The following is a 126,888-nucleotide window of genomic DNA, read 5'->3' on the forward strand; positions in this document are numbered from 1 at the left end:
AAAGTAACCTGTCTGCAATGGAATGAAATTGAGAGTTCAGAAATAGACCCTCACCCAACAATGAGCCCTTGATACTAATGACTATGCTTGTGAGCCTGTGCACCTGAAATAAGAACAAGGCCTAGAGCTGCAGGGTGCCTAAGAGTTACCTCCTGAGAGCCTCTGTGTTGCTCAAATGTGGCCAGTCTCGAAGCCAAACTCAGCATGTAAATGTGTTGCCTTTCCCCCAGTGTGGGACATGACTCCCAGGGATGAGCCGCCCTGGCACTGAGGGATTACTACCAAGTACCAGCTGATGATGTTAACTAGAAAATGACCTTGAATAAAAGGGTCAACTCAGACAAGCAGAATATCTCAGTCTACATATAATACCAGGAGTTAAAAATGCTTTTTGACCTCAATCAAAGGGGGAAATGGAAAGGACAAATGAATTTATATGACTATGAGTTTCCCGAAAGAGCTGGGAGGTTATCAGAGGGGTTGCCCTATGCACACCTCAGCAGAGTCCCAGAGACAAAGTATATACAACCCTGGGTATTGGTTCTTCTGAGGGCTACAGAGACCCACAGGTTCTATGGTCATGGCAGATGGAGTTCAGTGCCATGTCAATTGACCCTACTTTGGAGTTTGTGTTTCTGTGTGATGGAGCTGGAGTCATGTGATCTATATTCACAAGCCTCTCCTGTTATTTTTACCGGAACTGTAGTTGGTGTTGTGGTTTAATATATACTCAGGGGACTTGAATCTCTGGACTGACCATGTGATAGCCAGGCCCTGAGCCTCAACAGACTTTAGCTCCTACACTCTGGTTTATTGGACTTACCCTACCCAGCTAACATGGAGTTGAAGAAGGTCAACCACCATACCAGGGAGCCAAGAGTGCCTACAACTGAAAGCAGGAGGATTGCATCCAGCATCCATGTAGAATCTAAGGCCCCTCTTGATATAGATGTGGAATGGACACAACCATTCCAAGGTCCACAGGATGGAGGAATAGAGTATGGATTAGGGTGGACTTACTGATATTCTATTCATGATCTATTGTGATTAGGAATCAAAGAAAATGTGGCATTGGTGTGGAGAAAGTGGAGTATGGAGGAGTGGTGTGAGGGGGATGAGGGGTATATGGGGACCTCATATTTTTTTAATGTAATATTAAAAAAATAAATAAAGACAAAAAAAGAAATAGACCTTCACATCTAGAGTCAATTGATTTTTGATAATATTAATCTGTATTTTTAGAGACATTATAGATTTACATGTATAGAAAAATTACACCAAAAGTATAGGGAATTCCCATTTAACCTCCACATACACACCTACTCACAGTTTCCCTTATTATTGCCATCCTAGATTAGTGTAGTCCATTTGCTACAATTGATGAACAAATAGTGAAGCATTGCTACTAATCAGGTCTTTATTTTACATTATGGTTTACACTTTGTGATGTACAGTTCCGTAGGCCTTGATAAATGCATAATATCATATATCCATCTTTAACAGTTTGGTAATATTTATGAATTCCAAAAATAGGTATTGGATTATGTTTGTAAACTGGTCTGTTCCTTTGGTTGTATTAGATCGTATTAACTTCAGAGGTTTCACTTTTACTTCATTAAATTACAATTAGGGCTTTGATTTGGCCATGTCAGTAGAAAAACTACATGACAGAAGAGTTTCGATGCTGGAGTTTGGATGCCAGAACCCCGAGAAGTAAATACACAGAGAAATAAACAAGTGAGCAAAGAGAGAAGGTTCCAAAAGACATGGCAGAGGCCCCATAAAGACGCACATGCTCTTTGCCTGACAGTTTACAGCTGGACTTGTGGAGAGAGCAGAGCATTGATCCCAGAGAGAAATGAGCCCTGGGAGAGAGACGAGAATTATCCCAGTCTAAGGGAGGCTCAACCCTTTCAGATGTCAGCAGCCATCTTGCTCTAATACATGGCAAAAGATTTTGGTGAAAGAAGTAACTTATGCTTTATGGCCTGGTAACTAAGCTCCTACCCCAAATAAATACCTTTTATAAAACCCAACAGATTTCTTGTACTTTGCATCAGTGCCGCTTTGGCTAACTAATGCATCATCATTGCAGTATCATACAGAAGAATCTCACCACCTCAGATATGCCCTGTGTTCCACCCACACATCCCTGCCTCTCCCTTCCAATCCCTTGGCAAGCACTATCTTTATATCAATGTTACAAGTTCTTCCATTAACCCAAGATTGTACTACAATAACAATGAATCTTCTAAGTCTGTGGTTAAACTCCCCCCTTATTTTGTTTTCAATGTTGAGGAATTTGTGATTGTGTCCATTCTGACTGATTTAGGCTAAGAGGAAACTTAGATGTTATGGGGCAGATGGAAGGAATTATTTTGCTTGCAATTATAGATCCTCGTAGTTTTTTGTGATGGGACTTTGTCATCATCATTTTGTTGGTTGTCCAGGGCAAGCCCAAAGAACTGGAGAGTAGAAGTTGGCTGCAACTCTGTTGGGATTCAGGGCTCAACTGGCATATAAACAAGCCAATGATTTAAGTCTTGAGAAATATACTTAACAGGTACATTGGAAAGTGTAGGTTCAAATAAAAGGGGTAGAAAAATCATGGTTAGGGGAATTATAAATGAGTGTAATTATGTAATATTGGGGAAATAGATTCATATATTGCCAAATAGAGGCCCCCAAAGGGGTATTGATTTTATGAGGCTGTCTGCCTTGCCTCTCATGTATGGGCATCCTTAGAGCCCTGGGAACCACTCTTGGTTGAGGCTTCGTTTACTGTGGCAGTTGGTGAAATCTGTCTGAGAACTGCAAAAGTGTAACCTCCGGAATGACTTCCCAATTCACTTTTTTTTTTTTAACTTAACTGTAAAAAACCCTTTTGTATTTAATGTTTTTCCCTTTTGGTAGATATCTTTTTCCAAATGCATCATGAGTTGGTGCTTCATAATAATCCCTTAGTGTCGGGAGGCTTATCTCCAGAAGTTATGTCCCACATTGTGGGGAAGGTTTATATGCAGAGTGTGGCTTAGAGAGAGACTACGTTTGAGTTAGAAGGACACTTTCAGGAGGTTACTCTTGTGCATTAATTATAATTAGGCTGTTTCATTATTACAGGAATAAGGTTCATATGTACAAGCATTAAGATAGAGGACTTGACATGTTGGTCTGTTTTCTTTTCTTAAGCATGATCCATACATTCCACAGATTTTTGCCTTTTTATTTAAGAAAGTAGCTGGATTTCCCCAGGATGAAAGTTTAATATTTTGTTAGTGACTCTGTGGGTCTCTATTAAGAAACCATACCTATGACAACACAAACACATTTATATCCCATAGAAGTATGTTTTAGGTGCAGTTTCCCCCATATATCACCCTACGATCAATACCCTGTACTAGTTACATACCTTTGTTATAGATCCTGTAAAAAAAAAACGTTATATTTGATTTCTTAACCACAATCCTTGGCTACCCTAGAATTCACTAGGTTGTACCGTTCTCTAGATTCCCTTCTAGTCTCATGGATAAGCCAAAACATCCCCTTTCAACCACATTCACACTCACACTCGAGTGCTGCTAATTATACTCATATCATTGCACCATCACATTCCCAATCCATTATAATTAACCGATTATAAATTCTGCACAGATTAATCATCAGCTCAACAATCTCTACACAATTTAAAAAATGGGCAAAAATTTGAATAGATAATTCTCAAAATGAAGATGAATGAATGGCCAAAAAGCACCAAAAAGATGCTCAACATAATTAGTCATTAGGAAATGCAAATCAAAACCACAAAAAAATAACATTTCGTACCCACTAGGATGGCCACTATTAAAAATACAGACAGTAACAATGTTGGAGAGGATCTGGAGAGATAGGAACACTTGTTCAGCATTGGTAGTAATGTAAAATTGTGTCTCCACTGCAGAAAATAGTTCAGCAGTTCCTCAGAAAATTAATATTAGAATGATCCTATTACCAAGCAACTCCACTTCTAGGTATATATTAAAAAATTGTGTGCAGGAATTAGAGTAGTGTAGCAGTTTGATATGGTTATGAATTCCAAAAATAGATATTGGATTATGTTTATAATCAAGTCTATACCTAGGTGTGATTAAGTTATGATAGGCCTTTCATTAGGCCACATCATTAGGGCATTGAGTCCTCACCCCTTGGTGGGTGGGGACTCAGATAAAAGGCATGGTGAAGGACAGAGTTGAGGATTTTTGATTTTTGAGGGTTTTTTTCAAATGGATATTTTATTTTTTATTTTTTAAAAATATTTATTTTTATTTATTTCTCTCCCCATCGCCCTTCCTGCCCCAGTTGTCTGTTCTCTGTGTTCATTCGCTGTGTGTTCTTCTATGCCTGCTTCTATTCTTATCAGTGACACCAGGAATCTGTGTCTCTTTTTATTGCATCATCTTGCTGCTTCAGCTCAGGCCGAACTTTCTTTCATGCTGGGCAGCTCTCCTTATGGGGTACACTCTTTGCACATGGGACTCCCCTACATGGGGGACACCCCTGCACGGCACAGGACTCCTTGCATGCATCAGCACTGTGCATGGGCCAACTCCACATAGGTCAAGGAGTCCCTGGGTTTGAACTGTGGACCTCCCATGTGGTAGGCGGAAGCTCTAACCAGTGAGCGAACTCCACTTCCCTAATGTTGGAGTTTTGATGTTGGAATTTGATGCTGAAGCCTTAAGCTGGAGCCTTGATAAGTAAGCTCACAGAGGAAAGAGAAGCAAGCTCCAGGAAGAGAGGAAACCTCCAGAGAGAAGCAAGACCCTGGAAAGGAGGAACCCAGGAAACCTGAAGCCTCACAGACAATGGCTGCCATCTTGCTCCAACATGTGAAAATAGACTTTAGTGAGGGAAGTAACTTATACTTATGGCCTGGTATCTGTAAGCTCCTATCCCAAATAAATACCCTTTATAGAAACCAACCAATTTCTGGTATTTTGCATCAGCACCCATTTTGCTGACTAATACAGAATTTGGTACGATGGGGGAGGGGAAGTGCTTTTGAAATTACTGAAATCCTGGGATGGTTTTATAAATGAGTAAGGAGCATTTTTTGGAGCAATTGTGAGATGCTTGGGGAAAGACCTACAGTGCTTTGAAGAGACTGTTGAAAGCAATATGGATACTAAAAGAGACTTTTTATGATGCCTTAGGAGTAAATGATGAAAGTATTACTGGAAACTGGAAGAAAGGTGATCCATGTTTTAAAGTTACAGAGAATTTAGGAAGATTAACTCCTGGTGTTTTATGGAAGGCAGAATTTGAGAATGGTGAGCCTGGGCATTTAGCTGAAGAAATTTCCAGTGTAAACCCAGAGAATGTGGCTTGGCTTCTGCTTGCAGCTTAAAGCAAAATGCTAGGTGAGAGAGATATACTGAGGACTGAACTATTGGGCACAAAGAAAACAGAAACTGATTCTTGAAATTCCAAGCCTCTGGAAATCAAGCTCCCAGATGAGAGTGCCCCACTGGAGGACTTAACTTAACTTGGAACTTGCAAATTGCAAATCAGGATGGAAGATGCAGTTATCTCAGAAAGACTTGTAGAAAGCTTAATGTCTGATGGCTTGGATCCCTGCTTCCTGCATGCTAAACCAACAAGATTTTTGAGAGAGCTGTATGAACAAAATCACTGTCAGCCTGGAATAAAAAGGACATGGAAAGGAGAGATTGAAGTAGAAACAGCTATAAGATAAAAAACATGGAGGCTAAGATCTGGAATTAGGACATCACCTTGGGCCAAGAGAGGAACCTCATGCATTTGTACAGAGAAAGTGAATTTGCCCCTGCAGTTGAAGAGGGTGAATATTCTTCTCCAATGTTCTGGGAGAGTTTTGCTACCCCATGGTACAGAGATGGTGGAACACATTTCCCAAGGATTAGGGCAATTAAGGTTAGCACCCCACAGGTCTGAGAGGGGTGGACCTGTCCCCCAGAGGTTAGGGAAGGTCAGGTGGTCAACTCATTGCTCTGAGAGGGCTGAGCCTGTATGCCAAAGGTTAGGGGGAATGTTGTCTTCAAATCACTGTACTAGGGAGGTTAAGACTAATACAAAGATTGGGTAAAGTGTGACAATCACCTCAACATTCTTGAAGGGAGAGGTCTGGAGCTTAGCTGACACCCAGATGCTTGATGAAGGTAAAACCAAGAAAATGCCCATTGGGCAAGCCTGTGGAAAGGGTGGGTCCCCATATAGCCCTAAGGAGAAGAAACCATCATCTTAAGAATGACTCTCAGACTGAAATTGAATGAAGGATGCCCTGCAGGGTCACTGAAATATAGAGGACCCGTGACTCATGTTTCCCTCTCAATTTCTCCTTATTGTAATGAAAATATTTATCCTTTGTCTGTCCATTTATGTTTTGGAAACAGATAAATTGTTTTGTAAGTTTCAGAGGTCTATAGCAGATAAGACTTTGCCCCAAGACAAACTATTTCTTTAAATTGATTATGATATGATTTAGTACTTGCTTTATTATTGATCTAAGCTTTTTTTTTTTTTAATATTATAATGTCTTTTTGGAATTCAGAGAGTGAAGTGTAGCAGTTTGATATGGTTATGAATTCCAAAAATAGATAATGGATTATGTTTGTAATCTGGTCTGTACCTAGGTGTTATTAAGTTATGATTAGGGCTTTGATTGGGCCATGTCATTAGGGCATTGAGTCCCCACCAACCATGTCACAGATAAAAGACATGGCAAAGGACAGAGTTATGTGTTTTTGATGTTGGAGTTTTTTTTTTCTTTTCTAAATATTTACATAATTTTGCTTATTTTTAAAAATTTTTTATTGTTGTCTTTTTTTTTAAGTCAAAAGATATTTTATTTTTATTTTATTTTTTTTTATTGACTTTGTAATAATATTACATTAAAAATATATATGTGAGGTCCCATTCAACCCCACCCCCCCACCCCCCCTCTCCCCCCCCAACAACACTCGTTCCCATCATCATGACACATCCATTGGATTTGGTAAGTACATCTTTGGGCACCTCTGCACCTCATAGACAATGGTCCACATCATGGCCCATACTCTCCTCCATTCCATCCAGTGGGCCCTGTGAGGATCCACGATGTCCGGTGATCACCCCCGAGGCACCATCCAGGGTAGCTCCACGTCCCAAATACGCCCCCACCTCTCATCTCTTCCTGCCCTTCCCCATACCCATCGTCCACCATGTCCACTTTTCCCAATCCAATGCCACCTCTTCTATGTGGACATTGGATTGGTTGTGTCCATTGCACCTCTATGTCAAGAGGAGGCTCAGATTCCACATGGATGCTGGATGCAGTCCTCCCATTTTCAGTTGTAATCGCTCTAGGCTCCATGGTGTGGTGATTGTCCTTCTTCAACTCTTTTAAAAAGATAAATAGATCACACAAAATGTTACATTAAAAAACTTAAGAGATTCCCATATATCCCACTACACACCCCCCTCCTCCCTCATCAACATCCCCTTTCATCAGTAAGGCACATTCATTGCATTTGTTGAATAAACCCTGGAGCACTGCCACACCACATGGAACATAGTTTACATTGTAGTTCACACTCTCCACAGTCTATCTAGTAGGTTATGGTGGGATATACAATGTTCTGCATCTGTCTATTCAGGACAACTCCAAGTCCTGAAAGTGCCCAGTATTACATCTCCTCCTCCCTCTTCTTGCCCTCAGCAACTTCATTGGCCACCATCTCCACATCAGTGATACAATTACTTCAATTGCTAGAGTCACCACAGTTCTATAATATAATACCAGCAAGCCCACACCAATCCATATTATATTCCTCCATCCTGTGGACCCTGGGATGGCTATGTCCACTCCACCTCTAAATTGAGAGGGGACTCAGATCCCACATGGCTGATGTATGTGACTTTCCTGCTTGCAGTTGTAGACACTGTCAGTTCCCTGGTGTGGTGGTTGACCATTCTCACCTCTCTGTTAGCTGACCTGGGGAAGTCCAATGAACCAGAGAGTAAGCGTTGCAACTCTGCTGAGGCTCAGTGCCCAGCTGGCAGATGGACAGTCCAGAGAGTCAACTCTCCTGGGGATACACAAACCCCAGCACCAACCGCAGGTTCAGTAAAATGACAGAAGAGACATGTGCAAAGAGGTCACATCTGAGTCCAACTCCATCACATTCAGGAGCCCAAATTCCAAAGTAGGGCCCAATGGCAAGGCACTGACCTCTAGAGTCATCTGTCATGACCACAGAAGCTGTGAGTTTCTGTAACCCTCAGGACCAAAATGACCTGGATGTATTAGTCAGCCAAAAGGGGTGCTGATGCAAAATACCAGAAATTGGTTGTTTTTTATAAAGGGTATTTATTTGGGGTAGGAACTTATGGATATTAGGTAATAAAGCAAAAGTTACTTCCCTGACCAAATTCTATTTGGAGCAAGATGGCTGCCAACATCTGTGAGGGTTCAGGCTTCCTGGGTTCCTATGTTCCTGGGGCTTCCTTTTCTCTAGATTCAAGGTTCCTTTTTTCCTGGGGCTGGCTTCTCTTTCCTCTGCATGCTGACTTCCCAGGGCTCCAGCTTAAATCTTCAGCATCAAACTCCAGCATCAAAATTCCAACATCAGAAACCCTCAACTCTTTCTTTGTAAAGTCCTTTATCTCAATGCCCTAATCGTAACTCAATCATTCCCAGGTACAGATCAGATTACAAGCATAATCCAAAATTTATTTTTGGAAATCATCAATAATATTAAACTGCTACACTGGGGTTGTATCTACTTTGACTGTCTCTGGGATCCTGTTGAGACGTGCATAAGGATGACCCCTCTGATGACCTCCCGACTCATTTTGAAATCTCTTAGCCAGATAAACCCATTTGTATTTACCATTTCCCCCTTTTATTCAAGATCTTTTTCTAGTTGTATTGACATTTGGTGATGGTAGTAATACCTCGGCACCAGGGGGCTCATCCCCAGGAGTTATGCCCCGTGCTGGGGGGAAGGTAATACTTTTACATGCTGAGTTTGGCTTAGAGAGTGGCCACATATGAGCAACATGGAGGCTCTCAGGAGGTAACTCTTAGGCACCCTGCAGCTCTAGGCCTAGTTGAAATTTTAAGCACACAGGCTCATAAGCATAGTCATAAGTATCCAGGGCCCATCACTGGGCCATCTTTCTTCACTGGGTCTTTGTCTTTGCACTTGGGAGATTGTTGTTATTCTATTGGGCAATGCAATAGAGCTCCCCAGGATGGGAACTCAGCACTCCCTCATTTATCATGTGTAACTCACACACTCCCTAGAGTATATCCCAGGTGAAACCTGTGCAAAATGCCCCCCATCAAACACTTTATATTCTTCCTTATTATATTATCTAAAGTGTTTTCTCAACACTATAGTTTCAACCATGTACCTGACAATCTTCCATGTTCTCCCACTTGATGTTTGAGTTTTGATATTGGACTTTGATGCTGAAACCTTAAACTGAAGCCCTGAGAAGTAAGCTCACAGAGGAAAGGGAGCCAGACCCCAGGGAGAGAGACAGAGCCTTTCACCTGATAGTCTACAGCTGACCTTGTGGAGAAAACAGAGGATCTGAGCCCAGAGGAACCCAGGAAGCCTGAACCCTTGCAGACATCAGCAGTCATCTTTCTCCAACATGTGAAAAAGGATTTTGGTGAGGGAAGTAACTTATGCTTATGGCCTGGTATCTGTAAGCTCCTACCCCAAATAAACACCCTTTATAAAAACCAACCAATTTCTGTTATTTTGCATTGGCACCCATTTAGCTGACTAATACAGAATTTGGTACCAGGAGTGGGGAAGTGCTTTTGCAATTACAGAAATGCTGGAATGGTTTTATAAATGGGCAGAGATTAATTTTTGGAGGAATTGTGAGATGCTTGGAAGAAAAGACCTACAGTGCTTTGAAGAGACTGTTGATAGCAATAAGGAGGCTAAAAAGACTTTTTATGATGCCTTAGAAGTAAATGATGAAAGTATTACCGGAAACTGGAAGAAAGGTGATCCATGTTTTAAAGTTGCAAAGAACTTAGAAAGATTAACTCCTGGTGTTATAGGGAAGGCAGAATTTGAAAATGGTGAGCCTGGGCATTTAGCTGAAGAAATTTCCAATGTAAACCCAGAGAATATGGCTTGGCTTCTGCTTGCAGCTTATAGTAAAATGCTAGACACTTTGTAACAGCAAGTAGATTTCTGGTATTTTGCATCAGCACCTCTTTAGACAACTAATACAGTCCCTAAACCAAAATAAATGCAAACATTGATTTGGACTCTTTGGACACTAAAGGTACATCCAGATTTGTGAGACTTTTGAGTTAAAATAACCCATAAACAATCTTTAAAGGTTTAGAAGAAACTACACTGCTATATGGACCATGAAATGATTATTTGTGATTCTCAAAATGCACTCTTAGAAAGCAGCTGACCATGGAGCCATGGAAGAATCTGTGGGATATATGATTTGGTGTCCCATAAAATCAGACTGAGGAGCTCTGACTTTTTATGATATGCCATGAAAGCTAATAGAAAATAAGATTCACATTCAAACATACAAACATAACACTGCAGAAGCAGAAAACACACCAAGCAGGAAATTTCTGTTTTACATCAACTCACCTACCATGTGCCAAGAATTCTCATACATAAAGTATGCATACCCTTTTCCCAATCTCTATGCCATCTATAAGATGGTTTCTTTTACTTTTCTTCCCTTCTCATCTCAGGTCCTCCAAACATAGTATCTTAGTTGAATGACTCCAACTGAGTAAAGAGAATGCACTGTAACTGATTACCTTAGTGGTTAAGTTCTGGAGCTTTAGTCTCCATCTGGACAAAGCAAGGTTATCTCCTTGATCTGAATCTGCACTTTGACAATTGTGTACAAAGAAGGAGTAAAATGGTGTTAATTTTTTTTTTTTTACACAACAAAATGGGTGAGGTGAAGTTGGGTAGGAAGCAGATAAAAACTTTGAGAATGTTGGTAACTCCTGAGTCTTCAGTAGAGAGGAAGAAAATCTGGCAAAGCATGAGGCAGCAATATACTCATTTACTATCCTAAATTATTTTCATTTTTGACAACAATCAACTCTGTTATTAACATTGCTGTTATTGTTAACATACTTGACTCTGCAGCTACAGTAAAATCAAAAAAGATAGCAATGGACAAGTGCAGGCAATCATCAGGTGCAAGGCTATCATGTTAAAGAAAAAACTGTATGTCTAAAAGATGAGGTGACTTTCTCCACTTTCCATAGCTAATTGGTAGCTGAAGTGATATGAGAACTTAGGAAATACTCTTGTGCTTTTTAAAGTTGTCTCTCTAGAATAAGTTTTCTCTTTTTCTTTTTGCATTGATAAGTGGAAGAAGAAAGAGAAAAGCTAAATGTAGACCTGCATCTTTTGATGATTTTTGGCATTGTCCCCAGCGTACCACTTTCAATCCACCTTGGGAAATTTCAATATATTTGATTTTACATATGTCATTATAAACACATTTGACTTTCCTATTTATACAATTCAGTATGTATGAATTTTCTATGATAAGCTTGCATAAAATTTGGAATTAATAAAATAGAAGAAAACATTTCCCCCTGTATCTCAAACTATTTTCTGAATATTTATGCATTTTGGTCGTTAGAAAGAAATCACCTCATGATGAACTCAAATACTGGACCAGAGAAAACATAAGAATCTGAACCAGGCTGAGAACTGCTATCAAAGATGGATGGGATTCTATTGGGGCTCTATTTATTGAAATGGTTTATGAACAGAACAGTCTAATTGAAGGAGCCCAGAAAGACAGAAGAAGAGTCATTCATGCTGGACTCCCAGTGATCACCTCTAACTGCTGACAGCAGGCATGGTTAGGTCCCATGGTGATGGAGCATTCACTACTCCATTGAGATGCAATTAATGATGTGGAAGTTTGTCCCAGTGGCCTCATCAGTTACAGCAAGCTTAGTCTTCATGGAATAGGTAAAAAATATCTAGGGTACTAGTAACTGTCCTCCCTTTTCCATCCTGTTCTCCAGGATACAAATTAAAGCCAGTCTCCAATCCCAGTTCCCTTCAACTGCCGTGGTGTCTTTGAGGTAAGTAATTTTCTCAGGCTGTAACTAAACATGTTAGCTGAAATAAGAGAAAATGCATTTTGAGAAGCAGGAAATTAAGTTATGTCTTTGGAAACAGCTAAGATTTAGGAGATTGAGGGGAGAAATTACATATTTCAAACAGAGGGCTGTATGAGCAAATGTACAGTAGTAAAAAAAATAGTGAGAAATAATTCAGTTCAAGGAAATTCAAAAATTATAGCTAGTACTGTGGAAGGCACTGTAGTTAGTGAATGGAGAGAAGCAACATCTATTTTGCTGAAAGGCAGATTATATGAATCTAACTCTCAGAAGCTGAATGGAAGCCAATAAGAATGTTGGTCTTTCTTATAGGTGTTCATTCTGTTATTTAAGTGCTATCCTGGTCATATCTCTAAAAGCCAACAACATCTTCTGTGACCCTTTTTGAAATTTATATTACAATTAGCTGCACATCTTAAAATCAGATCTTGACAAGTTTATCTGTGCTGTCACAGCATTTTGATTCTGGAGCTATTACTTTATGTTCACTTTACATTAAATCAATTTTCAAAGTATGTGGTAGGGATGTTAAATCACCAAGAACAAGGCCCTGTACCTCTCTAAACAATGAGTTGTAAGATTGTTAGATGTTTTTTATTTAGCCATATTCTAACAACCCTCCCAAAAGCTATTTCCACAATTGGTCATGAAGAATATGTGGTCCAAAATAGTGAATTCCCCAAATCTAGAATAGTTTGAGGAGAGTTCTAGAGGATGTTAGAGACTAGAAAATTCAGGTTCTCAACTGTTAAGAGTGTGGCAGCTGAGAACTAGAAAGGCACTGAAGTCAGTACTCCACCATCACTTCTTAGGATCTGTAATTGCACTGCTAACCCTCTATCTATTCTGCTCAATCACAGGAAAGCTTTTAGCACCAGATCTATCATTAGTAGGAAACTCTATATGGGAAGTGTGTGTATATATGCTCACCCAGAAGCACTCTGGGAAAAACATGAATTTGTTTAAAACATAAATGATGGCAAAAAGGCTCCCCAAATCCTTGCACCCTCAAAGACTTTTATTCAACAGTGTTGGGTAGATAGCTGTGAGTGGCTGGAATTTGGCTTAGAAGGTCACAAGAGCTGTGAAAATAATAGTACTTAAAGGTCTGCCACATATAAATAAACACAATGTTACTGAAGACGTGCTATTATGGAAAAGATGGTATACCACAGTTATGAAGGAAGTTTCAAGAACATTATGTGGAATGACAAGACTTTATAGAATAATGTAGTCCTAGAGCTGAAAAGGAGCCCATTTGTATGGAAACATGAAAAATCAGATGATATAAACCAAATGAAAATATATCAAATGAATGAAACATAACAGAAAAAATAGAGCCTATCCACGAGCCATTGTGATGTGTCTGAACACCTGCTTAAAAGCAGGAGTGGGGGGAGTGGGTGTAGTTCAGTCGTTAAGCACCTACTTTATGAGGACCTGGGTTCAATCTCCAATAACTCTTAAAAAAAAGCAGAGGACTATGTATTCGTGTTCTCTCAAAAACCACAACTGACAGGAGATACTTGTAAATATTAGAGAGATATTTTTAAGAATTGTCTCACACAACTGTGGGAATGGGCAAGTACAAATTCCAAAGAGCATGATGCAAGTTGGAAACTCAGGTGAAGGTTTTTCATGAATTCCCCAGGAGTAGCTGGCTGGCTACATAGAGTTGGTTATTCTGTCTTCTGAATGCTGAAAACATCATTCTATTTTTAAAGAGCTCAATTGATTGGATGAGACATCTCTCATTGTTGAAATCAATCTCCTCATTTGATTGTAGATATAATCAGCCATAGATGCAATCAATTTACTATGATCTAAGTCCATGAAAAGTCCTCATAGAATTATTCACACCAGCCCTTCCTTGACAAACAACTGGACACCATAAATTGGCCAGGTTGACACATGAACTTTACCGTCACAGGCTAGGACTCAAATCTCATGAAACTTTCTGATGTTGTTTGCTCTTATAAAAATTAGAGGACATTTATTCATATCATTGCAATTAAAAAACCAAAAACATGGAACAACATAGGAACACAGATCATATGGGTCAAGGAAGATATTACTACAGAGTAAAGTAATATGGAAAAGGGTGGTAGAAGCTCATCACAATTAAAATGAACTTGTTTTGCCACTTCCCTACTAGGGAATGACCCAGAGCTACCTCTACCTTCCCTGCTTTTACAGGATGTCCTGCTGTACTAATGCTTCCAAGATTGATCTTACATCTCAAAATATGAAACTTCTATAAGAATTGTTCACAGACTGGAGGGTGGAGAGAAAATGAACAAAACATGAATCACTTCTTGAAGGATAATATTGTTACAGAAATGCACCGTGATTGACTACTAATTTGGGAGAACAACTTGGAATCCATTTACATCAGCTGAAAAGTCATGTGGTACTCACAAATACTGAGTGATAATCTAACTCCTTTTGGGCTTTTATACTCACTGTTACTACCAATAAGTAAGTGCACAAGTATACTACTATCACGTCTGTTTTACAGAAAGGAAACTGACATTCAGAGATGGCAATGATCTGACTAAAGTTGCAAATAAATGAATATTTAGTGAGTGCTCTACCTGTGCAGTCACTTTGGGAGATGCGGAAGCGAATAAAGGGATGTACTTGCCCTAAGTAACTGAAACTCATATATAAATGTATTGCATCCCTTTTACTCAAAGTGATCGAGACAAGCATGTGTATTTCCACTATTCAAAGTTAGGGTTCTCTGTGTTTTTAGAAGCCTGAAAATCAGTACATGCAGATAATGAGCATAGCATATTTTATTGTTTTGAGTTTTCAACATCAGGATATTCCATGGTATATCATTATATAGACTAGCCATTTGTAGGAGAATAACACATGGGAATGAAAATAATATGAAGTATGTACATGAATTAATAAAAGTCTGAAAAGATATCGTGCATTTATTTTTTAAATTATGCAATATTTATATCAATTACGTAAGTATAGAAAGTATGCTTTAGTGATAAAAACAAATACAAATTTTTGGCAATCCAAGTATTTAAGTGTAGTAGGAGAGCAAATACTTAAATATATTAAAGCATTAGGTGGCTGCCCAAGATAGCATTTTCTAAATTCCAAGTAACTGATGTAAAAGTAATTTTTGTAGGACCTCACAAGAGGCAGACACTTTGATGACATAGTGATCACATGCAGCATTGATGCAACTCAAGCTACTGGACTTGATGGGAAGAACCATCATTCTGGTGGGAGCATTCACATGTGGACACGTTAGGTGTGATGTCAACAGACATGTGGCTGGTTGATGAGTCACAAGTTGGGGAAGAACCAGAAGTCATGGATTCGATTAGAAGGAAATTGAGGATACTGAAGATGATTCTTCAACTAATTATTTTAAATTTGCATCATGAGAAGAGAGCCCATAAAATAAATTCCTGAAATGAAAGAAGAGCAACAAAATCGATCTCTGTTGGAGCAGATATACGTGAAGTGCAGCATAATAGAAACTGGACAGGAATGCAATGTGAGTGAGCAGTGGAAAGCAAGTTGTCAGGGAGCACTGCCAACACCAGAAAGGAAAGTTTGGGGATGAGCTTAGAGTATATGTTCAACTGGGAGTGGGGAGGAGGCTGTTCTCAGCTTCCTTACTTCCCTTATGAAGTGAACATATTCCATAATGTCCAAAATGTCCAATACAGACATACTTCTTGCCTGCCTTAATTGGATAAGTTACACAAAGTCTATGTGAGATTTTTCCTTTATGTTAATTTATTTATTTTATTTTATTTTTTTTTAAGATTTGTTATTTATTTCTCTCTGCTCCCCCACTCTATTGTCTGCTCTCTGTATCCATTTGCTGTGTGTTCTTCCGCATCCACTTGCATTCTTGTCACCAGCACCGGGAATCTGTGTCTCTTTTGTTGCATCATCTTGCTGTGTCAGTTCTCCGTGTGTGAGGTGCCACTCCTGGGCAGGCTGTGCTTTTTTCGTGCAGGGTAGCTATCCTTGTGGTATGCACTCCTTGCATGTGGGGCTTCTGTATGTGGGGGACACCCCTGCGTGGCATGGCACTCCTTGTGCACATCAGCACTGCACGTGGGCCAGCTCACCACATGGGTCAGGAGGCCATGGGTTTGAACCCTGGACCTCCCATATGGTAGGTGGATGCTATATCAGTTGAGCCAAATCTGCTTCCCCCTTATGTTAGTTTACATACCTTTGCTGTACTCTTCTTTATCATAAAGGTGCCCTAGCTATTCAAGATTGTACCTGGATTCATTATTTTTCACCATCACGTGTAAATGTTACTTCCTATAGTTGGGGCCTTGACTAGTGTGTTACATGTTCTCTCTAGACAGGATTGAGCAGAAAGATGGGGCACGAAAGACAAGTGTAGGGACCAAATTCCTGAGAAACCAAAAGACACTACCTCATGTCAAGGCAGAACAGAGTAAAGGTTAAGAGCTCACCCCCTTGGACAGCCCGACGCTGTTTACAAAGGAAAGATTTCTAATGCACTGAGTAGTATGCTGCAGTTTGTTCTTAGCCCTAATCACACAAACATGACCATCAGTAGTAACAGCACCCTATACCTGCAGACATTCTCACATGAAATAACAGTCCACCAAATGTAGTCCTAAAGTTAGCAGAGATAAATGTATAGATTGAAAATATCGGGAAACGGACTTTGGCCCAGTGGTTAGGGCGTCCGTCTACCATATGGGAGGTCCGCGGTTCAAACCCCGGGCCTCCTTGACCCGTGTGGAGCTGGCCATGCGCAGTGCTGATGCGCGCAAGGAGTGCCCTGCCACGCAAGGGTGTCCCCCGCGTGGGGGAGCCCCACGCGCAAGGAGTGCGCCCGTGAGGAAAGCCGCCCAGCGCGAAAAGAAAGAGCAGCCTGCCCAGGAATGGCGCCGCCCACACTTCCCGTGCCGCTGACGACAACAGAAGCGGACAAAGAAACAAGACTCAGCAAAATAGACACCAAGAACAGACAACCAGGGGAGGGGGGGAAATTAAATAAATAAATAAATCTTTAAAAAAAAAAAAAAAAAAAAAGAAAATATTACTGAGGTAATTTTAATTTTCACCTGCATAAAAAGTCTGAGATACAAAGACATATATTACTAGGAAAACATAGACAACTCCATAGACTGAGGAAAAAATGATACAAGCATATTTAGTAAATTAATATTTTCTAGATGGGAGATCAACTAGCCTGGGCTTTTTCTGTTATGGAAAAAGAATAGCAAATGGCTGCTTCCTACCAATAATAAATAGAATACCACTAAAAAGTACAGTGTCTTAAAGTATGTAATCAATTCATGAAATCATGTTGGCTCAGTGGAAATTTCACTCAGTGAACCATTAGATGGACAATGCTGTTCATTAGGAAATAGGTGGAGATGCCTCACGTTCAGTTCAAAATAGATTCTCTTTTTATGGAGCAAGAAAATGGAAATGGTAACCTAAAATAGCTTAAGCAGAAGGAAAGAGATACCCTAGATACTAAAGGAAAAAATAGAAGACACAAGTAATGCCTTTACCAAAAGTACAGCAAGAGTTAGTTTTGAAAATTCACTTAGCAGTTTGCTAGAATATTCTAGCACTCTGCTAGAATAATCCATATCTAAAGAAATTAACAAGTGAAAGTGTTCACAAAGGGATAAAATAGAAGGAATGTGAATAAAAAGTTAAAGAAAAAAGATAAATAGGCAGTTTTACTAAAAGACTCTCTGCATACTCACTGATTTGTTGATCTTCCTAATTCCAAAGAGGTGCTGGAAGGACATGGCTAATGATACCACCCCAGAAGGCTTCATCCTTCTGGGCTTCTCTGGTAACCCCAGACTGGAAATGGCCCTCTTTGTGCTGGTGTCCATCTTCTACACTGTCACTCTCATGGGCAACATCACCATCATACTCCTGTCTCGCATAGACTCTCATCTACACACCCCCATGTACCTCTTCCTCACACAACTCTCCCTCCTGGATCTCTGCTTTACCACCAGTTGCATTCCCCAGATGCTGATTAACCTTTGGGGTCCAGACAAGACAATCAGCTACCTGGGGTGCACAGCTCAACTCTACATCTTTCTGGGACTGGGTGCTGCAGAGTGTGTCCTGTTGCTGGTTATGGCCTTTGACCGCTACGTGGCAGTGTGCAGACCTCTGCATTACGCAGTCATTATGCACCCACAGCTGTGTCAGAAGTTGGTGGCCCTGGTCTGGATGAGCGGGGTCTTTGGCACCTTGGTGCAGTGCCCCACCACAATGAAGCTGCCCTTCTGCCAGCACCACCAGGTGGATGACTTTGTCTGTGAAGTCCCTGCACTGATCCGCCTGTCCTGTGGAGACACGCTTGTCAATGAACTCCAGATCTCAGTGATTGGGTCCATCTTCCTAATGGTGCCCTTGGTGCTCATTCTTGTCTCTTATGGTCGCATTGCTAAGGCAGTGCTGGCCATCCAGTCCAAGGAGGGGAGGAGCAAGGCCTTCCGGACCTGCTCCTCTCACCTGGGGGTTGTCTTCCTCTTCTACTGCACTGTCACAGCAGTCTACATCCAGCCCCGCAGCCATTTTTCTGTGAAAGGAGGGAAGTTCCTGACTCTTTTCTATACTGTGGTGACTCCCACTCTCAACCCCCTTATCTACACCTTGAGGAACAAGGACATAAAGGGTGCTCTCAAGAGGCTGTTTGGGAGAGACAGAAATACCAATGAGGAATGAAGAACTCAGACTCATGGGGGTAAACAGATTTGTCCTGTTCAGTTTTTCACAACATTAAACTTGTCACAATGCATATGGATGACTCCCAAAATTGACAATAATACAAAAGGTCAATAGTGCAATTTATTAAAACAGTAGACCAATCAAAGGTAAAATTTAATGAAGTGTGAAGTGTTGTTCTTAAATATAAGTATAGGCGAAACTGTTCAGGTCAGGGTACAATTAGGAAACCACTCTAGTTATTTAAGTGTAGGGAATTTATTTAAATGAATTGCTAACAATATATTTAAAAACACACAAAAAAAGTAGTTGCTACCGTCCCAAAACTGGGGGAAAAGATGGAAAGATTGGAATTGTTAAAATACAGCTCAAAGGATTGTACTAGATAGCAGAAATTTTAAACCTCCTATTTCTGAGAAGGAGATATCTGCTCTCTTGATGTCATTAAGACATCATGAAGCACAGTTTCTGCAAACCCCCACAGGTTGGTTGATTAATTGTGATCAATTACTGTAATGGAATAAACAGCTAATTCTTGGATGAAGAAGCATTGTTAGGGTCATATTATCAAGAACAAGGTGGGGATCGCTAGCACAATGAAAGGCAGACTCAAAGCAGCAATCAAGAATTTCAGTTGCATAGACCTAAGGTGTTGGCTAATAGATCATTCAGTACCTAGAAGTAAAATAGATGGGCAGTCTACTAAATTCCTTCTTGATCAATGGTTGGCACTGGGGTTTAGTATATACTCAGGGGACCTGAATCTCTGGACTGTCCATGTGATAGCCAGGCCCTGAGCCTCAACAGACTTGCAACTCCTATCCTCTGGTTTATTGGATTTACCCCAGCCAGCTGACAGGGAGGTGAAAGTCAATCACCACACCAGGGAGCCAAGAGTGCCTACAACTGCAAACAGGAGAACTGCATCCATCATCCAAGTGTTATCTAAGCACCCTCTTGATACAGAGGTGGAGTGGACATAGCCATCCCAGGGTCCGCAGAATGGAGAAGTGGAGTATGGATTGAAGTGGACTTGCTGATGCTCTATTCAGCATGTGGTGTTGAGGTGGAGAAAGTGTCTATGATGGCTGCTGGAGGTGGGGAGTGGGAAGAAGAGATGTGATGTGGGGGCATTTTTAGGACTTGAAGTTGTCCTGGGTGGTACTGTGGGGACAGTTACTGGGGACATTGTGTGTCCTCTCATAGCCCACTGGGTGGACTGGGGGAGAGTGTAAACTTAAATGTGGACCATTTACCATGTGATGCAGCAGTGCTCAGAGATGTGTTCACTGAGTGCAGTGAGTATCCCATGATGTTGGAGGAGGTTGTTGTTGTGGGAAGAGTGGGGTGAGGGGAGTTGGGGGGGTATATGGGGAACTCATATTTTTTTAATGTAACATTAAAAAATAAATAAATAAAGACAAAAAAGAGGAAATAGGACTGCATCTACACAAGGGAGGTAAAGAAGAGTTTTTCTGGAATACAGGAGATCCCTTAGGGCATCTCTTTGTACTCTTTGTACATGCCCTGTGATTAAAGTCATTGGAAAATTGTAACAGCCCCAGGCAGTACTACTAGTGGCCCAAAATCTTCTGGGATGGAAGTTTGGGTCACTCCACCAGGTAAAGTACTATGGCCAGGTGAGTTGCTTAGTGAAGGTAAATGGAACATGGAAAGGGTAGTGGAAGAAGGTACTGATAAATACAAACTTTTGTCATATGATCAGTGACAGACATGAGGATTCTAACAGGCCTGAAGATTTCTTCCTTGTTTGTTATGAGTATGTTGGATCATGTACATAAAATGTGTATCTTTGTTTTCTTTCTTAACCTTTCACCTTATCATATGACATAAGTTGTATTAATTTCATATCATAATATTTAAGGCTATCAAGATTGAGAGTGAATATTACCCAAAGACTTACATCCTATTCTGGAGAGATTTAGTGATATTCCAGTTGTATGCAGAGCAATTGCGTACTGTTGGGGATATATATATATATATATGTTATTGTTTTTATTTAGAGACTATGTATTTTTCAGTTACCTCAGGGAATGCTGAAGTCACTATTATATTAGATCCTAGATGGGATTCATTACCTGTATGCTAACTGGGTGTTGCACAGGAATTTGAAATCTGCTAATACTTTAGTTATGGGTGAAGGTCCTATGTGAGGAAGAATACAATTACTGACATAGGCTTTGCCTGAATATGTAATGCACATTTGAAGCCTTTAGCAGATTGAACCCAGTAGTGGTAACATTTTGTACTAAGCTCCAAAACTGCTTCTCACAGTGAGGCATTATAACAAAGCTATTGGTTATATATTTGCAGAGCTACTAATATCAGAATCAATATTTTATTATTGACAAGAGGAAATAAGAACTCGTAATCTTTATCAGCATTACCAGGTGGACAGAACATTCAGTGTAGTGGGATTTCCTGCAGATAAAGATTGGGAAGATATGAAGAAGATGCCTGAGCATTCAACATTAATGAAAAACTTCAGAAGAAATATCTTTATGAACTGCAGCCTTATCAAACACATGGAGAAACATAAAGCATTCCATTTGCTTCAGATGTGGATTACCATGGAGGCAACAAAACAAATTACTCCAGGACAGGCTAAGTAGGATCCTTAAGTCTTTTTTTAACACTCCAACAATATGTAAATTTAATTATACAACACAACCAATGGCATTAATTCCAGGTAATGAAGACTGACTCAATATTTGAAGCTCAAATAATGCAATCTAATGCATCAATAAACTAAGGAAGAAAAATCATATGATCATGTTTAGAAGCAGATACAGTATTTGACAAAATTGAACACTAGGATTGTACACAATCAGCACACAAGGAACAGAGGGGAAATGCCTCAACTTGATAACCAACATCTACAGATACTATAGAAATAATATGTCCTTATTGGGGAGAAATTAGATATTTTCACCCTGAGGCAGGAACAAGATAAGGGTGGCCCCTTTCTGCATCTTTTAAAAAATATTTTTATTTATTCTTAAAAGATACTTAGATTACATAAAATGTAATGTAAAAAAATATGCCCCACACCCCACACCTCCCACCCTTCCCCACATTAACAAGTTTCGTTAGTGTGCTACATTCGTTGCAATTGATGAACACATATTGAAGCATTGCCACTAAGCATGGATTATAGTTTACACTGTAGTTTACACTCTATCCTGCACACTTTGTAATTTATTTTCTTTCTTTTAAAAGATTTTATTTTTATTTTATTTCTCTCCCCTTCCCCCCCCTCCAGTTGTCTGTTCTCTGTGTCTATTTGCTGTGTGTTCTTCTTTGTCCGCTTCTGTTGTCAGCCGCACAGGAATCTGTGTTTCTTTTTGTTGCGTCATCTTGTTGCGTCAGCTCTCCGTGTGCGCAGCACCATTCCTGGGCAGGCTGCACTTTCTTTTGTGCTGGGCGGCTCTCCTTATGTGGCGCACTCCTTGTGCGTGGGGCTCCCCTATGTGGGGGACACCTCTGCATGGCACAGCACCCCTTGTGTGCATCGGCACTGCACATGGGCCAGCTCCACAGGGTCAAGGAAGCCCGGGGTTTGAACCGTGGACCTCCCATGTGGTAGACGGATGCCCTAACCACTGGGCCAAGTCCACTTCCCTATTTTCAATCAATAACTTCACTGGCATTAAAGCTGCTATTTGGTAGAAATTATGTACATTGTCATTGATATAAACCTATTTGGTTCAACAAACTAAAATGATGGTCGTAGACTGTTTTGTTTTTCCTGTTGGTGTTACCAATTTGAGAGCATGCTTTAAGAGGAAAAAAACAACAGTAAATTCCTTAAAAAGATGCAGCATCCAATTTAGTTATTTTGTCTTGATTTTAAAGGTGGTTAGTGTAGTGCTATTAAAATTTTGTTCGATCAGGTGGGGCAAGATGGCATCTGAGTAAATACACTGTCGTCATATCTCCGACAAAGGACTGGCTGTGTGGTGAAGGAGTCTTGCTGGAGTAGACTGTTTCAGGAACCTGCAAGGTAGGAGGTGTCTGGACATCAATCTGGAGAGACTGCAGCAGAATTGGTGCTTGCTCAAGTACAACTGTGGGTTTCTAACACTGAACTCAGAAGCCATGGGAAGGTCAATCCCTTCCCCCTAGGGTTAAGAGCTGTGGCATTCACTGACAACTGCTGGTCTTGGGGTGGAGTTTCCAAGCCCCATATTCCCCAAATGTGTGAACCGCAAGCCTATGTCCCCTAAACCCCCATGGCCCGCATTTCACAGATCTACATACCCTGAGTTGACATTCTCCTGGGCCTCTATTTCCCGAGCCCAGCACGCCCAGAAATCCAGCATTGCCCTACCCCTCCAGTCTCAGACTAACTCCGGGAGTGAGAAGGTTTAGGTAGGAGGTGCAGAGGGGCCCAGGGGCCCAGGAGTGCAGGCTCATTTTTCTGGTTCCCCCCTTTTATTGAATCTGGAGGAGCATATCAGCTGACTTGGGGAGAGCCTAGGAAGAGAGGAGAGGCAAATCTGCTGAGAGAGCCTGATTTACCTAAATGCCCTGGGATAGGAAACTTGGTGTCGTAGAAGGTGGAGTTAGAAAATTAACCAGCCACCCCCCCACCCCCCCGTAGCACACCCAAGGGAGAGGAACAGCAGGATGTGCTTTACAGGCTTCCAATAGCATATTTAGGGTTCCTGGCAAGGGGTGGGTGCTCTCTCAAGAAATTGAGACATTATTTTCTGAGGTGGGTTTGTTCACCAGGGACCCACTTGAATTTTCTACAGGAGCCCTCATGCAGCGTTCCTGCTGCCTCGCGAGAGAGGGAATTGAGGAAGGGAGAAAGGGGAAAAGGGGGAAGATCAGACTCCTAAGCAGTTTATTCAATTTCAAAGATGATTCCTTGCCTGGTCTTTTTTGTTGGTTTTTCCTTCCTCTTTATCCCCCCACTGCCCTTTTTTTTCTTTTCCTTTTTGTTTTTCTTTTTCTTGCTTGCTCTTTTTCTCTCTCTTCTCTCTCTTCCCTTTTTGTTTTTCTTTTATTATATTAGGTGCTGCAGGCAACATTTCTTATTTGCTGTGCTTCCTCATCCTCAATTTCCTCTTTTCTGTGTGTACTGATTTTGGCTACCTACACCATCCCCTTTCCTTAACATCATTCTCTACTCCATCTCTTATTGTTTCTGTTACATTCCACCTCTCTTTGTTTAGCCCCCAATATTTCTGACTTTTTATCTCTAGTAACTCTAATCTGTTTTCTATCATTTATTCACTCTTTATATTATTGTCCTTTCTTTTCTTTTTCCTGCCTCCTGACCACACTGGCCTTTTAACTCATAATATATTCCTCCCGATATTCAGTTTTCTATCTCATTATAGGTACTCCACTTTTTTATGGTTATAACTATACACAGCTCAATCAGTTAAATATCCCTTCTGATATATCTCACAAGGTTCCTCTGTTAACATTTACTATCAATACTACTATTATATATTTCTTTTCTTACCCTATTTGCATTCTCTGGACCTAATATTTTCCTTCAAGGGACCTTAGCCAACAACAAGGAAATAGAATAAGAAGAACAAAGTGACAAAGAGGACTTAACATGTACATAAAAACAACAACTAATTAAACCACAAGACTAGACAAAGAAGATAATCAACAGAATAAACCCAACAAGATAAAATGATGACCGGACAACAGCAAAAAACTACAGACCATACCAATAATTATGAAAACATGGCCCAATCCAATGAACAAACTAAAAACCAGGAAGAGAAGTGAACATCAAAAAAGTAATTAGAGATCTCAAAACATGTATCATGGACCAATTCAATGAAGTGAAGGAAGAGATTAATCATATTAAGAAAACATTTGGAGAGCATACAGAAGAAATTGTGGTCATGTACAAAAAGATAACAGATATGATGGGGATCAATAGCACAATCCAAGAAATCAAAAATACACTCTCAGCAAATAACAAATAAACTTGAAGAGACAGAGGAAAGAATTAGTGATGTGTATAACAGTACATCTGAAATCAAACAGATAGTAGAATTAATTGGTAAAAAGATAGAAAACATCCAGCAGGGACTTAGGGACCTGAATGACAATGCAAAATGCACAAACGTATTCATTATAGGCATCCCAGAAGGAGAAGGGAAAAGGGACAGAAGGGGTGTTGGAGGAAATAATGGCTGAAAACTTCTCAAACCTATTGAGGGAGATGCGTGTACATGTCCAGGAAGCAAAAGGCACCCCAAAAAGCATAAATCCCAACAGGCCTACCCCAAGGCATATACTTGTCAAATTATCCAATTTGTCTCAAGACAAAGAGAAAATACTAAAAGCAGCAAGAGAAAAGAGAACCATCACATACAAGGGAAGCTCCATGAGATTGAGTACTGATCTCTCATCTGAAACCATGGAGGCAAGAAGTCAGTGCTATTACATAGTCAAGGTACTAAAAGAAAAGAATTTCCAAGCAAGAATACTCTATCCAGCTAAGGTAACATTGGAAAATGACAGAGTTCAAAATATTCACAGAAAAACAGAAACTAAGAGAGTATGCCAATAAGAAACCTGCCCTTCAAGAAATATTAAAGGGGGTTCTGCAGGAAGAAAGAAAAAAGCAGGAGAGAGAGTTGGAGGAGAGTGTAAGAACACCTAAAACTACAAAAAGAGAAAAAAAATCAAACAACATATGACAAACACAAATCCATAGAAAGTATGGCTAATATAAGTAATTCCTTGAAAGTAATAACACTTAATGTCAATGGATTTAATTCGCTTATTAAGAGACATGTGAGATTGGAAGATTGGATAAGGAAATATGATCAATCTATATGTTGTCTACAAGAAGCACATCTTAGACCAAGGAATTCAAGGGAATTGAAAGTGAATGGCTGGAAAACAATCTTACAGGCAAACAATAACCAAAAAAGGGCAGGTGTAGCCATATTAATATCAGACAAAGTAGACTTTAAATGCAAAACTGTTGTGAGACATAAGGATGGACACTACATATTAGTGAAAGGGTAATCTTTCAAGAAGAAAGAACAATCATAAACATTTATGCTCCTAACAAGGTCACCTCCAAATACTTGAGACAAACACTGGAGAAAATAAGTGAAGGAATAGATGCCTCTACAATTATAGTATGGGATTTTAACACACCAGTACCACCATTGGACAGAACATCTCAAAAGAGAATCAGTAAAGAAACCAAGACTTTGAACAATATACTAGAAGATTTGGACCTAATAGAAATACACCAAACATTACACCCAAATTCAGCAGAATATACATTTTTCTTGAGTGCATATAGATCATTCTCCAAGATAGACCACATGCTAGGCCACAAAGAAAGTCTCAATGAATTCAGAAAGATTGAAATCATGCAAAATAATTTCTCTGATCATAGTAGAATGAAGCTAGAAATCTGCAAGGCCCAGAGATCCAGATTTGGCACCAAGATATGGAAACTTACCAACACACTCTTAGAAAAACAGTGGATAAAGGAGGAAATCTCAACAGAAATCAATAACTACCTTGAAACTAATGAAAATGATAACACAACATATCAAAATTTGGGGGATGCAGCAAAAAGTTGTACTGAGAGAGAAATTCATAGCCAAAAATTCATACATCAAAAAAGAAGAAAGAGCTAAAATTGAAGAACTGACTGCACAATTGGAGGAATTAGCAAAAAAAAACAACCTAACGCCAAAGAAAGAGGAAAGAAAGACATAACAAATATCAGAGCAGAACTAAATGAAATAGAAAATAGGAAAGCACTAGAAAAAACAAAACCAAGAACTAGTTCTTTGAGAAGATCAATAAAATTGACAAACCCTTAGGTACATTAACAAAGAAAAAAAGAGAGAAGATGCAAATACACAAAATAAGAAATGAGAAGGGTGATATCACCACTGATCCCACAGAAATAAAGACTATCATAAGAGGATACCTTGAAAAACTATATTCCAACAAAAAAGACAATTTAGAGGAAATGGACAAATTCCTAGAAACACATAAGCAGCCTACATTGACAAAAGAAGAAATTGATGATCTCAACAAACCAATCACAAGTAAAGAGATAGAATTAGTCATTGAAAGCCTCCCAACTACGAAGAGTTCTGGGCCAGATGGTTTCACAGGTGAATTCTACCAAACATTCTGGAAAGAAATAACACCAGTCTTACTTAAACGCTTCCAAAAATTTGAAATAGAAGGAACATTGCCCAACTCATTCTATGATGCCAACATTACCTTAATATGAAAGCCAGACAAACACACCACAAGAAAGGAAAATTACAGACCAATCTCTCTAATGGCCTAGATGTGAAAATCCTCAACAAAATACTTGCTAATTGTATTCAACAACACATTAAACAAATCATATACCACGCTCAAGTGGGTTTCATTCCTGGTATGCAAGAATGGTTCAACATAAGAAAATCAATTAATGTAATACACCACATAAATAGATTGAAGGAAAAAAATCACATGATCATATCTATAGATGCAGAAAAAGCATTTGACAAAATACACCACTCTTTCTTGATAAAAACACTGCAAAAGACAAGAACAGAGGGAAACTTTCTGAAAATGATAAAGGGTATATATGAAAATCCCACAGCTAAAATCATTTAAAATGGTGAAATCCTAAAATCTTTCCCTCTAAGATCAGGAACAAGACAAGGATGCCCACTATTACCCCTCTATTTAACATTGTGTTAGAAGTACTTGCTCAAGAACTGAGGCCAGAACCAGATATAAAAGGGATCCAAATAGGAAAGGAAGAAGTCAAAATTTCACTATCTGCAGATGATATGATCCTATACATAGAAAGCCATGAGAAGTCTACAACAAATCTTCTAGAACTTAAAAATGAGTTCAGTAAAGTTGCAGGGTATAAGATCAATGCACAAAAATCAGTAGCATTTCTATACACTGATGATGAACAAGCTGAGGAGGAAATCAAGAAACAAATAGCATTTACAATAGTAAATAATAAAATCAAATATCAAAAATAAATGTAACCAAAGATGCAAAAGACTTATACATAGAAAACTACACAAAAGTGTTCTAGGAAATCAAAGAAGACCTAAATAAATGGAAGAATATTTCCTGTTCATGGACAAGAAGGCTAAATATTATTAAGATGTCTATCCTACCAAAACTGATCTACAGATTCAATGCAATCCCAATAAAAATCAACACAGCATTTTTAAATGAACTAGAAAAACTAACTATGAAATTTATTTGGAAAGGAAAGAGGTCCTGAACAGCCAAAGACATATTGAAAAATAAAAATGAAATTGGAGGAATCACACTACCAGACATCAAAACATACTACAAAGCTACTATAGTGTAAACAGCATGGTATTGCCACAAGGATAGACACACTGACCAATGGAACCAAATTGAAAGTTCTGATATAGATCCTCATATATACATATCCTTGATATTTGACAAGGCCACCAAGCCTATACAACTGTGAAATAATGGCCTCTTCAACAAATGATGCCTAGAGAATTGGATACCCATATGCAAAAGAAGGAAAGAGGATTACCATCTCACACCTCACACAAAAATCAACTGAAGGTGGATCAAAGACCTAAATATAAAAGCTAAGACCGTAAAGACCCTGGGAAACAATGTAGGGAAACATCTACATTATCATGTTATAGGAAATTACTTCATGAACTTCACACACAAAGCACAAGCAGCAAAAGAAAAAATAGATAAATGGGACTTCCTCAAAATTAAAGCTTTTTGCACCTCAAAGTATTTGTCATAAAAGTGAAAAGAGAGCCTACCCAATAGGAGAAAATATTTGGTAACCATATATCTGATAGGAGACTTATATCCTGCATATATAAAGAATTCCTATATTTGGAAAATAAAAAGACAACCAACCAATTTAAAAAATGGGAAAAAGATTTGAACAGATTATTCTCCAAAGAAGAAATGCAAATGGCTAAAAAGCACATGAAAAAAATGCTGAAAATCACTAGTTATTAGGGAAATGCAAATTAAAACAACAATGAGATACCCCTTTGCTCCCATAAGACTGTCAGCTATCAAAAAAACAGAAGACTACAACTGCTGGAGAGGATGTGGAGGAATGGGAACACTCATCCACTGCTGGTGGGAATATAGAAGGATCCAGCCATTCTGGAGGACAGTTTGGCAGCCTCTCAAAAAGTTAGCTATAGATTTGCCATATGACCCAGCAATTCCACTGCTGGGTATATACCCAGAAGATCTGGAAATAAGGACACAAACCAATATATGGACACCAATGTTCATAGCAGCATTATTCACTATTGCCAAAAGTTGGAATCAACCCAAATACCCAACAGTGGATGAATGGATAAATAAATTGTGATATATACATACAACAGAATACTTCTCAGCTATAAGAAGGAATACAGTACAAACACATGTGATAACATGGATGAATCTTGAGGACTTTATGTTAAGTGAAGCAACCCAGGCATTGAAGGACAAATACTACATGACCTCTCTGATATGAAACAAACAAACAGATCTGTGTCAGAGAGCTAAAGACTGGAATATCGGCTTAAAGGAATTTGGAGGGGGGAAGAGGAACATTGTGAGCTGAGACCTACCTGTGTAAAGTCTATGATAAGCTGGAGGTGTGCATCTGTACAGGGAAGGGATAAAGGGGTATAGGGATACCTTTGGGTGGGGCTTTGTGGGCTTGGGGGGTGCTAGGGTTGGAAGGATTGGGAGAGGGCTGGGGAACAGTTGAATATGGGATACTGTCAGGTATATGGTTGAAACCATACTGTTGAGAAAACTCTTTAAAAATATAATAAGGAAGGATCACATGTTTAAGGTGCTTAAGGGCAGGCATCCGGGACAGGAGCAAGCTTCTAGGAAGTATGTGCATGCTCATTTTGTCATAGTATGTTATATATTTGGGTGGAGACCCATATAATGAGTGTGAAGGTGTACCCAAATCCTGGGGTGACCAGATGTTCCCAAATAGAGGGAATTGTGTCTCTCGAGAGAATCGCTGGCTCCCAATTAGTCAGGGCAGCCTAGTATGTCAAGTCCTCAGCATTGTTGCAGTATCTGTAAATATGGTCCCTTGAGTAGTAAAGATTGATTGTCATGGTGTGCCCTGAGGAGAGGGGGAGAGAGGTATAGCATAGATGGAAGCAGGGCAACTGGGGGGCAATGAAAGTTCTCCACAGGATCATGCAATGATGGGTATAGGACATGTTAATTTACAACTAAATTGTATAAAAGTCTATAAACTAAAATGTAAATCATAATGTAAAACATAAAGAAACTAAAAATCTAGAAATTCGTACAGTCTAAAATATAAACAATAATGTAAACCAAAATGGAACCATGTTAGTTAGCTATGTTTCAAAATCTGTACATCAGATGCAGCAAATATAACATGGCCATGTAAAAAGATCATTGCTAGGGAAAGGGGAAAAGGGTTTGTTGTTGGAAGCCCTATATTGTGTATGTGAATTATTGTGATCTAAAACCTTTTTGAAGACAAAATTAAAAATTAGAAAAAAAAAGAAAGAAAGTAGACACTGAGGAAGAAATGAAAGAAAGTGCCTTGCCACTGTACATACAGGGCAACACCTATTACAGTGATGAAAGGCAAAATGTTAGAAACAGTTTTATAATCTTTTTTTTATTTTATTAACATACCAATTTATTTTTACTTTATTTTAGTATTTCTAAATTACTATGTATTCTCTTTCTAAACTTTAAACCCATCACTATATTTCAATTTCTATTAATTGAATTTGGCAATATATTAGGATTCATTCTTGAAGAAGTTTTGGACGACAGAGAGGTTCAACTATGGCAGGGGAGGAACTCTGGTGTGTGGTGTTATTGATGGGGTGCACATGGGTGGGGGGAGTTCTCCAGGGTTGTATATAAGGGACATAAATATGTTATGATATATGTTGGGTATCTTTATAGTAGTTACAGTTATAAACGTCAACTGAGGGAGTGCTGAGTTCCTACCCAGGGGAGCTTGTCACATTCCCCAATGGAGCAACAATAACCCCCCCAAGAGCAAAGACAAAGATCAACAAGGAAAGACGGTCCAATAATGAGCCCTTGATACTGATGACTATGTTTCAGAGCCTGTGTGCCTGAAATATGAACTAGGTCTAGAGCTGCAGGGTGTCTAAGAGTTACCTCTTGAGAGCCTCCATGTTGCTCAAATGTGACCACTCTCTAAGCCAAACTCAGCATGTAAATGCATTACCATCCCCTCAGTGTGGGACATGACTCCTGGGGATGAGCCTCCCTGATGCTGAGGGATTACTACTAACCACTACCAGGTGAAGCAACCAGAAAGAGACCTCGAATAAAATACTCAACTCAGACCAGCAAAATATCTCAGCCTACATGTTGGATCAATGTTAAAAACTGCTTTTTGGCCTTGAAAAAAAGGGGGAAATGGCAAAGACAAATGAGTTTATATGGCTAAGAGTCTTCCAAAAAGAGTCAGGTAGTCATCAGAGGGGTTGCACTTATGAACACCTCAACAGGACCCCAGAAAAAGCCGTAGTAGTTATAACCCTAGGTACTGGTTCTCCTGAAGGCTACAGAGATCCACAGGGTATATGGTCATGGCAGATGGATTTGGAGCTCTGTTCCATGGCAGAGGGCCCTACTTTGGAGTTTGTGCTCCTGAGTGTGATGGAGCTGGACTCAGATGTGGCTTTTCTATGCATGCCTCTTCTGTCACTTTTACAGGATCTGTGGTTGGCACTAGGGATGGTGCATACTCAGGAGACTTGAATCTCTGAACTGTCCATGTGCCAGCTGAGCCCTGAGCCTCAGCAGAGTTGTGACTCCTACTCTCTGGTTCATTGGTCTTACCCAGGTCAGCTAACAGGGAGGTGAAGATGGTCAACCACCACACCAGAGAATCAAGAGTGCCTACAACTGCAAACAGAGGAATTACATCCATCATCTGTGTGGAATTTAAGCCCCCTCTTGATCTAGAGGTGGAGAGGGCATCACCATACCAGGGTCCACAGATAGAAGGAATAAAATATGGATTAGAGTGGACTTACTGATATTCTACTATAAAACTATTGTGACCAGTAATAGAAGAAATTTTAGCATCGAGGTGGAGAAAGTGACCACAGTATTTGCTGAGGGGAGGGAGAGGGAAGTAGAGATGTGATGTGGGGGCATTTTTGGGATTTTGAGTTGTTCTAAATGATATTTCAGGGTCAGATGCTGGACTTTATATATCCTGACATAACCCACTGAACGTACTGTGGGAGAATGTGAACTACCGGGTAAACTATTATCTATGTAGTGCAGCAGTGCCCCAAAATGTGTTCACTGAGTGTGACGAGTGTGCCACAATGATGCGGGATGTTGTTGGTGTGGGAGGAGTGGAGTGTGGGGGGGTGGGAGGTATACATATTTTTTAATGTAACTTTTTTGTGATGTATATATCATCAAAAATACAGTTTACAAAAATGATGAGGTGGGAGGCTGGGGAGTGGGTTATATGGGGACCTCTTATGTTTTTTGTTTTTTTTTTTAATTTTTTTACTTTAACATTCCTTGTGTTCTATTAACTTTAATAAAATAATAACATAGAAAAAAAGGAAAAAATTTTTTTTCAGTTGATGTTCTTTTTTAAAGCCTGTTTACTCATTGTTTAGGGTGCCCTTACTTTGACAAAGGAGGAGTAGAAAAGCCTTAGAATTTTTGAGATTAAAAAAAAACAAAACCAGCACTGAGGGATTATTACCAAGCACCAACTAACAATGCATCTGGAAAAAGACCTTGATCAAAAGGGGAAATGGTAAATACAAATGAATTTTTTAATGTGAAGAGTCTTCACAGTGAGTTGGGAGGTTATTTCAGAGGTTATGCTTATGCAAGTCTCAGCCGGATATCTTTGAAGCAGTAAAGAGTGTTTCACATAGTGGGGCTCCTGAAGGCTCTATAGATATCCAGAAATATAAGTAGGGCAGAGAGCTCAGGAATTCAGCACTCTGTCATAAATTCCTTACATTGGAATTTATGCTCCCCAGTGCAACATGAGTTAGAGTTAGAGTTAGAGTTAGAGTTAGAGTTGTTAGAGTTAGAGTTAGAGTTAGAGTTAGAGTTAGAGTTAGTTAGAGTTAGAGTTATGAAGGCCATTGTATATTTTGTCATAATTTACAAAATTGTTGGGATGAAGTGTAAACTATAATGTAAACTGTAGTCCATGGTCAATAGCACTGCTTCAATATGGATTCATCGATTGTAACAAAAATACCATACTAATTAGGGATGCTCCTTATGTGGGAAAGTATGGGAGGGGCAGGAAGTGGGGCAGATGGGAATCCCTCATATTTTAAAATAACATTTATGTAATCTAAAGCTTCTTTAAAAATAATAAAATAAATATTAAAAAATCAGGAAAGACATCACAAAAAAAGTGAAATACAGACCAACATACGTCATGAACATAGACTCAAAAATTTATGTAAATCAAATTCAAACATATGTAAAAGAATAATACATTATATCAAATTAGGTTTATTGTGTGAAAGCAAGTTTGTTTTAACATTTGCAAATCAAACAATACAATTCAAATTAATAGAATAAAGGACAAAATCCACAAGAACATTATAACAGATGTAGAAAATGTATTGTCAAAATTTAACACCTTTAATGACAAACTCTCACAGTGAATTCAGAGAAGAAAGTAATTTCCTTGGTGTAGTTAATGACACAAATGAAAATCCTACTGCTACTTCATGCTGAATCATGAATCACTCTTTTCTTAAGATCAGCAACAACACAAAAATACCTACTCTCAGCATTTTTATTTGGTCTGGTTCTGGATATCTTAACCAGTACAAAAAGGCAAGAAATGAAATATGAGACTCATAGATAGGGAAAGGAGTGCAGCTGTTCTTATAAGCAGACATCAAGATCATATATGTAGAACACCCTAAAGAATCCCACTGAATTTGCTACCATTAATAAATGAATTTTTCTAAGTCACAGGATATAAGGTCAATATACACAAATCCATTGCATTTCTATTTACAATCATGAATAAACAGAAAATGATCTTTTAAAACTTCAAATTCTGAAATTAAAACATACCTAGTTAAATGCAATGTGGTATCTCAGATTGAATCCTCAAAAATGAAAAAAGGACAGTAGTGGAAAAGCTGATTAGATCCAAATAAATGTATAGTTTAGTCAATTGTAGTATAGCAATGATAATTTTTTATTTGTAACAACATGCAATCATTATATAAAGAGGTTAACATTAAGAGAAATTGGGTAAGGGTAAATGGGAGCTCATGGCTATCTTTGCAACTTTTCTATAAATCTAAAATGATTCAAATATAATAAATTTATTTTAAATTGAAAATGAAAACTGTTGAGCAAGCTGCTATGTGGCGCATTATGGGATCACAGATTCAAGGCACAGCAGAAATGTTCAGTAATGTCAACTTGCTACTTAACACTGCACAAAGAGTCTGAAAGAGCAAGAGAAGACATCCCATTGTGGTCAGTGTCCAGGGGTGGCCAGAACTGCTCAGGTTAGGGTCAGTAGATAGCAGCTCTCCATGCCCCACTTTGCATCAGAATAAAGAGACAATCTATGCTGCCTGTCTGTATTTATACAATCTGGAGAGAGGAGGCCCTGCCACTGGGAATTCCTGCCTTGATTACTATCTGAGGCTGCTTGTTCCTGCTTTCTGGTTTGAAGTGTGATTGGGCCTTTTCATTAGACTTAACATCTCTCTCAGGTTGGGGAATGGAAAGTACCTGAAGCATCATTGTATAAAAGAAGATGAGGCAAGGGGTTGCAAGGAATGAGCGATGGCCACTGAGCAAGAGCCATAATATCCCCAGCAAATATCTGGAGATAAATTCAATGAAAAAGGAGCAAGTCCTTTACTAAAAAAATTACAAAACATTGCAAAGGGGGAAATAACAGAAATGGAAGGCTATCCCATCCATGCTTATGGTTTGCAAAATTCAATATTAAGATTACAATGTTCCTTGAATTGGTCAGTGATTCAGTGTAATGCCATTTCAGGTTTCCGTAAAGAGAAATGTGTATGTTGATTAAAAACTTCACAGGGAAATATAAAGGAACTTGAATAACTAAAACAATTTTGAAAAACTAGAACAAAGATGGAGAACCTAAAATATTTTCCTTCAGGACTTACCATGAAGCTACAGTAATCAATACAGCATGGTATTGATGTAAGGAAGGACTTCTAGATCACTTGAAGAGAATAGAGGCCAAGAGATAGAAGCATATTTATATGATTAACAGGTTTAAGAAAAGTGCCAAGATAATCCAGTGGGGAAAAGAGAGGGTTTTCAGTACATGTAAAAGAACATCTAGCTATCATATTTTAAAAAATGAAACTCAACCCCTATTTCACAAAATGTACAAAGTATAACTCAAAATCAACCTAAATGTAAGAACTAAAAATATTAAACATATTGAAGAAAAAGAATAAAATTCTGTGACATTAGGTTAGGGAAAATTTTTTTAAATTTATTATTTCTTCTTTATTTTCTTTTAAATGTTACTTTAAAAAAATATGAGGTCCCCATATTATCCCCCAACCCACCTAAGCCACCCCTCCCACATCAACAAACTCTTCCATCATTGTGGCACATCCACTGCACCCGGCGAATACATTCTGGAGAACCACTGCAGCACATGGACAGTGGTCCACATTGTAGTCCACAGTCAAACCCAGTCCACCCAGTGGGCCACGACAGGACACACAACGTCCAGCATCCATCCCTGCAGCACCACCTAGGACAACTCCAATTCCTGAAAATGCCCCCACACCATATATCTTCTTCCCTCTCCCGACCATCAGCAGCCACCATGGCCACCCTCTCCACAGCACTACTACAATTTTTTCCTTTACTAATCACAATAGTTCCCCAGCAGAACATCAGTAAGTCCACTCTAATCCATACTCTATTCCTCCATCCTGTGAACCTGGGATGGCTATGTTCAGTCCCCCTCTACATCAAGAGGGGTTTTAGATTCTACATGGATGATGGATACAATTCTGCTTGCAGCTGTAGGCACTCTTGGCTCCCTGGTGTGGTGGTTGACACTCTTCACCTCCCTGTCAGCTGCCCAGGGTAATTCCAAGAAACTAGAGGGTAGAAGCTGCAAGTCTGTTGAGGCCCAGGGCCTGGTCATCACATGGGCAGTTCAGAGATTCAGGTCTTCTGAGTATACACCAACCCAAACACCAACCACAGGTCTGGTAAAAGTAACAGAAGAGACATGTGCAGAAAGGTTATATCTGAGTCCAACTCCATCACACTCAGGAACACAAACTCCATAGTGCCAATTGACATGGCCTTGAACTCCAGAGCCATCTGCCTTGACCATAGAATCTGTGGGTCACTGCAGCCCTCAGGAGAACCAGCACCTGGCTTTCCATCTACCTTGGCTGTCTCTGGTACCCTGCTGAGGTATGCATAAGCATCACCCCCTGATGACCTCCTGACTCTTTTTTGTAGACTCTTAGCCATATAAACTCACTAGTCCTTTCCATTTCTCCCTTTTTATCCAAAGTCAAAAAGCAGATTTTAACACCTGATATTACATGTAGGCTGAGATATTCTGCCTGTCTGAGTTGACCTCTTTGTTCATGGTCTTTTTGTAATTAGATTATCAGCTGGTGCTTGGTAGTAATCCCTCAGTGCCAGGGAGGCTCATCCCCAGGAGTCATGTCCCACACTGGGGGGAAGGCAATGCATCTATATGCTGAGTTTGGCTTAGAGAGTGACCACATTTGATATGGAAGCTCTCAGGAGGTAACTCTTAGGCACCCCAGAGCTATAGGCCTAGTTTATATTTCAGGCACACAGGCTCATAATCAGAGCCATCAGTATCAAGGGCTCATTGCTGGACTATCCATCTTTATTGGTCTTTGCCATTGCACTTGGGGGATTGTTGTTGTTCCATTGGGGAATGTGATAGAGCTCCCCTGGTCAAGATTTCAGCACTCTCTCATCTATCATTTCCAATTGAAACCACTATGAAAATATCCAAACCTTTCTATGTGCCCTGTATACATGCCCTGGAGAATTCCCTCTCAACTGTGTGACCCCCACCAATGACACACCACACAAGTGCTTTTCCCCACCATAGTTGAACCTCTCTTTAGTCCAAAACTTCTTCAAAAATGAAGCCCAATATCTTGCCAGGTTTCACTAATAGAAAAATGGAATATAGTGATGGCTTTAAAGGTTAGATATAGAATATATAGAAATTTAGAAAAATTAAATAAAGGAAAAATAAATTGGGGTATCAAAGAAATTTAAAAATGAAAAAGCTTTGTTTTTGACATTTGCCTTTCATCACTGCTACAGGTGTTGCCCTGTAAATACAGTGGCAAGGCAATTTCTTCCATTTCTTCCTCAGTGTCTACCTCCTTTCTTTCTTTCTTTTTCCTCCTGATTATTAAGTTTCTCTTGACATAAGTTTTAGGTCACAGTAATTCACATATACAATATATGGTACTCCCACATATCCAACATCAAACCCTTTGTCTCTTCCCCAGCAATGATCTTTTTACATGTTCATATTATATTTGCTGCAGCTGATGTACAGATATTGAAACAACAGCTTTCAAACAAGGTTCCATTTGGGGTTACATTATGTTTTATATTTTAGACTATACAATTTTCTAAAATTTTAGTTATCTTATGTTTTACATTATGGTTTACATTTTAGCCTTTAGACTTTTATACATTTTTGGTGTAATTTAACATGACCTATATCCATCATGGCATGATCTTGTGGAACACTTCCATTGCCCCACAGTTACCCTGATTCCATGTATTCAACACTTCTTTCCCCCTCCCCTCAGGGCCCACCATGACAATCAATCTTCATTACTTGAGGGACATATTCAGAGATACTTGCAAAAATGTTGAGGGCTTGATGTACTTGACTGCCCTAACCCATTGGGAGCCACTAATTCCTCAAGAGATAGAATTCCCTCTGTTTGAGAACATCAGTCCTGAACAGGATGTGGGTATACCTTCACTCTCATTGTATGGGTCTCCACCCAATGATATAACCCACTATGACAAAATGAGCACTCACACACTCCCCTGAAGCTTGCCCTGTGTCAGATTCCCCCCCTTGAGCATCCCAAATAGGCAACCTTCCATATTACATTCTCTAAAGAATTTTCTCTGCAAGACAATTTCAACCACATAGCTGACAATCTCCCATGACCAAATGTTTCTCTCACCCTCTCCCCAATTTCTTGGGCAATCTGACCCACCCTCCCATCCCTAGTGCCCTAAAGCCCATGCAGCCCCACCCAAAGTTATCCCTATTTCCCATCTTATCGTTTCCCTGTACCAATACTTATCTCCAGCTTATCACAGATTTCATCCAAGTAGCTGTCAGCTCACAACCTTCCTCTACCCTCCAACTACCTTAAAGTTTATTATCCAGTCTCTAACTCTCTGAGACAGGTCTGTTTGCTTGTTTCATATAAGAGAGGTCATGTAGTATTTGTCCTTCAATGCCTGGGTTGCTTCACTTAACATAAAGTCCTCAAGATCCATCCATGTTATCACATGTGTTTGTACTGTATTTCTACTTATAGCTTAGTATTATTCTATGGTATGTTTTTATCACATTTTATTTATCCATTCATCCACTGTTGGGTATTTGGGTTGATTCCAACTTTTGACAATAGTGAATAATGCTGCTATGAACATTTGTGTGCATATATCAGTTTGTGTCCTTGTTTTCAGATCTTCTGGGTATATACGCAGCAGTGGAACTGCTGGGTCATATGGCAAATCTATAGCTAGTTTTTGAAAAACTGCCAAATTGTCCCCCAGAATGGCTGGATCCTTCTGCATTCCCACCAGCAGTGGATGAGTGTTCCCATTCCTCCACATCCTCTCCAACAATTGTAGTCTTCTGATTTTTTTGATAGCCGCCAGTCTTATGGGAGTAAGATGGTATGCCATTGTTGTTTTGGTTTGCATTTCCCCAATAGCTAGGGATTTTGAGCATTTTTTCATGTGTTTTTTAGCCATTTGTATATCATCTTTGGAGAAATGTATGTTCAAATCTTTTTGCCATTTTTTAAATGGGCTGTCTTTTTATTTTCAATATATAGGAGTTCTTTATATATGCAAGATATAAGTCTCCTATCAGATATATGGTTACCAAATATTTTCTCCCATTGTATAGGCTCTCTTTTCACTTTCCTGACAAACTCCTTTGAGGTACAGAAGGCTTTAATTTTGAGGAAGTCCCATTTATCTATTTGTTCTTTTGCTGCTTGCGCTTTTGGTGTGAAGTTCATGAAGCCGTTTCCTTTTACAAGGTCCTGTAGATGCTTCCCTACTTTGCTCTCCTAGTTCTTTATGGTCTTGGCTTTTATATTTAGGTCTTTGATCCATCTTGAGTAAGGTGAGAATTGGTAATCCTCTTTTATTCTTTTACATATGGATATCCAGTTCTCCAGGCACCATTTATGGTCTTGGGCCTTATATTTAGGTCTTTGATACATCTTGAGTTGATTTTTGCATAAGGTGAGAGTTGGTAATCCTCTTTCATTCTTTTACATATGGATATCCAGTTCTCCAGGCACCATTTGTTGAAGAGGCCATTCTCTCCCAGTTGAGAGGGTTTGGTGGCCTTGTCAAATACCTTATGGCTGTATATATGAGGATCTATATCAGAACTCTCAATTCGGTTCCACTGGTCAATGTGTCTATCCTTGTGCCAATACCATGCTGTTTTCACTACTGTAGCTTTGTAGTATGTTTTGAAGTCAGGTAATGTGATTCCTCCAATTTCATTTTTCTTTTTCAATATGTCTTTGGCTATTCAGGGCCTCTTCCCTTTCCAAATAAATTCCATAGTTTCTCTAGTTCATTAAAGAATGATGTGTTGATTTTTATTGGGATTACATTGAATCTGTAGATCAGGTTTGGTGGGATAGACATCTTAATAATATGTAGTCTTCCTATCCATGTACAGGGAATATTCTTCTATTTATTTAGGTCTTCTTTGATTTCCTTGAAGAGGGTTTTGTAGTTTTCTGTGCATAAGTCTTTTACATCTTTAGTGAAATTTATTCCTAGGTATTTGCTTTTTTATTTACTGTTGTGAATGGTATTTGATTCCTGATTTCCTCCTCAGATTGCTCATTATTGTTGTACAGAAATGCTACTGATTTTTGTGCATTTATCTTGTAACCTGTGACTTTACTGAACTCATTTATAAGTTCTAGAAGCTTTGTTTTAGGCTTCTCAGGGTTTTCTATGTATAGGATCATATCATCTGCAAATAGTGAAATTTTGACTTCTTCCTTTCCAATTTGGATGCCTTTTATGTCTGGTTCTTGCCTCAGTGCTCGAGCAAGTACTTCTAAGACTATGTTAAATAGGAGGGGTGATAGTGGGCATCCTTGTCTTGTTCCTGATCTTAGAGGGAAAGATTTTAGGATTTCACCATTGTAAATGATGTTAGCTGTGGGTTTTTCATATATACCCTTTATCATTTTCAGAAAGTTTCCTTCTATTCTGATCTTTGCAGTGTTTTTATCAAGAAAGGGTGGTATATTTTGTCAAATGCTTTTTCTGCATCTATAGATATGATCATGTGATTTTTTTTCCCTTCAATCTATTTATGTGGTGTATTACATTGATTTTCTTATGTTGAACCATTCTTGCATAACAGGAATGAACCCTACTTGGTCATGGTGCATAATTTGTTTAATGTGTTGTTGAATACAATTAGCAAGTATTTTGTTGAGGATTTTCACATCTAGGCCATTAGAGAGATTGGTCTGTAATTTTCCTTTTTTGTGGTGTCTTTGTTTGGCTTTGGTACTGGAGTAATGTTGGCATTAAAGAATGAGTTAGGCAATGTTCCTTCTGTTTCAATTTTTTGGAAGAGTTTAAGCAAGATTGGTATTAGGTCTTTCCAGAATGTTTTGTAGAATTCACCTGTGAAGCTGTCTGGTCCAGGGCTCTTTTTAGTTGGGAGGTTTTTAATGACTGATTCTATCTCTTTACTTGTGATTGGTTTTTTGAGATCACCAATTTCTTCTTTTGTCAATGTAGGCTGTGGTTGCAGATTTGGACCTGAAGGGTATCGGGAATGAAAGAAAGAGAAAAAGGAGAGTGAAAGAAAGAGAAAGAAAGAAAGAACGAGAGAGCTGGAATCAGGGTGTCTGCGAGTAGACTCATCAGACAACTTTATTGTTTATAAGGGGTTCTCTATATACCCCAGTCTGTGTGACAACAAGCAGCAACACGTAGCCTATGTGACATCAAGCAGCAACATGCAGTTAACTATCAGCATTACTCATAGTCTAAGGAGTTAAAAAAAATCTTACCTCAAGGTACAAAATCTAAGTGTCCCATTTACTATAAAAGGTATGTACTCATCTTTCTTTCAGCCTTTAACAGCTTCATCCTATTTGCTGAGAACTCTTAATTACCGCATTCCTTAGTTTGCAAGCATAGCCATGGAAACAGCACGTCTCTCCTTGTGAGACCACTGTGCTTCAGTTTCCAACAGGCTGCTTGTGTGTTTCTAGGAATTTGTCCATTTCCTCTAAATTGTTGTTTTTGTTGGAATATAGTTTTTCAAAGTATCCTCTTATGATAGTCTTTATTTCTGTGGGATCAGTGGTGATATCTCCTTTCTCATTTCTTATTTTGTGTATTTGCATCTTCCCTCTTTTTTCTTTGTTAACCTAGCTAAGGGTTTGTCAATTTTATTGATCTCAAAGAACTAGCTCTTGGTTTTGTTTATTTTTTTCAAGAGCTTTCTTATTTTCTATTTCATTTAGTTTTTCCTGATCTTTGTTATTTCTTTGTTTCTTCTTCCTTTGGGGTTAGTTTGTTGTTTTTTAAGTAATTCCTCCAAGAGTGCATTTAGTTATTCAACTTTAGCTCTTATTCTTTTTTGATGTGTGAATTTATGGCTATAAATTTCCCTCTCAGTACTGCTTTTGCTGCATTCCATAAGTTTGGATATGGTGTGTTATCATTTTCATTAGTTTCAAGGTAGTTATTGATTTCTTTTGAGATTTCCTCCTTGACCCAAAGTTTTTCTAAGAGTGTGTTGTTTAACTTTCAAATCTTGGTGCCAAATCTGAGTCTCTGGCCCTTGCAGATTTCCAGCTTCATTCCACTGTGGTCAGAGAAATTATTTCATATGATTTCTTTCTTTCTGAATTCATTGAGACTTTTTTCTGTGGCCTAGCATGTGGCCTGTCTTGGAGAATGATCCATGTGCACTTGAGAAGAAAGTATATCCTCCTGTATTTGGGTGTAATGTTCTGAATATGTCTATTAGGTCCTGCTTCTCTAATATATTGTTCAAAGTCTTTGTTTCTTTATTGATTCTCTTTTGAGATGTTCTGTCCAAAGTTAATAGTGGTGTATTAAAGTCCCCCAGTATAATTGTGGAGGCATCTATTCCTTCACTTAGTTTTTCCAGTGCTTGCCTCACATATTTGGAGGCACTCTTGTTAGGAACATAAATATTTATGATTGTTCTTTCTTCTTGAAAGATTATTCCTTTCACTAATATGTAGAGTCCATCTTTTTCTCTCACAATTGTTTTGCCTTTAAAGTCTACTTTGTCTGATATTAATATAGCTACTCCTGCCCTTTTTTGGTTATTGTTTGCTTGTAAGATTGTTTTCCAGACATTCACTTCCAAACTCCTTGAATCTCTGAGTCTAAGAGGTGTTTCTTGCAGACAGCATACAGATGGGTCATATTCCCTTATCCAATCTTCCAGTCTGAGTCTATTGACAGGTGAGTTCAATCCATTGATATTCAGTGTTATTACTTTCCAGGAATTACTTATATTAGCCATATTTTCTTTGGATTTGTGTTTGTCATATTGTTTGATTTTCTTTTTCTGTTTTTGTCTTTTTAGTTGCTTTCACACTCTCCTCCAACTCTGGCTCTTTTGTTTTTTTCTTTCTTCCTGCAGAACTCCCTTTAGTATTTCTTGAAGGGCAGGATTCTTGTTGGCATACTCTCTTAGTTTCTGTTTATCTGTGACTATTTTGAACTCTCCATCATTTTTGAATGCTAACTTTGCTAGATAGAGTATTCTCGATTGGAAATTTTTTTCTTTAGTATCTTGACTATGTCATACCACTGTCTTCTTGCCTATGTGGTTTCAGATGAGAAATCAGCACTTAATCTTATGGAGCCTCCTTTGTATGTGATGGTTTTCTTTTCTCTTGCTGCTTTTAGTATTTTCTCTTTGTCTTGAGCATTGGATAGCTTGACAAGTATATGTCTTGGGGTAGGCCTGTTGGGATTTATGCTGTTTGGGGTGTGTTGTGTTTCCTGGATTGTACATCCATTTCCCTCAATAGGTTTTGGAAATTTTCAGCCATTATTTCCTCCAACACCCCTTCTGTCCCCTTTCCCTTCTCTTCTCCTTTTGGGATGCCTATAATATGTATGTTTGTGCATTTTGCATTGTCATGCACAATGTCTATCTCTTTATTGACCAGTTCTACTATCTGTTTGATTTCAGATGTAATGTCTTCCACATCACTTAAACTCTCCTCTGCCTCTTTGAGTCTGCTATTATTTGCTGAGAACGTATTTTTGATGTCTTAAATTGTGCTGTTCATCACCATCATATCTTATATTTTTGTGTATGGTTGCAATTTCTTCTGTATTCTCTCCAATTGTTTTCTTCATATTCTTAATCTCTTCCTTCACCTCATCAAATTGGCCCCTAATATATACTTTGAGATCTTTAATTACTTTTTCAATGTTCTGCTTCTTTTCATGGTTTTTAGTTTGTTCATTGGATTGGGGCATGTTTTCCTCATTATTGGTTTGGTTTGTATTTTTTGTTGCTGTCTGGTCATCATTTTACCTTGACAGGTTTAGTCAGTTGCTTAGCTTCTTTGTCTAGTTTGGAGTTTAATTAGTTGTTGTTTGTTTGTGTGTGTTAAGTCTTCTCTTTGTCACTTTGTTCTTCTTATTCTCTTTCCTTGTTGTTGGCTAAGTTCACTCAAAGGAAAATATTAGTGCCAGAGAAAACAAAAGGAGTAAGAAAAGAAAATGAATAATAGTAGTATTGATAGTAAATATTAACAGAAGAACCACGTGAGATATAGGAGAATGGATATTAGACTCATGTAAGGTATGTAGAGTTATAACAGTAAGAAAAGTAGAGTGCATAAAAATCTGAATATGGGGAGGAATACAGTGCAAATTAAAAGACCTGTGTGTTCAGCAGAGAGGGAAAGAGAAAAGAGGACAATTATATAAAGAGTGAATATAAGGCAGAAAACAGAACAAAAGTATTAGTAATAAAAAGTAAAAAAAATAGGGGGGCTAACAGAGAGGTGTAATGTAAGAGAAACAATCAATGATGGAGGGTAGAAAGATGTAGAGGAAAGGGAATAGTGTTGGTCACCAAAATCAATACACACAGAAAAGAGTACATGGAGAATGAGGAAATACAGCAAATGTGATGCTCTGCCTGCAGCACCTAATGTAAGAAGAATAAGAAAGCAGAGAAAGAAAAAGAGAAAAGAAAAGGGACAAAAGGGAGTGGGGAAGTAAGCAGGAAAAAGAAAAAGAGAAAGAAAGAAAAAAGGACCTTGGGGGGATATAGAGGAAGGAAAAACAAGAAAAAAAACCAACCAAATACTAGGGAAAGTTTCAAGCAAGGAATCCTGTTTGTAGTTAAATAAAACGCTTAGGGATCTGACATTCTCCCTTTTCTCCCTTCCTCATTTCCCTCTCTCCCAGGCAGCAGGAAAGCTGCCTGAGAGGTCTGGTAAGAGATTCGAGTGGGTTCTTGTTGAATCAGCTCTTCACAGAAAACAATGATTCTTAATTTCCAGATAGAGAGAGCACCCACACCTCACCAGAAACCCCAAGTATGCTATTGGAGGCTTGGAAAGCACCTCCTACCTTCCCTCTCCTTTAGGCATGCTATGAGAGATCTAGTTGATTTTCTGACTCCACCTTCTCCCAGGCCAAGTTTCCTATCCCAGGATATTTAGATGAGTCAGGCTTTCTCAGCAGATTCACTCCTCCTCTCTCCCAGACTCTCCCCGAGCCAGCCAGTATGCTCCTCCAAGCACAAGAAAAGAAAAAAAGAAAAGAAAAAAGGGGGGAAACACCAGAAAATCAAACCCACACTAGCCAGGCCCCCTTACTGCACCCCCCACTGAATCCCTCCCACCCACGGAGTCAGTCCATAACCAGAGGGCTAACGCAATCCCAGAACTCTGGGAGCATTGGACTTGGGAAAGAGAAGTCTGGAACTCTGCAGACCTAAAGCATGTAGGTTTGTGGAACACAGGCTATGGGGGCTCAGGGGACACTGACCTGGGGACCATGCACCCGGGGACCATGAGGCCCAGGAACACTGACAGTTCTCAGAAAACACCTTGGCTGCCAGCCCCAGGGGGAAGGGTCCCTCCAGTCCACAGCTTCCAACCTCTGAACTTGTAAGCTGCAATTCTATCTTTAGCAAGCACTACCTCTGTCACTGTCTCTCCAAAGTGATGTCCACACACCCTCTGCCCTGCTAGCCCCAAGAAAGCCTACTCCGGCAAGACTCCAACCCCACTTGGCCGCCTCTTCACAGGAAAGACCGTAAGGCGCACTCACTCAGACGCCATCTTGCCCCACCTCCTCTGGGAAAATTTCTTAAACAACAAAAATGTAAAACAAAAAAACAAACTAAAAAACAAGAAAATGATCAAAATGGATTTACTCAAGATTAAAAACTTACTATTTGAAAAGCTTAGTTAAGGGAAAAAATTCAAAGTACAAACAGACATATAACTTTTTAAAAACATACCTGACAAAGGGATAATATCTAGAATACATAAGAACCTTACAACTTAATTTGAAGAGAAACAACCCATCCACATTAACAAAGGATTTGAAAAACATCTCACAAAAGAAGGAATGCAATTCACTAGTAAGTACATCAAAGAAATGCCAATTAAAACCACAATGAGATACCAACACACATCAGCAAGAATAGTTAAAGTTAAAAAGATGAAATGTTGGCAAAGATAGGAAGCAGGTGGAAATCTCATACATTGCATGTGGAAACACAAAAATGTTATATCCAATTGTAATGTATTTTGGCTGTTTCTTATATGGTTAAGCATTCACTTAACATATGACCCAGCAATCCCATGAGTAGATATGTACCAAAAATAAATGAAAACATAAGTGTACACAAAGACTTGTATCCAAATGTACATAGTAGCTTCATTTATACAGAACCAAAGAATAAATAACCCAATAGTTAGCAACTGGTGAATGGATAAAACAATGGATAAACAAGGATTTCAGCATTACTCAGCAACAAAAATGAATGAACTATTAATACATACAACATGGAAGAATCACAACAAATGTTAAGTTAAACAAAAGAAATCAAACCCAAAGATTGCATACAATATCACTGTATGGTATGAAATGTGTGAAATTTCAAAATTACAGTGACAAAAAGATCAGTGCTGCCTAAGGGGTATGAGGACACTTATAGGGTAAAGGAAGTTTTATACATCTTGGTTGTGGCAACGGTTACATGATTGTAAACAATTACTGATATGCATCAAACTATACCTCTAATTTTATTTTATGTAAATTCCATAATAAGCAAAGAAGAGGAAAACACAAGATAAAGGCTCTTTATTTATTTTATTTTATTTTATTTTATTTTTTAATTTTTTTATTTTTTATTGACTTTGTAATAATATTACATTAAAAATATATATGTGAGGTCCCATTCAACCCCACCCCCCCACCCCCCCTCTCCCCCCACCCCCAACAACACTCGTTCCCATCATCATGACACATCCATTGGATTTGGTAAGTACATCTTTGGGCACCTCTGCACCTCATATACATTGGTTCACATCATGGCCCATACTCTCCTCTATTCCATCATGTAGGCCCTGTGAGGATTTACAATGTCCGGTGATTACCTCTGAAGCACCATCCAGGGCAGCTCCATGTCCCGAAGACGCCTCCACCTCTCATCTCTTCCTGCCTTTCCCCATACCCTTTGTCCATTATGTCCACTTTTCCCAATCCAATGCCACCTCTTCTATGTGGACACTGGATTGGTTGTGTCCATTGCACCTTTATGTCAAGAGGAGGCTCAGATTCCACCTGGATGCTGGATGCAATCCTCCCATTTTCAGTTGTAATCACTCTAGGCTCCATGGTGTGGTGGTTGTCCTTCACCTCCATCTTAGCTGAGTGTGGTAAGTCCAATAAATCAGATTGTAGGTGCTGGAGTCTGTTGAGGCTCAGGATCTGGCTATCACATTGTCAGTCCAGAGATTCAAATCCCCTAAATATATCTTAAACCCCAACATTAACTGCACCTCCAGCACATTAGCATGAAAGTCTTATGAAGGGAGATCCCATCTGAGTCCAGATTCATCACACATAAACACCATTTCCAAAGAGGGGCCATCTGCCCTGGTAGTTAACCCCATCGGCCATGACCATAACTCCCATGGGTCTCTTTAGCCCTCAAAGGAACCAATATCTGGGGGTTGTATCTGCTTTATCTGTCTCTCTGACTCTGCTCAGTTGTGCATGAGGGCAAACCTTCTGCCAGCCTCCAGACTCTTTTTTAGAAACTCGTAGCCATATAAACTCATTTCTCCTTTCCATTTCCCCCTTACTTTAGGTCAAACAGCATTTTAAAGTCATGGTATTTTATGTAGACATGGATATTCTGCTGATCCGCATTGAACCTTCCGTATAAGGTCATTTTCCAGTTGCATCATCAGTTGGTAGTTGATAGTGGTCCCTCGTTGCCAGGGAGGCTCATCCCCGGGTGTCATGTCCCACGCTGGGGGGAAGGCATTGCATTTACATGCTGAGTTTGGCTTCGAGACTGGCCACATTTGAGTAACATGAAGGCTGACAGAAGGAAATTCCCAGGCACAAAGTTGCTCTAGGCCTTGTTATTATTTTGGGTTTATCAGCTCACAAGCATAGTCATTAGTATCAGGGGCTCACTGTTGAACCCTCACTCCCTCCCGGTCCCCACCACTGTACCTGGGAGACTGTCGCTGCTCCCCTAGGGACCACGACAGAGCACAAACAAAAACTGGAGGAATTCATTGCTAACAGTACTAAATTATAAGTAATTTTAAAGAAACTCCTTCAGGGTGAAGGTACATGACACCAGATCCTAACTCAGATGTGCAACAGAAAGTATACACACATATATGCATACATGTATATATACATACTCTTTTTTCTTCCTTATTTAAAAAAAATTCACATTAAAAAAAAATGAGGTCCCCATATACCCCCCATCCCCCTCACTCCACTCCTCTCACATCAACAGCCTCTTTCATTATCTTGGCATATTCATTGCATTTGGTGAATACATTTTGGAGCACTGCTGCACCACAGAGATAATAGTTTACATTGTAGTTTACACTCTTCCCCAGTCCACCCATTGGACCATGGCAGGACATACAATGTCCAACATCTGTCCCTGCAGTGCCACCCAGGACAATTCCAAGTCCTGAAAATGCCCCCACATCATATCACTTCTTCCCTCTCCCTACCCTTAGCAGCTACCATGGCCAGTTTCTCCACATTAATGCTACAATTTCTTCCATTACTAATCACAATAGTAGAATATCAGTAAGTCCACTCTAATCCATACTCTATTCCTCATCCTGTGGAACCTGGGATGGTTATATCCACTCCCTCTCTATATCAAGAGGGTGTTTAGATTCCATATGGATGATGGATGCAATTCTCCTGCTTGCAGTTATAGGCACTCTTGGCTCCCTGGTGTGGTGGTTGACCTTCTTCACCTCCATGTTAGCTGGGTGGGGTAAGTCCAATAAACCAGAGTGTAGGAGTTACAAGTCTGCTGAGGCTCAGGGCCTGGCCATCACATGGACAGTCCAGAAATTCAGGTCTCGTGAGTATACACCAACTCCAGCACCAATCACAGGTCTGGTAAAAGTAACAGAAGAGGTATGTGTAGAAAGATCATATCTGAGTCCAAATCCATCACACTCAGGAACACAAACTCCAAAGTAGGGCCAACTGACATGGCACTGAACTCCAGAGCCATCTGCCATGACATAGAACCTATGGGTCTCTGTAGCCCTCAGGAGAACCAGTATCTGGGCTTCTATCTACTTTGGCTATCTCTGAAAACCTGCTGAGGTGTGCATAAGCATTATTCCCCTAAAATCTTAGGATTCTGACATTACCCCTTTTTCTCCTCCTCACTTCCCTCTCTCCCAGGGCAGCAGAAAAGCTACCTGAGTGGTCTCATAGGTGATTCAAGTGGTCCTTGTTGAACCAGGTCAGCACAGAATAAAATGATTCTTAATTTCAAGAGAGAGAGCATCCACACCTCACCAGAAACCCCAAGTATGCTATTGGGAGCTTGGAAAGCACCTCTTACAGTCCTTCTCTCTTAGGTGTGTTACAGGAGGGCTAGTTGTTTTTCTGACTCCACCTTCTCCCAGACCAAGTTTCCTATCTCAGGGTATTTAAGTAAATTGGGCTTTCTCAGCAGATTCGCCACTCCTTTCTTCCCAGGCCCTCCCCAAGCCAGCTGGTATGCTCCTCCTAGCACACACACACACAAAAGAAAAAAGAAAAAAAAAGGGGGGGGGAACCAGAAAATTGAACCCACACTCATTTGGCCCCTCTGGCCCTCCCACCAAATCCCTCCTACTCATGGAGTCAGTCCAAAACTGGAGGGCTAGGGTAATCCTGAACCTCTGGGAGCACTGGATTCCAGAAAGGGAAGTCCAGGATATTGCAGACTCAGGGTATATAGGTCTGTGGATTGTGGGCTATGGGGGCTTAGGGGACATGGACCTGGGGACCACACATCTGGGAATCATGGGGCTTGAGAATGCCACCACATAACCGACAGTTTTCAGGGAACACTGCCGCTGCTAGCCCTAGGGGGAAAGGTCCTGCCTCCCCACAACTTCCGACCTCTGTGCTAGTAACCCACAATTCTACCTTTAGGAAGCACTGCTTCTGTCACAATCTCTCCAAATTGACGTCCATACACCTCCTGCTTTGCAAGCCCCCAAAACAGCCTGCTCTGGCAAGATCCAACCCTACACAGCTGCTTCTTTGCAGGAGAGATTGTGAGGTGCACTCACTCAGATGCCATCTTGCCCCACCTCCTGTATATAGTCTTAATTTCTTTAAAATACATATAACTGTTTAAAACAAAATGTATTACACTGTATTGTTGGATTTATAATGTACTATTAATGTAACATACATGACTATAATAGCAAAATGTAGATTAAATGAAACTGTTCTATTCCAAGTATCCTATGTCTTATTGGATGTAGTTCAACATTACCTGAATAAGATTATGAAAAGCTAAAGATACAGTTTTCATGAAAAATATCCAGAGGGCCATTAATGCTTGCATTAAACTGTCTGGAATGGCTGACCTTTCCTTCTCCCATGATCCCAAGTTTTCTGGATGATGTCAACTCTGACCTAATATATCAAGTAGTGTTGTTTGGAAATCTGAAAGAATTTTGTCTTTTATTCCTCCAGATGGAAATTTCTGACTTGTATCATATCATGTCAGCTTTAAATATCTAGTGGCAGTTCCCAGTGTACATAAAATATAGCATCAGCTATAAATAGAAAAGTTCTTGTGGCATATTTGATATGACCATTGGACAAGAGCAGAATTTGAGGAAACTATTGAAGGACTCACAGTGACAGTTCACATACCAAAAAGTTGTGCTGACATCATCACAAGGTAGCTATACATTGATCTAGTCACCAAGATATGATGATGGGATGTGAGAAAAATTATTCCAAGAAGCTCCCAAGTCTTAAAGGACTGGCCAATTTATAGTCTGGAGCACCCAAGCCAGAGGACAATACAAGCCTCAATATACATTTCAAGACCCAGAAGCTTGATATTTCAGACTTGAAAGTAAACCACTTGGACATTTATGAGGAAAATATAAGCCATTTAAAGGAGTCACATAACTTACAGAAGTTGGAAAATTTCAAGTGAGAACATGAAAAAAAGCCAAACTTCCTAAAGAGCAGTTGGCTTTCTAAGTATCATTACTTTCTAATGTATTACTATTGGGTACCAAGTGTGTGGGAATTCATATTCTAGGTAAAGCATTTGCCTACCTATACACCCTCACAAAGCAGCTTAGTTATCAGTGTAGGGTGCTTCAGGAGCTCCCAGCTAAGGACACTTTTCTTTTGGATTATCTTGCTTTATATATTTTCACTAAGAAAATTTTGGAGGTGATTACCTTTACAGGTGGATACTAGATGGACTGCACAGTATAACAGTCAAGGCAGAAGGCTACAATGATAACCTCTCTCCTAAAAAGTAGTGAACTGGTATCAGTCAGCAGATGTCTTAACCTCTGACATGACGTGTCAGGTGCAACAAATATCATATCTTCTGGACTTACCTATCCCAAATCAGAATCTGTCCCAGCAGAAGTCCCTCATGCCAAGGCGTTTATAGAAAACTGTTTCTTAAAGTTTTCACCTTAAGTGTGTTTTCACTTGTACCATTAAGCAAGAACTGTAACAAAAGCAAATCACCATGACTCTTCCAGGGTGCACTGCTGCTCCATGCTCCATTCTCACTATACTTGATATTGTATTTTTGTAAAGATTTTTACATAAGGCTTGTGTTTTGTTTCATGAGGACCTTGCTACACTAAATACCATCTCAATTTTGTGCCACTGGTTCAGCTGTTAGATAACATAGTAAAAATCATTTCTTTCAAAGGGATGAATGTTTTAAGGTAATAAAAAGGGAATACAATTGCTTTTAAAAATGGCAAGCACAAGAGTTTGAGGTATTAAGTAAATTAAGTAGTAAAAGAGAAACTTAAGCTGAAACCTTTGCCATCTTCATGTTTTGTAGAGCTTATCCATACCACTCACACTAATAAACTGAAATGCTTCACATTCCACTTCAGCAAAAGAAGGAATATGTGCCTGCCTCACTATTGTCAGCCTTCTGTTTAAAAATATATATTTTTATTGAAGTATATCATTCATACATGAACATACACAAACAGTGTGTATAGTAAAAATTGTGAACTTACAAAATAAACATGCATAACATCATATAGGGGTCTCATACACCACCCTTCTACCAACAACTTGCATTGTTTTGAAACATTTGTTGCAAACTGCAAGAGCATCATCAAATTGCTACCACTAGCTATAGTCCCTGTCTTGTTTGGTATATTTTCCCCCAACCTACTTTATATATTAAAAATATTTTTTTGTTACAGAAGTTGTGAACTTAGAAAACAATTATGCACATGTGTAGAATTCCCATAGAACACCCCTTCACCAACACACCACACCATGATGGAACATGTGTTACAGGTTATGAGATAATATAATTAGACTATTAACACCAACCATGGTCCATAGTGTGCATTTGGTACAATTTTATGTACACCGGCATGATCAACACAATAAACCTTTGGCATTGATGCAAGAATATTACAGGATTGCTGTTAACCACAGTCTATAGGTTGCAGAAATTGTCATTTTCTCTTGCTTTCCACATTCTCACCAACCTGCAATAGTGATGTACTTCCACTGTAGCTCACAGAAGGGCACTCTAGCTATCCCACCAACAGTGAAGAAGTGTTCCTATTTCTCCACATCCTCTCCAGCATTTATTGTTGTCTTTTTAAAAAAAATAATGGCCATTCTATACAGAGTTAGATGATATTTCATTGTTGTTTTGATTTGTATTTCCATGATAGCTAGCAAGGAGGAGAAGGGGGCAAGATGGTGGCTGAGTGAGCTTACCTGATAATATCTTCTGCAAAGAAGCTGCTGGGTAGCATTGGAGGTTCTTTGGGACCAGGCTGTTTTAGGATTTTTGCAGGACAGGAGTTGTCTGGACATCGATTTGGTGGGAAGGTAACAGAGAAAATACGTCTATAAAATATAATTAAGACTCTTTACACGGACCTCCAGGCTGTGCGCGGAACGCTGCCTCCTAGGGTGGGTGGAGCCGTGGCATTGGGGACCGCTGTGGCGTTTTCCTTTTTTCTTTTCTTTTCTTGGAGGCTCTGCAGTACTGGGGAATTCATAAGCCCTGAGCGGCCTATTGGGGGGTTAATAGGACAGGAGGCGCTTGCAGACCGATTTGGGGAGACAAATGGGAGTTTTATTGCAAAGCGGGGGGGATTTTTGATTGTGGACACAAACAATAGCGCTTCCACCTAGAGCCCCGCCCACCCCCCAAACCCGGCTGCTGATCTACAGTGGACTTAAAGTGATAGCAATAAAGAGACGCTGCCAGGGTCTGGCAGAGTGGGAGATGTTTGGAAGCTGATTAGGGGAATACTTCGCAAAGTGTGGGAATTTCGGGTTTGGACTCTGTTATTAGCATTTCCGGCTGGAGCCCTACCCCCAGGCCTGGCTATTGATCTGCGTCATTAAATTGGCTGCAGTGTAGAGGCGCCTCCAGGTGGCCGTTCCGGGGGATCACAGGGTGGGAGGGGTCCTGAAGTCGAATTGGTGATACATCCACAGAATAGACCTCAGTGACTGAGTGCATTGTGGGGTACAGACACACAGGATACACATGCAGATGTGACCTCATCCATAGGGCTGGCACCCAGCTGCGGGGATCCCTGAAGGCTGTGATGCACTGCGGTGCTCCCAGGCTCCCTGTTAACCAGACTTGAGGTTGCCAGGTCTGAGTCCCCTAAACCCTGGTGGCCCACACCCCAGAGACTCACACCTCTTGAGTCTTCAATATCTCAGACTTTCCATCCCTGAATCCATCACGCCCTGAGGTCCATCTGAGGTCCTTGAATGTCCTAGCCCTCAACTCTTGTGTTTTTTCTTTTTTGTTTTGTTTTGTTTTTATTTTTATTCTATTTTATTTATTTTTTTAATGTCCTGATTGCTAACATTGCATTATCCCCTAGTCTTTTCTCCCAGCGTATCCCCCAAAGTCTTTTTTTTTTTTCAGTTATTTAGGGTTTTTTTTTTTGTTGTTGTTGTTATTGTGGCTGTAGTAGGAGGTGTATATCTTTTTTTCTTTTCCCTACCTGTTCCCTGCCTTTTACCCTCTCCCTTTTTCTTTCTTCCTTTCTTCTCCTTTTTTTTTCTTTCTCTCTCTCTTGTCCCTCATTTTCTTCTTATTCTATTTTATTTTAACTATACAATAGGTGCTGCAGAGAACACCTCACATTTGCTGAGTTTCCTCATCCTCCACTGCCTCATTTCTGTGTGAATAGATTTTTTTTTTTTGGCATTAATAATGGGTATATTTGAGAGAAATACACCTAAACTATGGGTAATAGTTAATATTATTACTTTGATAATCTTTCATCAATTGTAACAAACGTAACTATTGTTCAAAAATAGAATTATTTTTTTATTTTTTATTTTTATTTTTTTTTTTAATTTTTTAATTTTTTATTGACTTTGTAATAATATTACATTAAAAATATATATGTGAGGTCCCATTCAACCCCACCCCCCCACCCCCCCTCTCCCCCCCCCCAACAACACTCGTTCCCATCATCATGACACATCCATTGGATTTGGTAAGTACATCTTTGGGCACCTCTGCACCTCATATACATTGGTTCACATCATGGCCCATACTCTCCTCTATTCCATCATGTAGGCACTGTGGGGATTTACAATGTCAGGTGATTACCTCTGAAGCACCATCCAGGGCAGCTCCATGTCCCGAAGACGCCTCCACCTCTCATCTCTTCCTGCCTTTCCCCATACCCTTTGTCCATTATGTCCACTTTTCCCAATCCAATGCCACCTCTTCTATGTGGACACTGGATTGGTTGTGTCCATTGCACCTTTATGTCAAGAGGAGGCTCAGATTCCACCTGGATGCTGGATGCAATCCTCCCATTTTCAGTTGTAATCACTCTAGGCTCCATGGTGTGGTGGTTGTCCTTCTTCACCTCCATCTTAGCTGAGTGTGGTAAGTCCAATAAATCAGATTGTAGGTGCTGGAGTCTGTTGAGGCTCAGGATCTGGCTATCACATTGTCAGTCCAGAGATTCAAATCCCCTAAATATATCTTAAACCCCAACATTAACTGCACCTCCAGCACATTAGCATGAAAGTCTTATGAAGGGAGATCCCATCTGAGTCCAGATTCATCACACATAAACACCATTTCCAAAGAGGGGCCATCTGCCCTGGTAGTTAACCCCATCGGCCATGACCATAACTCCCATGGGTCTCTTTAGCCCTCAAAGGAACCAATATCTGGGGGTTGTATCTGCTTTATCTGTCTCTCTGACTCTGCTCAGTTGTGCATGAGGGCAAACCTTCTGCCAGCCTCCAGACTCTTTTTTAGAAACTCGTAGCCATATAAACTCATTTCTCCTTTCCATTTCCCCCTTACTTTAGGTCAAACAGCATTTTAAAGTCATGGTATTTTATGTAGACATGGATATTCTGCTGATCCGCATTGAACCTTCCATATAAGGTCATTTTCCAGTTGCATCATCAGTTGGTAGTTGATAGTGGTCCCTCGTTGCCAGGGAGGCTCATCCCCGGGTGTCATGTCCCACGCTGGGGGGAAGGCATTGCATTTACATGCTGAGTTTGGCTTTGAGACTGGCCACATTTGAGTAACATGAAGGCTGACAGAAGGAAATTCCCAGGCACAAAGTTGCTCTAGGCCTTGTTATTATTTTGGGTTTATCAGCTCACAAGCATAGTCATTAGTATCAGGGGCTCACTGTTGAACCCTCACTCCCTCCCGGTCCCCACCACTGTACCTGGGAGACTGTCGCTGCTCCCCTAGGGACCACGTGTGTGAATAGATTTTGGCTACCTACACTATCCCCTTTCCCCTACATCTTGATATCCTCTAGCATCTATGGTCTCTCCTATATTCCACCTCCCTTTCTTTGATCCACAAAGTGTCTAACTCTTAATTTCTAATACCTTCGTTTTGTTTTCTCTCTGGTATCCACTCTTGAAACTATTACCTTTCTTTTCTCTTTCCCTCTCTCACAAAAACAATAGCTTTTTAATTCATACCATATTCCTCCTATATTCAGTCGACTACCTCATTATAGGTACTCTATCTACTGCTATAACTCTATACAACTTACATGAATCTAACATCCATCCTCCCAGATCTCATATTGTTGCTCTGTTAACATATATCACCAATACTACTTTACACTTTTTCCTTGCTTACACAATTGCCTTTCCCCAGCCCTAATACTTTCCTTTAAAGTGAACTCAACCAGCAATAAGAAATTAGAATAAGAAGAACAAAGTGATAAAGAGAAGATATAACACTTACGCAAAAACAACAGCTAATTAATCTCCAAGACTAGAAAAAGAAGCTAAGGAACTGATTAAACCCATCAAGATAAAATGATGACCAGACAGCAACAAAAATCTACAAACCAAACCAGTAATCAGGAAAACATGGCTGAATTCAATGAACAAACTAAAAATCAGGAGGGGGAGCAGAACTTTGCACAAGAAATGAAAGATCTCAGAACATTTATCACTGACAAATTTAATAAAGTAAACGAAGAGGTTAACAACATGAAGACAACACTTGGAGGGGAAATTGCAGACATACGCAAAAAGATAACAGATATGATGGGAATGAACACCACAGTTCAAGAAATCAAAAATACACTTGCAGCAAATATCAGCAGACTAGAAGAGGCAGAGCAGAGAATTAGTGATGAGGAAAACAGTACATCAGAAATCAAACAGATAGTAAAATCGGTCAATAAAAAGATAGAAAAAATCCATTTAGGACTTAGGGACCTGAATGATAATGCAAAACACTCAAACATACGTATTATAGGCATTCCAGAAGGAGAAGAGAAGGGAAAGGGGTCAGAAGGAGTGTTGCAGGAAATAATGGCTGAAAACTTCCCAAATCTACTGAAAGAGACAGATGTACATATCCAAGAAGCACAGCGCACCCCACTGGTCATAAACCCCAACAGGCCCACCCCAAGACATATACTTGTCAAATTATCCAATGCTCAAGACAAAGAGAAAATTCTAAAAGCAGCAAGAGAAAAGAAAACCATCACATACAAGGGAAGCTCCATAAGATTAAGTGCTGGTTTCTCATCTGAAACCATGGAGGCAAGATGGCAGTGGTATGATACAGTCAAGGTACTAAAGGAAAAAAATTTCCAACCAAGAATACTCTATCCAGCTAAACTAGCATTCAAATGTGATGGAGAGTTTTAAGTATTCACAGATAAACAGAAACTGAAAGAGTATGCCAACAAGAAACCTCCCCTTCAAGAAATTCTAAAGGGAGTACTGCAGGAAGAAAGGAAAAAACAGGACAGGCAGAGTTGGAGGAGAGTGTAAGAGCAACAATAAAGACAAAAAAAGAAGGGGAAAAAAAAGCAAACAAAATATGACAAACACAAGTCCAATCAAAATATGGCTAATACAAATAATTCCTTGAAAGTAATAACACTGAATGTCAACGGATTAAACTCACCTATCAAAAGATTCAGACATTGGATAAGGAAATATGACCCATCTATATGCTGTCTACAAGAGACACATCTTAGACCCAGAGACTCATGGAGATTGAAAGTGAATGGCTAGAAAACAATCATACAAGCAAACAATAACCAAAAAAAGGCAGGAGTAGCTATATTAATATCAGACAAAATAGACTTTAAATGCAAAACAATTGTGAGAGACAAAGAAGGATACTACATTTTAGTGAAAGGGACAATCAGTCAAGAAGATCAAACAATCATAAATATTTATGCTCCTAACAAGGGCGCCTCTAAATACGTGAGGCAAACACTGGAAAAACTAAGTGAAAGAATAGATGCATCTACAATTATAGTGGGGGATTTTAATACACCACTCTCAACTCTTGACAGAACATCTCAAAAGAGAATCACTAAAGAAACAAAATATTTGAACAGTATATTAGAGGAGTTGGATCTAATAGACATATATAGATCATTACACCCAAACACAGCAGGAAAAATATACATTTTTCTCAAATGCACATGGATCATTCACCAAGATAGACCATATGCTAGGCCACAAAGAAAGGCTGAATGAATTCAGAAAGATTGAAATCACAGAAAACAATATCTCTGACCACAGTGGAGTCAAGCTGGAAATTTGCAAGGGACAGAGGCCCAGATTTCACACCATGATTTGGAAACTAAACAGCATACTCTTAGAAAAACAGTGGGTCAAAGAGGAAATCTCAAAAGAAATCAATGACTACCTTGAAACAAATGATAATGATAACACAACATACCAAAATTTATGGGATGCAGCAAAAGCAGTACTGAGAGGGAAATTTATAGCCATAAATTCATATATCAAAAAAGAAGAAAGAGCAAAAATTGAAGAACTAACTGCACTTTTGAAGGAATTAGAAAAACAACAACAAAGTAACCCAACAGGAAGAAGAAGGAAGGAAATAACAAAGATAAGAGCAGAACTAAATGAAATAGAAAATAAGAAAGCACTTGAAAAGATAAACAAGACCAAGAGCTGGTTTTTTGAGAAGATCAACAAAATTGACAAACCTTTAGCGAGACTAACAAAGAAAAAAAGAGAGAAGATGCAAATACACAAAATAAGAAATGAGAAAGGCGATATCGCCACTGATCCCACAGAAATAAAGACTATCATAAGAGGATACTTTGAAAAACTATATTCCAACAAAAATGACAATTCAGAGGAAATGGACAAATTCCTAGAAGCACATAAGCAGCCAATATTGATGAAAGAAGAAATTGATGATCTTAACAAACCAATCACAAGTAAAGAGATAGAATTGGTCACTAAAAACCTCCCAACTAAGAAGAGCCCAGGGCCAGATGGCTTCACAGGTGAATTCTACAAAACATTCCGGAAAGAACTAACACCAATCCTGCTGAAACTCTTCCAAAAAATCGAAACAGAAGGAACATTGCCTAACTCCTTCTATGATGCCAACATTACCCTAGTACCAAAGACAAACAAAGACACCACAAGAAAGGAAAATTATAGACCAATTTCTCTAATGAACCTAGATGTAAAAATACTTAACAAAATACTTGCTAATCGTAGTCAACAACACATTAAACGAATTATACACCATGACCAAGTGGGATTTATTCCAGGTATGCAAGGATGGTTCAACATAAGAAAATAAATCAATGTAATACACCATATAAACAGATTGAAGGAAAAAAATCACATGATTATATCTATAGATGCAGAAAAAGCATTTGACAAAATACAGCACCCTATCGTGATAAAAACACTCCAAAAGATTGGAATACAAGGGAATTTTTTTTAACATAATAAAGAGTATATATGAAAAACCTACAGCCAACATTGTTTACAATGGAGAAATCCTAAAATCCTTCTCTCTAAACTCAGGAACAAGACAAGGATGCCCATTGTCTCCCCTTCTATTCAACATTGTCTTAGAAGTACTTGCTCGAGCACTGAGGCAAGAACCAGATCTAAAATGCATTCATATTGGAAAGGAAGAAGTCAAAATTTCATTATTTGCAGATGACATGATCCTATACATAGAAAACCCTGAGAGATCTACAACAAAGCTTCTAGAACTCATAAATGAGTTCAGTAAAGTCGTAGGTTATAAGATCAATGCGCAAAAATCAGTAGCATTTCTGTACACCAATAATGAGCAAGATCAGGAGGAAATCAAGAAACAAATACCATTCACAATAGTAAATTAAAAAATCAAATATTTAGAAATATATTTAACTAAAGATGTAAAAACTTGTACACTGAGAACTATACAAGACTGTTCAAGGAAATCAAAGAAGACCTAAATAAATGGAAGAATATTCCTTGTTCATGGATAGGAAGACTAAATATTATTAAGATGTCTATCCTACCAAAACTGATCTACACATTCAATGCAATCCCAATAAAAATCAACACAGCCTTCTTTAAGGAACTAGAAAAACTAACTATGAAATTTATTTGGAATAAAAAGAGGCCCCGAATAGCCAAAGACATATTGAAAAAGAAAAACGAAATTGGAGGAATCACACTTCCTGACTTCAAAACATACTACAAAGCTACAGTAGTGAAAACAGCATGGTACTGGCATAAGGAGAGACACACAGACCAATGGAATTGAATTGAAAGTTCAGATATAGAACCTCATGTATATAGCCATATAATATTCGATAAAATCACCAAACCTTCTCAACTGGGAGAGAATGGCCTATTCAACAAATGGTGCCTGGAGAACTGGATATCCATATGTAGAAGAATGAAAGAGGATTACCATCTCACACCTTATACAAAGATCAACTCAAGATGGATCAAAGACCTAAATATAAGAGCCAAGACCATAAAGACCTTGGAAAGCAATGTAGGGAAACATCTACAGGACCTTGTAATAGGAAATGGCTTCGTGAATTTCACACCAAAAGCACAAGCAGCAAAAGAACAAATAGATAAATGGGACTTCCTAAAAATTAAAACCTTCTGCACCTTAAAGGAGTTTGTCAAGAAAGTAAAAAGGGAACCCACACAATGGGAGAAAATATTTGGCAACCATATATCTGATAAGAGACTTATAACTTGCATAACAGCTAGCGATATGGAACATTTTTTCACGTGTTTTTTGGCTATTTGTATTTCCTCTTTGGAGAAATGGCTGTTTAAATCCTTTGTCCTTTTTATATTGGATTGCTTGCTTTTATTGTTGAGTTGTATAACCTCTTTATATAGAATGAAAATCAAACCCTTATTAGATATGAAGTTTCCAAATATTATTTCAATTGAGAGGGCTACCTTTTCATCTTCTTGATGAAGTCCTTTGAATCACAGAAGTGTTTATGTTTTATCCATGTTTTCTTTCATTGCTCTTGCTTTTGGTGTAAGGTTAAGAATCTACACCTACCACTAGGTCTTCAAGATGTTTCTCTATAATTTTTTTTTCTAGGAGCTTTATGGTACTTGCTTTTATATTTAGGTCTTTGGTCCATTTTGAGTTAATTTTTGTACAAGGTGTAAGATAGGGGTCTTGTTTCTTTCTTATGTCTGTGGATATCCAGTTCTCCCAGCACCATTTTTTGAATAGACTGTTCTATCCCAGCTGGGTAGGTTTGACAGGTTTGCAAAAATCATTTGGCCATAGATGTGAGGGTCTGTTTCTGAACCATTAATTTGGTTTCATTGGTCTATGTGTCTATCTTTATATCAATACAATGCTGTTTTTACCACTGTAGCTACGTAATATGATTTAAAGTCTGGAAGTGAGAGTACTCCAACTTCACTTTTCCTTTTTAAGATGTTTCTGGCTATTCACAGCCTCTTACATTTCCAGGTAAATTTGATAGTTGTCTTTTCCATTTGTTTAAAAAATGCCAGTGGAACTTTTATTGGGATTGCATTGAATATGTATATCAATTTGGGTGGAATTGACATCTTAATAATTCATATTCATCCAATCTATGATCATGGAATGTTCCTCCAATTATTTAGGCCTTTTTGATTTATTTTAGCAATGCATTATAATTTTCTGAATACAGATGCTTTACATCCTTGGTTAAGCTTATTCCTAATTTTTTAATTCTTTTAGTTGCTATTGCAAATGGAACAATTTTCCTGACTTCCTCCGCAGATTGTTCATTACTAGTGCATAGAAACACCACTGATATTTGTGCATTGATCTTCTATCCTGATGCTGTGCTGAAACTGATTATTAACTCAAGCATCTTTGTTGTAGATTTTTCAGGATCTCCTAGATGTAGGATCATATAATCTGTGAATAGTGAAAGTTCTACTTCTTCCTTTCTAATTTGAACACATTTTATTTCTCTTTCTTGCCTGATTGCTCTTTCTAGAACCTGCACCACTATATTGAACAACAGTCATGATAATGGGCATCCTTGTCTTGCCCCTGATCTCAGCAGGAAAGCTTTCAGTCTTTCAACATTGAGTACAATGTTAGCATTGCATTTTTCATATATGGCCTTCATCATGTTGAGAAAGTTTCCTTTAATCATATGTTTTGTAGTATTTTTATCAAGAAAGGATGATGTATTTTGTCAAACAACTTTTCTGGATCAATTGGTGAGATCATGTGATTTTTCATCTTTGACAATGGTGAAGGACAGTCTAGTGTGTCAAGCCCTCAGCATTGTTGCAAGTATCTGTGAATCTGGTCCTTCAAGAAGTGAAGCTTGGTTATCACTGTGGGCCCTGAGGAGAGAGGGAGAGAGGAATAGGATAGATAGAAACAGGGTAACTGGGGGCAATGGAAGTTCTCCACAAGATCATCAATGATGGATATAGGACATGCTAAATTTCACCAAAAATATATGAGTCTACAGGCTAAAAGGTAAACCATAATGTAACTAAAAATTTAAAAAATTGTACAGTCTAAAATATAAACCATAATGTAAACCAAAATGGAACCATGTGTGGTAGCTATGTTTCAATATCTGTACATCACTACAGCAAATATATCATGAATGTGTAAAAAGATCATTGCTGGGGAAGGGGAAAGGGTTTGATGTTGGATATATGGGAGTACCCTATATTGTATATGTGACTTTACTGTGATCTAAAGCTTTTTTGAAGACAAAATTAAAAATTAAAAATCAAAAAAGGTTGTAGACACTGAGGAAGGAATGAAGAAATTGTCTTACCACTGTACATACAGGACAAAACCTATTATAGTGATGAAAGGCAAAACATCAAAAACAATGTTTTATAATGTTTTCCATTTTTTCATACCCCAATTTTGTTTTTACATTATTTTAGTTTTTCTAAATTAGTATGTATTCTATTTCTAATCTTTAAGTCTATCATTACTATTTCATTTTCCCGCTAATTTAATTTGGAAATATATTAGGCTTCATTTTTGAAGAAGTTTTGAACCACAGAGGGGTTCAAATATGGCAGGGGAGGAACACTGGTGTGGGGTGTTATTGATGGGGGACACATGGTTGGAAGGGAGTTCAACAGGGCATGTATAAAGGGTATATAAAAGTATTCAGATACTCATTGGGTATTTTCATAATAGTGACAGTTACAAATGACAACTGAGGGAGTGCTGAGTTCCCATCCTGGGGAGGTCTGTCACATTCCTCAATGGAAAAACAGCAATCCCCAAAGTGCAAGGGCAAAGACCAGTGAAAAAGGATGGTCCAAGGATGAGCCCTTGATACTGATGACTATGCTTATGAGCTTGTGTGCCTGAAATTTCAACTTGGCCTAGAGCTGCAGTGTGCCTACCTTCTGAGAACCTCCATGTTGCTTAAATATGGCCATTCTCTAAGCCAAACTCAGCATGCAAATGCATTACCTTTCCCATGAATGGGACATGACCTTGGGGATGATCCTCCCTGGTGCCAAGGGGTTACTACCAATCCAATCACTAACTGGTGATGCAACTAGAAAAAGACCTTGAATAAAAGGGGGAAGTGGTAAAGACAAATGAATTTATATGGATAAGAGTCTTCAAAAAAGAGTTGGGAGGTCATCAGAGGGGTTGCACTTACACACACACCTCAGCAGGATCCCAGAGACAGACAAAGTAGATACAATCCCAGGTACTAGTGCTCCTGAGGGCTAAGGAGACACACAGGATCTATGGTCATAGCAGATGATTCTGGAGTTCAGTACCTTGTCAGTGGGTCCTACTTTGGAATTTATGTTCCTAAGTGTGATGGAGTTGGACTCAGATGTGACCTGTCTACACATGCCTCTTCTGTTACTTTTACTGAACTTCTGGTTGGTGCTGGGGTTGGTGTACACTCAGGAGACTTGAATCTCTGGACTGGCTGTGTGCCAGCTGGGCCATGAACCTCAGCAGAGTTGCAATTCCTACTCTCTGGTTCATTGGACTTGCACGTGTCAGCTGACAGGGAGGTGAAGATGGTCAACCACCACACCAGGGAACCAGAATGCCTACAACTGCAAGCAGAAGAATCACATACATCAGCCATGTGGGGCCTAAGCCCCCTTTCAATATAGAGGTGGAGTGGACATCACCATACCAGGGTCCACAGGATGGAGGAATAAAATATGGATTAGAGTAGACTTACTGGCAATCTACTATACAACTATTGTAACTACTAAAGGAAGAAATTGCAGCATTGATATAGAGAAAGTGGCCATGGTAGAAGGGCAGGGAGTATCCTGCCATAACCCACTGAATGAACTGGGGGAGAGAGTAAACTACAATGCAAACAATGTAAATAATGTAAACTACAGTGGGGTGTGGGGTGTGGGGTATATGAGAACCTCTTATGTTTTTTAATGTAACATTTTTGTGATCTATGTATCTTTAAAAAGCACACTTAAAAAATAAAGAAAGAAAGAAAGGAAGATTTATTTATTTATTTCTCCCCCCTCCCTCTTTGTCTGCTTTCTGTGTCCATTCTCTGTGTGTTTTTCTGTGTCTGTATTCTCATTAGGTGGTTCTGGGAACTGATCCTAGGACCTTCCAGAGTGGGAGAGATGTGATCATTCTCTTGCACCACCTCAGATCCCTGTTCTGCTATGTCTTTTATTGTCTGTCCTCTGTATCTCTTTTTGTTGAGTCATCTTGCTCTGTCAGCTCTCCACATTGGCCAGTGCTCCAGCATCAGTGGCATTCCTGCACAGGGCAACACTCCATGTGGGGAAGCATTCTTTGTGGGCCACCTTGACACACAGGCCACCTTGCCTTCACCAGGAGGCCCTGGCATCAATCCCTGGGCCTCCTACATGGCAGACAGGAGCCCAATTGCTTCAGCCACATCCACTTCCCTATGATTGATTTTTCTTCCTGGTAAATAAGCCTTGGCAGTTTGATTTTGTTTATGAATTCCAAAATAGACATTGGATTATGTTTGTAAACTGGTGTGTCCCTCTGGGCATATTAGATTATATGGGATTGAGAAGTTTCACTTTTTAAATAATATTAAGGCTTTGATTAGGCCACATCATTAGGATGTTGCATCCTCACCACTTTCTTGGGTGGGGACTCACAGAGAAAATGACAAGACACAGTAATTAGCAGGAGTTTTGAGTTGGAGTCCAGGAAGTAGGGACTCAGAGGAGCAGAGCAGATGAGCCTAGAGAGAATTAAACCCCAGGGAGGGAGAGACAAAACTGGTCACCTCATAGTCTACAGCTGGACTTGTGGAGAGAGCAGGGCAGCTGAGCCTGGAGAGAAACAAGCCCCAATAAAAGAGGAATCCAGGAAGCTAGAGTTCTTGGCAGATGTCAGCAGCCATCTTGCTCCAACATATGAGAACAGACTTTGGTGAGGGAATTAACTTATGTTTTATGGCCTGGTAACTGTGGACATCTACTCCAAATGAATACCTTTTATAAAAGCTAACAGATTTCTGGTACTTTGCATTAAACCCCTTGCCTATACATCCCTTTTATTAATATGTAATGTCCTTCCTTGTCCCTAATAACAGTTCTGCTTTTAAAGTTTATATCATCTGATATAAGTATACCTACCTCATCTTTATTTTGGTTTCTACATGTGTGGAAAAACTTTTTCCAACCTTTAACTTTAAATAAATTGGCATCTTTGTGTCTGAAGTGAGTTTCTTGCAGGTAGCATATAGATGGTGCATGTTTTCTTACCCATTCCACCAGTGTGTGTCTTTTGATTGGGGATTTTAATCCATTAACATTCAATGTTATTACTGTAAAGGTAGTTCTTATTTCATCCATTTTGATCTTTGGGTTTTATCTGTCATTTTATTTTCACCACTCTTTTGACACTTATAGTTACTGTTACTGATGCAATCATCATTTCTAGATTCTCTTCCAAGATTCTCTCTTCTGTCTTTTCTTTTCAGACTGTAACACCCTCTTTAGTATTTCCTGCAAAACTGGTCTTTTTGTTATAAACTTTCTCAGTTTCTGTTTATCTGTGAATATTCTAATCTCACCCTCATTTATGAAAAATAATCTTGCCAGATATAGAATTCTTGGCTGGTAGTTTTTCTCTTGCATTAAATTAAATTAGCATATCACTGCCTTTTTGCTTCCATAGATTCTGATGAGATATTGGTGCTTAATCTTATTGGCTATCCATTATATATTACACATTGTTTTTCTCTTGCTGCTCTCAGAATTCTCTCTTTGTATTTGGCATTTGACATCTGATTAGTATTTGTATTGAAGTTTGTCTTTTCTGATTTATTCAGATGGGAGTACATTGTGCTTCTTGAATATGAATATGTTCTTAAATAGGATTGGGAAATTTTCCACAATTATTTCTTCAAATATTCCTTCTTCCCCTTTTCCTGTCTTTTTTCCTTTTGGGACACCCATGACACATTTGTTTGCATGTCTCTTGCTTCCATCTAGTTCCCTGAGACCCTGTTCAATTTTCCCATTCTTTTCTTCATCTGTTCTTTTATATGTTCATTTTCGAGACTATGTCTTCAAGGTCCCTGCTCCTTTCTTCTGCTTCATCAAATCTATTGTTATATGACTCCAGTGTATTTTTTATTTCATTTACTGCATCTTTAATTCACATAAAGTCTGCTATTTTCCTATGTATGCTTCCAAATTTTCTCTGTGCTACCTCAGTCTCTTCTTTTTTTTTTTTTTAATTTTTTTATTTTTTATTGACTTTGTAATAATATTACATTAAAAATATATATGTGAGGTCCCATTCAACCCCACCCCCCCACCCCCCCTCTCCCCCCCCCAACAACACTCGTTCCCATCATCATGACACATCCATTGGATTTGGTAAGTACATCTTTGGGCACCTCTGCACCTCATATACATTGGTTCACATCATGGCCCATACTCTCCTCTATTCCATCAAGTAGGCCCTGTGAGGATTTACAATGTCCGGTGATTACCTCTGAAGCACCATCCAGGGTCAGTCTCTTCTTAATATCCTTAATCACTTTAGCTGTTATTAAGGAGATTTGTTTGAACATCTGTGATTAGTTGTCACAACTCCTTCATGTCAACTGCAGGCTTAGCTTGTTCCTTACCTGGGCCATATCTTCCTGTTTCTTGGTATAGATTGTAACTTTTTCATTGGTGCTTTTGCATCTGGCTAAATAGTTGTATTTATTGTGGATGTAGTTTCTCCTTTTAATGTAGAGTTTTATTGTCTTTTCTCCCTTGTTCATTGTGTAGTAGGAGCCAAGGATGTAGGTGGTGCTGTAAACTATGGAGGCTGAAGCTGCCCACATTGTCCCAGGAACTGATGAAGCTTCTCCCACCTTTCTCCTCTGCCAGGGTTATGGGCAGAGTTTCAGCCATGTGTAGTAATCCATATTGGGCAGGACAAGACTGTCTGTGGTTGTCCAGAGAAACTGGTGAAATTTCACACTCCTTCCTCCCTATCCTTGGGTGAGGATAGCTCTGTAGTTGTGTGCCACAATCTAAGTCATGTGAGTAAAAAATGACCACAGTTCCCCAGATAAACTGAAGTAGCATCAGACCCCCTCCCTGCCAGGGGTGAGGATGGGCCCTTTCAAGTGACCAGCAATCTAATCTATGTGGGCTGAATATGCCTACAGTTGCTCTGAGGGGCTACAGGAATATTGTTACTTCTGCCCTTAAGGGTGGGAATGGAACCACCAATAGACAGCAGTTCAGTCCCTGTAGACTAATAGTACCCACTATAGCCTGGAGAGGCTGTGGAATCACCAGGCCCTTCCTATCCTATTGGGTGGTGGGGGTGGCTCTATAGATGCCCAAAAGTTCAATCCCTGTAGGGTAGAAGTACCCACCATTGCCCTGAGAAGCTGAGGAAACATCAGCCTCCTCCTATCCCACTGGGTGATGGATCCACACTTATCCCACAGTCAAGTCTGTGCAGGCCAAAAGTACCTGCCATTGCCCAGAAAGTCTGTGAAAACAGCAGCCCCCTCATTTCCTATTGGGGGGTGAGGGTTGATCCACAAGTACCAACAAATTGAAGCTGTGTGGTCCAAAAGCACCCACAGAGGCTGGGCAAATACAATCCCTCTCGTCCTATTGGGGTGGGAGTAGAGCCACAGGTGCCCAATTTTTGTACAGGTCAAAAGTGCCTGCAGTTGCTCTGAGAGGCTGAGGGACCTCCAGCCCCCTCCTATCCTAAGGGGATCAGAGGTGGAGATAGGCTTGAACGTGCTCAGCAAACCAGTTCATGTGGGCTGAAAATGCCTGCAATTGCCTGAAAAGGCCAAGGAAACTCAGCTCCTCTTCTATCCCTTTGGGATGTAAGGATGCAGCCCTCATTGTTTGACTACTCAGTCTGTGACAGCCAAAAGCACCTGCAACTGCCTGGAAAGCAAGGGGCAGGTCCTACCAGCTTCCTCTCTTTCAGAGTTGGGGTTGGAGCCTAGGCTAGGGCTTCAATCTGATCTAGGTGGAAAGAAACCAATCCCAAACTTCCCTAGATTTTCAGCCACTCCAGATTCTCCTCATGCCAGGGGTGGAGGCAAAATGGTGACCACTGGTTTCTTTCCAACTTGGACAGGTTCAAACCAGAGCTGTTTTTAGGATTATAGTTTAGTCAGCTGAGCCCACTAATCAGTAGCTGAAGATGGTGAACAATTGTCTATTCCTCCCTTGTTTATGGAAAGTGGAGCCTCTAACTCCAGCAATGGAATAGCTCCTGAGGTTGCTTGCAGTGCTAGAGTACAAAGGACAACAGCCTCTGTGGTGTGTCCTGCAATTTCCCAGAGAGGTGGCACAAGTACCCCAGCTTCCTTCCTGCCAGATTGGGGTTGGGGTTTAGGCTAGAACTGCAATCCTATCTGGGTGGAAAGAGGCTGGTACCTTCCAGCACTATGATTTTCAATCAGCCCTGCTTCCCCTCATGTCAGGGATGGAGTTAAAATGGTGGCTACTGACCTCTTTCTGACTTGGACAGGTTCAAAGTTTAGCTGTTCTTAGGATTATATCTTAGTAAGCCAAATTTACTAATCAGTAGCTGAAGTCAGTGCCACACTGTGTCTTTCTCCTTGTTTTTGTTTTTGTTTTTGTTTTTGAGAAATGGAGTTTCCAACTCCAGCCATGGAATAGCTCCTGAGGCATCTTGCACCATGTGCACTTGCCTCCACGGCATGGAGGGCTCTACTCAGGAATCTTCTCTGCGGAGTGGCAGTCTCCTACCATATTTGCAAGGATGTTGCAGGATACTCCTCTGGTCTCCTGGGGTCCCCAAACAGGCACTATAGATAACTCTGGGTAATTACTAAATGCTCTGCAGAATGAGCTGACTCTTGGAACTCCTTACTCTGCTACCATCTTGGCTTCCCCTTAGTCACCTGTTTTTTTAGTCTTCTATCATTTTCTGCATTCTTAAGAGTCTGAATTTGCATGCATCTCTTCTCTGTAAGGGGTCTTCTCAAGGCTATAGTCACTAGATTTCTGAAATTATTGTTATAATTGTCACTTGAACATGTTAATGTTTCTATTGTATGACAAAGTTCACAGAAGTCCATTATATTGAGGAATAAAAAAAATCCTCAGTAACACTGATGATACCACTCAGACCATTGTGGTGGATGAGTCAGTTTACATTTCACTCCACTTCAGTGACTTAGGGAAGTCCTTGCCCAGTTGTTTTTGGCTCATTAGACATGTTGAAATGGAAAGGACTAACATCAATATACAAGTTATGGTTCTTCTTGCTTCTTTCTTGTTCTTATGTTACTATCTTCTTGTGGTTCCATTCTTTTCTGCTTTCACTCTTCCTGGCTTTTAACTCTCTTTTCCTTATCTTGCTAAAAATAATCCTTACATTTGTTTCATTTCTGCTGTCAAGGGCTAGTGGTTGGACTTGGGACAGGAAACCCACCATAGAGCAACATTCTTTCCTTGACCTGCCCAGGGCACCCAACCTGCCTTTCTTCTAATAAGAAAAGCTTATTTTTGCAATTTATAAATAAATTTCTTCAGTAACCTCTCCCAGATTGATAGTAAAAATAAAAATGTAGCCAAGTATTTATTCTCTTTGCCTGATTGGTTACCCAGTTCAACCCAGTTCAATTGCTTCTTCATTTTTCATGTGTTGCTCTTCAGATGTCTTACCTCAAAACCTCAAAATAACAATCAAGAGAATTGGGTGTGGCTCAAATGATTGCACTCCTGTCTACCAAAAGGGAGTTTCTGTGTTCATTTCCCCAGGACTCCTGATGAAGGTGAACTGACCCATGTGCTGAGCTGGCACAACAAAGAGACAAAGAAGAGAGACAATGAGAGACACAACAAACAAGGGAGCTGAGGCAGCTCAAGTGATTGAGTGCCTTTTCCACATCAGAGGTCCTAGGATTGGTTCTGGAGCCCCCTAAAGAGAAGATGAGAAGAGAATACAAGCAGACAAAAACAGCAAACAGCAAATGTAAGCAAGGAGCAGACAGAGAGCACCAAAACAGTGGGAGGGAATAAATAAATAAATAAAATAAAAAGAAATAACAATCTAAAACATTTGCTTTAATTTAGGCAGAATTCCTAATCTCAACCAAAGTACCTGAATCTTCAGGTTTCCTCCTTTGCATCTTCTTTTATATGTAAGCAGATTGCCTGTCAAGAGTCTTTGCCTCAAGAAATTTCTGCTATTACTTCCCAAATGCTTCCTTTTACAATTAAATTATTGCATTTATTAATTTGATAGACTCTATCCAATCTTTTCTCTAGCTCTGGCTATACTTTCAATAAAAAAGATTAATACAACAATAGCAACAAAAGACCTACTCAAATGGGTTCACACCCACAGGAATGGATTAGGTTAAAGGATATTTTTCTGAGACACTACATTTCAAACCATCACAGTAATTACATAGTGATTAATAACAGTTTTTGTACTCATATGACTTAACAAGCAAGTGTGTAAATAACATAAATCTATGGTAATTGGCATACAATATATAACTTGAGACAATAGTAATATAAAGGGGAGGGATGGAGATATATATGAGCAGACATTTGTATATTATTGAAACTAGTTTAGTAATAGGTGAACTAGGTTACTAAGTTAAGATGTTAATTGCAATTATGAATGTAATCCCTAAGAAAATATCTGAAAAATATAGGATAAAGTAAAGAAGGGAATGAAAATAGCATGCCACAAAAAAGAAAAAAAAAAAACAGCTGAATTCTTAAAAGACAATAATGGAGTAGTAGAAAACAACAATAAAACATACAAAAATCAAATAAGTAAATGGTAGTAGTAAATTCTTTCTTCTTAGTTATTACCTTAAATGTGAATGGATTAAATCCTCCATTAAATGCCAGAAATGAACAGACTGGATGAAAAAGCATGATCCATCTATATGATGTCTATAAGAGAATCACTTCAGGTGAAGTAAAATTGAAAGAGATTGAAAATAGAGTGGGACATGTGAACAGGACTCAAAAGAGAGCTTGAGTGGCATATTATTATTTTTTCTTTTCTTTTTTTAGAAGGTACTGGAGATTGAACCAACTACTGAGCTTTATCCACTCCCCAATGAAAATTGGTTTATTTATTTGTTTTTAGGAAGTATCAGGGATCAAACCTGGGGCCTCATACATGGAAAGCCAGCACTCAAGCACTTGAGCTACTACCATTCCCTGGGAGTGGTATATTATTGTCAGACAAAATAGACTTTTAGTCAAAAAAATTATGAGAGTCAAAGAAGGATATACACTGATAAACATTTCAAGCCAGCAAGAAGATATGACAATTATAAACCTATATGCTCCTCAAAAGATAGCCCAAAAATATATGAAGTAAAATTGAAAGAAATGAAGGGAAAAATAGACCATTCTATAATAATAGTTGGAGACTTCTATACACTACTTTCAGTAATTGAAAGACAGATAAGGAAATGGAGGGCTTGACCAACACTATTAGGCCATTACACCTAATGGACTTAAGTAGAACACTCCCAAAACAGCAGAAAACACATTTTTCTCAAGTGTAATGAAACATTTTCCAGGATAGATCATATTAGACTACAAATAAAATCTTAATAAATTTGAAAAGAGGGTATCTTTCCAAACCACAGTGTGATAAAGCTAGAAGTCAAGAAAAGAAGGAAAACAGGCAAATTTACAAATTTATAGAAATTAAACAACACACTATTAAACGAGCAATGGGCCAAAGAATAAATCCAAGGAAAATGAGGAAATAACTTGATATGAACAAAAACTAAAATAAAACATACTAAAGCTTATGAGATGCAGTGAAGGCAGTACTCAGAGAGAAATTTATAGCTCTAAATGCCTACATTTAAAAAAATGTTAAAAATAACAACTTCACACCCAAGATAGTAGAACAAGAAGAGCAAACTAAACCCAAGGACATGAAATAGTAAAGATTAGAGCAGAGATAAATGAAACAGAATAGAAAAAGAATAAAGAAAATCAATAAAACCAAAAGGTTTTTTAAAAAGATCAATATAATCAGCAATTATTTAACCAGACTGACAAAGAAAAAGAAAGAGGGAACACAAATAACTAAAATCCGGAATGAAAGTGAGTATATTACTACTGGCTTTAAATAAATAAAAAGGATATTAGGAAACTATGAATAATTGTATGCCAACAAATTAGAAAACCTAGATGAAATGCACACATTTCTAGAAGAATACAAATTATCTAATTTAATGCATGAAAAAATAGAAAATTTCAACAGACCTGTAACAAGTAAAGAGACTGAATCAGTAATCACAAACCTCTCAACGAAGAAAGTCCAGTACCAGATGGTTTCATTGCTGAGTTCTAGCAAATATTTAAAGAAGATTTAACACCAATCTTTCTCAAACTCTTCTTTAAAAATTGAAGAGGAGAGATTATTTCCTAACTCCTATGAGGTCAACATTACCTTGATACCAAAGCCAGATAAAGACAGCAAAAGAAAAGCAAATTATAGATCAATAGAACTTATGAATATAAATACAAAAATTCATAACAAGATGCTGACAAACCAAATCCAACAGTACATATAAGAGAGTACACATTGTGGCCAAAGGGGATTTATTCCAGGAATGCAAAGTTAGTTCAACAAAGAAAATCAATCAAGGAGATACAATATATTAAAACATGAAGGGGAGAAAGCCACAGGATCATTACAAAAAGGCATTTTGTCATAGACTACAAATTGTGCAGAACAGAGTATAAAGTATAATGTAAATTGTACTCCATAGATGGTGGCAGTGCTTCAATATGTGTTCATAAATTGTAACAAATGTACCACACTAATGAAGGATGTTGTTAATGTGGGAAGGTTGGGGAGGGGAAGGAGACTGGGCATGTAAGAGTCACCTATATTTTTTATGTAACATTTATGTAATCTAATTCTTCTTTTAAAAAAGTTTAAAAAAAGACACTGGGAAAATAAAGGGAAGAAAATATAAAAAATATCACTGTACACACAAGACAACAGGTCTTACAATGATAAAAGACACAACGTCAATTTTTTAAAATTATTTCAATTTTTTTCAATATTTTTGTATTTTAATTGCTATTTTTTAAAACTATCATTATTATTTCATCTTCTAATTAATTTTATTTGGATATTTTGTTGTCTTACTTTTTGAAGAAGTTTTGGATTGCAGAAGTGTCACAACTGTGTCAGGGAAGGATCATTACTGTGGGGTGTCAGTGATGGAGGATACATAGGAGGAGGTTCACCTGGGGCATACCACTAAGGCATATGAAGGTGTTCAAGTGTTCTTGGGGCATTGTTACAGTGGGTGGAGATCCATACAATAACTGAAAGAATACAAAATTCCCATGTTGGGGAGCCCTGCCATATTCTCTAATGAAACATCAAGAATCCCCCAAGCACAGGGGTAGTGCCTAGTGAAAGAAGATGGATCATTGTAACAGACATTTGATATTGATGACTCTGAACATTTTCTTTTGAAATTGAAACTTAGCCTAGTATGAAATGTTGTTTAAGAGTAACCTCCTGAGAGAGTCCTTGTAGCTCAAATGTGGACTCCAAGCCAAATTCAACATATTAATGCTGTACATTCCCCATGAGGTGTGACATCCTAGGGATGAGCTTCCCTGGCACTGAGGGATTATTACCAAGCACCACTTAGAAATGCAACTGGAAAAACACCTTGGCCAAAAGGGGAAAGGGGAAAGACAAAGGAGATTCTATGGCTAAGAGATTTCAAAGTGAGTTGGGAGGTCATTCCAGAAGTTACATTTATTCGCATCTCAGCAGGATCTCATTGACTGCCAGAGTAAATATTGCCTCAACAGCAGTGCTCCTGAGGACTCTAGGGACACTGAGACACTATAAGCAGGGCAGACAGCACAGGAGTTTGGTGCCCTGCCAGTGGGCCTTACCTTGGAATTTATGCTCCCCCATTGTGACAGTTAGACTCAATTGTGATTTCCCTATACATGGCTCTTCTACCCTTCTATTTGAACCTACCACTAGTACTGGACTTGGTTGGTGTATATCCAAGATACTTAAATCTTTGGGCTGTCCATGTGCCAGTAGGACCCTGAATCTCAACAGAGTTGCAATACCTTCTTTCCAATTCATTGGACCGACCCACAACAACAACTAAGGAGATGATGATGGACAATGCCCATCGCAAAAGAACAGAGAGAATCTGCAACTGCAAGCAAGATAGTCCAATCCATCAGTACCTTGGGATCTAAGTCACTTCTCAATTTGAGGCAGAGTGGGCATCACCATCCCATAATCCTCAGAACTGAGGAATGGACAATGGACTAGAGGATACTTGTGGTTATTCTAATATAGATTTATTGCAGTTCCAGGAGTGGAAGGATTTTAAATATAGATGTGGAGGCAGTAGCTGCCAGAACTTCTGAGGGGAGGGAGAGGGAAAAATGGGTGTAATATTGGGGCATTTTGGGGACACTGTAAATGTTCTGAATGATGTTGCAATGATGGATACAGGTTATTATATATTTTGTCATAACCTAAAAAATTGTGTGGGACAGAGTAAACATTAAGGTGAAGTATAATACATGCTTAGTGGCAATGATCCAACATGTGCTCATCAATTGTAACAAAAGTACCATATTAAAGTGGAACAGTGTGGGAGGGGTAGGGAATAGGGAGTATGAGAATCCACTACATTTAATGTGTTACATTTATGTGGCTTCCAGGAAGTGTGTGAGTGCTCATCTTGTCATAGTGTTACATCATTGAGTGAAGACCCATACAATGAATGGAAGGTGTACCCCCAATCTGGGGAGGCCTGATGTTCTCAAACATAGGGAATTATGTCTCTCAAAATAATTGGTGGCTCCCAATGGGGGAGGACCATCTAGTGTGTCAAGCCCTCAGCATTGTGATGAGTATCTGTGAATCTGACCCTTCAAGCAGTGAAGCTTGGCTGTCACTGTGGGCCCTGAGAGAAGGGGGAGAGAGGAATAGAATTGATGGAAGCAGGGTAACTAGGGGGTAATGGAAGTGTTCCACAAGATCATGCAATGATGGATATAGGACATGTTAAATCTCACCAAAAATGTTTAAAAATCTATAGGCTAAAATACAAACCATAAAGTAAACCATAATAAATAGAAAATTGTACAGTCTAAAATATAAACCATAATGTAAACCAAAATGGAACCATGTTTGGTAACTTTGTTTTAAAATCTGTGCATCAGCTGCAGCAAATATAACATAACATGTTAAAAGATCATTGCTGGGGAAGAGGGAAAAGGGTTTGATGTTGGATATATGGGAGTCCCCCATATTGAACATATGACTTTACTGTGATCTAAAGCTTTTTTGAATACAAAATTAAAAACTACAAAAGAAAAAGAATGTAGGTACTGAGGAAGGAATGAAAGAAATCGCCTTGCCACTGTACATACAAGGAAATTCCTGCTACAGTGATAAAAGGCAAAATGTGAAAAATACAATTTTGTGGGAGGCTGTTTTTGGCGCCAGTATCAGTTGCAGCCATCTCGTGAAATATGCCTAACCTAGTTAAGTTTCTATTTCCCCACCCCTGCTAAAGTAATTAAGTTTCTACCCTCACACCACTCCCCTGGGCTCCGATTGGGCACTCCCTAAAGAGCACAAAAGTCTTTCCGCCGACGTTACTAAACAACCATCTGCGTATGCGTATGGCACGAAATTTGAAATCTAGTCACCCAATCATTTACTGACACTGCGCTGTCATCATTATGTACCACCTCCTTCATCCCTGGCTATAAATACCCCTGATTGACCCTCAATAAATGAGACTTGATCAGAATCCTGTCTTGCCTCCATTCTTTGTGTCTCTTGTCCCTTTCATTCCCACTCCCTCCCTCAGGTCTTGGTTCGACTGATCCGCGGGTTGGGTCACAATTTTATATTTTTCATTTTTTAATACCCCATTTTATTTTTACTTTATTTTAGTTTTTCTAAATTCATATGTATTCTATTTCTAATCTTTAAAATTATCATTACTCTTTCATTTTCCTACTAATTGAATTTGGCACTATATTAGGTTTCTTTTCTGAAAAAGTTTAGGACCAGAGTGGTTCAACTATGGCAGGGGAGGAACACTGGTGTGGGGCATTTTCAATGAAGGTACATGGTTAGGAGGGAGTTCTCCAGGGCATGTATATAGGGTATATAAAAATGTTCAGATATTCATTGGGTATTTTCATAGTAGTTACAGTTACAAATGACAACTGAGGGAGTGCTGAGTTCCAAGCTAGGGGACCTCTGTCACATTCCCTAATGGAACAGCAACAATACCCCAAGCACAAGGGCAAAGACCGGTGAAGGATTGTCCAGTGATGTGCCCTTGATACTGATGATTATGCCTGTGAGCCTGTGTGCCTGAAATTTCCACTAGGTGTAGAGCTGCAGGTTGCCTAAGATTACCTCCTGCAAGCCTCCAAGTTACTCAAATGTGGCCACTCTCTAAGCCAAACTCAGCATGTAAATGTATTACCTTTCCCCCAGCATGGGACATGACTCCTAGGGATGAGCCTACCTGGCACCAAGGGATTACTACCACACCCCAGTTGGTGATGCAACTAGCAAAAGACTTTGAATAAAAGTGGGAAATGGTAAAGACAAATGAGTTTATATGGCTAAGAGACTTCAAAATAAGTTGGGAGTTCGTCAGAGGGGTCATGTTTACACATGTCTCAGCAGGATCCCAGAGAAAGCCAAAGTAGATACAATCCCATGTACTAGTCCTCCTGAGGGCTACAGGTACACACAAGCTTTATGGTCATGGCAGATGGCTCTGGAGTTCAGTGCCTTGCCAGTGGGCCCTACTTTGGGATTTATGTTCCTGAGTATGATTGAGTTGGACTCAGATGTGACCTTTCCACACATGCCTCTTCTGTCACTTTTACTGAATGTGTGGTTGGTGTGTGCTTAGGAGACTTGAATCTCTGGACTGAACCTATGCCAACTGGGCCCTGATCCTTAGCAGAGCTGCAACACCTTCTTCCTGGTTCATTGGTCTTATCCAGGTCAGCTAACAGGGAGGTGAAGATGGTCAACCACCACAAGAGGAAACTGAGAGTGTCCACAGCTGCAAGTAGGAGAATTGCATTCATCAGCCATGTGGAATCTAAGCCCCCTCTTGATTAAAGGTGGAGTGGACTTCACCATCCCAGGGTCCACAGGCTGGAAGAATAGAATATGGATTAGAATTGGCTTATTGGTATTCTACTATAGCACTATTGTGACTACCAATGGAAGAAATTGTAGCATTGATGTGGAAAAAGCAGACACGGGATTTGCTGAGGGTAGGGAGAGGGAAGAATAGATGTGACGTGGGGGAATTTTGGAGACTTGAATTTGTCCTGAATTGAGGCACAGTGTCAGGCAACAGTCTGGCTTGCCTCTCTGGCCAGTTCTAGCGCGAAGTAGGTACTGCTTCTGCTAGGGTAAGGGTGGCTGGTAAGGGCGCTCCGCCCTCGGCCTGGTACGGGCATCACCGCCCTCGGCCCGCCCTTCGGCCCTCCCACCGCACATCATCTCATGCCCCCCCCTGCTTGCCGAGCTGACCGCCTGACCTTATAAGGGCATTCAGCCCGCCCAGACCAATAGGGAGCCAGGGCCAGCAACAGCCCTCCCCGCGCCGGCCTGCAGTGCCTCAGCTCCCATACCATAGATAGGCAAAAACCCCGTGCTCACCAATCAGCTCTCACCCCGCACTAGCCCCACCCCCGTTCCCTCAGGCTTATATTGTCAAACACTTCCTCAATAAATCGGATCTGCGCCATCAGCCAGTCTCCGTGGTCTGTCTCCTCTAGCCGGGCCACGTCGTCCTCGCCTCCTGCAACCCCACGAAGCCCCACAGAGGCTTCAACTGGCGCCCAACATGGGGCACGAGCACCCGCTGCACATGAGCAGGTAAGGACCAATTCCCCCTCCGATATGGGGGCTTCCCTCTCCCGCCGACAAGCCCCACAGGTTCGGGCACTTGCTGGCCTTCTGGGCTGCCACCAATGTAAGGTTTCGGCCAGGCAGCTCCAGGTCTATTGGGATTTGCTGCTCTCCTTTAACCCCTGGCTTTCCACCGCTAACCTGTGGGACCCTGACACATACCGCATGCTAATTGACCATGTTTCCACCACAATGGAACATGAGAATAGGCGCTTCCCCCCCGGCCTTATCCCCACGCTTATCACTATCCGCTCTTGCTTGCTCGGCGCCTGCCTGCCTGTCGCAGCCTATAGCTGCACCCAGCCAGACCCCCCCGAACAGGGCGATTCCTGCCCCACGGACAATGATTCCTCCTCCTTAGTTCTCCAGCTTAATGACATCCTAGAGGAGGACGAAACCACCCCGGGCCTATCGCTGCCCTCTAAAATCCAGAATAATCTTGCACCAAAAGGCAGTTTAACCGCCCAACCAAAAGGCGACTCCGCCAAACAAAATGGCGATCCTGCCACCAGATGCCACCCCGGCACTAGCGAGCAAGATGGTGAACTTCCTCCTTCTTCCTCGGGTAAAACACGGAAGTCTCTGTACCCAGAACTTCCTCTCCTGCCTTTGCCTGACAAACAGGAAGACGTCACTTTCAAAGAGAAACCATTACCTCACTCGCTCCCAAGCGGGGCGGCTACCTCGGGAGCAGAAGTGAGGGTGGAGCCGCGCAACCCCTTTGCAAGTGGAGTCACAGCACTGCCTAGCGGGGACCCTATGTTAACCTTGTCCCTCCCCAGCTGCTTTTCCTCTACTCTGAATCCATCACTCGCTCTCCCTCCGGGTGCCCCTCACCCGCTTGCTCTCCCTCCAGGTGCCCCTCCCCCCATGCTGCTTACCTCCCATCAAGCCATGCCCCTGCCTCAACAACCCCCTCAGCTATACCCGGTCAACCTAATGCCTACGCCTCAGCGCCCCCTCCCCTGGTACCTGTACAGTCCTTCGGAGGTGAAGCGCCTGCATGAGGCTGTCCAGGAGGATGGACTAGGCAGCCTTTAGACCCAACAACTCCTTAACGACATCTCGCTTAACTTAAACCTCCCCTATGACTGGCAAGCTGTTGCCCGAGCCATCCTTACTCCCGGCCAGTTTGTTAATTGACGAGCCCACTTTCAAGATCAGGCTGAGCAGCAGGTGAGGGCCAACCACCCCAATGGCATTACTTTTCCCCTGAATGCCTTCCTCGGCTTACCACCCTATAACGTCACCAGCTGCGCAGCCTCACCTACCGGATGACCCGCCTCGTCCTTGATGAGCCAGCCACCGAGCCCAACACTGAGCTTATCCAGCTCCTGCGCCTGTACCACCGTGCCCGAGCTGTCCACCCACCACCAAATAACACCCCCACCTCGCTTGTTCCCCTTCTCATCCTTCTTCTCTCCCTTGCCGCAACAGGAGAAGCTGCTAAGCCATGCAGCCAGTATGAGCTTTGGGCTGCTTTACCACCCCCCCCCCCGGATTCCTCTTTCTGACCCGCTCTAGCCCCCTCTTCCCCACCGTCTACCACACCTCCTGCGACCTTGGCCTCCCATGCAACCCTATGTTCCAACCTTCCTCCTCCCACCTCAACGTTTCTGTTTCACCCCCCCGGGACGCCATTTTCCTCTCCCTCAGTAATCAGTCTGACTCGTCCTTCCCCGACACCCTCTACTTCCTCCCTCACAATATCTGCGAAGTTTGGTACAATCGCACCTCCGCCTCCGCACGCACTTCCGGCATAGCCTACCGACTAGATGGCCTCTGGTCATCCACCTCCAACGCCACCCGATCCAAACAGTTTGCAGCTTATGTGCAACGCCCCCCCGTCCCCAATTGCAGTCCCAAAGGCTCCCCCCATGCTTCACCCTTACAGTCTTTTCGCTGGCGCGACTGCACACACCCCAACCCTACCGCCACAGGCCTCTTCACCCCCATGGCCTTGCTTCCTAATGAATCAAGTACCACTATCTTCGCCGACCCGCTCCGGGTCACACCCGCATACTCCTTCTCTACCTTGTCCCTCTGTGGGCCCTCTTCCTGCCTCAACCTTCAACCCTTCGTCTGTCTCTCCAACTGCTCCCTCTCCAATGGCACTCTAACGGTCAACGGCTCAACGTCAACCTTCGCCAGTCGTTCCACTCAAACCATCCACACCTTTGCCTACGTTAAGCCCCCATTCGCCTTTCTCCTCTGCAGAACTCTAAGCTTCCTCTCCGCGGCCTGCTTTCTCTCCAACTTCTGGAATAACTCCTTCCCATACGCTTTCCTGGTTCTCCAGCCACCCCTCAAATGGGTCCCCATCAACGCCTCTGATTGGGTCCCTCCCCAACTCTCCCCCCGTCCCCTATCCCCGTCAGATCTTGCACCCCACAGGGTTCAGCGCGACTTCAGACTCTCCGCCGCCATCGCCGTCGCCTTCATCGCTTCCTTAGCAGCCGCCACTACCGCCGCCGTTGCCCTAACGCAAACCTCCCTCACTGCTGGAGTCGTCAACAACATCTTAGTGACAACCCAAGCAGCCCTCGGCACTCAAATGGACATCAACCTTCTCCACCACCACGCCATCTTAAACCTCCGGCAACAAATAGACTTGCTTGCCCTGGACATTGATACCCTTTATTCCCTTGCCAACACCCTGTGTGACGGGCGCTACCTGTTCTCCCAGCTCTGCATCACCCCCGTCCCTGTCAACCGCTCCGCCCACCGGTCCACCCTCAGAAACCTAATACTATCTTCTTATAATGCCTCCTTCTACAACCACACCCTGGCGCTTCAGGCCTACATAGAGAGTTATTCAGACCTAGCTATTCCCCAGCTCGCCTCATCTGTCCTCGGGGAGCTGGGGCAAGAATTCGCCAGCCTGTACATCCCTGCCAGCCTGGCATTCTATGGCATTATCAGTGCCGGGCTCTTGCTCGTCCTCCTCCTCCTCTGTTGTGTCCGTGGCGCCCTGCGGCATGCGCGGCAAGAGCGACGGCTTATTGCCGCTGCCTCTCTGGTTCTTAGTAAAAACGAAGGGGGAGATGAGGCACAGCATCAGGCAACAGTCTGGCTTGCCTCTCTGGCCAGCTCTAGCGCGAAGTAGGTACCACTTCTGCTAGGGTAAGGGTGACTGGTACGGGCGCTCCGCCCTCGGCCTGGTACGGGCATCACCGCCCTCGGCCCACTGCATGTCATCTCATGCCCCCCCTGCTTGCTGAGCCGACCGGCTAGCCTTATAAGGGCATGTAGCCCGCCCGGACCAATAGGGAGCCGGGGCCAGCAACAGCCCTCCCCGCGCCGGCCTGCAGCGCCTCAGCTCCCATACCATAGATAGGCAAAAACCCCGTGCTCACCAATCAGCTCTCACCCCGCACTAGCCCCACCTCCGTTCCCTCGGGCTTATATTGTCAAACACTTCCTCAATAAATCGGATCTGCGCCATCAGCCAGTCTCCGTGGTCTGTCTCCTCTAGCCGGGCCGCGTCGTCCTCGCCTCCTGCGACCCCACGAAGCCCCACAGAGGCTTCACTGAATGATATTACAGGGTCAGATGCAGGACATTATATATCCTGCCATAACCCACTGAATGTGCTGGGTGAGAGTGTAAACTACAGTATAAACTCTAATCCATGCAGTACAGCAGTGCTCCAAAATGTATTCACCAAATGAAGTAAGTGTGCCACGATGATGAGGGAGGTTGTTGATGTGGTGGAGTGTAGGGGTGAGGGGGTATATGGGAATCTGTTATATTTTTTAATGTAACTTTTTTTGTGATCTATGTATCTTCAAAAAATAAAATTTAAAAAGTGATAGGAAAAAAAAACCAGAGAAACAAACCAACAAGGAAATTATTCCATTCTCAAAATCTGTTTCCTTTGCCTTCCATAGATGCTATTCTATCTAATATTGCACAAATACTCCTTTGTTTTTAAAGATGTTTAATTGAGATATATTCAGATATTGTATCACACTAAGTGTATATTAATGGAAGATTTTTTAGCTGTTGAAAAGATCTTCCTTGTAAAATTGTAAAACAAAAGGGGATATGAATTGAATGAATTGGTAAATTTTATAAGAGAGCGTAAGTTAGGTTCCATGTAATAAAATCAATTATATGAAAGAAATTGTTTGGTAGCAAACATTGCACAAGTGAATAATAATTCTAATATAAAATAAATTAATTTAAACAAAAGCAGTGGGAGAAATTGTATTATTGATGTGGAGTCAGTGGCCATGAGAGTTGCTGAGGGCAGGGAAAGGGAAGAAGAGGTGTGATGTGGGGGCATTTTTGGGACTTGGAGTTGTCCTGAATAATATTGCAAGGACAGATATGGGACATTATATATCTTGCTATAACGCACTGAATGGAATGGGGGAGACTGTAAGCTACAATGTAAACTAATCCATGTGGTGCGGCAGTGCTCCAAAATGTATTCCCCAAATGCAATAAATGTGCCACAATGATGAAAGAGGTTGTTGATGTGGCAGGAGTGTGGAGGGGTGGTATATGGGAACCTCTTATATATATATTTTTACACTTTTCTATTAAAGTTAATAGATAACAAAGAATGCTACATTAAGAAACATTTAAAAAAACCATAAAAAACATAACAGGTTCCCATATACCCCGCTCCCCACACCCCATCATTTTTGTTAATTGTATATTTTTGAAGATATATACATCACAAAAAATGTTACATTACAAAATATGATTGATAATCTTCCAAGAAGAAAGATCATATTTTTTAATGTAATGGTTTTTGTGATCTATGTATCTTTAAAAAACACAAGTAAATAAAAAATATATGGTAAAAATCACTACTGTAAAAGTGAAAAAATAAACCCAACACTACAAGAGATATGATGTGGGGACATTTTCAGTACATGGAGTTGTCCTGGGTGGTATTGCAGGGACAGATGCTGGACATTGTATGTCCTGCCATGGCCCACTGTGTGGACTGGAAAAGAGTGTAAATTACAATGTAAACCATTATCCATGTGGTGCTGCAGTGCTCCAAAATGCATTCACCAAATGCAATGAATGTCCCACGATCATGAAAAGAGGCTGTAGATGTGGGAGGAGTGGGGTGAGGGGGGTAGGGGGTATACGGGGACCTCATATTTTTTGAGTGTAACATTTAGAAAAATAATAAAGAAAGAGAAAAAAGATAGCAATAGAAGGAAACTTGCTCAACATGATAACAGTATATATAAAAAACCCTGAGTTAATATCATATACAAGGATGAAATCCTAAAAGCTTTTCCTATAAGATTGGAAACAAGACAAGGATGGCCACTGTCATGGTTTCTATTTAACATTGTGTTAGAAGTACATGTTCAAGCACTGAGGCAAGAAAAAGATATAAAATGTATCTAAATAGGAAAGGAAGAAATAAAAATTTCACTGCTTGGAAATAACATGATCCTATACATAGAAAGCCCTGAAAAATCTAAACATAGCTTCTAGAGCTTATAAATGAGTTAAGTAAAATTGCAGGATATAAAATCATTATGCAAAAATCAGTAGCACTTGTCTACACCAATAATGAGGAATCTGTGGAGGAAATCAGAAAAAAAATCTAATTTATAATAGCAACAAAAAGAATAAAATAGGAAGAGTAAATTTAACTAACGATGTAAATGACATATGCAGAGTACTACACAACATTTTTAAAAGGAATCAAAGAAGACAAACAAATGGAATAATATTCCCTGTTCATGGACAGAAAGAATAAACATCCTAGCTGAAATTTCAGGCACAAAGACTGATAAGCATAGTTGGTAAAAACAAATGAATTTATATGGTTAAGAGTCTTCAGAAAAGATTTGGGAGGTCATCAGAGGGGTCACACTTATGCATGTCTCAGCAGGATCCTATAGACAACCAAAGTGGATATAATCCCAGGTACTCGTGCTCCTGAGGGCTAGAGACACACAGGACCTACAGTCATGGCAGATGGCTCTGGAGTTCAGTGCCTTGTCTGTGGGCCCTACTTTGGAATTTGTGTTCCTGAGTGTGATGGAGTTAGACTCAGATGTGACTTTCCTACATATGCCTCTTCTGTCACTTGTACTGAAACTGTGGTTGCTGCTGTGGTTGGTGTATACTCAGGAGACTTGAATCTCTCAACTGTCCATGTACCAGCTGGGCCCTGAGCCTCAACAAACTTGCAACTCCTACTCTTCAGTTTGTTGGATGTAACAAGGTCAGCCAACAGTGAAGTGAAGATGGCCAACCACCACCCCAGGGATCCAAGAGGGCCTACAACTCTTGATTAAAGGTGGAGTGGACTTCACCATCCCAGGGTCCACAGGCTGGAAGAATAGAATATGGATTAGAGTGGACTTACAGGTATTCTACTATAGAACTATTGTGACTCTAGCAATGAAAGAAACTGAATCATTGATGTGAAGACAGTGGCCACAGGAATTGCTGGGGCAGGGAGAGGGAAATAGGGGTATGATATGGGGGCATTTTTGGGACTTGGAGTTGTCCTGAATGATATTACAGGGACAGATGCAGGACATTATATATCCTGCCTTAACCCACTGAATAGATTGGGAGAGAGTGTAACCTACAATGTAAACTATAATCCATACTGCATAGTAGTATTTCCAAATGTATTCATCAAATGCAATGAATGTTCCACACTGATGTAGGAGGCGTGGGGGAGGGTGAAGTGGAGAGTGGGGGTATATGGGATCATCTTATATTTTTTAATGTAATATTTTGTTTGATCTATGCATCTTTAAAAAAATAAATTAAAAAAATCTAAAAAAAAAATTGACAAGTGATTTGAATAGACACTTCTCCAAAGAAAAATACAAATGTCTAAAAAGCACATGAAAAGATGCTCAACATCACTAGCTCTTAGGGAAATGCAAATCAAAATTAGAATAAGATATCATCTTACACCATTAGAATGCAGCTACTAAAAAAAAATAGAGGACTACATGTGTTGGAGAGGATGTGGAGAAATGGGAACCCTCATCCACTGCTGGTGGGAATGTAGATCTGTGCAGGAACTATGGGTGACACTTTGGCAGTTCCTCAGAAAACTAACTATAGAACTGCCATACGATCCAGCAATTCCACTGCTGGGTATATACCCAGAAAATCTCAAAGCAAGGACACGAACAGGTATATGCACACCAATATTCATAGCAACATTATTCACTATTGCCAAAAGTTAGAATCAACCCAAATGCCCTTCAACAGATGAATGGATAAACAAATTGTGGTATATATTTATATATATATATATATTCCATATATATATATACAATGGAATATAACTCAACTGTAAGAAGGAATACAATATTAACATATGTGATAACATGGATGAATCTTGAGAATCTTATGTTGAGTAAAGCAAGTTATGCACTGAAGGACAAATATTATGTGACCTCACTGATATGAATTAAACAAATCAAGCAGAATCAATGAGCTATAATCTGGAAGACAGTTTTACAGGAAATGAAAAGGGAGAAGGTTGTCAGCCAACTCCCATATGGGCAAAATCTATGATAAAGGCAAGTGTGTAGTTGTACAATAGAGGGGCATGAGAGTGGTGTACTGATACCTTTAGGTCAGGTGGTGCTGGTTTGTCAGGGGGGTGGGATAGGGTGGGTGGGTTGGAATGTCCATGAAACTGGTGGGAGAGTTGGGGGTGGGAGCATGTAAACAGTGGGGATTTGTGGGTACATGGTTTACAGTACAATGTTCAGAATGCTCTTTTGGCAATATGGCAAGTGAGCTTTGCTTGTTTGGGGTGTTGGATGTGGGGGTCTTTTGGGACACACAGAGCGCATCTAGGGCAGGCTTCCAGGGAGTGTGTGAGTGTTCATCTTACCATAGTTTGTTTTATCAGTGGGTGGAGATCCACTTAATGATCAGCAAGGTGGTGTACTCCCATCCTGGGGTGGCCTGCTATGCTTTCAAATACAGGGGTAGGAGTCTCTTGAGAGCATGAGCAGTGTCTAATGGGGGATGGCAGACCAGTGTGTTAAGACCTCAGTGTTGTTGCAAGTAATTATGATTTTTTTCCATCAAGGACTGAAGTCTGGAGGTTGCCATGGGTCCCAAGGGGAGTGGAGGGAGGAATAGAATATGGAACAGAGGGGATTTGGGGGAGATGGAAGGGTTCTACATGTTCTTGCTTTGATTGATACAGGCCAGGTTGATTTGCATCAAAGTTTTTACAAGTACAGAGTCCAAATTGTAAACTATAACATAAACCATTTAACATGGTTGGTAGCTATGCTTCAATATTTGTACATCAGTTGTAACAAATGTAACATCCACATATACAATGTTATCAATAGAGAAGGGGGAAAAGGATTAGGATGTTGGGTGTATGGGGGCCACTGTATTTGGTACATCACTTTTCTGTAACCTAAAACTTCTTGGAGGACAAAATGAAAAAAATAAGTAAGTGACATGGCAAATAAACAGAAGACAATGTTAATGTACATACAGGATAACAGATCTTATAGTTAAGAAAGGGAAAATGTAAAAAAAAAATCAATATTTTTTCATTATTTTTGTTATCCCAAATTTTTTTATTTGAAAAAAATTATTTTGTATTTTATTTCTTATTTTTATAACTGTCATTATTATTCATTTTTTAATTAATTGTATATGGTTATTTTATTGACTCCATTTTTGAAGAAGTTTTTGATCACCGAAGGGTTACAATTGTGGCAGGGGAGGATCATTGGTGTGAGGGTTCAGGGTCAGGGGATACATGGAAGGAAGCTCACCAGGGCATATATATAAGATATATAAATATGTTCAGGTTTCATAGGGCATTTTCACTGTGGGTGAAGATTCACACAATAATAGAAGGAATATCAAATTCCCATCCTGGAGATCTCTGCCACATGTTCTAATGAATCACCAAGAATCTCCTGAGTGCAGGGGCAATGACTAGTGAAAGAGGATGGCCTGTTGACTGGCCCTTGATATTGATGACTGTGCTTTTGAAACTTTATGCTTGAAATGGAAACAGCATAGTATTGTAGGGTGCCTAAGAGTTGCATCCTGGGAGCCTCCTTGTGGCTCAAATGTGGCCTCTTTCTAAACCTAACTCAGCATATAAATATATTACCTGCCCCCAGCATGGGACATGGCTCTGAGGGATAAGTCTCCCTGGTACTGAGGGATTACCACCAAGAACCAACTAGGAATGTAACTAGAAAAAGACTTTGACCAAAAGGGGGAAATGGTAAAGACAAATGTATTTATATGGCTAACAGCCTTCAAAGTGAGTTAGTAGGTGATTCCAAAGGTTATGCTTATGCACATCTCAGCAGGATCTCTTTGACAGCAAAAAAGATACTACCCAAAATAGCAGGGATCCTTAGGGCTCTGGAGACATTCTAACACTATAGTCAGGGAAGATAGCTTAGGAATTTGGTGCTTGTCAATAGGCCCTATTTTGGAATTTATTCTTCCCAGAGTGACAGAGTTGGACTCAGCTGTAGTTCCTTACACATGGCTCTTCTGTCCTTCTATTTGAACCTATAATTAGTACCAGAGTTGGTAGGTATACATCCAAAAGTCTTAGATCTTTGGGCTGCTCATGTGGCAGCTGGGCCCTGAATCTCAGCAGAGTTGCAACACCTACTCTCCAGTTTATTGGATGCACCCAGGACAACTAGCATGGAGGTAATCATGGACAACTACAATGCCAAGGAATCATGAAAGTCTACTAATGCAAGCAAGAGAATCCCATTAATTGATCCTATGGGATCAGCACTCCTCACATTTACAGGTGATTGGACATCACCATCCCAGAATCATCAGTATTGGTGAATGAACTATGGAATAAAGTAGACTTACTGGTATTCTACTAAAGACTTTTTGTGATCCAACATTGGAAGAAACTATATCATTGATGTGGAGGCAGTGAGCACTGGAGGTTCTAAAGGAAGAGAGAGAAAAACCAGAAGGAACATAGCGGCATTTTTGGGACTTGGGAATTGTCCTGAATGACATTGCAATGACAGATACAGGCCATTATAAAACTTGTTATAACATACATAATTGGGTGGGAGAGACTGTAAACTACAAGATAAACCTTAATCCACACTTAGTGGCAATGCTCCAAAATGTGTCCATCAATTGCAATGAATGCACTTCACTAATGAAGGATGTTTCTAATGTGGGAAAATGAGGGAGGTGTGGGGAGCAGGGCATATGGGACTCCCCTATATTTTTTATGTGACATTTGTATAATCTAAGTACCTTTAAAAATAAAAATTAAAAAGAATAGAAAAAATAAATTAAAATAGGCACTAAGGCACCTACAAGGAGAAAAAAAAAACTAATTGCAAAATCAACAAAATAAATTCTGCCTTATCAGTAACTACTTGAATTTAAAAGGATTAAAATCTCCAATGAAAAGGGAGATAATGGTTGATTGGATAAAAAATCATTGCTCACCTCAATGCTTGTTACAAGAGACTAATCTTAGACAGAAAGACAGAAATAGGTTGAACATGAAATGATGGAAAACTATTCTATCCAAATTGGAACCAAACAGAGCAGGGATGGCTAGTCTACTATCAGTGTAAAATAGAGTTTAAGTCAAAATGTTACAAGAGACAAAGAAGGATATATTACATAATAAATATAGCATTGTATTACTAAAAGGGTCAGTCTACTTAGAATACATAACAATTGTAAACATATTAGCAGAGATGACATCATTTTTTATGTAGAAAGTCTCACAGAATCTTAAAGAAAATGAGTAGATCTAATTGACAAATTCAGCAAAACTGTAATGTATCTGATGAACACATAAAAATGATTTGAGTTTCTATATAACAGTAATAAAAAATTGGAATTGGAAATTAATAACACAATTCCATTTACAATAATATCTTAAAGGATAAAATAACAATAAATTTAACAAGTTGGTGAAAGACTTGTACACTGAAAACTATAAAACATAACTGAAAGGAATAAAAGACTAAATAAATGCCAGTACAGGTTATTATATATCTTTCCATAACCTGCAGAATTATGTGGGAGAGAATATAAACTACAATGTACCATGCTAATGAAGGATGTTATTAATGGGGGTAAGTGTAGGCAGTGTGCATAGGAAGGCATAGGGAATCCCCTATATTTTTATGTAACATCTATGTAATCTAAATATCCTTTTTAAAAAATTAAAAATAAAATAAAAGACTAAAATGGCAAGACATACCACTTTCATGGATTGGAGATTTAATATTGTAAGATGAGGAGACTACTCAAAGCAATCTAAAATTATATATAACCCATATAAAACATCCAGCAGCATTTATTAAAAGCAGAAATGGAATGACAACACTTAAATTTGTACGTTGGTCCAGTGGTTGGGGTGTCCATCTACCACATGGAAGGTCCGTGGCTCAAACCCCGGGCCTCCTTGATCCATGTGGACCTGGCCCATGTGCAGTCCTGATGCGTGCAAGGAGGGCTGTGCCAAGCAGGGGTGTCCCCACGTAGGGGAACCCCACGTGCAAGGAGTGCTCCCCATAAGGAGATCTGCCCAGCGCAAAAGAAAGTACAGCCTGCCCAGGAATGGTGCCACACACATGAAGAGTTGACACAACAAGATGATGCAACAAAAAGAAACACAAATTCCTGGTGCCGCTGACAACAACAGAAGCAGACAAAGAACACAAAGCAAATAGACACAGAGAACAGACAACCAGGGTGGGAGGGAGAAGGGGAAAGAAATAAATAAATCTTAAAAAAAAATTTATATGGAATCAGAAGGGGCCACATGCAGCCAAAAAAATGTTGAAAAGTAAGAATGATATTGTGTTTTCTCACTTCCTGATCTCAAAACTCACTGTAAAGCCACAGCTATCAAGACACTGTGATTTTGGGATAAGGATAGACATATAAATCTCTGGTCCTACCTCATACTATACCATACAAAAGTTGCCAGCTGATAAAGCAGTGCTGTGGTCTCTTGAAGATAACACCATGCAAGAATGGGGAATCATGCACAGGATGAAGTAGACACCAATTTTAGACCAGAACCACTATGTGGTCCTCTTATTCCAATAGGTAGAATAAGTTGGTATGCCAACCAAGGATGGAAGAAAGAGTGACCTTGCTGGCTATTACTCCAAGCAACGCCCTTGGGGTGTGTGTGCTTCCCATCCACTCAACAGGGCTGTTGGTCCACAAGTCCTGGCTCCCAGAGGGAGTATGCTTCCAACAGGGTACACATAAATGAGTCCCAAGAAACTTTGGGCATGTGCAGCACTGAGAAATGGAGACATGGACATAGAATGTCACTTTATAATATGAAGATCTGAGATCATGGAATACCACGATCTCTGCACTAAGTGCAATTTAGTAATGTATTTTTACCATTCTTTTTTTAACAAATTGATTTTATTGATACATATGAATAAGCATACATTTCATCCAAAGTGTACAATCAATGGTATTTAATATAATCATTATTTGTGCATTGATCACTTCACTTATTATTAGAGCATTTTTATTATTTCAATAATAGTAAAAAATAGATGAACCAACAAGAAAATTGATCACTTCTCAAAGTCTCTTTGATTCCCCACTGTACATAGTTACTGTTTCTGGCTCTTCTATCCTACATGTATAATCAACAGCTTTTAGTATAATCACAATGTTGTACATTCATCATCTCAAAAATTTTAGAACAATTTCATTACTCCAAAAGAAAGGCTCCACACTCCTTAGCATTCCTTCCTCAGACCGACATAACCACCAACCTTCTATCATCTTTATAAATTGATTCATGTTTACATTTTATATAAATGGAATCATACAATATGTAGTACTTTGCATCTGGTCTCCTTCAGGTAGTATTATGGTTTTTTATTGTCTGACATTAACATTTTGTACTATTTACTTACATGTGTTCAGCTTCAAAGAAAAACAGGCTTATATATACAATTTTACCCATATTCATATTTCACATTATGCATTTATATATTTTGTAATATATTTAGCTCATTATAGGGCAATCATTCAGTATTTATTCTTTAGTGTCTGCATTTTTAACATAGGAAGCTCTAGATATGTTTCTGATTTCCTTTTATACTACCCATTGGATCCCTTGGGCCTGGGAACGTAGATCTTACAGTTTCCTAACCCTTATTAATTATTAGCAATGAATAGTCCCTTAAAATATGGTCAGTGAATCAATTGACAAATGCTAACTTACAAACAACTTAGCTGACCTGAAATGAACCACTCCAAAACTGCTGGAATTTACATGAACCAATAGGCCATAAACCAAAATAAATGCAGACATTGATTTGGACTCTTTGGACACTAAAGGTACTTCCAGATCTGTGAGACTTTTGAATTAAAATAACCCATAAACAATCTTTAAAAGTTTAGAAGAAACTGCATTGATACATGGCCCATGAAATGTTTGTGATTCTCAAACTCACTCATAGAAAGCAGCTGGCCATGGAGCCATGAAAGATTCTGTGGGCTATATGAGTTGGTATCCCAAAAAATCAGACTCAGGAGCTCCGACTATGTGTGATGTACCATGAAAGCTAACAGAAAATAAGATTCACATTCAAACATACAAACATAACACTGCAAAAGCAGATAAGACACCAAGCAGGAAATAATCATTTTCCAACAATTCACCTACTGTGTAGTAGGAATTCTAGTATATAAAATATGCATATCCTCCTCCCAGTCTCCTTACCATCAACAAGGTAGTTTCTTCTATTTTTCTTCTCTTCTCAGGACCTCCAAACATAGTCTCCCAGTTGAATGACTTCAAATGGGTAAAGAGAATGCACTGTAACTGATTACTGCAGTGGTTAGGTTCTGGAACTTTCATCTCCATCTGGTCAACACAAGGCTTTCTCCTTGAACTGAGCCTTCACTTTGACAATTTTTTACAATTAAGGAGTAAAATGGCACTGATTTTTAAAACACAACCAAATGAATGAAATGAGGTTGGGAAGGAAGTACATAAAAACTTTGAGAATGCTGGTAACTTCTAAGTCCTCAATTGAGAGACTGAAACACTGGCAACAAAAAAGTCACCAAAATATACATTTACTATCCGAATTTATTTTCATTTTGACACTGATCATCTCTGTTATTCGTATTGCTTTATTGTGAATACACTTGATTTAGTAGCTACGATAAAATCAAAGACATTAGCAATGGACAAGTGCAAGCAAACATCTGATCCAAGGTCATCATGTTAAAGAAAAAACTGTATGTCTAAGGGTGAGGTGACTTTCTCAAGCTTCCACAGTTAATCAGCAACTGACCCGATATGAGACCTTAGGAAATATTCTTGTGGTTTAATGTTGTTTCCCTGGCATATTTTTTCTCTTTTTCTTTTTGCATTGATAAGTGGAAGAAATAAGAGAAAACCTAAACATAGACCTGCAACTCTGTATAATTTTTGACTTTGTCCCCAGCCTGCCACTTTCAATCCACCTTGGGAAATCTCAATATATTTGATTTTACATATGTCATTGCAAATATATATGCATAGCCATAACAATAACCTCTACATGAACACAGGACACAGGGAGGCTCAGAACATTTGAGTTTTTTGGGAAACGGACTTTGGCCCAGTGGTTAGGGCGTCCGTCTACCACATGGGAGGTCCGCGGTTCAAGCCCCGGGCCTCCTTGACCCGTGTGGAGCTGGCCCATGCGCAGTGCTGATGCGCACAAGGAGTGCCCTGCTACACAGGGGTGTCCCCCGCGTAGGGGAGCCCCACGCGCAAGGAGTGCACCCATAAGGAGAGCCGCCCAGCGCGAAGGAGGGAGCAGCCTGCCGAGGACTGGCGCCGCCCACACTTCCCGGTGCGGACAAAGAAACAAGACGCAGCAAAAAGACACAGAAAACAGACAACCGGGGGAGGGGAGGGGAATTAAATAAATAAATAAATAAATAAATCTTAAAAAAAAAAAAGAAAGGACACTATATTAAAAAAAAAAAAGAACATTTGAGTTTTCTATTAATACAACTCAGTATGTTGATTTTTCTATAAGTTTGCATAAAATTTAGAATTAATAAAATAGAAGAAATAATTTCCCCCTGTTTCTCAAAGTATTTTCTGAATATTTTTCATTTTGGCCATTAGAAAGAAATCACTACATAATGAACTCAAACACTGGACTAGAGAAAACAAGAATAAGAACCAGACTGAGAAAAGGTAACTAAGCTAGAAGGGATTCTGTTGTTTCCTCCACTTATTGAAGTGGTTTATGAACAGAAAAGTCTAATTGAAGGAGCACACAAAGACTGAAGAAGAATAATTTATGCTGGACTCCCAGTGATTACCTATAAATGCCTACAGCAGGCATGGTTAGGTCCCATGGTGATGAAGAACCCACTACAGAAGACATTGAGACTCAGGGTGAATGTTAATGTGGAAAGTGGTCCCAAAGGCCTCATCAGTTGCACTAAGTTTTGTCTTTATGGAATAGGTAGAAAATGGCTAGAGTACTAGTAACTGTCATCTATTCCCTGTCCTGTTCTCTGCGATACAAATTAAAGCCAGTCTCCAATCCAGCCCCCTTCAACTGCCATGGTATCTTGGAGGTAAGTCATTCATTCAGGTTGTAACTAAACATGGGTCTACATAATAGAAGATGCATTTTGAGTAGCAGGAACCTAAAATATATCTTTGGGAATAGCTAAGATTTAGGAGAGTGAAGGAAGAAGCATATGTGTATCTGCTTACCAAGGAGCATTCTGACCAAAACATGAATTTGGTTAAAACATAAAACTTAGCAAAAAAGGTTACCCAAATCCATGCACCCTCAAGGATTTGTATTAAACAGTGTCGGATAGATTGATTAGGTCCTGGGTTGAGTCCCCGGTACCTACTAAAAAAAATAAAAAGCAGAAGTAGGAGCATGTATTAATGTTCTCTAGAGAAACACAACTTAGAGGAGATATCTGTAAATCTTTTGAGATATTTATAAGAATTGTCTCATGCAACCGTGGGAATGGGCAAGTGAAAATTCCAAATAGAATGAAACAAGCTGGGAACTCAGATGAAGGTTTTTCATGGATTCCACAGGAGAAGCTAGTTCACTGCACAGTGTCCATCTGGACATTTTCTCTTCTGACTGCTAAAAACATCAATTCTCCTTTAAAAGCCTTACCCTTATTGGATGAGATATCTCTCATTGTTGAAGGTAATCTCCTCAGTTGATTGTAGAAGAAATAAACCATAGATCCACTCAAATACTGATGATCTAAGTCCATGAAATGTCCTCACAGAACTATTCACACAGCCTGTTCTTGACCAAAAAAAAAATAAAAAAAGCCTAGACGTCATAAGTTGGCCAAGTTGGCTCATGAAATTTACTATCACAGGTTAGGACTCAAATCTCATGAAACCTCCCAATATCATATGCTCTTATCAAAATTAGAGGACATTTATTCAAATCATTGCAATTGAAAAACAAACATATGGAACAACATCAGAACATAGATCATTTGGGTCAAGGAATATATTACTAAGGTGTCAAAGAATATGGAAAATGGTGGTAGAAGTTCACCACAAGGAAAGTTAACCTGTATTGCCAGTTCCCTACTAGGGAATGACCCAGAACTATCTCTTCCTTCCTTGCTTTGACAGGGTGTCCTGTCATACTAATATTTCTAAGAATGATCTTTCTAAGTATGAAACTCGTACAGGAATTGCTCATGACTGGAGGGTGGTGAGAAAGCGAACAAAGCATGAACCAATTTTGAAGAATAATATTATTACAGAAATGAACCAAGATTGACTAGGGATTTGAGAGAATAACTTGGAATTTAGTTATATCATCTGAAATGTCAAGTGGTACTCACAAATAATGAGTGATAATTTAACTGTTATGGGTTTTAATAAACACTTATTTCTGAGAAGTAAGTGCACAGGTATACTGCTATCATGTCTGCTTTACAGAAAGAAAAATGATATTCAGAGATGGCAATGCTATATGATTAAAGTTGCAACTAAATATTTAGTGAGTGTTCTACCTGTGCAAGTCACTTTGGGAGATGCTGAAATGAATAAAGGGATACACTTGACCTAAGTAATTGAAACTCACATATAAATGTACTCCATCATTTTCATTCAAAATGATCAAGACTAGCGTGTGTATTTCCCCTGTTGAAACTTAGGGGTTTCTGTGTTTTCAGAAGCCTTAAAAATCAGTATGTGCAGATAATGAGGACAACAATTTTTATTGCTTGGGGTTTTTGATATCAGGATTTGCCATGGTATATCATCATATACAATAGCCATTCATAAGAGATTAACACATGGGAATGAAAATATGATCAAGTATGTAAGTGAATGATTAAAAGTCTGAAATGATAGGGTGCTTTTATTTTTAAGATTATTTAATATTAATAGCAATTACATAACTATAGAAAGTATGCTTGAGTGATATAAGCAAATAAAAATTTTGAGAAATCCAAGTATTTAACTGTAGTAGGAGAGAGAATTCTTAAATATATTAAAGCATTAGGTAGCTGCCCAAGATAGCATTTTCTAAATTCCAAGTAAGTGATATAAAACTAATTGCTGTTGGACCTCAGAGGTGGCAGACACCTGATGACATTGTGATCACATGCAGTGTTGATGCAAGTGAAGGGATTGGATTTGATGGGAAGAACCATCATTCCAGTGGGAGCATTCACATGTGGATGTGTTAGGAGTGATGTCAGCAGACTGACTATGTGGCTGGTTGATGACTCACAAGTTGGGGAGGAAACAGGTCATGGATTTCATTGGAAGGACATTGAGGATACTAATGATTGTTCAACTAATTATTTTAATTTTGTATCATGAGAAAAGAGCTTATAAAGAAGGGCCTGAACTGAAAGAGGAATAGCAAAATGGATCTCTATTGGAGTGAATATATGTGAAGTGTAGCATAATAGAAACTGGACAGGGATGCAGTGTGAGTAAGTGAACAGTGGAATGAAAGAGGACAAGGAGTCTTCCAACAAAGAAAGGAAAGTTTGAGGATGAGCTTAGAGTATATGTACAATGAGGAGTGATGAGGAGGCTGTTCTCAGCATCCTTACTTCCCTTCTGATATGACTGTATTCCTTAATGTCCAAAATGTCCAAAATGTCCCATATAGGCATACTTCTTGACTAACTTACTGGGAGAAGTCATACAAAGTCTATGTGAGACTTTTCCCTTATGTTAATGTATACAACTTTACTTTACTCTTCTTTTTCATAAAGATGCTCTAGCAAACCAAGATTGTACCTGGATTCATTATTTTCCCCACCACATGAAACTGCTACTTCCTGTAGTTGAGGCCTTGACTAGTGTTTTCCATGTTCTCTCTAAAAAGGATTGAGCAGAAAGATGGGGCATGAAAAACAAGTGTAGGGACTAAGTTCCTGAGAAATGGAAAGACAGTACCTCATGTCAAGGCAGTGCAGAGTAAAGGTCAAGACCTCATCCCTTTCAGCCTGTTTATAGAGGAAAGATTTCTGTTGCACAGAGTAGTATGCTGCAATCTGTTCTTAGCTCTAATCACATTAACATGACCATCAGTAATAACCATTGTAACAGCACCCTATAGCTGCAGATATTCTCACATGAAGCAACAGTCCACCAAATGAAGTACCAAAGCTAGGAGGGATACATGTGAAGATTGAAAATATCACTGAGGTAATTTTAATTTTTACCTGCATAAAATGTTTGAGATACATGGACATATATTACTAGGAAAATACAGACAACTCCCTAGACAGGACAAAATGATACAAGTATATTTAGTAAATAAATATCTTCTAGATGGAAGATCAACTAGCCTAGGCTTTTTCAGTTGCAGAAAGAGAACAGCTAAATGGCTGCTTCCCACCAATAATACATAGCATACCACTAAAAACTAGAGTATCATAAAGTATAGTATCAATTCATAAAATTGTGTTGGTTCAGAGCCCTAATTATGGACAATTCTGCTAATTAGGAAAGAAGCGGACATATCTCAGGTTGAGTCCAGAATATGTTCTCTTTTTAGGGAACTAGAAAATGGAAATGTTAACCTAAAATAGCCTAACCAGATGGAAACAGATAATCTTGATTCTAAAGTAAGAGAAAGAGAATGTGAATAATGCTTTTCACAAAGGAATAGCAAGAGGTAAGTTTTGAATAGTCATCCAGCAGTTTGCCAGAAAAATCTAACACTCTGCTAGAACAATCCATATTTTAAGAAATTAAGAATTGAAAGTGTTCAAAAAGTTAGGACATGGAAAAAAATGTCAATAATAAGTTAGAGAAAATATGAAGATATGATAGGACATGGAAGAAATGTCAATAATAAGTTAGAGAAAATATGAAAATATGAAGATATTTAGTAAAATTTTACTAAAATAAAAATTACTTTCTGATTTGTTGTACTTCCCAATTCCAGAGAGGTACTGGATGGAAATAACTAATGATACCACCCCTGAAGGCTTCATCCTTCTGGGCTTCTCTGATAACCCCAGACTGGAAATGGCCCTCTTTGTGGTGGTGTCCATCTTCTACACTGTCACTCTCATGGGCAACATCACCATCATACTCCTGTCTCGCATAGACTCTCATCTACACACCCCCATGTACCTCTTCCTCACACAACTCTCCCTCCTGGATCTCTGCTTTACCACCAGTTGCATTCCCCAGATGCTGATTAACCTTTGGGGTCCAGACAAGACAATCAGCTACCTGGGGTGCACAGCTCAACTCTACATCTTTCTGGGACTGGGTGCTGCAGAGTGTGTCCTGTTGCTGGTTATGGCCTTTGACCGCTACGTGGCAGTGTGCAGACCTCTGCATTATGCAGTCATTATGCACCCACAGCTGTGTCAGAAGTTGGTGGCCCTGGTCTGGGTGAGCGGGGTCTTTGGCACCTTGGTTCATTCCCCCACCACAATGAAGCTGCCCTTCTGCCAGCACCACCGGGTGGACGATTTTATCTGTGAAGTCCCTGCACTGATCCGCCTGTCCTGTGGAGACACGCTTGTCAATGAACTCCAGATCTCAGTGATTGGGTCCATTTTCCTGATGGTGCCCTTGGTGCTCATTCTTGTCTCTTATGGTCACATTGCTAAGGCAGTGCTGGCCATCCAGTCCAAGGAGGGGAGGAGCAAGGCCTTCCGGACCTGCTCCTCTCACCTGGGGGTTGTCTTCCTCTTCTACTGCACTGTCACAGCAGTCTACATCCAGCCCCGCAGCCATTTTTCTGAGAAAGGAGGGAAGTTCCTGACTCTTTTCTATACTGTTGTGACCCCCACTCTCAACCCCCTTATCTACACCTTGAGGAACAAGGACATAAAGGGTGCTCTCAAGAGGCTATTTGGGAGAAACAGAAATGACATCAAAGAATGAAGAACTCAGGGGTGAAAACAGATTCTGTCCTGTTCATTTATTCACAACATTAATCTTGTGAAACCACATATGGGTGATTTCCTCAATTGACACTAATACAAAGATCAATAGTGCAATTTATGAAAATAGTAGAACAATCAAATATAAAATTTGATGAACTGTGAAATGTTATTGTTTTTAATTATAAACACATGAAAAATTCTTCTGGTTAGGATACAATCAGGAAATCACTCAAATTATTTAAATATAGAGAATATGTTATAAGGAATTGCTAATAATATATTGACCAACTCAAAAACAAGAAGCAGTTCCTACCACCCCAGCACTCAGGGAATAGATGGAAAGTTTGGAATTGTCAAAATATGGTTCAAAGGAGTGACTCAGGGAGCAGAAAATTTAAACCTCCTATTTCTGAGGAGGAGATGTCTGCTGAATGTGCTGATGTCATTAAAACATCATGAAGCACTGGTTTTGCTCACCACTCTAATTACAATATCTTGATTCATTGTGATCAATTACTGTAACAGAATAAAGTACTAATGCTGGGGAGAAGAAGCATTGCTAGGGTTGTATTATCAAGAACAAGGTGGACATGGCCACCACAGTGAAAGGCAGACTCAAAGCAGCAATCAAGAGTTTCAGTTGCATAGACCTAAGGTGTTGGCTAATAGATCATTAAGTACCTAGATGTAAAATAGATGGGCGATCTACTAAATTCCTTCTTGATCTGTATAAGAAAAGAGTTGGAAGTTGAGTGAAGAAAACTCTAACTTGAATTACAGACACAGAGTGTCTTGGCCTCTTCATCAATTTCTAGCCTTGAGACAGTTTACAGACCCAGAGTCCCTTGAATGAGGTGAAGGCTGGGTCCCCATGGGGAAGGATGCTGTTACACTATCAAAAATTTATACTGTATATATTCTTCTCAGCATTTTCCAAAGAAACCTATAGCCTTTTACCAGGGTAAGTGTACAATGGGGAAAAGGAAATGATCAGACATTTCAGCGATTATTAGACACTGGGTCAGAAGTGATGTTAAATCCAGGAGACCCAAAATGACACTGTGGTCCACCAGTCATAGTAGAGTATTTAGGAGCTAAATGATCAATGGGGGCTTAGCTCAGTTCCATCTCAAATTGGGTTGAGTAGTCACTGGACCCATTCTGTGATTATTTCCCCAGTTCCAGAATGCATAATTGGAATAGACATACTCAATAACTTTCCACAAAGTGATTCATATTCCAGCTGCTGTTACAGATGTGGTATCAATGTTTGGGCAGATCGACACATCCTCTGGTACCTGGTATGCATCTATTGATCTGGTAAATGCTTTTTCCTCAATTGCCCTTAGTAAGGACCACCAGAAACTGTATGCTTTCAGTTAGCAAGGCCAGCAATATACCTTCACTCTCCTCCTTCTAGGGTATATCAATTCTCCTGCCCTATGCCATAATGTTGTCTGTAGGGAACTTGATTGTCTCTCCCTCCCACAAAACATCACTCTGATCCATTATATTTATGATAGCATGCTGATTAGACCTAGTGAGCAAGAAGTAGCAATGACTCTAGTCTTATTGGTAAGGCATTGCATGAAAGATGATAGGAAAAAAGTACAACAGAAATACAGGGGCCTCACAACTTGGTGAAATTTCCAGGTGTCCATTGGTCTGGGAAATGTTAAGATTTCCCATCTAAATTGAAGGCTGTTGCATTGTGCCCCTCTTGTGACCAAAAATGAGGCACAATGATTAGTTGTTTATTTAAGATTTTGGGGACAACATATTCCTCATTTTGGATGTGCTACTCCATTTCATCTGCTGAGTGCCCAGAAAAGCTGATAGTTCTGAGTGGGGACAGGAATAAGAGGAGGCTCTGTGATAGGTTCAGTCTTCTGTGCAAGTAGCACTGCAACTTGGGCCATATGATCCAGAAGGTTCAGTGTCCTGGAAAATTGCAACAACCCAATCAAGGCAAACTAACAATGGCCCAGAATCTTCAAGAATGAAAGTTTGTGTCACCCCACCAGGCAAAGAACCATGGCCAGCTGAGGTGTTTGCTGAGGGCTATGGGTACATGCATCCACCAGGAAGTACAACAGTGATTCCATTGAACTTGGATTTAAGACTGACACCTGGCCACTTTGGACTCACCATGCCTCTGAATCAACAGGCAAAGAAAGAAATTAGTATACTGACCAGGGTGATTGATCCTGACTATCAGGAGGAAATAAGACTGCAACAGCACAATGGAAGTAAAGAAGGGTTTACCTTGAACACAGGAGATCCCTTAGAACTTCTCTTAACACTACCATGCCCTGTGATTAAAGTCAATGGAAAATTGCAACAGCCCAATCAAGACAAACTAACAATGGCCCAGAATCTTCAAGAATGAAAGTTTGTGTCACCCCACCAGGCAAAGAACCATGGCCAGCTGAGGTGTTTGCTGAGGGTTATGGATACATGAAATGGGTAGTGGAAGAAAGTAGTGATAAATATGAACTTTGGCTATGTGACCAGTTACAGACATGAGGACTGTAACAATCATGAATATTTCTTCCTTGTTTTCTTATGACTGTTTGCATACATGCATAAAATGAATACCTTGCTTTCTTCCCTAACCTTTCCCCTTACCATATGACATAAGGTGTATTCTTTTCATTTTGCAGTAATTAAGGCCATCAAGTTTAAGCATGTATTTAACCTAAGGACATGCACCCTATTCCGGAGGAATTTAGTGAGTTTCTGATTGCACACAGGACATTTGAATATTGTTAGGCAGATATATATATATATGTTATTGTTTTTATTTAGAGACTAAGTATGGTTCAATTACTTCAGGGAATGGGAAGTGGACTTGGCCCAATGGATAGAGCATCTGTCTACCACATGGGAGGTCCATGGTTCAAACCCTTGGCCTCCTTGACCCAACTGGACCATGTGCAGTGTTGATGCGTGCAAGGAGTGTCCTGCCATGCAGGGTTGTCCCCCACATAGGTGAGCCCCATGCACAAGGAGGGTGCCCCATAAGGAGAGCCTCCCAGCATGAAAGGAAAGTTCAGCCTGCCCATGAATGGTGCCGCACACATGGAGAGCTGATGTGGCAAGATGACACAACAACAAAAAAAAGAGACACAGATTCCCATACCACTGACAACAACAGAAACGGACAAAAGAAGAACATGCAAGAAAATGGACACAGAAAACAGACAACAGGGGTGGGGGGGAGGGGAGAGAAATAAATAAAATAAATCTTTAAAAAAATTACTTCAGGGAATGATGAAGTCAGTATTATAATAGATCCTAGAGGGTATGCACTACCTACGTGCTTACTGGGTGTTGCACAGGAATTTGAAACTCACCAATATTTTATGTTAAAGGTGAAGATCCATTCTGAGGAAGAGTCAAAATTGCTGACACGGGTTTTGCTTAATTATGTAATTATGTAATTCACCTTTGAAGCCTTTAGCAATTTGGACCCAATAGTGCTTCTTGACGCAAGGCTTTATAACAAAACTATTATATGTATATTTGCAGAACTACTAATGTTATAACCATTGTTGATAAGAGGACTTCAAAACCAGCAGCAGTATTCCAAAATATGTTTAAAAATGTATTAAAAAATGCAATGAATGTGCCACAATGATGAGAGAGGTTGTTAATGCGGGAGAAGTTGGGTGAGGGGGGTGGGGGGTATATGGGGACCTCATATTTTTTTAATGTAACATTTAAAAAAAATAAAGAAGAAAGAAAATGTAAAACAAAAATAAAAATAAAAAAACTACCAGTAATCCTTATCCCATTACCAGGTGGACAGAATATTCAGTGTAATGGGATTTCCTAAAGAAAACAATTGGGAATATATAAAATAGATGCCTGAACATTCACCATTAATGAAAGATTTCAGAAGAAATACCTATATGAATTGTGACCTTATGAAGTACATGGAGAAACTTAAGTCATGTCTCCATGGTAATCAGAACAGGCTAAGTAGACCCACTTCCTACATCAGATTTTTTTTGTCAGTTGTCACAGTCCTTACCAAAAATGAGAATTTTTAACAAAAGAAAAACTTGATGACATAGGAGGCAAAAAGAACCAACAGCAGAAGCAGGGCAATAACAATACTAACGGAACTGGCCACACAGGCAATCAAGACAGCAGTCACAGAGCAACATTGTGCCTGGGAATTTCCTCCTGTCAGCCTTCATGTTACTCAAATGTGGCCAGTCTCGAAGCCAAACTCAGCATGTAAATGCAATGCCTTCCCCCCAGCGTGGGACATGACACCCGGGGATGAGCCTCCCTGGCACTGAGGGACCACTATCAACTACCAACTGATGATGCAACTGGAAAATGACCTTAAACGGAAGGTTCAATGCAGATCAGCAGAATATCCCTGTCTACATAAAATAACATGACTTTAAAATGCTGTTTGACCTAAAGTAAGGGGGAAATGGAAAGGAGAAATGAGTTTATATGGCTACGAGTTTCTAAAAAAGAGTCTGGAGGCTGGCAGAAGGATTGCCCTCATGCACAACTGAGCAGAGTCAGAGAGACAGATAAAAGCAGATGCAACCCCCAGATATTGGTTCCTTTGAGGGCTAAAGAGACCCATGGGAGTTATGGTCATGGCCGATGGGGTTAACTACCAGGTCAGATGGCCCCTCTTTGGAAATGGTGTTTATGTGTGATGAATCTGGACTCAGATGGGATCTTCCTTCATAAGACTTTCATGCTAATGTGCTGGAGGTGCAGTTAATGTTGGGGTTTAAGATATATTTAGGGGATTTGAATCTCTGGACTGACAATGTGATAGCCAGGTCCTGAGCCTCAACAGACTCCAACACCTACAATCTGATTTATTGGACTTACCACACTCAGCTAAGATGGAGTTGAAGAAGGACAACCACCACACCATGGAGCCTAGAGTGATTACAACTGAAAGTGGGAGGATTGCATCCAGCATCCATGTGGAATCTGAGCCTCCTCTTGACATAGAGGTGCAATGGACACAACCAATCCAATGTCCACATAGAAGAGGTGGCACTGGATTGGGAAAAGTGGACATGGTGGCTGATGGGTATGGGGAAAGGCAGGAAGAGATGAGAGGTGGAGGTGTCTTTGGGACATGGAGCTGCCCTGGATGGTGCTTCAGAGGCAATCACCAGACATTGTAAATCCTCACAGGGCCCACTGGATGGAATGGAGGAGAGTATGGGCCATGATGTGGACCATTGACTATGAGGCGCAGAGGTGCCCAAAGATGTACTTACCAAATCCAGTGGATGTGTCATGATGATGGGAATGAGTGTTGCTGGGGGGGGGGGGGGGAGAGGTGGGGTGGGGGGTGGGGTTGAATGGGACCTCACATATATATTTTTAATGTAATATTATTACAAAGTCAATAAAAAAATAAAAAAAAAGAAAGAAATAAAAGCTAAAAAAAAAAAAAAAAAGACAGCAGTCACATAGAGGGACCCATTGAAAAAAGTGAGAGTTCTTCCTCCTACCACTACTTCTGATGGACTAATCACAACCTCAGACTATCAGGGTTCCAGTCCATATGCTGCCTCTCCCAACTCTGGACCAAGCACATCACAGCCAAAGAGGATCTTGGGATATTCAGCTACATCTTAGAAGATGCCACAGTACTCACATCAGACAAATAGGTACTAAGCTGACAATGAAATGTGGCTAATGCTGCAAGCCTGGCTGTGCAACTCACTGCAGAAACCTGGCACTTCCCTAAAACGTACTGTACAACCACATGTTCAAAATATCTAGTAGCCAAGTTCCACCACTTTTCACAGACTGCTATTGAGGTTTTCAAGTTGTATCTAATCTTGGATTAGACTTGAAAAGAAAGTATTAGCACAGCTTTTGTTGTTAATATGCTACTTCCATAGTTTACTTAATGTGGTTCTGACTGACCACTGCATATTTTCCAATGACAGTCTCTTGAAGCTGTGAAATGTACTAGAGGCAAGCAGTTGTCATTGTTCATGGTGAATCTTTCAATGCAACATTATCTGACCAATTGTATACACACAAAAATGCTTAACTGGTACTTGAACATTTCAGTATAAGTCAACTCAGCAAAATAACAAGACTCAACATGATACTTCCTGAGAACTTCCATGTCACGCATATGTGGTCACTCTCTAAACCAAACTCAGCATATAAATGCATTACCTTCCCCCAAGGGTGGGACATGACTCTTGGGGATGAGCCTCTCTGTCCATGAGGGATTACCACCAAGCACCCGGTGGTGATGCAACTAGAAAAATACCTTGAATTAAAGGGGGAAATGGCAAAGACAAATGAGTTCATATGACTAAGAGAATTCAAAATGAGTCAGGAGGGTATCAGAGAGGTTGTGCTTATGTACATCTCAGCAGGATCTCAGAAACAACCCAACTTAGTGGTGCTCCTAAGGACTATGGAGACACCCAGGTCCTGCAGTCATGGAAGATGGCTCTGGAATTCAGTGCCTTGCCAGTGGGCCCTACTTTGGTATTTATGCTCCTGAGTGTGATGGATTTGGATTCAGATGTGACCTTTTTACACATGTCTCTTCTGTCACTTTTAATGAACCTGTGGTTGTGCTGGGATTGGTGTATGCTCAGGAGACTTGAATCTCTGGACTGTCCATGTGCCAGCTGGGCCCTGAGCCACAGCAGAGTTGCAACGCCTATCTCTGGTTCATTGGAGTTAGCCAGGTCAGCTAACAGGGAGGTGAGGATGGTCAACCACCACACCAGGGAACTGAGAGAGTCTACAACTGCAAGCAGGAGAATCACATCCATCAGCATGTGAAATCTAAACCCCCTCTCAATTGAGAGGTGGAGTGGACATCATCATCCCAGGGTCCTCAGGATGGAGGAATAAAATATGGATTAGAGTGGACTTACTGGCATTCTACCATAGAATTATTGTAATTCCAGCAATGGAAGAAATTGTAGCATTGATGTGGAGAAAGTTTCCATGGTAGTTGCTGAGGGCAGAGAGAGGAAAGAAGAGATGTGCTGTGGGGACATATTCTGGACTTGGAGTTGTCCTGAATGATATTGCAGGGGCAGATGCAGGACATTATATATCCTGCCACAGCCCACTGAATGGACTGGGAGAGTGTAAACTACAATGTAAACTATAATCCATGCTGTGTAGCAGTGCTTCAGAATGTGTTCATCAAATACAATGAGTATGCCACACTGACGAAAGAAGTTATTTGATGTGGGAGGAATGGGGGTAGGGTGGGCAGTGAGGGTATATGGGAACCTCTTTTTATTTGTATACAGAATATATATATATATACTTTTTAAATCAAGCATATCATTAATACATGAACATGCATAAACAATAAGTGTATGTAAAGATTGTGAACTTATAAAATAGACATACATAACATCACACAGGGGTCTCATACATCACCCTTCCACCAACATTTTGCATTGTAGTGAAACATTTGTTATAAACTATGCAAGAGCATCATCAAAATATTACTACCAACTATAGTCCTTATCTTACATTTTGTGTATTGTCTCCCCACCCCACACTATTTTTAAAAAATATATTTTTGTTACAGATGTTGTAATCTTGCAAAACAATCATACAGATGTGTAGATTTCCCATACACCACCACACCATGTTGGAACATTTGTTACAGATTATGAGATAATATCATCAGACATTATCACCAATCATGGTCCATAGCATATTTTTGGCACACTTTTTCCATACACGTCCATTACTAATACAGTACAGATTTGGCATTGATGCAAGAATATAGTATTACTGTTAACCACAGTCTATAGGTCACACCAGTTATAGTTTTACCATGCTTCTCCATATTCCCATCACCCTTCAATAGTGATGTACATCTGTTTTAGCTCACTGAAGGACTCTTTTGCATAATCCTCATCCACCTCTGGGTTCACTGTGTTATTCAGCCTCTAGATTATTCTTTAGATTTCTTTCTTTTGACATTTAATTCCCCAAACTAGTTTTCAGCCACAATCCCATTTATAAACCAGTTGCTACTTACTATAATGTGTTACCATCAACTATCCATCTCCACACTTTCACAGCCAAGTTAATTCAAAACTTCTATATACATTAAGCATCAGTAGTTCTTATCAACCCTCCTCTTACCTCCTAATAACCTATAGTCTAGGTTTTAATTCCATGTGTTTATTATTCATATTTAGTTCATGTTAATGAGATCATGCAATATTTGTCCTTTTGTGTCTGGCCTACTTTGCTTAGTATGTTTTCAAGAGTCATCCATGTTATCACATGTGTTCCATTTTCATTTCCTCTTACTGCAGCATAGTATTCCATTGTATGTATATACCACATTTCGTTTATTCATTCATTGGTTGATTGACACTTGGGTTGTTTCCATCTGTTGGCAATTGTGAATAATGCCACTATGAACATTGGTGTGCAGATGTCTGTTCATGTCACGGTTTTTAGTTCTTCTGGATATATTCCTAGCAGAGGAATTGCTGGGTCATATGGCAGTTCTATATTTAGCTTCCTGAGGAACTACCAAACTGTATTCCACAGAGGCTGCACCATTTTGCACTCCCACCAACTGTGAAGGAGAGCTCCTATTGCTCCACATCCTCTCCAGCACTTAGTGTTGTCTGTTTTTTTAATAATGGCCATTCTATGCGGAGCTATATGATATATCATTGTTGTTTTAATTTGTATTTCCCTAATAGTTAGTGATGTGGAACATTTTTTCATGTGCTTTTGGCTATTTGTATTTCCTCTTTGGAGAAATATCTATTTAAATCTTTTGCCCATTTTTAAATTAGATTGTGTAGCAGTTTGATATAATTGATGAATACCAAAAAGAAATATTGGATTTTGTTTGTAATCTGATCTGTACCTGGGCATGATTGAGTTATCATTAGGGCATGGAGTCCCCACCCAGTCACCACCCCTTGGTGGATGGAGATTCATGATAAAAGGCATGGCAAAGGACAGAGTTGGAGCTTTTGATGCAAGCGTTTCTGATGTTGGAGTTTTGATGTTGGAGTTTGATGCTGAAGCCTTAAGCTAGAGCCCTGGGAAGTAAGCCCACAGAGGAAAGAGAAGCCAGGCCCAGGAAGAGAGAAATGCTGAGCCCAGGAAGAAGCAAGCAAACTCTGGGAAGAACAAAACCTTGAAGCCAGAGTAAAGCAAGCCCCAGGCACGTAGGAACTCAGGAAGCCTCAACCCTCGCAGACGTTGGCAGCCATCTTGCTCCAAAAAGACTTTGGTGAGAGAAATAACTTATGCTTTGTGACCTAGTATCTGTAAGCTCCTGCCCCAAATAAATACCCTTTTTAAAAACCAACCAATTTCTGGTATTTTCATTAGCACCCCTTTGGCTGACTAATACAGATTGCTTGCTCTTTTGTTTTGATCTCTTTATATAGAATGGAAATCAAATTTTTATCAGATAAGTGATTTCCATATATTTTCTCCCATTGACTGGACTGCCTTTTCACCTTTTTTGATTGAATCATAGAAGTGTTTAAGTTTGAAGAGGTCCCATTTATCCATGTTTGTTTCATTGTTCATGCTTTTGGTGTAAGGGTTAAGAATCCACCACCTACCACCAGGTCTTGAAGATGTTTCACTGTATTTTCTTCTAGAAGCTTTGTTGTGCTTCCTTTTATATTTAAGTCTTTGATCCATTTTGAGTTAATTTTTATATAAGATGTGAGATAGGGGTCTTCTTTCTTTCTTTTGGCTATGGATATCCAGTTCTGCCAACACCATTTATTGAATAAACTCTTTTGCTGGAACTGGGTGGGCTTGACAAGCTTATCAAAAATCACTTGGCTGTTGATGTGAGGGTCTGTTCCTGAGCCATCAATTTGGTTCCATTGGTCTATGTGTCTATCTTTATGCCAATACTATGCTGTTTTTATCACTGTAGCTAGGTAATATGATTTAAAGTCTGGAAGTGAGAGTTCTCCAACTTCACTTTTCCATTTTAAGATGTTTCTGGCTATTCAGGACCTCTTACCCCACGAGATAAATTTGATAATTGTTTTCCATTTGCTTAAAAAATGCTGGTAGAATTTTTATTGGGATTGCATTGAATCTGTATATCAATTTGGGCAGAATTGACATCTTAATGATATTAAGACTTCCAATCCATGATCTTGGAATGTCCTTCCAATTATTTAGGTCTTTTTTGATTTCTTTTAGCAGTGCATTAAAGTTTTCTGAATACAAGTGCTTTGCATCCTTGGTTAACTTTATTCCTAAATATTTTATTCTTTTAGTTGGTATTGTAAATGGAATTTTTTCCCTTATTTCTTCCTCAGGTTTTGAATTAGTGTACAGAAATACTGCTGATTTTTGTATGTTACTCTTGTATCCTGACACTCTACTGAAAGGATTTTTAGCTCTAGCAGTTTTGTTGTAGTTTTTTATTTTTATTTTTTGGACTTTCTAGATATACAATCATATCATCTGTGAATAGCGCAAGTTTTAATTCTCCTATTCTAAGGTGGATGCCTTTTATTTCTTTTTCTTGCCTGATTGCTCTAGCTAGAACCTCTAGCACTATATTGAACAACAGTGGTTACAGTGGACATCCTTGTCTTGTCCCTGATCTCAACGGGAAAGCTTTTAATCTTTCATCATTGACAGGTGACTTTTCTTTGTGTAATTTTTCTTCTTTGATTTATTAATGTGGTGTATTACACTGATTGATTTTCTTGTGTTGAACCAGCTTTGCATGCCTGGTATAAAACCCACTTGATCATGATGGATAATTCTTCTAATGTATTGCTGGATTCAATTAGCAAGTATTTTATTGAGGATTTTTGCATCTGTATTCATTAGAGAAATGGGTCTGTAATTTTCTTTTTTGTAATATCTTTATCTGGCTTTGGTATTAGGGTGATATTGGCTTCATAGAATGAATTTGGTAGTGTTCTTTCTTGTTCAATGTTTTCGAAGAGCTTGAATAAGATTGGTATTAAGTCTTTTTTGAATGCTTGGTAGAACTCACCTGTGAAACTGTCTGGTCCTGGGCTTTTCAGTTTGGGGAGCTATTTGATGACTGTTTCAATCTCTTTACTTGTGGTTTGTTTCCTGAGGTCTTCTACTTCTTCTAGCATCAGTTTAGGTCATTTGTACATTCCTAGGAATATTTCCATTTAATCTTCATTGTCTAGTTTTTTAACACAAAGTTGTTCATAGTATCCTCTTATGAACTCTTATTTCTGTGAAGTCAGTAGTACTGTTACCCTTTTCATTTTTTTTATTTCATTTATTTGCATCTTCTCTGTCTTTTTTCTTATTCAGTCTAGCTAAGGGTTTGTCAATTTTGTTAATCTTCTCAAAGAACCAACTTTTGGTTTTGCTAATTTTCTCTTTTGTGTTTTTGTTCTCCGTTTCATTTATTTCTGCTCTGTTCTTTGTTATTTCATTCCATCCACTTGCTTTGGGATTAGTTTGCTGTTCTTTTTCTAGTTCTTCCAGCAGTGTAGTTAGGTCATTGATTTTAGTTCTTTCTTCTTTTTTAATGTAAGCATTGAGGGCTATAAATTTTCCTCTCAACACTGCCTTTGTGGCATCCCAGAGGTTCTGATATGTTGTATTCTCATTTTGTCTCAAGATATTTATTGATTTCTGTTGAAATATCTTCTATAATTTATAATCTCCATATATATGTGAATTTTCCTTTTTTTTTGCCACTTGTTGATTTCCAACTTTATTACATTATGATCAGGAAAAGTGCTTTGTATAACTTCGATTTTGTTGAATTTATTGAGATCACCTTTGTGACCCAACATATGGTCTATCCCAGAGAAATATCCATGAGCACTTGAAAAGAATATGTATCCTGCTCTTTGGGAGTGCAATGTTCCATATATGTCTATTAGGTTTAGTCCATTTATCATACATTCAAGCTCTCTGTTTATTGATCTTCTGCCCAGATATTCCATCCAATGCTGAAAGTGGTGTATTGAAATCTCCAACTATTATTGTAGAATGTCTATTTCTCCCTTCAGTTTTGCCAGTGTTTGCCTCATGTATCTTGGGTCATCCTGTTTAGGTGCATATATATGTATGATTGTTATTTCTTCCTGGTGAGTCATCCCTTTTATTAATATGTAATGTCCTTCCTTGTTGCTAATAAAAGTTTCACTTTTAAAGTCTATATCATCTGAAATAAATATAGCTACCCCAGCTTTTTTTGGATACAGCATGTGTGGAATATCTTTTACCAACCTTTCACTTTTAATTTCTTGGTATCCTTGTGTCTAAGGTGAGTCTCTTGTAGACAGTATATAGATGGTTTATATTTTCTTACCCATTCTACTAGTCTGAGTCTTTTGATTGGATAGTTTATCTGTTAACATTCAATGTTATTACTGTAAAGGCAATTCTTATTTCATCCATTTTGATCTTTGTGTTTTATCTGCCATTTTACTTTTGTCACTTTTAGTTACTGTTACTGATACAGTTGCCATGTCTAGACTCTCTTCCAGACCTCTGTCTCCTGTCTTTTCTTTGCAGGCTGTAACACTACCTTTAGTATTTCCTGCAAAAATGGTCTTTTTGTTATAAACTCTCTCAGTTTCTGTTTATCTGTGAATATTCTAATCTCACCCTCATTTTAAAAAGATAATCTTGTTGGGTATAAAATTCTTGGCTGGCAGTTTTCTCCTGCAGTATCTTAAATATATCATACTGCTGTCTTCTTGCCTCCATGGTTTCTGATGAGAAATCACACTTAATCTTATTGGGTATACCTTATTTGTTATGCATTGCTTTTCTCTTGCTGCTCTCAGAATTCTCTCTTTGTCTTTGGCAATTCATATTCTGATTAGTATGTGTCTCTGAGTTGGTCTATTTGGATTTATTTGGATGGGAGTATATTGTGCTTCTTGGACTTAGACATCTATGTCCTTAAATAGGGTTGGGAAAATTTCCACCATTATTTCTTCAAGTATTCCTTCTGCCTCTTTTCTCTTCCCTTCTCCTTCTGGGGCACCCATGCCATATATGTTAGCAAATCTCTTGCTGTCATTTAGTTCCCTGAGACCCTGCTCAATTTTTTCCATTTTCTTCATCTGTTATTTTGTATGTTCTCTTTTGGAGGCCATGTCTTCAAGCTCACTGATCCTTTCCTCTGCTTCCTCAAATCTGCTATTACATGCCTCCAGTGTATTTTTAAATTTCATTTATTGCACATTTCATTCCCATAAAATCTGCTATTTTTCTATGTATGCTTTCAAATTCTTCTTCGTGCTTATCCAATGTCTTCTTAATATCCATAATCTCTTTAGCCATCTCATTGGGTTTATTAAGGAGATTTGTTTGAACAATCTAAGATTAATTGTCTTAACTCCTTTATGTTATCTGCAGGCTTATGTTTTTCTTTCAACTGGGCCATCTCTTCCTGTTTCTTGGTATGGATTGTAATATTTTGTTGATGTTTCTGCATCTAGCTTGCTAGATGTATTTATTCTGGGTGCAGTTTCTCCCTTTAGTTTAGGGATTTCTTATCTTTTCTCACTTGCTGGTTGTGTAGTATTAGCCAAGAATATAGTTGGTGTTGTAAGCTATGGAGTCTGAAGCTGCCAACATTGCCCCAGGAATTTGATGAAACTTCCCCCATCTTTTCCTCTGTCAAGGGTAGGGACAGAGGTGCAGCCATGTATAATAATCCAAGTTGGGCACAACAAGACTGTCTGTAGTCCTGGATGCACTGATGAAGCTTCACATCCTTTCCTTCCCTATCTTAGGCAAGGATGGAGCAATAGCTGCTGTCAGAAATCTATTGCGTGTGCATCTACAATGATCACAATTGCTCAGGTAAACTGATGTAACACCAGACTCTCTCCCTTCCAGGCATGGGAATTATATTTTTTAATGTAACATATTGTGTGATCTATGTATCTTTAAAAAAAGATAATAAAAATAAAATAAAAAATAAAAGATTCATGTCAATTACTAATATATGGGGCAAGCTTCAAGTTGTTCTGGAAATATGAAATAATACATTTTTCTTTACACAGTGAAAAAAGCCATGGAATATTGAAAAAAATGGGCAAAAAGGGGAGTAGGTGTGTTCAGTGGTTGAGCTCCTGCTCCCATGTAGGAGGCCCCAAGTTCAATTTCCTGAGCCTCCTTAAAAAAATGGGCAAAAGAATTGAAAAGACATTTTCCAAAGTGGAAATACAAATGACCAAAAGACACACATAAAGATGTTCAACATCAGTAGTTGTTAGGGAAATGCAGATCAGAACTACAATGAGATATTATCTCACACCATATAGAATAGCCATTATTAGAAGAACAGAAAACTTCAAGTGTTGGAGAGGATGTAGAGAAATAGGAACACCCCTTTACTTTTGGTGGGACTGTAAAACGGTGCAAACTCTGTGGAAGACAATCTGGAGTTTCCACAGGAAACTAAATATAGAACTCTCATATGCTCCAGAAATCCCAATACTAAGAACATATTCAGAAGCACTGAAAGCCCAAACACAGACATTTGTGCACAGATATTTGCTCACAGCAGCATTACTCACAGCTGCTAAAAGATGGAAACCACCTAAGTGTCGGTCATCCAATGAGTGGATAAACAAGATGTGGTATATTCATACAATGGAATATTACTCAGTTTAAGAAGAAATCAATTGCGGAAGCACATGACAACATGGAAGAACCTTGAGGATATTATACTGAGTGAAATACACCAGATACAAAACGGCAAATATTGTATGGTCTCACTGATATGAATGGATACAATGAGTTGATTAATGGAGTTTGACCTTGAAGTGTAGGTTTGTGGGAGATGGAATGTGGAATACAAAGGGGAAGAAGATGCTGGATGCATGTAGAATGTTTAATAAGGTCAAATATAAATATGTGGTAAGTGTTGGACTTAATAGTAACACATTACAATGAATGTAACAAACACTTGATATATGGATGTGATTGTGGCTGAAACAAGTAGCCTAGAAAGATTAACAATAGTTGGAGGAGAGCTGCAGGAAATATTGGGAATGTATAACAATGATTTTGGAAGTAGATGAGGATTGTAGTTAACGATATAAATACAGGAATGCTCTACAGGTTGTTAAGACTATGGTGATACATGAGAAAAATGTAACTAATGTAATTTATGGGCTGTAGTTACAACAACATCATAATGTTTTGTAGCAGAAGAAAAGTTGATACTGTATTAATTCTAAAGGTAAAAAAAGAAGATGGGGTTTGGTTTGTAATATATGAATACAATTAAGAATTTTTTTCTTATCATATTTTTTCATTAACTATGTCATTTAACTAAATGTTTATCTGATGACTAGAGGAACAACTGAGTTAGCAGTTGGAATTAGAGGGGATAAAAGTTCCTGAAAAATAACTTTTTAGGGGTAATGATTCCATAACTTTTTGATCTGCCCTTTTCTGTTCTTTTATTTTTGTGAATTTGAAATAAAGGTGTTAATAAAAATATTTTTTAAAGATGCTGTGAATTCTTCAAACTGAGACAAAGGATTTAGAATATTTCACAAACATAGTTCATAAAGCACTGACAGGATATGAGAAAATTGACTCCAATTTTGAAAGACATTCTATTCTGTGTAAAATGCTATCAAACAGCATCATATGCAACAGAGATTTCTTTATTGAAAGGAAGACTCAATCGATGGGGCAAACTTCCCTGTTGTCTTATTTTAATAAATTGCCACAGTCATCCCAATTTTCAGCAACCATCACCATGATCAGTTAGGAGCCATCAATATCAAGGCAAGATGCTTCACCAGCAAAAATATTGCAACTCACTGAAGGTTCAGGTGATGGCTAACAGTTTTTAGCAATAAAGTATTTTTAATTAAGGTATATACATTATTTTTTAGACATAAGGCTATTGCACACTTAATAGACTAAAGTATAGTGCAAGCATAACTTTCACACATACTGGGAAACCAGAAAATTCATATGACTCATTTTATTGGGATATTTATTTCATTGTGGAAGTCCAAAATTGAATTCACAACATCTCTGAGGTACATCTTCATTGCTGTACTTGTCAAAGGGAAAATGATGAGATGGCTTTTCACTATATCACAAAGTGTTCTTTTGTCAAGATTCAGGAAAGAAATCTCTCTCCTGCATCAGTAAGGTATTACCAGGGTTCTTGTGACTAATGTGTCTAATGTGTATGTCATGGGTCCTCTGACCAACTTTCCTCTTTGAGTTGGCTTCCAGGAAACTCAGAGGCAATTCAGGGACCCCCCTGGAGTAACAGGGTAAAAGCCTAAGGCCATATGTGGGTGGTATTACTGGTTTCACTTTGTTTTTGTTCTGCCTTTATTTTCACTTTGGCCCAATTTTATCACTTATTTACTTTTAAAAATCTTGTTCTGTGATTTTTTTTGTCTTTATTTTTTAATGCTACATTTAAAAAATATGAGGTCTGCATATATCCCCCAAACCCCTCACCCCACTCCTCCCCCCATAGCAACAACCTCCTCGATCATGAGACATTCATTGCATTTGGTGAATACATCTCTGAGCACCACTGCACCTCATGGTCAATAGTCCACACCATAGCCCACACTCTCCCACAGTCCTCCCAGTGGGCCATGGGAGGACATACAATGTCCGGTATCTGTCCCCATAGCACCACCCAGGACAACTCCAAGCCCCAAAAATGCCCCCATATCACATCTCTTCCTCCCACTCCCTACCCGCAGCAGCCACCATGGCCACTTTCTCCACAGTAATGCCACATTTTCTTCGATTACTACTACTCACAATAGTTCATGAACAGAATATCAGCAAGTCCACTCTAATCCATACTCTAGTCCTCCATCCTGTGGACCCTAGAATGGTTGTGTCCACTCCACATCTATATCAAGAGGGGGCTTAGATTCCACTCAGATGATGGACGCAATTCTCCTGCTTGCACTTGTAGGCACTCTTGGCTCCCTGGTGTGGTGGTTGACCTTCAACCCCATGTTAGCTGAGTGGGGTAAGTCTAATAAACCAGAGTGTAGGAGTTTGCAAGTCTGTTGAGGCTCAGGGCCTGGCTATCACAATGTCAGTCCAGAGATTCAGGTCCCCTGGGTATACACTAAACCCCAGCACCAACTACAGATCTGGTAAAAGTAACAGGAGAAGCTTGTGAACAAAGATCACATCTGAGTACAGCTCCACCACAGAGAAACACAAACTCCAAAGTAGGGCCAACTGACATGGCACTGAACTCCATCTTCCATGACCATAGAAACTGTGGGTCTCTGTAGCCCTCAGAAGAACCAATACCCAGGGTTGTATCTACTTTATCTGTCTCTGGGGCTCTGCTGAGGTGTGCATAAGGGCAACCCCTCTGATAACCTCCCAGCTCTTTTTGGAGACCCATAGCCATATAAACTCATTTGTCCTTTCCATTTCCCCCTTTGATTCAGGTCAAAAAGCATTTTTAACTGGTATTATATGTAGACTGAGATATTCTGCTGGTCTGAGTTGACCCTTTTATTCAAGGTCATTTTCTAGTTACATCATCAGTTGGTACTTGGTAGTCATCCCTCGGTTCCAGGGAGTCTCATCCCTGGGAGTCATGTCCCACTGGGGGGAAGGCAATGCATTTACAAGGTGAGTTTGGCTTTGAGACTGGCCACATTTGAGCAACATGGAGACTCTCAGGAGGTAACTCTTAGGCACCCTGCAGCTCTAGGCTTTGTTCTTATTTCAGGTGCACAGGCTTACAAGCATAGTCATTAGTATCAAGGGCTCATTGTTGGACCTTCCTTCTTTTTGGGTCTTTGCTGTTGCACTTGGGGGATGTTGCTCTTCATTTAGGGAATGTGATAGAGCTCCCCTGGCTAGGAACTCAGCACTCTCTCAGTTGTTTTTAATTGTAACACTATGAAAATACTCAAACATTTTTATGTACCCTGGATATATGCCCTGGAGAACTCCCTCCCAACTATGTGTCCCCTGTCAATAACATCCCACACCAGTATTCCTCCCTGGCCATTGTTGAACCTCTCTGTGATCCAAAACTTCTTCAAAAATGAAGCCCAATATATTGCCAGGTTCCATTAATAGTAAAATGGTGTATAGTGATGAGTTTAAAGGTTAGATTAGAATACATATTAATTTAGAAAAATTAAGGTAAAGATAAATTAGGGAATCAAAAAATTTAAAAATGCAAAAGCTTTGTTTGTGATGTTTTGACTTCCATCACTGCAATAAGTGTTGCCCTGTATGCAAATTAGCAAGGCAACTACTTCCATCTTTTCCTCAATGTCTATGTTCTTTCTTTTTCTTTTTTCCTAATTATTAAGCTTGACTTCACAAAAGTTTTAGATTACAGTAATTCATATATACAATATACAGTACTCCCACATATCCAACATAAAACCCTTTTCCCTTCCACAGCAACAATCTTTTTACATATTCATACTTTATTTACTGAACCCAATATACAGATATTGAGACAAGAGCTTTCACACAAGGTAACATTTGGGTTTACATTGTGGTTTATATTTTAGACAATACAATTTTCTAAATTTTTAATTATCTTATGTTTTACATTATGATTTACATTTTAGCCTATCAGCCCCTATACATTTTTGATGTAATTTAACATGTCTTATATCCATCCTTGTGTAATCTCGTGGAACACTTCTATTGCCCACACAATTACATTGATTCCATCTATTCAATACCTCTTTCCACCTCCCCTCAGGGCCCACAGTGACAGTCAACCTTCATTGCTTGAAGGGCCATGTTCAGAGATACTTGCAACAATGTTGACAGCTTGACATGCTTGAGTGTCCTAATGCATTGGGAGCCACCATTTCTGTTGAGAGATACAATTCCCTCTAATTAAGAACATCAGTCCTCCCCAGGATGTAAGTATACCTTCACTCTCATTATATAGGTCTCTATCCAATGATATAACCCACTATGACAAAATGAGCACTCACACACTCCCTAGAAGACTGTCCTGTGTCAGATTATCCCCTTTAAGCATCTTAAACAGGTAACCTTCCTTATCATATTTTTGAAAAAGTTTTCTTAGCATTATACTCTCAACCAAATATCTGACAATCTCTTATGTCCATATGTTCCCCCTCCCTCCCCCCAATTTCTTGGGCAATATTACCCATCCTCCCATCCCTAGCACCCATCAAGCCCACAAAACCCCACCCAAAGGTAACCCTATGTCCCCATTTTATCCCTTCCTTGTACAAATACTTACCTACAGCTTATCATAGATTTCACCCATGTAGGTATCAGCTTATATCCTTCCTCTACCCTCCAATTTCCTTTAAGCCTATCATCCAGTCTCTAGCTCTCTGAGGCAGCTTGGTTTACTTATTTCGTATCATTGAGGTCATGTAGTATTTGTCCTTCAATGCCTGGGTTGCTTCACTCAACGTAAGTTTCTCAAGATTCATCCATGTTATCACATACATTTGTTGTGTATTCATTCTTAAAGCTGAGTAGTATTCCATTGTATGTATATACCACATTTTATTTATCCTTTCATCTGTTGATGGGCATTTGGGTTGATTCCAACTTTTGGTAATAGTGAACAATGCTGCTATGAACATGGGTGTGCATATATCAGTTTGTGTCCTTGTTTTCAGTTCTGCTGGGTATATACCCAGCAATAGAATTGCTGGGTCATATGACAAATCTATAACTAGTTTTTTGAGAAACCACCAAACTGTCCTCCAGAATGGCTGGATCCTTCTGCATTCCCACCAGCAGTGGATGAGTGTTCCCCTTCCTCCACATCCTCTCTAGCATTTGTAGTCTTCTGTTTTTTTCATAGCTGCCAATCTTATGAGAGTAAAATGGTGTCTCATTGGAATTTTGATTTGCATTTCCCTAATAGCTAGAGATTTGGAGCATTTTTTCATGTGCTTTTTAGTCATTTGTATTTCTTCTTTGGAGAAATGTCTGTTTAAATCATTTTCCCATCTTTTAAATGGGTTGTTTGTCTTTTTATTTTTGAGATATAGGAGTTCTTTATATATGCAGGTTATAAGTCTCATATCAGATATATGGTTACCAAATACTTTCTCCCATTGTGTAAGCTCTCTTTTCACTTTCTTGACAAACTCCTTTGAGGTGCAGAAGGCTTTAATTTTGAGAAAGTCCCATTTATCTATTTGTTCTTTTGCTGCTCATGCTTTTGGTGTGAAGTTCATGAAGCCATTTCCTATTACAAGGTTCTGTAGATGCTTCCCTACACTGCTTTCTAAAGTCTTTATGGTCTTGACTCTTATATTTAGGTCTTTGATCCATCTTGAGTTGATTTTTGTATAAGGTATGAGTTGGTAATCCTCTTTCATTCTTTTTCATATGGATATCCAGTTCTCCAGGCACCATTTGTTGAAGAGGCCATTCTCTCCCAGTTGAGAAGGTTTGGTGGCTTTATCGAATATTATATGACTACATATATGAGGATCTATATGAGAACTCTCAATTTGGTTTCATTGGTCTGTGTGTCTCTCCTTGTGCCAATACCATGCTGTTTCCACTGTGGTAGCTTTGTAGTATGTTTTGAAGTCAGATAGAGTGATTCCTCTAATTTCATTTTTCTTTTTCAATATGTTTTTGGCTATTCAAGGCCTTTTTCCTTTCCAAATGAATTTCATAGCTAGTTTTTCTGGTTCCTTAAAGAATGCTGTGTTGATTTTTATTGGGATTCCATTGAATGTGTAGATCAGTTTTGGTAGCATTGTTCTGTGATGTTTTTAAAGTTCTTACTTAGTGTCCATCTGGGATGATCTTGGGTAAAAAATAAATGATATCTCCTTCACCCTGCCAGTATTGTCTTGGGTTGGTATCAGGTCAGGGGCTTGGGAGGACGCTGGAGTAAGGGTGGGTGACAGGCCACTATGCACTGCTTGGAACTGTTTCTGAAACACCTGGACCTGAGAAATGCCACATTTTTGTATTTTTTGAAATAAACTTAAAATTGGCAAAAAGTATTCAAATGTAAATTTATGAAATTAAATGAAAAAAAGGACTAATATAAACAATTTATGCCAATAAATTTGATAACTGAGATAAAACAGATTACTTTAAAGATACAAATTTTCAAAACTGAATCAAGGATGATCCAGCAAGATGGAATCAGTTTAAGTGGGTACTCATCAACTCTCTGCAAAAACAACTGAAAAGGGGCAAGATCCAGCCTGAGTGAGCTGTCTTGGGAACCAACAGAGAAAGAGGCTTCAGGGCATCAAACTGGAGGGAACAGGACAAAGAGATAAAAATTCTAAGGGAAAACTGTGAGTTTCCCACCCTAGTAGCTGGAAAAGTTGAACAGTTAAGCCCCACCCACAAGGGAAAAAGCCACTGTGAACCCCCTGACTCCCAGCAGTCACTGAGCTGGAGGGAGCATTCTCCAGGAGTAAGTGTTCTGTTGAAGGCTGGAGAGGGGAATTTTTCTGTGGGTTTGGTTACCAGGAACCCCTTTAAACTTTAGGGAGCATACCAGCTGGGAAAAGGTGGCTGAGGAAGAGGGGAGAGGTAAATCTGCTCTGGCAGCCTGATTTAATTAGCCTACCTGGGAGAGAGGAACTTGGGCTGTGAAAGGGCAGTCAGGCAATTGTCTGATCCACTGATGGAAAGTAACAAAATTCCAACTCCCCTAAGGAAGGTGGGCAGTAGGAGGAGCTTAATAACCTTCCAAGGGCCTATTTAGGGTCCTCGGGGAGGAAGGAGGGGTCTAAAGAGAGCTGAGAGTCTTTTCTTTGTGGTGAGTTCTAATACCAGGGACCCACTTGCGTTTCAGAAGGGAATTCAATCTGACCAGGAGAGGTGAGGGGGAATCCAATCACACAGGCTATCCTGTCCTGGGGCTCTGGGAGAGAATGGAATAAGAATAGAAAGGGAACACGGACAGACAGGCTCCTAATCAGCAGGAATCTATCCAAATGTAGAGTCAAACCTGCCCTACGAAAATAGACTGGATAACCTCTAGCTAACAAATCAGATGAGAAAGTTTAGCTCAGTGGAGCAGTCTCTGCTTTGAATATATGAGGTTCCTGGTTTGATTCTCAGTTTTTCTTAGGGTAGTGATGGACTGGGTTATCAAACACCCAGTTGACATTTTAGGAGAGGAAACACACAGAATTTATTTTTGTATTAGCTTCTGGTGGGTCTCTTATTTTTCTTAGAAAAAGATTCCTTGTTAAATTTAACTTAGTTTACTCACTAAAACCCAATTCAAAACCTGCAGAGGGCAGACTGCAAGGCAATTGATTGATGAACACTGACAGCCTGAGGAGCACCTCAGCACCTAAGAGAGAAGGCTGTTTTCCCTAAGTTTTTGTTTGATTGCTTGGCTGAGTGTTTGTTTTTTTCCCCTCTTTCTTCACTGCCCACCCCCACCCCTGTATTTTTAAAATTAGCTGACACTGTCTTGTATTTTCTTTGCTGTGTTTACCCCTTCCATTGTCTCCCTTTTTTGTATACCAATTTTGTCTACTATTTCTTTCCTTCCTTGATCTTCCCATCTTCTGCTTTCTATTTCTTTCTTATATTCCACATCTCTTTGTTTAGTCTTCAATCATAAACATTTATGCTCCTAACCAGGGCACCTCTAAATACATGAGGCAAACACTGGAAAAACAAAGTGTAGAAATAGATGCCTTTACAATTATAGTGGGAGACTTTAATACACCATTATCACCATTAGGCAGAACATCTCAACAGAGAATGAATAAAGGAACAAAGACTTATGAATAATACATTAGAGAATCTGGGCCAAATAGACATATCCAGAACAGTACACCCAGATACAGTGGGATATATGTTCTTCTTGAGTGCACATGGATCATTTTCCAAAGTAGACCACATAGTAGGCCACAGAACAACTCTAAATGAATTCAGAAAGATGGAAATTATACAAAGTAATTTGGTCAGTAATCTGATCACAATAGAATGTAGCTGGAAATCAGTAAGGGACAGAGAACTAGATTAGGCTCAAAGATAAACAGCACACACTTAGACAAAAAGTTGGTCAAGAAGGAAATTACAAAAGAAATCAGTAACTACTTAGAAATGAAGAAAAATGAAAATACAACATATTAAAACCTATGGGATGCAGCAAAAACTGTACTGAGAGGGAAATTCATAGGCTTAAATGCATATATCAAAAAAGAAGAAAGAGCTAATATCCTAGACTCAACTGCACACCTAGAGGAATCAAAAGAGAACACAAAGAAGTAGAAAAAAGAAAATAACAGGGTTAAAGCAGAACTAAATGAAATAGAAAATAAAAAAGCCCTAGAAAAAATAAACAAAATGAAAAGCTTGTTCTTTGAGATGATTAATAAAACTTATAGTTACACTTAGAAAAGAAAGAGAGAAGATGCAAATAAACAAAATAAGAAAGTAGGAAGGGGATATCACCACTGATCCCACAGATAAAAAGATTATCATAAGAGGATACATTGAAAAATTATATCCCAACAAGAAGGATAATTTAGAGGAAATGGACAAATCCCTAAGAACACACATTCTTAGTGACCTACATTGATGAAAGAAGAAATTGATGAATTCAACAGGCCAATCACAAGTAATGAGATTGAATTAATAATAAAAAAAAATCCCAACTAAGAACAGCCCAGGGTGAGATAGCTTCACAGGTGAATTCTACCAAACATTCTGCAAAAAATAACACCAATCCTACTTAAACAATTCCAAAAAATAGAAGGAGAAGGAATATTGCCTTCCACATTTTATGATGCCAACATCATCCTAATACCAAAGTTGAAAAAGGATGCCACACTAAAGGAATATTACAGACCAACCTCTCTAATGACCTAGATGCTAAAATCCTCAAGAAAATACTTGCAAATCTCATTCAACAACACATCAAATGAATTATACACCATGACCAAGTGAGTGTCATCCCTGGTATGCAAAGATGGTTCAACATAAGAAAATCTATCAATGTAATACACCACTTAAACAGGTCAAAAGAAAAAAAATCACATGTTCATATTTACTGATGCAGAAAAAGCATTCAACAAAACACAGCACCCTTTTCTGATAAAAACACTGCAAAAGATAGGGACAGAAGAAAACTTTCTGAACATCATAAAGGATATATAAAAAAACCCACAGCTAACATCATATATAATGGTGAAATCCTAAAATGTTCCCTCTAAGATGGGGAACAAGATAAGAATGCCCATTATCACATCTCCTATTTAGCATTATGTTAGAAGAACTTGCCTGAGCACTTAGGCAAGAAAAAATATAAAAGGCATCCAAATTGGAAAGGAAGAAGTAAAAATTTCACTATTTACAGACAGCACGATCCTATTCTTAAAAGTCACAGAAATCTACAAAAAGCTAGAGCTTATAAATGAGTTCAGTAAAATCACAGGTTATAAGAGTAATGCAAAAAATCAGTAGCATTTCTGTACACCAATAATGAGCAATCTGCAGAGGTAATCAAGAAAAATATCCCATTTAAAATAGCAACTAAGAGAATCAAATACCTAGGAATAAATTTAACTGAGGATGTAAATGACTTCTACACAGAAAACTACACAACGTTGTTAAAGGAAATCAAAGAAGACTCAAAGAAGTGGAAGAACATTCCCTGTTCTTGGATTGGAAGACTAAACATCATTAGGATGCCTATCCTACCCGTCTGAATCTATGGATTTAATGTGACCCCCCAAAAAATCAACACAGCATACACTAACTAGACTGGTCATCATTAAAAAAGCAGAGGACTACAAGTGTTGGATAGGATGTGGAGGAATGGGAACCTTCATCCACTGCTGGTGGTAATGTAGAATAGTCTAGCCATTATGGAGGACAATTTGGCAGTTCCTCAAAAAACTATCTATAGATTTTGCTATATGAACCAGCAATTCCACTGCTGGGTATATACTCAGAAGAATTAAAAACAAGGACATCCAGTTATATGCACACCAATGTTCACTGTGGCATTATTCGCTATTGCCAAAAGTTAGAGTCAACCCAAATACCCATCAACGGATGAATGGAAAATACATGCAATGGACTATTACTCAACTATAAGAAGGAATACAGGATAACATAGATGAATGGTGAGGACCTTATATTTAGTGAAGCAAGTCAGGCATTGAGTGACAAATAGTACATGACTTCACGGATAGGAGTTAAGCAAATTGAGCAGATGTAGCAAGCTGGAGTATGGAAGATAAGTGTACAGGAAATAGAAAGGGAGAAGAAGGTTGTCAGCCAACGCCCATATGGACAAAATCTATGATAAGGTGGAAGTGAGTAGTTGTGCAGTAAAGGGATATGACAGGATTGTAGTAATACCATTGGGCTGGGCTTTGCAAGTTTGACAGGGGGATAGATTTGGGAGGATGGTCCATGGAACTGGAGTAGGGTTGGGAGAGGGAGCAGTCAAACACAGGAGATTGGTGGGTGTGTGGTTGAAACTACAGTGTTGGGAATGTTCTTTTGGGAATATGGCAAGGAATGGTTATTGGTTTAGGGTGCGGGATGGGGACATTTGGGACACGGTACACCTGACACAGCCTTCTAGAGAATATGAGAGTGATCATTTTGTCATAGTTTGTTGTATCAATGGGTGGAGACCCAAATAATGAGTGGAAAGGAGTTGGACTCCCATCCAAGGGAGGCCCAATATGTTATCAAACAGAGGGGGTGGGTGTATATGGAGAGCATGGGAAGTTCCTAATAGGGGAGGACAGACCAGTGTGTCAAGCCCTCAGTGTTCTGGTGAGTAACCTGGAATCCTGTTCTTCAAGGAGTGAAGCCTGGTGGTTGCTGTGGGCCCCAAGGGGAGGGGGAGAGATTAATAGAGTAGGTAGAAGAGGGGTACTTAGGGGGCAATGGAAGTGTTCTGCATGATCTAGCAAGAATGGATACAGGCCATGTTGAATTTCATTAAAAAATTTATGAAAGTGTATGGCCTAGAGTGTAGTCCATAATGTAATGTGGCCTCTCTCTAAGCCACACGTCCATATAAATTCATTTCCTTCCCCCCAGCATTGGACCTGACTTCCAAGTATGAGCCTCCCTGGCACGGAGAGATTACTACCAACCACTGGCTAGAGATGCAACTGGAAAAAGACCTTGAATCAAAGAGGGAAAAGGTAAAGACAAATGAGTTTATACAGCTAAAAGATTTTGAAGTGAGTTGGGAGGTCATCCCAGCAGTAACATTTATGCACATCTCAGCAGGATCTCATAGACTGAAAAAGTAGATACTACCCCAAATAGTGGGGCTCCTGATGGCTCTGGAGACAACCAGGTCCTACAGCATGGCAGAAAGATCTGGAGTTTGGTGTCTAGCCAGTGGGCCCCACTTTGGAGTTTGTGCTCCCCAGTACGACAGAGGCAAACTCAGTTGTGAATTCTCTACATGAGCCTCCTCTGTCCCTTCTATTCGAAACTATACTTGGTGCTGGAGTTGGTAGGTGTATGTCCAAGTGACTTGAATCTTTGGGCTGTTGATGAGCCAGCTGGGCCCTGAGCCTCAGTGGAGTTATAACTCCTACTCTTCAATTCATTGGACTCACCCAGGATAATTAACAAGGTTGTGAGTATGCACAACCACCACACCAAGGAACCAAGAGAGTCTACAACTGCAAGCAAGAGAGTACCAATCACAGGGGAATGAAGATCCCTCTCAATAAGAGGTGGAATGAGCATCGCCATTCCAGAACCCTTAGGATTAGGGAATAAAACATAGATTACAGTGGATTTACTGGTATTCTACCATAGACTTGTGATTCTAGCAAGGAAATTATATCTTTGAAGTGGAGACAGTGGCCACTGAAGGTGTGAAGTCAGGGAGAGGGAAAAGGAGGTGTAACATGGGGGCATTTTCAGGACTGGGAATTGACCTCAATGATGTCACAATGATAGATTCAGGCCATTGTATGTTTTGCCATAACCTACAAAATTGAGTGGGGTAGACTGTGAAATACAATGTAAACTATAATCCCTGCTTATGGCAATGTTCCAAATATGTTCAATTGCAATGAATGTACCACAGTAATGAAAGTTGTGTAAGAAACAAAGATTATTTTAGTTTTCACATAAAGGAAGAACATAATGATTAATGTAACCTGGCAGCCTACTGCCTCAGTCTCCTTTTCCTGGGTTAAACAACAACAAAGGAAATCAGCTTAAGCCAGTCCTATAGGCAATAAAAAGATGCCCAAGAAAGAGCTAAGTCAATACAAATTCAGCACTAAATTCCATTCCTTATTTGACAAAGGGGAGCAGGTAAAAACTAAAGTGGTTGGAATGCAATGGGGGAAGTGGTTAATCACAAACTTCTGTGCGGAAAAGTTAGATTCTCAGATAGGCTGTAACTTCTGAAGTATCCAATCTATGGAGAAACAGAGGAAGGGCTTGCGTGCTAGGCGTAGGGGTATAAATTCTGCCATTTTCCTTTGTTCGGGGCGCCAGCCATGTTTTCTGGTTGTGCGCCCCTTCTTGCAAGATTGAGAATAAATTCTTTTCTTCTCCACAATCGGGTGAGCCTTATTTTCTACCAGAAGATTTCTTTCTAACAGTTGTTAATGTGGGGAAGGGTGGGACGTGTGGGAAATGGGGCATATGGGAATCCCTTATATATTTTTTGCCTAACAATTGTGTAATCTAAGTAGCTTTTTTTTCTTTTAGCAATTTTTTTTTTTTTGCATTGCTGCAAATCTTTCTTAACCGTCTCAATAGAGCACTCCTGGACTTTCATATCACATTCAATCTGTTATTTTGATTTGAACCAAAAATTCAGCCTACAACAAAAAATGTTTTTGGAAAAGAGAGTAGTATATATATTTTTAAATATTTTTTTTTGTTTTTAAAAGCTGCTTAGATGTGTGACCTCAAAAAGTCGAGGAGTGCTCTATTGAGGCAGCTAAGAAAGATTTGCAGCAATGCAAAAAGATTGACTCTTCTTACTGCGTTGTTTTCTTTTGGGATTAGTTATCAATGTGTGTTGGAAACTGAGGCACAGTGGCCTCACCAGGAGAGACATGCTGTCTCCATGGCTACGCTTGCAACCTAAGGAATGCGGTAATTAAGAGTTCTGAGCAAATGGGATGAAGCTGTTAAAGGCTGAAAGATAGCACACACCTTTTGTAGTGAATAGAACACTTAGACTTTGTACCTTGAGATAAGATTTTTAAAAATTCCTTAGACTGTGGGTAATGCTGCTTGATGTCACATAGGTAGGCTA

General features: G+C 39.6%; 2 protein-coding genes and 2 pseudogenes across 2 annotated transcripts; all 4 read left to right on the plus strand.

Moving 5' to 3' along the window:
- Nucleotides 1-17,941: 17,941 nt before the first annotated feature.
- Nucleotides 17,942-18,880, plus strand: LOC101443254 (olfactory receptor 2H1-like). Its single transcript, XM_004481070.2, has one exon. The coding sequence runs from the start codon at nucleotides 17,942-17,944 to the stop codon at nucleotides 18,878-18,880; it is 939 nt and encodes a 312-aa protein (XP_004481127.1).
- Nucleotides 18,881-19,334: 454 nt separating this feature from the next.
- On the plus strand, nucleotides 19,335-104,330 carry LOC139440133 (cyclin-dependent kinase 8-like; annotated as a pseudogene).
- On the plus strand, nucleotides 21,575-50,995 carry LOC101442807 (AP-3 complex subunit mu-1 pseudogene; annotated as a pseudogene).
- On the plus strand, nucleotides 97,711-98,655 carry LOC101434767 (olfactory receptor 2H1-like). The gene has a single exon (XM_004481056.2). The coding sequence runs from the start codon at nucleotides 97,711-97,713 to the stop codon at nucleotides 98,653-98,655; it is 945 nt and encodes a 314-aa protein (XP_004481113.2).
- Nucleotides 104,331-126,888: the final 22,558 nt, after the last annotated feature.

This window comes from Dasypus novemcinctus, chromosome 2 (assembly GCF_030445035.2).
Source record: "Dasypus novemcinctus isolate mDasNov1 chromosome 2, mDasNov1.1.hap2, whole genome shotgun sequence".
Taxonomy (NCBI): domain Eukaryota; kingdom Metazoa; phylum Chordata; class Mammalia; order Cingulata; family Dasypodidae; genus Dasypus; species Dasypus novemcinctus.

What these genes read in the sequence shown, in the direction of transcription:
- LOC101443254 (XM_004481070.2), top strand. Translation starts at nt 17,942, where the DNA reads ATGGCTAATGATACCACCCCAGAAGGCTTCATCCTTCTGGGCTTCTCT.
- LOC101434767 (XM_004481056.2), top strand. Translation starts at nt 97,711, where the DNA reads ATGGAAATAACTAATGATACCACCCCTGAAGGCTTCATCCTTCTGGGC.